Below are 144179 nucleotides of genomic sequence, written 5' to 3'. Positions count from 1 at the left end.
GTTTGTGTGGGCGTTTCGTTAGTGACAATGTAAGACGATACGAGGGCAGCTGACTTAGCAAACGTGGCTGTTGTTTGTACCAGACGTGGTGTTAATCATGCATAGTTTGCCAGCCTGTGCTGCAACGCGTCCTATATTTTTCAGTCATTATTCTGTGAAGTCGGGCTTGGCCTGCGCCGTAAGTGCACCCAAAGCTCGGATGCCGACTTCTGTTAATAAGCTGATCACAGGATGTAGTTTCATGAGAGGCTGTTTGATGGGACACCGACTCCTCCTGCTGAAACATGTTCCTGTCATTCTCTCTGGTAACTGTTAAGAGTTGTAACATGAGCATGTGCTGGGTCTCGACTTGTGATATACTGGGAGCCACACAAATATTCACTTTTAGAAAACTACCACCTGAAACGAAATGGTCATAACCTGGAGCATCAGTCCATTTATTGAACATATCTATTGGAAAAATCAGGGTGAGGCTTAGATTCAAATCTCCATGGAGACTGTCAGCTCCTCTCATGTAGCACATAGAAATAAAAGAACACAGAGCAGGATGACATTAAAATAATAATTTTTCAAACTTAAACATCACCTTGAGTTTCAAACACATCTCACAGTCTCCATCATGTGTCACCAACTCTACCACACACTACATGATGAAGTGACACTGAACTCCCAGCGGCTCCCAGTGGTTTGGCTCTCGTGTGTGAATATGTGTGAGCAAATGAGTAGATGTGCCAAAAAAAAGTAAGAAAAAAAAAGTTTTATAAATAACAAGACCATTTACCACAACAAGTCCAGGAACCCTGTTACCTGAGCATCTGATATCAGCCCATGATTTCATTTCTGGTACTTGCTCAGGCCTGTATGTGCCTGGGATCAGCTCACTGCGAATGAACTGAATCCAGAATGGTTAACACTGATCAGGCATAACATTATGACCACCTTCCTAATATTATGTAAGTCTCCCTTGTGCCTCCAAAACAATTGTGACTCATCAGAGAATGGACATGGGACATGGACATGGGTCTTTGGGTACTATAGGTTTAGGGGAGGGTCCTCTATCATCTCACAGATCAGTTTGGGATCTAGTGAATTTGGAGGCAAGATCAACACTTTGAATGAATGCCAGGTCCAAAAGTTTTCCAGCAGAACATGGAAAATTGTCACAAGATAGTCAATGTTATTCACTCCTCTGTTAGTGGTTTTAATGTTTTGGCTGATCGGTGTACATACATCATTTGACCAATAAAGAAATGTCACCTAAGAAATGCAATTGCATAGTTTTTCCACCAGAAACCATTTACAAAAGTAAGTGTTCCATATGAAAAATGTTTGGGGTGCATATGATATATTATGAACCAGATCATAGAAATTAGATTTGGCTTTTTTGTCTATTCGTCTCGGGTAAAGATCTGATTTATACAAGAGGACAAAAACTTGGTCTGCAATTTAGCCAGACAAGTGAAAAGCCCTTCTCTAAACAACAGAGGTGGACTGAGACTCCACTTATTAGCCATTTACAAGACACTTCTAACACCGTTCAGATTCTCAGTCACTGAAGTAATGGTGTGTGGGCGTATTTCCCATCTCTTCCCAAAATGTTGCACCTCCGTTACTTGAGAATCTGTAGAGGGAGTCTTAGTGAAATGTCTTCAAGGAAAAATCATCCTTAAATATCTGAGACAAATACACAGACTGTGTTTTGCTGTTTTCAGGTTAGATACTGTTCATCTACTTTAATCCATCACGGCGGATGACTTACCAGTTATGTCTCACTCTGGATCTGGATCAAAACAAATTCAATAATACACAGCAAGAACTCATCACCTCGGCTGATGGTTTGAATCATTTATTGAAACATTTCTGTTCCTGAAAGACAGAGAAACTAGAACCCTCCCGGAGAGATTTATGACCTCCTTGGAGGAGGTAATAAATGAAACAATGGATGGATGGATGGTTGGTTCGGCCGTGGCCAAAAAATGCCGGGGACCAAATTTTGTTCCCTGTCTGGTGTAGGTAGCAGCAGCGGCAGCTCTTTGCAGGGATCTTTCTTAATGCCACACTGTTTGTGCTTTTCTCTGTCTGGTTCCCCTCCAGTTCACTCTGTGTGTGAGGGGCTCTTACTCCCTATTTGGCAGTGCTGTAAATTGTTTCTGTCAGCTTAGATAAACGGACCCCTGGGTTTGTCCATCTCCCTTCAACACGCACACACACCTTTGCTCACACTTGCGAGCACAAAGATGCTGCAATCCCTCGCCGCACTCACACATATGGATTATTCTGTAATCAACCAGCGCGCGTTCATTCTTTCCTCCCTTGTTTTCAAGGCTTGTTTACTCGTATCCCACATTATTAATATTCCACTCGTCTGCGAGGTATCAAAAGGTTCACCTTCCTGCAGCAGATGAGGATGATTTTATTTATTCATGTCTTGCCAGCAATGTGGGACTGAATTCTTCTAAAACGCTCTTAAATGGGCACGAACTGACCTCCAAAAAAAAAAAAAAAAAAATGTTGAAAGAACCGTGCCGATAATTACCGCGAATTCTCCTTCCTGCGTGATCGGAAATGTCTTCACTGCAAATTGGGCGAGATCAAAAAGCAGAAAAGGCATTACATTTAAAGGAAAATCTCATGGCATCTGAGTCTGACACTGACAGAGAGGGAGGGAGATTGGAACAGAAAGCAGGAGGGATGGAGAATTTCCCAACTGAAAGTATCCTTCAGTTCCATCATTTTCAACCGAAATTGATTTTCTTTGTACAAGGATATCATCCTGCTTCATGGTTTGTTGCCATAAACCATTGTTGCAAACGGATTCACTTCCCCTCTGATACAGTGCGATGGCAGTCATAATTTCTTTTTTTTTTCCTTCTTTCTTTCTTTAGGGACTTTATTATGTCACTTTTGCTGAGATGTAATTTAGTCAGACAGTTATGTTCCCTGTTGATTTGATATAATGAGACGAGGCGGCATTTCTCTTGTTTGCTGAAGCATTTTTCTTTAGTCCCAGATGCCTCTAAAAAAAGAAAGACAGAAAGAAAGAAAGGAAGAAGAGTTAAACAATAAAAGCACTGAGGCAAATGAAATCCAATGTGGAGGATGTAAAACAACACAGTTTTGAGGACTGGCAGGCCATTGAGCGTATTTAAAATCTCTTCAGATGATAAACATTTCAAAAACGGGCCCATCAGCCGGTCCTGCTTCACACGTACGACCTTTCCGTCCCCGCTGTTGACATTTTCAGGTGAATATCGTTGCTGCTGAGAGTGGCTGGGTGAATGAAAACGGAGATAGAAGCAGGTAACAGGTAGGCTACGTTATGGTGTAGCTCTTCCTTCTCCGGGAACAAGAGGAAGCAGGAACCTCGGCTCACGGGCGACAAGATGACACAAATTATTTAGCCCATTATTTCACGCCGCTCTGTGACATTCTTTTGTTTTTGTTTTTTTTCCTTCACCTCCACCGTGGCTCGGCTTTCGCAGAATGAATTTAACTCTCAGCTTATTAATTAAGGCCGGGCCTGAAAAACGCTGCTTCCAGAAGAAAAGGGGGCAGCCATAACATAATGATAGCCAGAGGCCACAAGTATTCTTAATCATCAAGTCCCTCGTCAGCGCTGGTCATAGGAAGTAAATCCTTCATTAAGCTGGAGTTTCTCGCGGAGGTAGCACATTAGCGCTTGTTTACCACGAGCCTCAAAGCTCTCGGCAGCAGAGGGGTTGTGCAAACAGGAAGTGCCGGTAGGATCGCGGGGCGCCGTGTTTCCGAGGGAGCGACTACGACGGGATGAAAGTGCTGCTTGTTGTCTTGGTGTCTGTTATCGTGTCTCCTGCCTTTGTTACTCTCTTACCCACATGAACACTGACTCTATGATCAGCTCGTATATAGTATATACACACATACAGGCCGTAGCGCACACACACACACACACACTCACAGCAGCAGGTAAGTCGAAGATGAAGCTGTGGTGTCTCCCGGAGAGCTTAGCAGGAAGAAGTGTAATTGCATAGGTGGACAGGAGCCTAATAACAGCCTCGTGGAACCAAATTATCACTGATCTGCCTGCAGAGATTCTCCAGTGTCGACTTTTTCCATGTAGCTGTTACGTTTTGTCTTGAGGGGGTACGGCTCGCCGCTTTCCGTCTCTCTCTCCCTCTTTCTGCCTTTGCCACGGTTTTGTGTCTGCGCTGTCCTCCACCCCCTCAAACACTCTGTTAGAGGCTGAGATGGGTTACGAATTGGAAAAGGTGTGAATATTATATCCCGCGGCGATGGATCATTACAGTGAGCTCTTCAAGGTTATGTTCCACCTTTCCTTTGCATCTCTATTCATCCTAGGACATGTCTTATTTCTTTCTTTTTTGTGTGTGTGTGTAGTTTGTATGTTTCAACCTTGGGCAACACATCCTTATATTTTCCTGCTGAAACTGATTCAACATCTTCATATAAAGCTTTTATCTGATCTAGAAAGAAGAGGCTACGATTGTTGGCGTTATCTCTGACATATCTGTCCAGGCCCTCCTCTGGTTCGCCTCTTGTCTTATCACTTACATTGAAATATCCCAAATGATATGAGAGTGGCCTTTATTATAAACACTGGTGTATCTGTATACCCAACAGGGGCGACACATTGGGCTGGAATCCATCAGCTGTAGGTGTGAGTGTGAACAGTAGTGATTGATGCTGAAATATCGATTCTTCCGATACCAGGTCTTTACGCTCTAAAATTGATTCTCAAATCAAAATAGCGATACTTTTGATACTTAAATCATTCGAGGTAACGTAGGAACAGGGACAGGCTCCAGCTTCACAACCCTCCAGACGACAAACGGTTACAGAAAAGAAATGAAATGCCTCATATGTTGCTGTAATATTGATTGTTTTACCATTAAACAGAGCCTATTTCAGTGCATTTTCATGCTTGATACTACCTGGTACCAACCTGTCCTTTTGTGTTCATTCTGTGTGTGCTGACATTGCTGTAAATGCCCTCATAATGTTGTCTTATACTAATAATGTCATTTTTAAATAAATTTTAAAAGTATCTTACATAATTGAATTACTATTTCTAAGTTGTTCCATAAATTTACAGCTTTTACTGTTATACATCTTTGTTTTGCGTTGGTTCTTGTCTTTTTTTGACTCTTAGCTGATATTGACTTTTGTTTACTTCGTACATAATTTGTGCAGTTTTAAAGTCAACCAGATCAATGAATTTAAGGACCTGTGAATTTATAAACAGTAGCTTTGTATGCGCATAATAATCTGCTCTGTTAATTATTCTTATAGCTCTCGTTTGCATTATAGAAACTGACTTTGTGAAATAAGACTATAAGTTCCAGTCACTCAGTTACAAGAATTTCATAAATTTTGTATAAATAATGTACGAGTATAAATTGGGCGGGACAGTGGTGGCCGACTGGGGCCAACGGGGGCGGTGTGGAGTCTGCATGGGCTCTGTCCAAGTACTCGTCCAAAGACACGTTCGTTAGGTTAATTGGTGAATCTAAATTGACCATAGGTGTGATGGACTGGCGACCTGCTCGCCTCAGCTGGAATAGGCTCCGCCCCCATCCAGAGGAGAAGAGGTTACAGGAAATTAATGAATATTGTATAAATGCCCGTAAAAATAATCTCTTTGGGATCTTTTTTAATCCACATTTTGCACATTTTGTTTAATACAGAAAATGGTCTTGAAAATTAGCATTGGGAGATTTCTTTCTATCATTGTTTTCATTTGAGTAGCATGTCAAAGACTGCAGACAGAACTCTGATATCAGTATTTTGATAGTTCAACCCTTTCTGAATCGCATTAAACCTTTCTTGTTATTTAAAGCCCTTGCACATACTCTGATATCAATATCTTCGCATCAGTTTCAGCTGCTACATGCTGGCCTGACTGGTTTATCAGCGCAGCTTCATGATTAGTTCACCCAGATTGTTCCTTGTTGTAATTCTAATAATAGCGCCAGTAATTCAGTGCAGCAGATTGTTTAATTAAAATATATTTATCTGTCTGGTTTGATGATGCATTATTAAAAGTGTGGGTCACCGCTGTGACTCAATGCAATGGAATATTTAATTCCTCCAACGGGGATAGAAAGAAAAAATAATGCACGCTTCACATGCTGCTTTCAAATAGGGGGAAATGGAGTTTTTTTTTTCTTCCTTCCATGGGAGGAGTGAATTTAGTCGGAGGTATTGACTGGTAACCAGGAGAGAAGAGAAGACCTAGGGGGGCACTTCTAATCCACGCTGACCTACTCTTATCACGCACAGCCAAGGTCAAGAGTCTAATGAGGATGGGACGCCATTAGAGCAATTAGATGGAGCTACCTTGTTTCTGGGGCATGCAGAGCCATGGGAGAGAAGGAGAGGAGGAGGAAGAGGAGGAAGACAACTACAGTAAGAGGCAGACTGATGATCTGCCCAGCAGCTGCTTCTTCTTCTTCCCCTCCCTCCGCCTGTCTGTCTCCACCTCTCTACAGACAAACATGGTGTAAGCACTCAGAGGCAACGGCCCAGCGCTGCAACAGTGACACTCGGTGGCAGAGACGCTCCCCGACGGAGGAATCTCTGCAGCAGCAGCAGCAGCGTTTGGCTTCGAGGATACGTCCCAGTATTGCTGTCACAGTTCAAATCAAGATGCATGTTTCACTGTTAAAACCGCGACACGACTCACTGAAAACGAGGAATATCCCTCGAGATTTAAAGATTTTTTTAATCCAGAGGGTAAAATTAAAAAGCCTCAAACCATGCAGTATAATATCAGATGTTAAACATTGCCAGATAATAGATGGTTTTGGACTCCAAAACAATCAGCTCTAAGACGTCCCTTTGCACAAACCAGCTCAGCACACAATCTATGGAAGCAGCTCTAATAATAAATTTGTGCCTCGCAATAAATCAACGAATTCATACACGACTTATTTTATTCTATATAACATATAACAACAGTAATTTGGTTTAGTTTCTTGGCTTCAACTAATCCCAGACAAAATCCCCTATGAGCGCTTCGCTGATGGATGGAAGCACTTTTTCTGCTTTTGACCACATTTACCTTAGTTCCCCCGACTGTGTACCAGTGCAGAAAAGCCTGGCCTGGGGGACTAAATATACATTCACAAGCTTGAACTGGCTGGAACACAGTAATTTGTTGTTTTTTTTTTTTTTTTCTTACCTTCGGAGGTAAGTCTCTGAGGGGACAAAGAGACCCTCATTCCGGGTGTCGTGTGAAGGAAGTTCAGTCCTTGGAGCACTTCAAGACACACTCTGATAGAAAACTGGATTTGTGAGACATAAAGCATGAAGTGTCTACTATACGGGCTTCACCCAGACAGAGCTATTCTCCAAGCAGAAATAATAAATTTGGTTGTGTTTAATCTCAGTGGGCAGAGCCAAACACACATTTGTTAACATGAATATTTTATTACACCAAGGCCTGCTGAAAATTATTTTTTTGTGTGTGTGTAGCTACTTCTAATAACCACGATCTGGAATGTAGATGGTGAAAACCAGCATGATGTCTTTGCGACCATGTTGACATTAACGTTTAGCGCTAAGCCTCTCCGATCTGAGAACGTGTCGTCTTGATGGATTAATCAATTCATTGTCCGCATTCATAAGTCAATTAATTCATTTTCTGTTGATCGATTATCAGCGCGGTTGGCTCTGCGTTAATCCTGTGCCTGTCAGACCGCTGTGACTAGAGGCCGTAATCTTTTCCGACAGGATTGAGGGTGTTTTTGTCGCCGAGGTGCACTATCACTTCAGGCGACACACAATTCTGAACAAGTTAGTGAGAATTGAGAAAAGCCAGTCCTGCAGGAGGGACGGACCAGACTCACTCAGGGTAGCGGTGGAGAAAACGATGTTTGCGGCGGGCTATTATGGACAATGTCCTCCACCATCTCGATGACAAAATGTCAATGCAATGGAGCACTTTCAGTCGGCGGCTCTTTCCACTGAGGCGTGCCAAGAAGCACTTCAGGAGTCCGTCTGACTGCCCTCCACTACAATGCCTCCTCCCTCAACAGCATCAGCCGCTAGCCTTTCGTTTCCCCTTATCTACTTGCCTGCAGTCTGTCATTTACTTATTTCTCTAGTGGGCTGCAATGTGATTTCACCCCCTCACACAGACACACGTGCACGCACACGCACGCCCGCTATACAAAGCCTCTCCACCCCTCAAGCAGAAGCTCTGGACCCCGTCTGTCGGACTTAGCGATGCTCTTGTTTTCTTTATTAGCGTTTTGATTTTGATGTAAAGCTCTTTGTGAATGTGCAAAGTAATTCATTTATTAACTCTCTCAATCACAGATGCGGGATTAGTCAATCTGCCCCCTAGTGCCCATTAGGAGGCGTATGCTACATCTACAGACGACGCTCGCTATAAACCGGCATCAGTCAATTTCCGCCTCTCATCTATGACGCCGTGTCCTTGTTTTTATCTGTGTTTACTGTCTGTGAGGCTCTTTGTCACAGATGTTTTTTTCTGGAAATGGATTTAGAAATGAACTTGAGTTGACTTAATCAGCCCCAGAATTGTCTTATCCATCTGGGGAGGATCTGTCTCTCTCGTCTTTTTCCTCAAGGACTGCCAGTCTGCAGCTTCAATCCCGCTTTTTCCTTTAATAAGTCCATGCCAGTGAGAAATATGCCAATGATCATGCATCTGTCTACCCATGGCCTGCAATGTCTGGTCTGATGCATTTGACAAAACTGAACATGGATGAAAATGGCTCCTATAATGTGGGTAACATTGATCAGTAAAGAGTAATCTAACAAGTTGCCATTTCCAAACCAGTAATCAGATTAAAGTTATTGTGTGTTACTTCTTTACATTCCATAATTTTGCTTTCTACTTGCATCTTGGGGAGTGACGTCACGTATGTGACAAGTCAGGTTTTTAGCATGAGGTGGTTAGAGCAGCTTGCAAACCGACAAAAAAAAATATGAAAATCTTTAAGTCTGGACTTTTGTCAGAATTTGGTTTTTGTTGAGAGGTGAGGACCCAGATGCAGGACTATTGAAGAACTCCAAACAAAAAGGTATTTAATAATTAACAAAAAGTGCTGTGCATGGCAGGTAAATCCAAAACACAAAACTCAAAAGAGTCATGGCACAACAAAAATGACAGACACAAGAAACATGGCCACATAAAACATGACATGGAAACATTAAACAACGCAACAAGGAACAAAGGGAAAGGCAGGGCTATATATACCCAAGAAGGTTCAGGGCTGACAAGACACAGGTGAAAAAGATGAAAGCAATCACAACAGGTGAGACAAATTAACAATCAAGAGACAAAGCGGCACAAAACACAAGTCTGGAAACTTGACAAAATAAAACAGGAAACACAAAACATGACACAGACAGACATGACAAAGCACAAGGACACACAACACAAACAGGAAACTCAAAACATGATTCACAAAATAAAAAGAAAGGCATAAACTATGACAACTTTGGTGCAAAACTGCAAACTAAGTTGGTTGGGAGTTATGTCGTAGAGGAAATGCTGCATTTATTTGATAAAAACATGTATTTTATTTATTTATTTATTTTGGTGTCGGCAGCTTGTGATCTAACTTAGTTACTTTTAAAATCAAGTAACCAGTGAATCATTAATCGGATTATTTTTTCAGGGTAACTGTTGCAACAGTGGTTGGTAATGCACAGAAAAGAAAGAAATACAAAGTTAACGTTTGAACGTTTCACCAACGTGGAGTTGAAGGAAATCTTAGCCATGATTGCTACTGGCATAGCTTCAACACAAAAAAAATGAGGTGCAAGGCAGGAGACGAGGCGGAGGGATTTCCACATTCACCTTTATTCACCTGGTTAGAGACCATATAAAGCCAGGCCTCATGGCATATATCATACTCAGTTTGAAAACCTTTTAGCTGTGTAGCCTTCACCAGGGTCCACATTACCCAAAGAAGGAAGTAAAAAAAAAAAAAAGACACAAAAAGAGTGACACCTGCTGTACCAAGCAGTAAAATTAAAGCTGGCGCCACCTTGTGGCGTAAACTAGTATTGCTCAACTTATACTCGCTCTACCACGTCAACACATCGCATCCACATTTTGAAATTTGTCCATCAGTGAGTTACGGTAATTCAGATACTGCAGATGTCTTGGAGGCTTAAATTGACATCAGACATACTGGATTTGAGTTGCTTACGGACTTTATAACACAAATGAAAAACAAGCTATATTTCCGAGTATGCATATGTGCACAAAACATCCATTTATCAGAGGTAAACACAGAAAGATCGACCACTTTGCTGGACCAAAGTTACCAACTGACGTAATCACCCTGCAACCCAGTCTCTGGTGCAGACAGCTAAATGGTTGTTCCAGGCGGCTGTATTTACTTTTGGGCAGATCCAAAAATAAACATTCAAAAGGTTTAAATGTAAAAGTTAAACGTCTTGAAGAGCTGCAGGGAGCTTGTACTCGCTGCCCCTGAAATCCTGTTTTCACTGTGGAGATGCAAGACTATCCTGACCTGGGAGCAGCAGCAGCAGCAAAACTAGTAGTAGGAACAGTTACAGGAAATATTCCATGTTAAAATAAACAGGAATTTTCTTTCAAGTCAGCTGGGCTCATCCTCTGGGGACCCTGAATATTTATGTCAACTCCAGTCATCCCTCCATGTATTGACGTCTGAATATTTTAGTCTGGACCACAAACCGACCTGCAATCCCCCGAAGTGCACTCGTGGCTGGCTTGGAAAAATAAATATTCAACTCAAAAACATCTGTGTTGTTTTAATAACCTGTTCATTTGTCTCGTTTGAAACATACTTTATAAATGAAAAATTATTTTAATGATGCAGCAAAGTATCCGAGTCTGTGTATGCAGTCAGTTTAAGCAGGCTGCTGTGCCTGAAACCCGGTGCCAGGCCATCGCGCCAAAAGCGACAGACAGTATCAGACAGAAGTGCAAATAAACACTTCCTCGCAGATGGAGGATATGCAGAGATATGGGACTGATCTGCATTAGCAATTTATGTTGGGGGGCAACATTTAGCACCGTGACGCTGACACAGACTGGTGGAGAAAGATGTGACGGTCGTGCCGTGAATGGATGCAGAGTTTTTAACAGTGTCAGTAGAATTGCGTTCATTTATTTGTCTGTATTCTTACATACTTGTGGCAGCCACAGCCGTTGTCCGTCACCAGTGTCAGTATTTTGTTCTCACTTTAACACTTTTTTTCTTTTTATTGACAGTCAACTGCTTTTGTACATTTGTTCATAATACTAATTATTTTTGATTACACTGTTTATTTTATTCTACTAGATGTTACTTTTTTATTATTTTATTTTAATGTAATCTTGTTTTATTTATTTTTATTTGTGGTTTTTAGGTATTTTTTGTTTTAATTTATTTTTTCTATTTTTCTATTGTTTTTTCTATTTTTCTACATTTGTTATATCTTTACCATTACATTTTTGTAATTTTGACATATTTTTGAAACTTTATTAAAAAAAAATTTTGGGGCAATTTTACATCTCTGTCCTCTGTTTCTCTCTTTGATCCCTAACAATACTACTTCCTATATTTAGTGCACAAGCCTCCACGTGACCTCATCAACGGTCAATCATAGAGCTCATCTGTGTAATTAACACTTTCTTTCTCTTTCTCTCTCTCTCTCTCTCTTTTTTTTTTTTTTTACCCGTGATTTTGAAATATCACATTTGCATGAAGAAGGATCCAGATCGTGGGTGGTGCCAGATGTTCCCTGAGGCGAGCCGTGCCGAAGCTAGACGGTCTCTGAACATCTGTGGAGGTGTGCCACAGTGAAAGGGGAAAATGTTTCACAAAGATGTACCGTCGGCTTCACGTTCGCTATTGTTACATCTGTTCTGAGACCGTTTCGAAACTCTGAGACAGATTTCAAGTGCTGAAATCTGTACCCGGTTGCATGCTGTGGCTTTATGGCATAACAGTAGCTGTGACTTGAGTGCCCTAACAATACACTGAGTTGATCCTCTCTTCCTGTTGAGGAGACCTACTAGAAATATTTCGTTTTGCTGTTTCCAGCTGGCCATGGACAGTAGAACCAGCAGCAGCAGCGTATCTCTCCAGCTCATTGGTGTTGGCCTTTGCCTTTCCTCTGTCCTGGCTCTGCATAGTTTGGCGGCGATTCAGTCCTTGTCCCACAACGTTACACTTCTCAAATTAACATTTTATATGATGGCAAACGTGGTGTGGGTGTGTGACAAAGTCTGCCAGCACCGAAATGAAGCAAGCTGGCACCGGCTGCTCTTATAGCTCCCTCCTTCTCTCATTTCTGTCCCACTGCAACAACCTTGAACCAGTTTGTTAGCATCCCAAATGAACAGCAACGGTGTTGAGATTTGAACAGCATAAATAAATGAACGAGCAAACAAACCAGCACAAGCCTGACACAGCTCTAGTGGCAATCTAGGGCTTGCACTCCCGGTGTAATGATCTGCAAATAGCTGGCGGTTGAGATAAAATTCAATTGAAACTACAAACTGCCGACCACATGGCAAATAGGCTGTTATAATTTCAACCAAGAGATTTGCCATGCACCTGGTCGAATCCAAACACTTCGAGTCAACAGGACGACTGGGAAACATCAAATCAGGACCACATGTTGCCTCATTTTTTGCCTCCTTTAGCAAACAGTAAGAAACACATTTCCACTGATGTTTAGACAAGACTCTCTACGTGAACCTCAGTCCTGTAATGTAGAGATGCAGCGACGCATGGAAATTAGTGTAAATTTACATCATATGCAGCCTAATCATCATTGTCTTTGTGTTTTTGTCTGTCTTTCTCTACAGCAACGTTTTTTAGACCAAGGACCCAAAAATTGACGGAGAGATTAAGTAGGGACCCGCTACCTATTACATGTGTTCTGTATTAAACTAGTGCTATTTATAAATATACATGACTATTATCATTTTGCATTCATTATTAGGCGATCACATATCCCTTTACTAAAATATGTAGGAATCATGTTAATGTGTATTTAAAGAAATTTGTGGGGGGAAATAAAAAAAAATACATAGAAATGTCTAATCAACCAAAGATTTTGCGACTCCCTCTGCAGCACCTCCACAGACCCCCTGTTGAAGACCTAAGCTCTACAGGATTATTGTAATCAACAAGGTCTTAAAGTGAAACTTGTGAAACTAATGGTCAAATACTGCTGTAGCATGTAATAGCACTGTTTTTATTGACATTTCTTGAATACTAGAGTTATTCTGAATCATAATAAAAACCACCTAATCAGAACTTAATAAAAGGGATTTCTATCAGTTTGTTTTTTGTCTGTGTTTGTGTGTAAATTCTTGACCCAGTTCTTTCCCACTGGTTGTTATAAATACATCCTTTATGCAGTGGTTTACAGTATTTGAAAAAAATAAAATAAAATAAAAAATGAACTAAGCCCGAAGCAACATCATGATACTGTCCTTCTGCTGAATGAATTCAGTGCCGTCAGTAAACGTTTGCTGCACAAATGCAAAGTTGGGACAAATATTTGCATGTCAATAAAGTTCTGTTGTGACTGAAAGTATGTAAATGCATAAAACATGAATCCAATGCATATCTTATCAGGCCATTTTAATTAGTGTTCATGTAAAAAACTAAGTAGGAATATTTGATCAGAATGATTTCAGTTTGAATAAATAAGAATAAAGTACCGTAATAGACCCCCTCACAGTTAGTAAACAGTGTGACGTTTTTAAGGGGCGGAGCTTAGCTGGAGGCAAACTGTTTCAAACACTGTCTGTAAATGTTGGTTAGGATATTTCAACAGACTGTTTTAGCAAGCATGGATGAGGAAAACGCATATTTTAGACATATTCTCTAAATACACTCACTCTTTGAGACTGTCAGTATTATTTTAAAAAGTTGACATAAGAGGACACAGAGGGGATGAAATCAAGTGAAGCCTCCCCAACAAAGATATTACAAGAAGTGAGTGTTTAACCACTGTGGAGAGTGATGTAGCAAATGCAACTTCTGCTTGGACATCCCTGAAACACACAACTAACGCTACATTAGCTAGCGCTTAGAATTAGCATGTATCAAGAAACCTCCAAATAAATGATTAACCAGACTGCAACTGATGACGTATTAGATATTAGTCTTACCTGTTATCAAATGTGCACTTCAAACACAGAGTTGTTGTAGCAGATAACTTCGCAGTTAGCATTAGCATTAGCATTAACCTGTAACAAGAATCCCCCAAATAATGATTAACTTAAGGCAATTTCAGTCACAATTTAGTTTAACCCATAATATTATCCAGGCTGAAACTGATGATGCATTACACATCAATCATACCTGATATGAAGTGTGCACTACAAACAGAGAAATGTTGATAATTTTAATTGCGTTCAACCAAAGTCGTCTACGACTGGCAGTGGCTGGTATGTGATAAAACTTCAAGTTAGTGTTTTGCTTTTTCGGTTTTGGACCCAAAAAATACAACAACAATTTCCCGATTGAAAGTGACAGTGTTTGTCTCAAGCTTCCCTCTGTTTTGCCTCCAGCAAACGATGTGAGGTCACTGCGACATAGGCCATGAGGGGGTCTATATAAACCGCGCAAGTGACAATCAGTCATGAACTTATGCACTTTTATATGTGGCTACTTCCACTGTATCATGATAATTTGGCATATTAAACTTTAACATTTGTTCCCAGTAAATGTTGAAGATAATGTGATGTGCGCGTCACGTCTTCCAGTCATGGTGGTATCTTCAGTATTTGTCGGCTAAACTTTGTTTTCTGCTGCTGAAAGACAACATGGTCAATATCAAATAAAGCCTCACTTCTATTGTGGTTTTAACGTTTAACACATTTAGAAGAAGGAAAAAAAAAGGTATTTGTACAAACGTAAACTCAGCAGTCGGTCGATTTTTAATAATGAGTGAAGAATTAAGGGCGACCATTCCCTCTTTGATCTGAGTACTGATTAAACGAATTCACGTCAAACACAGCTGCTGTGGAGAAGAGAGTTAAAGCCGAACCGCTGTTTGATTTATGAAAGAAAAATGGACTTGTTGTTATAGTGTTCATACTTTGTAGTCAGTCTACAGTATGTTTGTTGGAAGGGGGGGGGGGGTTGGTCTGGAGTCTCTTTGTTGGGAACTCATTAAGTCTGGTTGTCTGGTCAGGGGCCTGTAGCGCCTCTGACTGGACGTCCCTACTGACTGGAGGGTGGTGAGGACAGCAGGGAAAATCATCACTTCCTCCCATCCAGGACACTGCAAAGACACGGTGTCTGACAAGGGCTCAGAGCGTCACTACAGACCCCCTCCCACCCCCACCATGGACTGTTCTGGCTGCTGGCCTCTGGAAGGAGGTTCCACAGCCTATAGAGCAAAACAGTCGGATTGAAACACAGTTTCTTCCCACATGACTCCTGAACTCATTATAATATTTCCATTCTCCTCATACACACACTTCCACTCAGGACTGCTCCACTTTCACCTCTGTGCTGTTGATGTGCATTATTTTTTCCCTGTAAATAGTACTGTGCAATATATTTTAGCTTCTTAAACTTTTTAAATATTTATACTGTATATACTGTTTCTGATCAGTATTCCTGCTGTGCTCTGAGCCATTGCACCAAAATTTAATTTGGATGGAAATCTAAATGACAAATAAAGTCTGTCTCAGTTTAATTATGCCTCTGCAAAAGATGCGCCAGGTCAATCAAGTCAAATCTAAATCTGTTGAAATGCACCCCATAATCAAATCCAAATGATAAGCTGGATTTTATATTCTGATAAGAACTGAGTCTGGTAACGTTCGGCAACATCTTGTTTTGATTCTTTTGATTTCGGAGTGAACGTCAAAACCTGAAAACAACATTTTTATTTTTTCTTCATTTCTGCTGTTATTTATCACAACTTGATTAAATGGCCACTACTCCTGCTTTAAACTCTACTGGTTAAACTTTGTGATGTTTCTAGAACTGCCTGCTGGCGTAGCTGAAAGCAGCTAGCTGAAATATTTTACCAGGAAAAAAATAAAAATAAAATCAGGTGTGTTAGAGTGAAAGAAAAGTGGCTTTTTCCCCAATGGTGGTCAGCAGCTTACAAACATTTTTAGTGCAAGTTCCCATTATGTTAGGAAAAAAGGAGCAAGCATGCATTCTGATACTAAATACAAAATGGTTGTATGTGTATATACATTTATATATATACATTTTATATATATATATATATATATATATATATAAAACCATATTTGCAGAGGGTTTCTACTCCTCCACTCTAAATATGAATGTGTGAATTTCCACCTCTCTCTTTCTCTCTCACTGATGACACATTTCAAATTTCTCCTCCCAAACGGGCTCCGTCGTTATCTGTTTGTGACTCATCACTTTCCCACTGACAGAGAGCTGTGAAAGGATTTCCCTTTTGCAGTCGAGCGCTCAGAGGACGACTTACAGAGGCAACCATACCAGTTTTAGCTCTAGACTGACATCCACGCAGCGTTCAGAGCTCTTAATGGGATCTAAGTGGGATTCGTGTTTTGTAAAGTGTTCCGAGGCCACATTATTTAATCAGAGAGAAGAAATTAGTGCAAACAACTGGAAGCATTTAATCCCCCAAATAATAAAAGTGGAAGTTTTCTTTTCTTTAGAATTAGAGGTGAAGCTAGTCTTCCAAGTGGCACCTCTTAACGGGCTCTTGACTGCTGGGTGAATTATCAGCAGACTGACTAAACTAGCGTCACGTTTAGCAGAGCAATTGTTTGTGATGTTTAACTCAAGCAGGAATGCCATCACTAAATAGCTGCCATGAATCAGATCAGCTCCTGTGGATTTAAAGCGAACCACAGTAGTGTGAATGTTAGTGGTTTGGAAAAATAGCAAATATCTAATATTTTCCTCTGATACAATATTATTTTGAATGTCTTAATATCCATTTTAAAAGAAAAAGTCATATTGTGAACGACTTCTGCACCTTCACCGCCACAACTGCAATAATTTGGAAATGGATCATTTGGATTAATATTGATTTTTGACTCAATTTTTTTTGACTCAGTGAACTATGTAGAATATTAGCTCAAAAACATTCATTTTGTCTTCTTTAAACTTTCAGTAATGGTGTTTGATTCTTTTGGTGAGACAAGAGGGAAGATTTATAAATACCTGACTGTCATCTGCAGTCGTCTTCAGAGGCGTCATCTGGTAGGAGTGACATATCCTTTTAAAAAGGCGTCCTGTAGCCGCCGTCCAATGGTCCCTGGACGACAGAGTCCCATGTGTAGGAGAGCATGAATGCTCCCTAATCTTGATTCATGGTCCGATCACGATGGGCTCCATAATCCAGCGTCTGAATTTCTTATTTTCTGTTTGACTCTTGCTCCGGTCGCAGTCCATAATGTGATTGCTGTGTTTGCAATGATCTGATTTTAGATTTTGTTCTTTTGTTCTCTTGGCGAGAATGTTTCCTTCTCGCATTCCTGTTGGTGTTCTTTTTTTTCTTATGTTGGAAGTTCTCCCTGTTTCACTGATGTGCACTGCATGCTGTGCAAGGTATCTCGTAGATGACGTTGCATTTTTTTTTAGCCGGCTTGGTGGATCCATCAGACCCATCAGGAGGAACTTTTGTTTTACCAAAACAATCAAACATCATTATGTAGAATATTGCAATATATCGCAATATCATAATATCGCAATAATGTATCGTATCGTGACTCGAGTATCGTGATACGTATCATATTGTGAAGTCCTTAACAATACCCACCCCTAATAAATGTAAAAGAAGTTCACCTTCAGTTTAGGTGCAGCAAATCCTGAATAAAGAGCATTGGCAATGAGGTTAATAGTATGCAGTGAATAGGTTGCCATTAGTGAAGGGTATCACAGGAATCAGATTACATTACAGCACCTGCAATAGAAAAATACTTTAACTTTAACAGAAAGATCTGGGCAATTAGCAGCAATAGCTGTGACAGCTAGACAAACACTGTGGTTATCAAGTCGCCCCAATGGAGAAATCGTCCATGGTCAACAGTATAAATGAGACGGGCTTGATGGAAACAGGTGCCTCTTTTATAAAAGACACAAAACAGCTGAAAAGAAGCACTTCAGTTGCCCTGAAGCTGCTAAAAAAAAAACTGAATAGACATCTGGTGATTAACCAGACAGATAGTCTTTGTGTAAGTGCATACAAAGGTTTGTTCAATCTTAGAGACGAACCTTGAGCTGATAATAGCTTCAGACCGACCTGAAATCCAGACCTCACTGTTGAGATTTATGCAGACGTTCATTCTTCATTCTCCAATGAATGCTTTAATAACTCTGATTATTTCGTTTAAAAAAGAAAACAACAAAGTACAGTGTCAGCAAAATGTGAATGTTGGTTTGTTCTAATTAGCGGGATATCTTGGTTACTTATGTGTACTCTCCTAAATTATCTCTGTGTGCACTAAGTGGACTGTGAGATTAAATCTTAATAAGATGGGATGAGATGAAATTTTATCGATCTCTGTGGGGAATGTGGGACACAGCACTAAAAAGTAAGAGGGTTCAAAAGTAAAATGAGGAGATACTGTAGATCAGGAGACAAAAACAAAAAAAAAAACACGACTGAACATACATAGAGTTGTGTTCATAGGACTATAATATAAATAAGATGAAAGGATTGAAGGACAAAAGGATTGGTATTCACAGTCACTTTGTTAATTTGCAAGAAAATAAGAGTCAGGAGCCTCCAGACAGACTGCAAACAAAGCCCCAGGTTAGTCAAACTGAATGGAAAATGGAGGAAAATGGTACAATTACCTGTCAAACAGTCAGTTTTGACCCACTGTTCACACAGTTTTCCTGTGAAATGAGAGGAGTGTTGTTAATATTCCAGGTCCTCCCGATACCGTTTACTGTAGATAGTCAGAATCAACTTGTTTACCGACTCTGCTGTCACCGTTTTCCCGCTGTGAGTACAATGTTATCACAGCTGATAGACATGGCCCAAATCTTCACGAATTAGACAAATTGTGACAAAGCAGAGCAAACACGACCATGCTTCAAACTATCTGTATGCAAATAGTTAACTAGCATGCAAGTGTGTACGTAAATGACATTTTTCAGCACGTCACTTCATTCCAGACTGAAATACCATTTATTTGATGGATTACGTTGAAGGCTGGTTCAGATATCCGTGCTCCCCCTCAGGATGAAGTGTAATCACTTTCTGGTATGTCCTGGGTTTAGTAGCATCATCTCCGCTTTGTGTTTGGTGCTATTTAGTAAGTGACGTGCAAAGCTAACATAACAAACATTATAATAAGTCATCAGCATTGCAATTGCCAAAATCAAAGCTAATTCAGCAGAGTCAGAGTCATTGTCTATTTTATTCCACAGGTGTGTATTCCGTGGACTAAACCTGTCAAACCCCAGCGCCTCCATTACCCACGATGCAACTGAAATACTATAAGTTCTATGTATTTTATGGTAGTACAGGCTAATGTAGCCTGTAGAAATAACTTAGACGCTTTCCAAGAAATTTCAAACTATTACACAACATGTATTTTTCGGTCCAGATCATAGACTGTATAAAGATGAACTGTGAAGCAGCTCCTCAAAAGTGAAGCCAAAGCAAGTAGAGCTCCCCCTGGTGGCTGGCTGCAGTATAGGTCATAAGCTCCACCCCCTCAATATTAGCTGATGGGACTCTGGCCAAATTAAAACACTAAAATACACATCAAATAATATTTTTCAAGGATGGTTTCTGTCATTTTAGGTAGTTAATACAATGCTGTTGCATATTCAAATATTCAATCATTTTTTTCTATGTTTGACGCTATAGAAACAGGATGTGACATAAAGAGCAGAGCACAGTATTCAGACTCTGGCTCCAAAGTATTTATATACAGTCCATGCAGTGATTGATGAGACAACAGCGTAATTGTTTTCCTTTATTTCTCCACCTGTAGCAATGTTCAGTGCAACGCAATAGATTTTACATGAGCAACTAACAAAAACTAAAAGTTTTCTGCACGCGAGTTGAGACCGGTGGCGTTTTAGAGCCAAAACGTAGTCACAGCTTATCTTGTGATTCTCACAAGATCGCAAGTTCACAAGATCACACGGTGGTTCTCTCCTAGCTTCCTGTCATGTAATATGTTGACGCGACTGATTGAAGTCAGCTCACGATAGGTGGTGATAGACGGATGATTCATCCAAATACCTGCCAGGTACGTTTTTTTGTAAGCGCATGGATCAAATATTCTCAAATATTGACTTCAACATGTTGTGAGTTGAGGTGCGATGTTTGCCGTCGCTCCGCCTCATCTCTCTGGGACTCAATCAACTATTTGCTACCTCATTTGATTATAGATAATGATTTAACAGACGTTTCTTTCAATAAATATTTTCCAGTTTCTAAAAAGTTTCAAGGGAACTGAATTGTTTAGAAATGTGCATGAGTTGCCAACATGTAAATGAGTGTGGAAATTTCATAAATAAATGATCAATGGTGGTGGAAAAAAATCATAAAAGATACTAATTTTAAGTAGTTCACTATCTAACTCATGTGCAGCTTTCAAAGTAAAAGGTCTAATCATCTCACTCGGATGTGTCAGACATTCAAATGATTTTTTTTCCCGTCCTACTTAATCTTAATCAACATAAAGCTGCCTGTCATTAATCCTCTTTTTCTTCATTCGTTCAGATCAATGTTTCCTTTTCCCGAGCAAAGATAGTAATTAATCCCCCGTCCAACGGAGCCTTCAGGCATGACTATTCCACAAAGACCCTAATCAATGCTTTTGCCTATTCTTCAACTTTCAGAAAATGAGTCGCCTCTTTTTGGATCATGTTTTACATTCCGTCGGGGGGAAATCAATGATTCTTACACCAGCCAAATAATTAATGCTCGAGCACCAGATCCTGCAAGAAAATCTGAACTCTTGCAGTTTCAGTTTTAAAAACTTCGACCCTGGAGCTCATGAATGGAGGGAATTTGAATTGATATGCTTCCCTTTGTACTCATTAGAATTATTTCAGCCATAAATGGTCTATACTGGTGTCTTTTCACTTCATTGCTCCTACATTGACTCGCCATTAATGACATTTCTGAAGAAAGATGAATAATAGATGTTATTACCGATGGAAGTTATCTGGGAGAAATGAAACTCGGAGGGAAGGAGCAGGCTAAAGACTGGCAGGGCTGAAGTAGCCTGGCCACAACAGATAGCGAAAGGACTGAAGGAGTGAAGGGGGCACTGCCTATTTATCAAGAGTAAGGTGCATGAAATTGGCTCTTAACCTCACAGTTAGAAGGTTTAATTAGAAATCATGCTTTTGCTGCAGGAAGGGGGTGAGAGAAGGGAGGGGGGGAGTTGTCCAAACAGGGTGATAAATGACTTGTGGGACAGGAGGCTTTCGGAAGGATGGGAGGAAACTGCTGGGTGAGAGTGAAATGTAGGTGACAGCTCTGGTCGAGGCAGGAGGTGAGCTGAAGCAAGCAGGAGATTGCAGCTGAAGTGCGAAACCGCACCTCGAGAGTTGTAAGGAGTGTTATCAGCGCGGGGGCGAGGGCTGTGCGGTAGACGGGGTCACAATGAGCAGAACAAACAGGCTGACAGCGCTCTGACCTCACTCAGAAATACGTGAACGCTCGGGGTCAGCAGACAACCTGCAGTGCCCCCCGACTCGGAGCGTGAAATGGTGACTCAAGATGCGTTCATGTAAAGTTTGGGAAAAAGCGAACACTTAGTTGGCAAAATTGGTATTGTTGAAAATGAGACGTGTGATTTTTGTTGTGCAGACGGAGGCTGACGCTGTTAAAGTGGTGTCAAAACCACCTGCAGAAAAAAAAAAATCAATACAAAATTGGCTCAGATTGTTGCTTATCCAATTAATTTTGTCGAAGAAAACACTCCAGTGGTCGTCAAATGAGACCAATTTATTTTTTGTATTATGCTATATTTTTTATGCAACAAACACCAAGGCTAGTTCTTTGTATGTAAAAATACACCTGGCAATAAAGTCTTATCTGATTCTGATTCTAATTACAAGTTTTCTCTCGTAAGAAAATGCAGTTAATTTCATCTGTTTGTTCAAAAAGTGACAAAGTGAGGTGATAGAAGAGGGAGACATAAGAAACATAAGGACGTAAGGAAACATACAAATGCATGTGTGTGTGTGTGCGTGTGTATCTTGGCTGGATGATATATATTATTAGGTTTATTAGGATGTAGTGAATGAGGTGACAGTATTTAGTATTTATGGTGTAGTACGAATAATAAGTCCTAATAAAAGAAAAAGATTTGATGACTTTGTTCACACATAAAATAAATTACTTTTTGTATTGTTTTGTTTTTTTGTTAAATTTTGCGTGTTTTATTCAACCTGTTCCTGATCTTTAGAGATGAATAGGTAAGACTACAACTAGTGTATAATATAGAGCACAAACACATTGTCACACTACTTTTGAAGATGACGTCCAAAACAAACACCTATTTTTAGACGGAAAGGTGACCACAACTTCGTCCTAATCAGTGAACGTGTCTTCTGTTTGTTTTTGTTGATACTGAAGAGTTGTCACTGTGTTCATATTTTAATTGTGGTTGTAATGTGGTCAAATAAGTGATATTGGTCAGTTTTGAGCAGTAACACAATAAAATGTATCTTGTGCAACTTTTGAAAAAATTGAAATGGTTTCAAAACAGTGTCATTGGGAAGCACTGAGATAAAATACTCTGTGATAAATAGGACAATATGTTTCATCTGATAACTTGTTGTGGTCAAAATATCATCTATATAATGTGTTTTTTTTTATTAAAAAACAAAAAACAAAACAAATTGTACGAAACTAAAGTAAACTGGGCCTAGAAGACAAATAGATGACAAATATGAGAAATAGAAGTTCCACACTTGTAATTTGTAAACTTTTATGACATTAGGTGATAATGTGTGTATTGTTGTGGATTTAAAAACAATGAGTGTGATGAAATGATCACAATAGGAGAGTTAAAAACAAACCAATTAGGAGCCAATTACAGAATGGGTCAAAAGTATCGAGTTAGTAAAATTATATGAATTTAAACATGCAAAAGCACAATGCAGTGTGATTACCCCCAACAGTAAAGCAATAATTTCTCCCCCTGTTATTTGGGAAGCTAATTTGTTTGAGGAAAGCCTTGAGTTCGATTTCCATTGGGTCGTACGTACTGTTTTACTGCCTTTGTGCATATGGAGCATGAGTGTAAAATGATTAGATGTTTTGATTTAGAAAGGTGTATGGTTGGGTTATTCATGCCACCGCATCACAACAATCACAAATATATGTACGAACACACTCTTTAACAAGAACTGACAGACAAACAGTTAAATCATGAATATGAGCTTTAAATGCCCATGACAACTGTAAGGAAATGTATAAAGAAATGGTTGTAATTGTTGCTCTAATTTGGATGTGACTACCCACAAATTATACGCGAGAGTCTGCATCTTTTGTAACTGTAATTACATAGTATACACCGATCAGCCACAACATTAAAACCACTGAGTAGAAGTGAATAACATCGACCATCCTGTGACAATTCAATTTAATCAAACCTGGCATTCATTCACGTGGATGTTAGACATGTAGCACGCACCTAGACCAGACCAGACACCCCACATACATAGCAATGACACTCCTTGATGTCAGCAGAGATCCCTGGCAGCATGCACCCTGAAAGTGACACAAAAAAAACTTTAGTAACAACTCAAAAAGCATGAAAAACAGCACCTGGCCTCCAAGTTCACCAGATCCAAAAAAGGTGGTCATAATGTTGTGCCTGATCTGTGCATATACCGTACACAGTATGCGTTTATATTGATTTAAATATATTTCACCTGCATTTTAAACGCCCCTGGCTAGAAGTGGTAATATGAAGGTTTCTTTTCCTACAGCAGCCTCTCAAAGTGCTTCTCTGTGCTCGTAGACAGGAATCCGCATTCTTCATTATATAAACCCATGGCATTGTGTCGCTCTTATAACCTCTCACTCATGCTCACATGTGCTCAGCATGTTCTGCTGGAGAGCCACTTATCCGTGTGTTCACAGGCAGCATGTGTGAAGACGCTGTAGCCTCAGAAAGGACAGCAGCCACCATCGATATATTCATCTGACAGTGAATGGAATGAATAAGATTGGTACATTTTCCTTCTTTCACGTTGCCCTACTGCTCATTGTTTAAGAGTCAGTGAAGAATACATGTACATACATAAATAAATCCCGTCCTTAGAGGGTCAGCTGCATTTCATAAATGCACGGGTCCAACCATGAGTTTCTAGTTCTCTGGGCCATCACTGTTCTGCTGGAACACTCGCAAGTTATTTCTGTTTATTGATTTGGCTTGACATTTAAAACACATCCTTCAAAGGATTTCTCTTCAGTGACCTAAACTGTATGAGCTAAAGTAGGTCAGTGCCTTCTCTCTCTCCGCACAGAGAGCTTTTCTGCTCAGAGCAAAGAGAAAATCACCATCATGCCCAAAACCAACTCTGGGTTTAAATCTAGTTCAGGGCTTCAAATCCTACTAATGGCGCAGGCTCGTGTCAAATAGACGCTGGTGAAAAACTGTGCAGTGCTTCCAGAGTTGCTGTCGCATGTTTAGGGAAACTTTTTCTGTCCTCTGAGCGCTTTATCACAATTGAAGCATCTCCAGAACTGATCTTTGACACAATGCGCATCACATGAAAAGGTCGGTGGCTGCACACTGCAAAAAGGGCAGGATGGTGATGCAGTGTCAAGATGCATTAACAGTATGGATCGCTTTGGTAGCAGCGATGCTCTGGCTTTTTTATTTAAAGCCCAATTCAACAATAAAAATTCTCAGAATCTTACAGGCGCAAAGTGTTTGACTGAGTAATGTACTTTAATTCATTGTATTGTATGGGAATGTCCCAAGTTGCCTGCACTCTAATCCTACTGTACCCCACTTACCCAAAACTTTGTATTCTAGGGATATATGTTTCATTAGAAAAGCTAACCCAGGCAATTAGGGGTAAAGCACCAGAATCTGAAGAGGTGTGGGCACCCGTAATGAACTTATTCAAGCAACAATAGATTATGTCTGTGAAGGTTCACAGTCATCCAGGTCATGGTAATCCAAAAAAGCGTTGAATAAGGTCAGCTGGACTTGTAGAATTTCTTGAAGACGTTTCGCCACTCATCCGAGTAGCTTCTTCAGTTCTGATAAACTAGTGGGAAACTGAGGTTTAAATAGGAAAAACTCTGTGTGTACCACTCACCCAAAACTTGCTTGACCAGAAACTGGGGTCACTAATAATGGCTGGTACTTACCCGTCCTTGAATGGAACAATAGATTATCTTTGTCTTTAAGATTTAATATTTAGAATATTTAATATTCTTCTATGTATTTTCCTGATCAATTATCACACCATACAGTATATTTAAGATCTGGCTATAAATCCGAGCAGACACCGAACCTCCCCGTCCCTTCATTTTAAATTCAAGCTGCGATTGGACATAAACATTTATAGGGTTCACGATGCCCGAAGTAAACTTTATTGGAATTGTAAATGCACTGTGTGCTCTTTCACTTCACTTGCAGCGTGAGCTGCTGGTCAACAGATCAGTCTGAGCTGCAGGTTGTGCAGAAACTAAAACCCGTGGCGTGCGTTAACTCAGCCTGCATGATTAATAAACATGCACGCAGTCCGTCCACCTTAAATAATGAATGAACGCTGTACATAGCGTAAATATCTCTGGCTGGTTTGGAGCCCCAGTAATTTTCCATCGCCCGTCCCGTCCCCCGCCTAATTCTACCTTCCACCAAGAAATAAATGGCTCAGCCTGCTCCATCATTAAACAGAAGACACATCCTTGAATCAGTGCCAAAGAGGCGCCTCTGAGTCTCCTATCAAACCATCCAGGAGATATCTGCGAGGAAAGCTGGTTATTTTTGATATAAACATCTGACTCCCTGAACCCGAAGCTCCCCACTTTCTAATTATATTAGGATTAATTGGCTGGGGTCTGAGGGACTCTGGCGTGGTGGGTTACTGGTGTTAGAGTATCAATGTACAGCACACCTTGCTGGATGGACCCTGGACTCTCCTTCGTTAATTAGGCCTGTGGTTAGGTGTGATAAAAAGGGAGCAATATATAAACAAGCCCCAGCAGAGGGGGGGACGCTGAGGTCACTTGCTACCGGACCTCTGACAGCCTCAGACTGTATCACACAGGGCCACATGCTGCTCCTCTGTCCCTGGGGACGGCTGACGAGGGTGGGGGGAAACTTTTCACAGAAGTGCTACAGCCTCTCCTAATCTCCTACCTGTCCAATTGATTTAGCGAGCGGCGAATTCCCCCCCCCCGCACCTCCTTCAATATGCATCTGCACAGCGCCCAGATCTAATGTCTGTCATAAAGTTAAACATCGACGAGGCACATGGAGATTTTTAATGAGACTTCCATGCTCATTTCACGCTCAATATCTGTCCTTTTCATTTTTTTTTTTTTTTTTTTTTCCATTTTCCGCTGCTCTCTGGTCGTCTCCTCTATCCCTCAGCGCAGAGAGAGGCTCTTACCATCAATCAGCCCGTGGCTCCTGTGGACTAAGACAGTGTCACACTCAGCTCTGTGTGTTCCCAGATAGGACCACTGTGCCCTCAGGTTACCCTTACACTTCCAGTTTGACACCCCTGATATTTAGCAGCTACAGAGGAAATAGAAAAATACACAGGAGTTTAAAGTGGGCGCATTGGAGCCAAACTTTGGACTTCTGAACCGTGTTTCCTATCAGGGCTCGGAGTGAAAATGGTTGTTTCTGTCAATCAGTTATCGCAGTCCCTCTAAAGCGAGAACTTCTAGGACGCGGTCGTCGAGAAAATGTTTTATCGGGATCAGTCGTGTGGCCCACAGAGTGGCTGTCATAATGCGTCAATTCAGCGAAACGAGATTGGATTTTAGTGGCTTAGTTGTTAGTGTCATGAACAGCGGTTATGAGTGGGACACTGAGAGTCTTGTCTCAAAAGTAAATTTTAGTTTTCTTAACAAAGGTTCAATACAAATAAGGCACAAAGGAGAATAAATAAGATTAGAGAGAATATACAAATATACCGATCAGGCATAACATTATGACCTTCCTAATATTGTGTAGGTCTCTCTTGTGCCTCCAAAGCAGTTGTGACTCATCAGAGAATGGACATGGGCCTTCTGAGGGTGTCCTGTGGTGTGTAATAACAGGATGTTGTTAGGTAAAGTGTCTTTGGGTCCTATGGGATGAGGGGAGGGACCTCTGTGAATCATCCCACAGATACAAGATCAGTTTGGGATCTAGTGAATTTGGACGCCAGGTTAACACCTTATGTTCCAGTTTTGTTTTTTTTTAGTTGTTCCCAAAGTGTTTTTATGTTTGTGTGTCTGTGTCAGCTTGTGTCCTGCTGGGGATGGCTACTGCCATCAAGGAGGGTCATTCAAGTGACAACCTCCGGGTGTGAACGATGAAGCCCATGCAGAAGTGCAAAAAAAAAAATAAATAAATAAATAAATGCAGTGGATTAAGTGGCGACTAGAGGCTTCAACAGGGAGCAAATCCCCATAGGCCCCCATGTTATTAACCATGTTTACAGCCTGGTACAAAAACTAATAATATAATGCAAGGGGATAACTGTACAGGGGGTGAACACATTAATCTATTTTTTTTTTTATTAAGGTTTAAAATCCTGCATAATTAATGGCGTTCCCACTTTGAGTGACAGGCAGTAGCCTGAGCAGAGAGTGTCCATATTTGGAGTGTGGGTGGAGTAAAACACGTCCAACATGTCAATGCTATTTACTTCTGCTGTCATTGGTCATAATTTTGTGGCTGATCGGTGTAAAAGCAAGTTGAGAAATAGTCTCTTTTTTTTATCGGTAAAGAATAAATAAATGTTTTGTTTTTTTAAGTTGTTTTTAAGGTGTTGAGGCTGAAAGAGCAGAGGAGTTGTGGAAGTTTGCAAACTGTGTGTACACACTGAACCACAGCGTTGACCTTCAGCTACTGGAGGAAAGTACCCACACCAAGTCATGACCATCATCTGTGTTCTGGGACGTGCATCAGTGCACTCAAGCTGTTGTTGTTTTCTTTGTTAAATTTTACGTCTCCTGATAACTGTGTGAGTGAAAGATAAAGGGGTGGTGGTCTCAGTTCTGCTCAACTACTCAGCTTTTCCACCTCTGCTGGACCCTGCAGTGTCTCTATAAGATCAAACTAGTCAGAGATGTGTTTTTTTGTTTGTTTTTTTGTTTTTTTACCGTACATGCTATGAAGGTATTCCCGATATGTTGGGAATAGCATGCGCAACATGTCAGAAAACCATGATATTTATTTATTTATTGACAGTTGGTAAAAATCATGCCTTTTCCTTTTCTTTTTTGTTGAAGTACATATCATTTACACTCAATAAACCACACATTTAAATAGAACAGATGATCAAATTAAAAAAATATATATATATATATATTTTATTATAACCCTGATATGTTTAATCCAGACTTTACATTATGTTGCATGCAAGCTCCTTTTCACTGACTTTTGTGTTATTTTTTGCAGAATAACTGAACTGAAATATCAGAGGGTGGCTCTTCATACAATAAACCCTGAAACAAAGCCGTCCTCTGAGTTCCACAGCTGCTCCTCCTGACAGAGTCATCAGACTGAATCCGGTGCCAGGACAATTGCGCGTTGGAAAAGTTCCACGAATTTCCACCGATTGGTGGAACCACCGCGCCGTGTTTGTCAAAGCTCCACCTTGAAGAATTGATTTGGCATCAGTTTTCCAGGGCAAACCAACTGGAGGTAATCAGCCCCCCGCTTGTCTCCACGCGACATGTAGCCCACTGATTGCTCCTCTTGATCCAGAGCTATTTTCAGTCTGGGGATTGTCTGTGGAGCTGCTGATGGGCCTCCTCTGAGGCACATTTGTGATGCCGGCAAGGGGGACTATCTGTGGCACTTAAATTTCATCAGTGAGAGCCATGGATCGTCTGGTCCATCCGCTCATGGGTGTCAAACTTCAAGTTGTTTGTCTTCAAACTGTTTGCCTTTTCAAACTGTGTTTGTCCGAATCGGCGCATGAAACCTCCTCCTTATTTACGCAATCATAAATGTTTCAAAACCGCGTGACATTTGTACAGAGCAGAGCTCTTTATACTTGCCGTGAGGACTACATGGTATTGGTGACATGTATCTGTCGCTACACAGCTTCTGAGTTATTGGACTTGACAGCTAGCATACTAAACAGAGTGAAGCTCCCGGCTCCATCGCTATGGATGCTCGTGCTTTTGAATAAAAACTGGTTTGCAGCTTTTATCCAAACAAAATCTCCATCCAGATCTGGTCTGGAATCATAACTGGCCTCGCCCGATATTCTTCCAGACATATCACTGGCAGGACAGAAAATCCTCTTGTATCTCCCCCGTCCATGGGTATTGACCCACGGGTAATGCACTAGCTACATCTGTTGATTTGTTTGCAGCAACACATTTTTACCTGGTAGCTGAGAGGAATTTCAACTAATGTTCTTCAAAACTCCTCCTTGCTGCCTAACGTGAAAGAGGAACTTCTTAGCTCCAAGTCTAACCTGAAACCACTGGACTTGTGCCAGTTCTTCTCCAACTGTGTGCAGCTTCTTGCTTTTAAACAGCTCTCTGAGCCACAAAACAAGATCCCCTCTGTGCTTCCATTAACTATTAACCATTCGCTCTCTTCTGGTAGGTGTATTCCCCAGGCTTCTCTCTGAAAAAAAGCTGAAAAATACTTGTCTGTGAAAGTTCTCCATCATCCATGTCATGGTATATCCAAAAAGACAAAGCGGATACAAAGGCAGCTCGACTTCACCCAAGTAACTTCATCACCTTGAAATGACTCCAGTTTGTCTTTGACGTTGTTTCAAGAAATTCAAGAAAGAAGAAGAGGCGGACGATGCTCATCAACCCTGGCATCCGTATACAGTCCGGATTACAGCCCATTTTAGCTTCATCATAGTGATGAACTAACAATATATATGGAGTTAGCCACCCAACAAGGGTCAATATCTGATGCAGCACCATCACAAGCCTGTAGTCCGCCACTGATGTTGTTGTTGTATTAGTCTTTTTCACCCTGGGACCTGGATTCACAAAGGTGCGTTCCAGTCACAGAAAAAATCCGGATCCGTCGACACGGTTGGACTAAACGTGACTTATGTGGTTTCACCCAAAAATCATATTCGTGTAAACGTGGCCTAAGTTTTTAGCAGAAATATCTGTGGGTGGTGGCCACATGAAAATCACATGACACGTGGGTTTTAACGACCGGATACTTTTCTGCCACAGATGATGCTATGAGGAATCAGTGGTAACCACCAGTGCTGTCCAGGAACCAAAATCACGTGACCAAACATGTCTTCTGCGTGGAGGTACTTTTCTGATGTTGATGCTTTGTCAGTAGGTGATCGTCTTTCAATACTACCAACTTTCTTCAACACCATAAAGAAACAAAAAAACAGTAATGCATCACTCAGGCAAAGGCTGCACCAAAACAACAGTTATGACAGTAAAAAAGGAGAGTAAAGTTTCCCTTAGGATAGTCCAGAGAGGCTTACAGAGTTTATGGCGTTGGGTGATCAGCCCATTTCTGTAGCAGAGGTTTCCACCGAGCGTCTGGAGCCGTGTCACAAGCTACCCTGTCCTCACTAATTAGCTGTGACAGCCCCAGTCGTGATCAAGGAGAATACAAGTAAGATAAGAGCCTTTATGAGTCTTCAGGGGCGGAAATTTAGTTAATTTAAGATCAGATCGGGACTCGGATCGGCTCATACTAAATATTAAAAGATCAATATCAGATCAGGAGGCAAAGAGTCGGGACATCCCTAATTGCAAGTATTTATACTTGCGCTGAGAGACTTCCACAGTTGTCGCAGTCTGCATCGCTACGACGTGCAGGAACACTCTTTGGGGAAATGCACGACAGGTTGCAGCTCAGGCTTTGGTGCATACGGATATTTGAGGCAGGAGCATAAATCAAGCTTTACTATAGCTTCAAGTGTTGCGTTGTCAGCTTCGGCTGTATTTAAATGAGTCAGAAGAGAAATCTGTTTAAGGATTTTTCCAGCACAACATTACAAACCACAATACACCTGAGCAGATGGTATCATTGTATCACTGCAGAATCACCGTTAGCTCAAAGCAGTGGTAAGAACAGCAATGGTGTTTTTTTTCTTTGTCTTTTTTTGCATAAAGTGTACAAATTTTATGAGTCAGTGTAGCTTCACAAGTTATTAATTTTTACATTTATTTTGTGGACCCCTTGGCAAGGTGTCACTGACCCCACTTCAACAGACCAGTGCTCTAAATCACATGTGAGTTGCGAAGGCTAGACTGCAGGCGTTTGAAAGAGAAAAGCTGGAAAAGAGGAAGAGGATAAGTGGAGTTATGTCTGAGTGCCGGTCTTTTAGTCTGGGCTCACCTTAGGCTTTTTGCCGGTCCTCTTCTGGGCGCTCTTTACTCCGAGAGGTCAACACGATAGGAGGCACATTCGCTGATGAAGGTCAGCACAGTAATGAAAAGGTGGGAGAGATGTATTTCTGACCAAAACAAAAAACAGCTTCTAGAACAGGTTTCTCCAAAAACACCCTCTAAATAAATCATTGCCTGTAGATATGAATTCTGATCCCACATTATTTGTAGGAAAGAGGTCCTTTGCGTGTATTTTTTAAGAAATACTGTATATGATTAGAGTGAGTTCTGCTTCATCCTCCATGTTTATGCAGTTTGTGTTTCCTCTGGAGGAGCAAGATTTGAAAACCTAATTTTTTTAAAAAATAAATAAATAAAAGACTGCAGAGAATAAGATCAGTGATGTCCAGCAGACATGCAACACTAATGTTTGTAATCCTCACATACGGCCCCGAGGGATGTGGAACAAGCTAATTCTGGGAGACTCAAGGTTTTTTTTTTTTTTTTTTTTTTAATTTCATGTCTTGTAAAACTTGTTCAGCAAGCTGCCTGCGTGCTTCTGCTCATTCTGTTGTTTTCAGCTCCTTGTCCGTGTAACGTGCTAATGGGTTTTTACACGGGTTGCATGTACTCCCATTATTGTGAGCTTGGAGACGGATACTGCTAAGACCTGCTATTTTCCTTGTAACACGGAGCTTATTGTATACGAGGAAACATTTCATGTTAAAATAGTGAGGGATTAGTCACAGTGACTCAAACGTTCTTCGCCCTTTCTGCACAGACTTCACATTCTTTGTCTGGGGTTTGCTTATTCTTCTTCTAGCCTATCAGCCTATTCATGGAGGCCGTTGATCAAAACTATTAGATTCCTCTATCCTTGGTCTTCTTCTTCTTCAGCTGTTACGATGTCAGGCCACAAGGTCCCTGCACCAGGCGTTCTTAGGCCTTCCTCTTTGTGTTGCTTATGGGTTCTCCCATAGATCTTTATGGCTTATGGTGTCTGTCTGCCGATGCTCATGACCTTCCTCAGGCAGCCGTGGATGAACATTTCTACTACAGACCCGAATACAGTATTCGAAAAAGCACAAATAACGTTTTTTTTTATACTTATTTCGAACAAATACATTTCAAATTATTTGTATTTGACAAGAAGAAAAACATCCTATCAAAAAGCTGCTTTTGATCATGTGGCCACAGTGAAAATTTGTGCAGATTCTGTCCGGATTGAGTGGAGTTCAGGAATCAAAGTGAAAAGTCTGGACTCTGTAACATAGGAGGCTCTAACTGGATGAAACACGACTTAACTGCATCATTATTTTTGTCGAATAGATTTTTTTTTTTTGCCTTAACTGGGTTATAGAGGCAGCAATAACTTTTGTGACGTCAGGTTCTCTCATGTTGCATTCGTCTTAGTTAGCATTCATTAGCTCTGTAATTCAAACTACTGCTGTCTACTGGTAAATGGTGAATGGTCTTGTTTTTATAAAGCGCTTTTCTAACTATTGGTACTCAGCTCCTTTAAAGTCACAGAGGTTCAGCCACAGTCGCCTCTTTTGTCTCCCACAAGCACCAAATCATCATCACAGTCATGTTCTGCCCATTCAAGTCAGCCTGCATCAACTCTATTAGCTGCATTTAATGCAAAATATCAACCAATATTACATCCATATTTATTATAGTGGATAATTAAAGAATACTTATTTTTACAGGTATGTATCCTAAATTTAGAAGTGTAACTAAAAAAAAAAAAAAAAAAAAGATGGATTTTTACACCTATTTTGAATTTTATTTGACTACAAATGCAAATAACGATTCTGGCTCTGAATGTCGGCGACACTGCCTAAGTATGTAAAGGCTTTTACTTCCTCAAGCGTTGATCCATCCAGAGTCACTGGATCTCTGTGTGCTGTGTTGACCTCGAGGAACCTTTGTTTTTCCCTTTGTGAATGGTGAGGCCTACTTGACATGAGGTGTCTGCCAGCACTCTTGACTTCTCTTGCACTGACAGAGAAAATCGACGTAGTCCGCAAAGTCGAGGTCGTCCAGCTGTGCTGTCAGTGACCACTGAATCCTGCTCTGTGCTTTTGTGATCTTCATTACCCAATCAATGGCTAGGAGGAAGAGGAAAGGGGACAATAGATGGCCTTGCCTGACTCCAGTCTTCAAGGGGAAGCTTGGAGTGAGCTGGCCTCCATGAATGACTCTATGGGTGGTCCCTTCGTAGGAGCTCCTTATCATGTTGACCAGTTTTTCATGGGATGCCATAGTGTCTGAGCAGTTTCCAGAGGGTGCCTCTGTCAACACTGACGCCTTCTCATTGTCTGTGAAATTGGTGAAGAGTGGAGAGTTCCATCCCACCGATTGTTCAACTATGATACGGAGAGTAGTAATTTAGTCGACACAGGATCTGCTCTGCTGGAAGCCTGCTTGTTGGTCTCAAACAGGATTTTCTGTACAAGCCAAACTATGTTTCTGAGTTTATCAAACCAGTTATTTTGAGTTTCTGCTGCTCATGCATATTGCAAAGGAAGGAAGTTCAAGTTCAGGTTACATCTCATGTTTTAAAGCACTTCTTTTATTTTCTGAATAAAATAAAAATCATGCAATAGCAGGGGAGAGTTCATGAGAAGGGTTTGCTTCTTCTGGTTGAGGAAAAACATGTGAGGACCCTTTACATGTCACTCTCCCCTCGATTCCCCTGGAAACTCAATGCAGTTGTCATTTCAACACGTCGGACAAATTCACTTATTAAAAATAACCTTGATGGTATTTCAGCCACTTAAAGTGGGAAAACAACTTCACCAGCCATTCATAATCCGCCTCTCAGTTGTCCATCTGTATGCTCAGCTCGTTCCAAACACTCATCGTTTAGCCAAAATATGTCAAAGCGTTGCTGCCTTCCGTGTCAAGTCGTTGCTGTCAGAATCTCAGCCAGAAATGGGATATTTAGGCATATTTTGACAAATGTATGAGCGTCTGCAACACATTGATCATACAGATGGACTGCAAAGCAAATGCTAAGGAAATATAGGGAAACTTCTGACTTTTAGATGAAAGAATGATTTCAGGCGAGATATAATTGTAAGAACTTTGCATTTTATTTGCGTTGCACCATTTGAAATAAAAGCTAATTTAGATTGCAGGTGAAGGTGGGCCTAGACACATATATATACTATAGATAAAGAATAAAAAACTAGTGAAAGTGGAAAAGAGAGTGTTTGCACATAGTCCAGCCCCTCCACTGTGTTTGATTCAACAACTCAGATTCTTGTTTTAAGTCGTGCGGGATACCTGCTGTACCACACTGACTTAGATCAAACAGAGGAGGAATTAGCCTGCGTTAGCATTAGCCTCAAGTAAAATAACACATAACAGTGATTGTGCCTTGTTTAAACAACTGGGGGGATACCTTATTTGAGTTTGAGCTGAATTCCTTCATCTCCTCAACCTCCTGCTTTGCTGTCGTGTCTCGGAGCCAGGAGGCTGGATCCGGCCTCTGTAGAGGTGAGAGTTATTCGCTTTGAACAGCACTGCACTTATTGTCAGAAGTGCAGAGATTGGATTTGTTTGTGGCTTGAAGCTTCATGTTTAATGTCGAGCAATGATCACACAGGTTTAAAAGGTTCAAACAACATGTAAATATTGTTCGCAGGCTATTTTCTCTACCGTGGAATAAACTATATTGATGGAAGAAGTGTTGGTAAAGGTGCTAAATGTTTGTTACAAAAAATAAATTTGAAAGTAAGAAAAACTAGGAAAACGAATGAAGGTATGATAAGAACTGAGGCAGCTCATTTATTTATTTTGTTTGGGTAGACTGGATCCAGCACATCCCTCAGTAAAGTCAAAAATACATAACTTTTCTTCGACAGATGCCAGGCTGCACATATTTCATCATTATGGTCGTGTATTTTTTGTTTTGGGTGATTTGCTGCAGCATCTCAAAAAAGTCAAAACCTCACTTTGATTTCCACTGAGCTTCTCCAGGGTCGTGCTTTGTCACCGGTTCTTTTTGTCATTTTCATGGACAGCGTGCAGAGGTGCAGCCAAAGTGTGGAGTGAGTCCATATTACTGACCTCAGGGTTGCATCTCTGCTTTACGCTGATGATGTTCTACTCACCCGGTTATGAGCTTCGGACTCCACCGTGGTGGTTTTGCAGCTCAGTGAACATTAAGAAGGCAGTCGCTATCCTCCAATCTGAAGCCAAGGATCACTAATGGAAAATCTGTTTGCATTAGAAGCTTATATCTGCTGCTGCAAGTGAATCTCAGAAACAGATTCTCCAGCGAGGATAATGTGGATCATCAGATCAGAGATGGTTCCATCTGCTTCCAAAAGCTTTGCCAGGATTACAACTCTTATTGTGCAAGTATTAAAACGCCAATGTAAACACGGTTGCACAGTCATTTACATTGGCGTGTTTGTGTTTTAACCTAAATAGAACACAGATTCATTAACAAAGACCACGACTTAATGGATGCAAAGAAGTCGGTTGATAGACAGGATGTAATGGAAATGGCTGAAGAAAGTGGGAAGGCATGAAGGTATGAATGGTAGAATGATGGCAGAGGAACTCAGGAAGCTTCTTTCTCCCCTTTCTAATGAAAAACAGAGGGAACTGGAGGTTGGGGGTTGAGTACTGAGACAAACAGATGGAGACAGAGGGTTTAAGGACACACCTTTTTAGGTAAGCGTGGGAAAGAGAATTTAGTTCCCGACTTAATTTAACAACTACCTGGATGTATATTCTGGATTTGAGGCTTTATTGACGCATTAATACAAATTCCTTTTAACTTGGCCAAAACTGAAGTTTGCAAGATCAGGAAGTACAGTCATAGTAAACAATATTTAATAATAAATACCCTTCTGAGGGTTGTCGTACGCTCTGTAGCACCAAAACTGCCAAAAATCCCAAAAGACGCAGAAGAAGAAACAAATGAGCAGAAGGGGATAAAGAAAGGGATCTTTACAATAGTAAGTTCAGCTTCAAATCTCGACCACATGCTTCTCTGGATGAGAACTAATGCCATGTGCACACAAAGATACTATTTTCCATTGAAACTGCTGTGAGGTTGTAAGGTTACTCCGTAAAACCGGAGTAGAAAAGCATGAGCATAAGCTGTCACAGTTTGGAGACATCGTCGTCTCCAAAAAAAAAAAAACAAAAAACGTAGCTTTTATAGACGAAACCGCATGGCTTTTAAAGCTTCCCACTCTGGAAGTCGTTTTCAAAAATGTGCGGTTTTGGGGTCTGGAAATATTTTACGATTTACACTGAAACCCGGCTTTGTGTAAATGGGGCCTAAGTTATCTGCATGCACTGTTCATGTGAGCTGAGATATGAAATGAGCAGAGTTTTCTGAGCAGCTGAGATGTTCATACAAACCTCAAACTTATCCCTTCAATGTACATTTGAAAACATGTTTATAAAAAGTGCAAAAGTACCTTTCGTATCCTGTGTGATTCTCATATTGCACCGTGTTGCGGCCCTCGTGCCTCTGTAGTTTTTGTGGTGTGTTTGTGTGTGTCTCTCTCTCTCCACTCTCCTCCTCCAGGTGATCGACCCTCCTCCAACCTGCAGCTGGTTCCACTCAGGTAATCAGCTGATCATGGTTAAAGAGTGGGGGAGAGACGGTGGACCACAGTGGTGGAAGTGTGAAGCTGATTGTTTGGTGTTCAAAAAGGGTGTTTACTCATGGTTTTCCCCCCCAGGTGTGGTTGTATGTTTTTAGTACATTTATTCCATCGGAGATTCCCGTGGTCTAGTGGTGGCGCTTTGAGTTTGTTTGTGGTTGTTTTGGTTAGTTTGTGACCAGTGTTGTCACTTAGGATTTTCATTAGTGTTATTTTTGAATAAAGAATTTCACACACAGTAACCAGTCTCTGTGTTGTTTTCCTTTCCTGGGAACAATTCTCTTTTGTTTTCCTTCCTTCATCCTTCATGTGGTAATTTCCAATACTACACGACATTTCTGCTAACGTTCCATTTGTCAGTTGTTTGAGTCATTGTATTAATTTGCATTGTTTTGCAAATAATTATGTTTGCTGCTATGACTGAATTTTTCCATGCACTTACTGATGCATCAATGTCCAACCTATTACATAACTACAGTTTGCAGCTCAATAAAAGCTGCAGAGCTATGCAGGTATTTATATGTTTGTTTGTGCTTAGGGGTTTAACAGTGTATGGATCTAATTAACTCTTTTTAATATAAACAGGATGATGTGGGAAGGGGGGGACTTGGCTTTACAGACAGGCTGCTTGTCTGGAAGCCATCTCTGGAACGTAAATATCTGAGGTGACACCATGGACTCTAGTAAGTCAGAGAAATAAAATAAGAGAGAAATCCACAGTGATGTCTGTGTTGTCACCTATAGAAAAAGACACTCTTTGCTCTGCCTGTTTCTATTTCCTCCTCAGGGAATTAGCGAGAGCAACCGGTGGTTTCTGGGTAGAGTCGAGCTTCCGTTCGGTTATTGAAGGAGATTTCCACTCTCTGTAAATCTAGTTTACAACATTATTGGTTTCAGGCAAAGGTGGAACTGTCAGCAGCGTTTTTTTTTTCTTCCATATGATGCTGTCCTCTCTCTCTTTTTTTTTTCCTGTCTCCTGCTGCTCCTTCTCACTCCTACATCCCCTTTTCTTGACACTAGATAATGCACAGACAGCCCATTAATGCTTATCACACACTGTCCAACTTAATCACTGATGTCGCGGCCGTATCAAAATATCTTCAGCCCCTTTAATGGACAGTTTTGTCACATCATTAGAACGCAGGAAGTTTTTACCTAACCCTCTCTGTGTGATAACAGTGTTTAGCTGATCAACCTGGATCTATGGAATAGGGGAAACGGTGAGGCTGACAGTCACTGCACAGTTCTGTGTCGCACACAGAGGAAAATGTACACAGCGTGTAACTGCTGACTTGAGTACGCTGCCTCCAAAGGATTTAATTCCATAACCACCTTATACTTAGACAGACTTTAATGATCCACAAGGAAAATTGCTCGGTCACAGTAGCTTAGTTGTTACAAAAAGATGAGCTGTTATACAGCTGGATAGAGTAGAAGGTATAAAAGTTCACTACGGGAGCGGAGCTGAATTACTCTGCCACTCTAGTTTGGTGTAGTCCCCAACTCCCTACCAATCATATGTCCAGCATTTCAGATCCATTTGTTGAACCTACTGGTGTGTTTCTTGCTGGTACTACTCCCTCAACAAAGTACAGGGCACTCGCTACAACAGACTGGTAAAAAGACTCTAGTAACTCATTGCACACATTGAAAGACCTGAGCTTCCTGAAAAAGGAGAGTCTGCTCAGGACCTTCTTGTCCACAGCATCACTGTTGTTCACTACTTCCACCTCCAGGCCCTGGCTGGATGGTGAGGGGCTCCACTGGTGTCCATGAAGTCAATGACCAGCTCCTTGGTCTTCAGGAGTAGGTGGTTTTCCTGGGACGACTCCACAAAGTCTGCAATCAGTGTCCCGTCCTCCACCTCCTCTCCATCTCTGATAAACCCTACTACTGCAAAGTCTTTAGAGAACTTCTGAACAGAAATAGATAAAGGACAGCCTCCTGTGGTGCCCCAACATCTTTGCACCACTTCAAAGTGGGTGCTAATTTGCAGCCTTGAAGCAGTTGATACAGTTGCTAAACAAACACATCCATTGCAGATAATGTAAGGCGTATTTATTGCACAATAGACCCTCTTATTATCACCAGCTCACTTGCAGTGAATGTTGAAATATTAATTTAGAAGTGAGACTTGGTTGTTGCTCCATAAACCTCCTCGCGTTATGTGCCTGCTCCGTTCTGTAATTACACCTCTAAAAATGTTAGGGTTTACATTCAGTGCTCCTGTATTTATGTAGAGCCTTTGTACCCATTGATACACCAAGTACTTTACAGTGCTTGCTCAAGGACACTTTTGCAGGTGTCCCATTTAAAAGTGTATCAAGACCATTAACCCTCTGGTTCATGAACAACCTGCTGTGCCTACACAGCCACAGCTGTGCACACAGTTGCACACAGTGGTGAGCGTGACTTCATATATGTGGAGACATGTAGACAAGGAAATGCATTTCAGACCAATCACAGCCATTGTGGTAGTTTCTGTGGAGGTGCAATTCAAGTGACACTGTATGCTTCCACTTACAAGGTACACGCGAGACTATTAACTAAGCCTTAAGGCTCGTTTAGGGTACATGCATACAGAGACAGTGTAACCTACGCACATAGCTTACGTTGGTGCCATTTATACTTGTGAGCTCGTCAGTCTGGCTCACTCTGTAAAAACACCACCGAATGGTGTTAATCAGTGCCAGGATTAATTTTTGTTTCTACCTTCTGCTTCACACTCAGCGCTGGTGATTGAAACTTTCAAAGATGAGTCACACTCCTCCGTTGTTGTATTGCATATTTATTGATCCAAAACAATCAATTTGAAAATTGCCGAGATGAGGAAGCAGCTGGAAACACTAGAGCGGAAACATGCTCCTACCGGTAAAACCTTTTCAGAGTCAGTACGTTTACTTGCACATGAAATTTTTTTAATTATTGCCTTAATTGGACTATAACTGGAGAACTTAAGAGAATCTGCGTTAATTCTTCAGGGGAAAAATACATTTTCAAAAAATAAGAAAATGCCTAATTTTCAGCAAGCACATTGATATTTTTATTGATATTGTAACACTAAATTAAAAGTGACATAGGCAATTATGCTATTAGGCTAACGATATCAAGCTTCAGCAAATTGACTCAGAAGTATAAACTGTGCGTTAATGTTACCAATGACCCACAGGAGCTTAATAATAAAGAAGGTAAAGCTTAAATTACCTTCAAGGCAAAGTGTTCAGTAATTTCTCCCAGTGATACAAAAATCTGTTAAAGGGTTAGACACTAATATACACACTATTATTCACTTAAAATCTACAAAGGGCCATTGAATGACAGGGTGACTACAAAAGCCTCAAAAGCAGAGCTCTGTTATAGCAATACAGCGTCTTTTTCTTTTTCTTTTTTCTTTTTTTTCAGCACAGATTCTGCCGTGTCATTGCTGTAAAGACCATTAGCGCTGGCACATCTAGGTCACTGTGTTCTTCCAGCTCTGACAAATCAAAATCTGTGTTGTATAAAAAGGAAAGAGGCAAAGTTAACTTTTGTTTTTTTTTCTCCACTCGGTTTTGCACTACTAAGCATTTCATGTTCATCTGATCCTGTCTTTATAGTTAGTTATAGTTATAGTATTTTTTTATCAAGATCATCTCACCAATATTTATAAGCTATATTTTTTTGTGTGTGAGGTTTGACGTTGCTTTAGATGTATTGTAATGTGGCAAACAATCACACCAATACATTATTTCAAATGAACGCCGCCTATATCGTTCTATAGAATCAGAATTTATTTCTGTGGTAGTTAAGATAAGGCTAGCACGGTTATACAGTGGTCTTGAGAAAGGAGACAAGAGGTTGACCTGAAGGTTATTGCTACTGAGGCAGAGACAGCAAATCAGTGACTGTGGAGAAAGAATGGCTTGCCCTTTGAAGGCTTGCAGAGAGTAAAGTGAGCAATTTCAATCTAAATCTTCAGCCAGTTTCGCCCAGTGGTCTTCTATCTTCTCTGTCTCTGTCTCTCTGTGTGGCGTCCGGTGTTATCTGTGGCTCGTTTCATGTGTGTAGCCCATAACGATGTATAAATTAAGGTTTGACTTTGACGAATGTTTCATGGATTCATCCATCTATAGTATTATAATGACATATTGTTGTATCTAAAAGGAAAAAAGCTTCACCCAGCACACGCGCTTCCTTCTCTTCCATCACGTCTTCTGTTCATTTTGAATGAAAGCTTTATTTCAAACATGAAGAAGACAACATTTGAACAATTTTTTCCTAACATGATTTTTTTTCAGAGGTCAGAGGAGAATGGGCAGACTGGTTGGAGATGATAGAAAGGTAACAGTAACTGAAATAACCACTGGTTCCAACCAAGGAATGCAGAATACCATCTCTGAACACACAACACCTCCAAACATGAAGAAGATGGACTACAGCAGCAGAAGACCACACCAGGGGTCACTCCTGTCAGCTAAGAACAGGAAACTGAGTATCAATGGTTCAGGCTGGTGTTGGTGGTGTAATGGTGTGGGGGATATTTTCTTGGCACACTTTGGGTACAAACTGAGCATGGTTTAAATGCCACAGCCTACCTGAGTATTGTTGCTGACCATGTCCATCCCTTTATGACCACAGTGGACCATCTTCTGACGGCTACTTCCAGCAGGATAATGCACCATGTCACAAAGCTCATATCATCTCAAACTGGTTTCTGGAACATGACAATGAGTTCACTGTACTCCAATGGCCTCCACAGTCACCAGTCTCCAATATTTCACCTTTGGGATGTGGTGGAGCGGGAGATTCTCATCATAGATGTGCAGCTGACAACTCTGCAGCAACTGTGTGATGCTGTCATGTCAATGTGGACCAAAATCTCTGAGGAATGTTTCCAACACCTTGTTGAAAGTATGACAAGAAGAATTAAGGCAGTTCTGAAGGCAAAAGGGGGTCCAACCTTTTATTAGCAAGGTGTACCTAATAGAGTGGACATATTCAGACCCTCCATTTCCCTATATCCGGTCAACATTATGTGTTTGTACCGTTGCTTAAACCGTCGTTTTTATAGTGCATAGTAACGTTTTTTTTAACGAAAAAAGGAAATAGAAGGTGACCCATGAGGTTTTCAAACTGGTCAAAGCCAGTCCTTGAAAGAACCTGATGTTCTTTCAGAGGCTGGAAGCGAGGCCGATAGCTGAAAGGACTGAACAATGTGACCTCCAGTAGATAAGAAGTACTAAACAGGTTTCCACTGTGTTTTATTTGCTCATTTGTCACTCTCAATGCTTGAAGCTTTATCTGTGCTGTGGGAGCTCATCTGCAGATACTGGATTAATCACAGAGTCACAGTCACATCATTTCGTACTTTCCAACAAAAAAAAAAAAAAAAAATGTGCACCAATATTCAGTTTTATTGACAACCTCGAGCTCAGGGTTCGATAGAAGATGATTAAGATGCTTCACGTTCTCAGCAATGTTCCTGAGTCATTCCTGCTTTGTTCATCTTTTCAAACACTTCTTTTGACAATTTATTTTGAGTCTGACTATGTTCAACGGTCACTATGTCCCTCCAGGTCTCCAACAAAACAGCCTTTGTCAGCCACAGACCAGTAACTAGTATACTATTACTTTTTATCAGAATATGAGTCTGGTAACACACCATTTGGATGTCACTATTGGGCAAGAGATACAGTGAATAAAATACCTGGTTCTCAGATGACGTTTAGGACTACTTCACTGTTAATCTTCTAATAAAGTTTCAATTAAGGATAAAAAGGCAAAGAAAATAATTATGAACAATTGGATCTGTTCAAAAGCACTATCAGAGAAGGAATAGGTCACTGATATAATGAATTAAGAAAAATTGGCCTTTGGGATGGAAAACAATGAGGAGGATTATGTTGAAGTTTGGAGATAAATTAGAAAAGTATTTAAGGTCATTATTTATGTGCATACTTTTGTGTCTGCTGAAATTTGACAAGATGTGCTGATCATTGGGGGGATTATTGTTATTATTATTACGTTGAATATATGTTTGTGTGTGTATATCGTGGAAGTGAAGTGACTAGTTGATCATTTATTGAAAGAATGGTTTGCATTTTGTTCTTCTTACTGTGTTATTTTCACCCACAAAGATAGTGTTTCTGTTCAGGTTATTATAATCCCCTTCTTCATGATTTACTTGACACGGGTGTCTTAGATGGGAGCGGAAACACTGACAAGGTGTTTGGCGTCATAAAAGGAGGCCTTTTCCTTTTCTGTGTTACAGGAATGTGGGTTTAGTTATGGTCATCTTCATGTTGTGTATTCTTAGCTGTGGAGGACCAGCCAATCACATGACAATATCTGTCTTTGAGAACATTGTAAGAGACAAATGTTTTTCTGTTGTACCTTTGAGAGCCACCCTGCTACTTTGTGTTTGTGTTTTGTACTCTAAAACTTTAAACTTTTTAGCTTTGTGTGATAATTTTTGTGAAAATGTATAAAAAAGAGAGAGAAGAAAATGTTAAAGGAAGACAACTGCACCAAGTAGCTTCTTCATTTCTTCAGGAACTCATTTATTTTCTGTAATCGTTCGCCCTCTGGAGGGACCTTATCCCACCTGTCATTGGGCAAGAGGCAGTGGATTTGAACCCAGAACCCTCTTGCTGTGAGGCATCAGTGCTCTAACCACCACACCACTGTGTATGCAGACAGCTGAGACGGCTGAGACGTGCTCACCTCGTTCTACAGATGTGTGTTGGAGTGTCCTGTGCTCCTGCATCACTGTGGCATGGCAGCTGCTCAGCTGCAGAGAAGGAAGCTGTGCATGGGGTGGTGAAGGCTGCACAAAGCAGAGTCAGCCCCTCCACAACAACGGACATTTACACTTCTTCCAGATGCACAAAGAGGGCAACCTGCATCAGGAAGGACCCCACTCACCATGCACACGCACTCTTCCCCTCAGGCAACTCTGGTGAACTCTGGTGGACCTGTGTGATTTGCACAACAACAACGTTTTGCATATTTTTCTTTGCACATTTCCTTGCACAATTCTTGTTGCTCTGTTATTTATCTTTTATCTTATTTATCTTTATTGTTATCTATACTGTTTTCTTGGTATCTATATATTATAGTTACTATGGGACATAACCCGTGACCTGAGTGCATAATTTAGTTCCATCTCCTATCTATAGTTGTGAATGACAAATAAAAATTCTCGAATCCTTGAATTTATAAGTATCTGCATCCAAAAAGTGTTTAAAAAAGGCAACTGGATATGTGGTTTATAAGTCAGTTGCCTTTCTTTAACGCTCTTGGATATACCATGACCTGGATGCCTGAGAATCTGCACAGATTGAGCCTTCTGTCCTTTATTGCATACTTTATTTGATTGGCCAGAGCTTAGCATATTAGCATCTAACCTGCTGATAATTAGCAGTGAAGCCAGTGTCAACACAGTAGCTGAACTAAGGTCCATCAGTCTCAATTTTGCTAAAAACTAAACATGTCAGTTTTATAGTAGCACATGAGGACAGAAGGTCTAATCCTGGTAGGACTCAACGCTGCTGCACCTGCAGTCGAGCCACTTGGCTAAAAATACCAACCTGGACATAACATTACAATCAAGCGCTTCAAAATGGACTTGACATTAAAGTAAAGTCACCGGCCACAGTCTGTCATTTTTAACAACAGCGCAGCCTGGATTGTTCTTTCTGCTGCGTTGCCATAGTTACACAACCATTGCTTGAGGTCCACCTTTTGACATGTGGAATAATTCAAATGAAAGCAAAGCAATGCGATATGCGGTCGAGAGCAACCAATCATCCTCAGATGTACATTTCTCTTTTCTTTCCTTTGGCCTAATTATTCTTTGAGGTAGCCTACTGTAATGATACAGTGACACTTTTATGTAGATCTTAAAGTTTGCAGCAACAAAGCATTTACCGCACTTGCTTTTCTTTATTTTATCCAACTTGGCGACACATTCACCATATTAGATTATGATAGTTATAAATAATGTACTGGGATTTTTTCACATACTCAACTCAAAATTTTGTTTACTTCATGCGTGCTAATTACTATTTTTTACAGGAGAGCATGTCTCAGAATGTTACTGCAACACCTGGTTAAAGGTGACGTATTTATTATCAGTGCTCGGTAAAGAACACGTAGTGTGCAGCAGATGGAATGAGCTGGGATGGGATGAATGTTTCATAAATTGAGACTTGTGTTAACGCAGGGGAGTGATCTTCCTCTCGTTGTTCTGACATCTGGTTCTCGTAAACTTGAAAATGAATCCACAATATGTTGGAAAGCTACTCTCGCTGTCTCTTAATAACTATGTTAATGTAAGTTGCCAGCAATCAGCTACGTCCTGTCGTAGTACAAAACCAAAACCGTGGCAAAACATCTGCTCTCCACAAACTTTTTTTTTATTTTTCTTTCTTAGATTTGTTTATTGGATTTTTGAGACACAATAACAGGTATACCTCCTCCTCCAGCAGCCGCATTGTAAAAATAAAAGTCACACAGGAAAATCTAAGTTCAAATGCCTGAGTAGTGTCATAAAATAAAACCACAAAAACAAAACAGTAGAACATTGGTCATCTAGAGTTAGTTAAGGTCAAACATACAGTGACATATATACGTACAGAGGAACAAAAAAAAGAAATCATAAATAAATTAATAAAACAAATGCACCACAGGTAAAAAAAAAAAAAAATTTAAAAAAAGAAGCAGTTACTCTGTAATAGTGGGAAAACCAATCCATCCACATGTGCAACAAAAGATCTCCAAGTTTTATCAAATTTAGTAAGAGAACCATTTATCGTACATCTTATTTTCTCCACTGCGTCATTGTGACGTCCCAACGTTAACTGGAGGCAAAACAGAGGGAAGCTTGAGGCGAACACCGTCAACCATGAAAGTGTCATTTTGCGGCATTTTTTGGTGCCACATCAAATTAAAAAAAAAACAAAAACACTAACTTGAAGTGTTATCACACGCTAGCCACTGCCACGTTTGGTTGAACACGATTAAAAGAAAAGATTGGAGGGAGACCAACATGAACAACTCTACTCTGCGTTTGTAGCGCACACTTCAAGTCATACATGTGCAACACAATAGTGGATTAAAATTACCTTCCTCAAAGGCCTACGGTGCAGCAGCTAAACAAAAATGTGGAAACGTTGAGAATATATAAAATATAAATATCCTGTATATGCAAAGTAGACTAAAGAGAACATGACATAACGCACAACAATATACATAAAGTGGCTAGTGCAACCCTGAGTTGAGTAGTGCAGAAAAGAATGGGTGGAATAGATGAATATATACATATATATAGACAGTATGACACAGATGTCTTGATGAGCCTTAGGCATAAATGTCCAGAGAGTAGTGACCAGCTACACTTGATATCAGGTTTAATGTCTAGTACATTATCAGTTTCAACCTGGACAATATTATCTGTTAGAATAAATTGTGACTGAAAATTAGGTTAGGTTAATCTTGCATGACCAGATTTGAGTTTGTGAAAAAGACGGCCCTTCAGTGGTGGGGGACACACACAGAGAAACGCAATGCAAATTCGATGTAATCATGCTGGAGGAGAACAAAATCCCAGACGAGTTTTAAATTGTTTAAAAGTTTGGGTTTGACACATTTTTAGGGCTCACAAAGAGGACATGTCCGGGAAAATTATTATTTGGGGGATTCTTGTTATATGTTAATGCTAATGCTAACTGCTAGCTAATTCAACGTCAGTTATATATTTCAGGGTTGTCCAAGTAGAGATTGCATTTGCCACGTCACCCTCTACATATCCACTTTCAATTCATCCGTCCAATGAGTGAGAGTGTAGAGGTGAATATAGTCCCATCAGGGAGTGAGTATATTAGTATTTTCCTCGTCCATTATTGCCAGAACAGAACAGTCCGTTGAAATATGCTAACCACCGTTTACAAGCTAGAGATGTTTTGCCTCCAGCTAAGCCCCGCCCCTCAAAATAGTTACACTGTTTACAAACTGTAAAAAAAAAAAAAAAGGGGGGGAGCTCTCCACGAACTTTGAGTCTGAAATTTTCCATGTAAAATCAATTTTAATATAAGTTTAATATATGTTTTTCTTTAAAGACTAACATTTGAATAACCACCACACATACTGTATTACACAATAACGTTTTAGATCCAGTATATAATCTAAGGGCTGTGACATGAATATGAAAAAGAAGAAGAAAACATTCATTGAAATGCCTCATTTAGGTAATAATACACATCAAGGCGTCCTGGGAATGGAAAATATTGAGTTCACTTATTTCAGTTTATATGAACACCTCACAGACTATCATCATTTGTTTCATTACAGGGAAAAAAAGAAAAGCTGGGTTCAAGTCATTACATTTTTGGTTGCAGACAGTTTAATCTTTGACCAGGTGTCCTAACATTAACTGTCTAAGCATATGAATAGGTGCTGTTAACGTGCAATATGTAAGATTTGTGAAGAAAAAACATTTGCATTGTTCAAACACACATGGTTTCAACATTTAAACTTCCTCAGTTTGGTGGTTGTCATGGCAATTGAGTTAGTTACATACAGATATACTGGTCTGAACCGTGTATGAATTTAATTTTTTTTCTTTCCTCTGTTGAATGTGGTTTGTTGCCAGAGGCAGGTGATTGTGGTCATGGTAATAGCTCTTTGCCATTGTTGGGTTTACCCTTCTATTCAACGACTACTTGTCCTTCAGTGGGGATTGAATGGATTTTAAAATACATCATCTAGGCAGCGCTACTTTCTCTTCTTCTTCTTCTCACGTTGGACTGAGTGCAGACCAGACTCAAGAGTTACTAAATATCATCTTCTCTCCTGAGGTTTGAAGTGGTATTTTATGTCAGGACTGGCTCATAGACAGCTCCTCAAAAGTGAAGCCAAACAGAGCTGTAGATTAGAGAGAGTCTGGCCAACTAGGGAATGGACCGTCTGAGCTATCCCTCTATACTGATTGGTTCTATCTAACCAGTAATAACGCATAGAAAAGTGGCAATAACAGAGAATAAAACTGGATTAAAAGTTAAAATATGCCAAAGTGCTCAGTCTACAGTTATAGCACAAGAACAGGAAAACACGGAGGAAACTCAACCGTTTTCCAGTGAACAAAAATGGGGAAAGTTAAAAAGATTAAAAGGAAGAACTAGATGTCAACTGATTCCTCCCTGTTATGTGAGGTAAATGTCAATGTCTCACTTTGACGTTTGTTAAGATTTTATACAGGAAAAATAAAGTTATACTATCATTAATGTGAATCTTGATCTCAAATGAAGCTTTACAAGTGAATGAAGTTTGAAGTTAACCTAGCCTTATGCTAACCTTATGCTAGCTAGTTATCTAGACTAAAAGCTTAGAAAAATAGCAGCTAGTGTCATATATACTGTGAAACTCATGTGTGCATGTAATTTATGTCTATGTAGATAAGACAAATTTAATTGACACGTAACCTAACCTTGGTTACTACTAAGTTAGCGTGCTAATGTTATAACGATAATACTAAATTTGAACTATTTCTGAGTATTTATCATTTTTTCAACCTTTAATAGCGATGGAGACTGAGGAGAAGGTAAACACAGCTCCATGACTGATGAGGTGTTTGGGCTAAAAAGCATTTTACAGGCTCATTGAAGATATTTAAAGTAAATAGACGCTGGGATATTTAAGTGAGGCCCTTTTATATATTGACATTGACATTGGCAATAACATTTATAGGCCCGTTAATGGTGAAAATAAGACATTTATTTCAACATAGCACATCTGCCCCATAGGGTTACACTGTAGAAGACTCTCTCTAACATGCGTCTCTGAAGCCAAAGTAAGTAGAGCTCCCCCTGGTGACTGGCAGTAGTATAGATCATAAGCTACACCCTCTCCATGGGACCTGGGCCAAACTAAAACATTAAAGTACAAGTGATTTTTTTTGTCAGCAATGGTTTCTGTCATTTTAGGTAGTTAATATTAAATTGATGCATGTTCAAGTGTCCAAACACAATGATGTTTTAACCATAGAACCCACTGAGAGTTATCATGAGGCACCCGAATCCAGAACAACACAGTTTATCAAATTCATGTGGTGATTTGTTTTTCCTTCAGTCCATGGTTGTCTGTGTCTCACTGATGTAAAAAAAAAAAAAAAAAAAAGATTAAACGATTTTACCCATCCTCAAAAACCTGCTCCACTCCGGTCTTTAGCCCTGAAAAATGTCTTGTGAATTTTTGTCGACGCTAAATAAATAAATTACAGCTGACCTCAACCATATCTGCCGAAGCAGTAAAGTGAATAACATCAGGGTGACACTACAACAATTTTCATGGAAGAAATTCAAGCCGTTTTCAGTGTCTGAAAAGAGACGAGCAGTGGTAGCAAAGCAGAATCCAAACAGCCCAATTCTAGGGTTCAAGTTAAGACACTGATTATACAAGCTACTGCAATGCAGAGACTGACCATGATATAAAAATGCTGCAAGTATTCAATAAATCTGAAGTGTCCGGCGCTGTGAGTTCTACCTCACACCACCATGATAAGGGACTTTAAAGGGGTAAAATAATTTACCCAGAACTTCATTTGCTACCTCCAAAAGTCTCTAGTCCCCGGTGAACGCTCCTACACAGAAAATGCAGCTCATCATAATAACAGAAAATGTTGTTTTCCACCAACTTTAAACAGACCTCCGGAATATAAGAAACAAAAGTCTAGACGGAGCAGCTTGGAAATCGTTTCACTTGAATCAATTATGACAATTCAATAGATCAAATGATACTGCATCTTCATTTGGACGGGCTGGGTGAATAAGTGGCCTTCAGATTGAATATAGGAGAAGGTGTATCATTTTCAAAGGTAGAATATTTCTGTAAATCCTCCACTTTCTTCCTCCCCGAGAGGTAGTCCAGCCGGAGAGCCTGGTTGTCTGTCAGCTCTGCCTCCTCCAGGACTCAGATGCTCAGATGGGTCTGAAACTCTCCATGAACCCCCATGAATTATTCATCAGCACATATAATGTTGGCAAATTATTTTATATAGTGGGGGAAAGATTCATCTTAGGAGCAGGAATTGGGTAGGGAGAAGCTAATGTGTTTATTATGCCAAGATAATGGCATGAAATAGAGGCCAGGGGTGGAGAATTTGGAGGAGTGTTTATACTTTATATTCATTGGAGGGGAGCATCTGAATGCCTCGTGGTCACATGATGGCAGATGTCTTTTGAATGCAATCTCCGCCCGCGTGCGGCCGCACGTACTATATCGCGTGTCCGCGTGCACGTGCGGCGCGTGTGTTTATGTAACGTATAGATTTGCCTACTCAAGGTTTCAGTGCACAACAAGTGTTGTCTGGCTTTTATGGCTGTTGTTGAGAGAATTCAATACACATTACAGGCACTTCTCGCTGAGTGGCAGAAAACCCCATTAGAGGGAGAAAGAAGGCTGCTCTGTAACTTCTGTTTGCCTTGCTTAGCTGAGAAAGGCAGAGCTCCATCCATACATAGCTAATATCGGCGCTATAATGACATTGCACTATCAAGAAAATAGTCTGCATTTGAACTGAAGGCTGATGGCGGTGCTGGAAAAGGAGAGACGGAAACTCTATACCGGTGTCACGGGGTGTCAGCGAGGAGATGGGATCTTGCATAAAAGAGGAACTAAAAGCTTTTATTTAATTTCTCTTCTGCTCATTTATTAATAATTGGGTGCACTTTTTTTTTTGAAAAAAATATAAAAAAACACTTCTTCATTCATTACAGTTGCCCTGACCAGACGGAGGGATAACTGCGCGTCTCCTTTGTCTTATTTAAGCGATGGCTGTTTGGGTTCCCACCTCATCCTTCAGTGTAATCCTCAAATGCTGAATACAGGACATTTCAGGATGATAATATATTCATATTGTGCTGCGGGAATGTGTCTCTTCTGTGCCTTTCATAAATTGGGGTCAGGTGATATCTGTCACAGCAGAGAATGTGCTTAGTGCTGACAAAGTCGTGTTGACATTTTTTCGGAGAGGAAGCCGTGGAAAAAAAAAAAGAAAGAAAAGAAAAATAGTCTCAGAGGAGGCAGGGAGGAGAAGAAATTCAATTGCCTCTCCACAGCTCTTGTTAAAAAAGAAAACCAATCAGCCAGCCCTCAATTCCCACTCACAGTTCCACAAAGATTATGGGGAATATTGATATTAGTATTAACAAATGCACTGTCCTTTTCGAGTTTGACGCTGTGGGCCCAGTTGCGGCTGCGCTGATAAGTTTTTTTTTTTTTTTCCTCATCGACAAAATGATTTAAATTTCATGGATTCCTGGTTATTTTACAAATATGGCTATTAACCAATGCGTACCGGGTGTTGTGAGGCTGAATAAACAGATATTCCTGCAGCAGAGCATAAAGCGTCTATCAGTGTTTGTCAGATTCCTGAGCTGAAAGAATCGCCTGTAAACCAAGAAATACCCTGATTGCAAAGCTTTGGGTGGGATTTTCTCTTTGAATTTGGCCGATGATGAGTCTCATTTCAGAAAGACCAAAACTGTCAGCACTTTTTTTTTTTTTTTTTTTAAACTGTATCCCCCACGGAGAGCTTTGTGCTTTTGTTTGGCCTAATTTGGGAGTTCTCAGGCTTATTTCCCCATGAAATCCCTTCCAGTAACACGGGCGCTCGCTCAAAGCGGTGGGAACGAGGGGAAATAATGAAGCGTATGGACAGAAAGCTGGTCACCGGGGTTCCAGAAAGTACCGTAAGTGGCTATCACAGTTAATTTCACAGAGATCAACTCGGAAGGAGTTATTTAAATTTCGTGACGGTCAGTGTGTGGGTCGGTGGAAGAGTTTGTTTATAGGAAAAGAGCAAGAAGCCAGAGTAAGAAAGTCTGTTTGAGATGACCAGACAATCTACAAACATCCTAAGTTATTATTTGTTTGGAAGAGATTGATCCACTGGTGTCCTTAAGCCCCCCTAAATAATGTGGTGTTGTTTTATTTATTTTTATTTTTTTTTACAAAAAAAGTGCTGACAAAGTCAATATAAAAGGTACACCTGTTCAATTGCTTGCTAACACAAATACCCTCTCTAGGGTTTACAGAGAAAGCGTGGATCCATCCTGCCTTGTATGACCAGAGTGGACCCATCCTCTGACAGTTACTTCCAGCAGGATAATGCACCGCGTCACAAAGCTCATAACATCTCAAACTGGTTTCTGGACCATGACAATGAGTTCACTGTTCTCCAACGGCCTCCACAGTCACCAGGTCTCAATCCAATAGATAGAGCTCCTTTGGGATGTGGTGGAACGAGAGATTGGCGTCATAGATGTGCGGCAACTGTGTGATGCCATCATGTCAATATGGACCAAAATCTCTGAGTAATGTTTCCAACACCTTGTTGAACGTATGACATGAAGAATTAAGGCAGCTCTGAAGGTAAAAGGAGGTCCAAACTTTTGCTAGCAAGTGGCCGGGGAGTGTATATGATTACTTAAATATGATCATAATACCATTTCCCTTCACTTCATAGTGTAACGTAGAGTGAGCCCCTTCAATCCGTCCTTATCCAATACATTTGACTCACTAGAAATAATTTAGTTAAAATAATTGATGAATATTTTTCAGGGGTTGAAATTGCAACGATTGTGTTGTGAGTGAATGTCATGCCTCTAGATCATAGGTGTTCAACGGGGGGTCCACGACCCCTACATTGTCCACAGAGGTACTGCAGAGGGGGTCGTAAAATCTTTGGTTGATCAGACATTTTTATATATTTTTTAATTTTCCCTCACAAATTTTAATTTCTTTAAATGCACATCAACATGAATCCAACATATTTTATTAAAGGGTTAAGGGATAGCTTGATATTTAAGGCAAAATGATAATAATAGGAAATGTATATTTATAAATAGCACTAGGCCAAGTTTAATATAGAACTGGAGGGTTGGATTTACTGATCTATGTTGATTAATTGTAACTGTTGTTTAAAATAATAAAATTCTCAGTTTTTGTTTGCTGCTTGTGAAATTTTGTGCTTGTGGTCTCACATCCTGTGCATCTCCTGGGGCCTAAGCCTCCCCTGTCATTAAAACCTAGTGACGCCCCTGGATTGATCAATAAAGTTTTGGGAAGATGTTCACTTTATTTGTCAAGAATGAATCACATTGTCATTGTGATCATTTCATGAGAAGGAATCTTCACCTCATTTGATAAAACTAAAGGAGTTTTCACACCCGGTTCATATTAATCTTGAAACACCTGCTCCGAAGCCGTCATCTTTCATTAAAGATTGACTTTTAACATTTTTTTTTTTTTCACATCCGCAGAAATACCCTTCGACCTCGCAGCGCAAAAGTTGTCACAGATAAATGATGCGTCCCTGCCTTAAACACAGCATCAGCCGCTGTTCAGGATCCGTTGGATTGTGGAAATTGATGGTCTTCTTTTTTAGTATGAGGCTGCAGTATATCAAACCGGACGACTGGCTTCCTGAGAAAGAGCTGGAAACGAGCTGGATAAATCTGCAGCTCTTTTATCAGCAGGTGAAACTCTCCTCTTGACGGCTTCTCAGGACTTGGATGGACCCAAAATATTTTTTTTTTTAAGTAAAAGAACCACAAAATCATCCTTACTACCCCTGCGACTCTATTTTGTCTCGTATTACAAACTGTCACAACAAATGGCAAAATAAAACGAGAAGGATTTAATGCACATTTCAGAGCCTAACGATTGTTATTGGATTAAAAATGATGTGGCTCCGCTTTAGTCTCAAGATAAACCTCAGCATGCAAATATAATTATAAAGATGAAGCTAATAAACTGCTTTTAATCCCTGTTGCTTGTGACCTTAATCCAGCGGTGTCAAACATACGGCCCGGGGGCCAAAAAAGGGCCGCCAAAAGATCCAGTCTGGCCTACGGGATGAATTTGTATGTTTTAAAAATGACACACAAGACTTACAATAGAAGAAACTGCAACTGTTCAATAAAACTGGCATCTAGTCCTAATTTGTCCACTAAGGGTCGCGCTGTTTTACTAAGAGTTACAACAATATCACAAAACTGTGACACAGAACTGAACATCAGACGGCAGTAAAGAGTCAAAATATGTCTGAAAAACAACCACAACCTTTTTTTTTAGCTTTAGATATTTGAGAGGTTTTTCAAAATGTAAGCATTTCCATTACTATTTTTTTTATTGTTATATTTAGGTTTTGCACATTTCTAAGGGCAATGGAAACACAACAATAGAGATTTTTTTGCAGCAACACTAGAATAATAAATTAAGGAGATCACTAGGGATTCAAACTCTGCAGATGCTCTGCAGACCACGTATGTCTGTGCAGCCTTTTCCGTCTTGATCAAAGTGCTAAACTGTAGTTTTAATCACGCCAGGGCGGCTTAAAATGACTCCACACCTGTCAGAAGACTGTGGCCAAACACAACGGCAGCAGAGCACAATGAGCCTGTGAAACGTCGTCCTCGGTGGGAGTCAAAGCCTCCGCTGCTCATCTTGATTTGATGCTTTATTTCATATTAAGCCATTTAATTTTCTGTCGATTTTTTTTTTTTTTTTTTTTTTTTTGAGTCGCGAGGGGAGCAGCTGGCTGATTTGATGAGAAATCCAGCCTCGACACTGTGTTAGACCTGATGGTTTGCACAGCACTTTGTACACAGATCCCATCATTTCGCTCATTTGGGATAAGTTACACAAATTCTGAGCACAGACGGGCGTTAGCGGCTGAATAATAACTGAGATGTTATGTTGTGCTTGTTATCTGCCGCAGCAGCTAAAGGGAGATGTCAGGGATAATCCATTTTCTGGTGTATTTCTGAAAACAACAAACGGTCACGCCTGAAGAAGTTCTTTAAGCTCATATTATCAATTTACAGCTCTGCATAACACACACCTCAGGTAGCAGACTGCGTTGTGAAAAATGTTTTTTTTTTTTTTTTTTTTCCGTTGTGAAAGTAAAATTCTCCTTACCTGTCAAACAATTCACAAGTCATTGAAAGTCCTCTTGAGATTAGAGTGCATAACATGCGGCAAGGACTTCAGTGGAAGTGCACACCCTTCAGGTACTCTGTGATCCCAGACTGGGCTAACGATGGGATACTGAAATAATAAGGGAGGAGGAAAGGAGGGGAGGTGTGTTGCCGGGTGGGTGGGCTGATATCTAGATCAAGCAACTTAAACAGGCTCTGAACCGGAGCACTTGTCAATCATAATTGTTCTTGAGTAGCGGGAGTGGTGGGAGATGAGGACGATGACACGCAGAGAGCGAGACAAAGAAGAGACGGCGAAGGCGAAGGCATCTTCCCTGGAGGCTACAAGCACCTTTTAAGAAGCGGAGGCCCCGAGGGCTCCCGCGCCCTTTCCCCGCTTCAAGATCAAACCCATTCCTCCTCCGTCGCTCTCGCCTCTCCTCATCTCCCTTATCAAAATTCCTCTTCATTATAGCCGGTGAAAAAGAGCCTCTTAACAGCTGGAAATAAGAGCCACACATTAGGAAGCATATGGACAAACTTCTATTCAGAAATCGCTCTGAAGTCACAGAGGGGAACAGTGGAATACACACTGACAGGCAATGATTCACTTTTATCTGCACATTGAAATTCCCCCTATTTACTATCGTGAGTATGTAGAAATGCATTAGCGTCTGCTTTTGTTAAGCCGCACTCTGGTAAAAGGGCTTATTATCAAAGATCCTACACTGTTGCTGTAATTATCTTTAAGAGAAACTCGTCAAAGGCTTTTTACCCCCCTGCGCAGGAGCGTCGGCTAACGCATCCAGCAGGGCTGCGATGCACTGAAACATAATTCAAACGTATTTAGCCACTGCACTCGTTCAGATCATCTCCCTCTTCTAAGACCTCACAGTGCTGGGAAACATCACGGCAGCATACGGAGTATCAAAGTTACACTGCACGGCTACTTCTGCCATGTTGGTGTTATGGCTCTACGGATGTGATGCAGTTCAGACTGATCTATCTCAACAACTAATACTAACGGACTGACGTGACGTTCATGGTGCCCAGAGAACTGCGTTGTTTCACATTTCTGGCTCAATGAAATATGTCCCCAAACCCACTGAATGGTTTGGTCCAGATCTTCTCACAGATATTCATAATATTGCAGCATCGCTAGTTTCATGTTGTTAGCCTAAAAGCATATTAGCATAATTGCCTGAGTCATATTTGTTTTGTAAAACAAGGAAAAAAAAATTTTTTAGCAAGCACACTGGCATTTTTATTGATATCAGAACAACTTTGGTTTATTACCAAATAAAATAATTTGGGAAAGGAGTAACACCACCAGCAGCATCTTGCAGCTTGTGTGAAATGCTAATTAGCACCATGCTAAAAGGTGAAACTAAAATGGTTATTGTCATAAACATGTTAGCATACTGATATAAGGATTTAGCATTTAGCAAACCTGTCAGATCTCTCAGGGAGCTGCACATGCGGAAATGTTCGGATAGCAATACCTCTGATAGCCTCTAGATGGCTACCATTTATCCATTTAACTAGATAGATAGATAGATAGATAGATAGATAGATAGATAGATAGATAGATAGATAGATAGATAGATAGATAGATAGATAGATAGATAGATAGATTATGTATCCTGTGGGAAATTCAGTGTCCAGTAGCTTCATCACATAGAAACAGGAGGAATTACAGTTGAAGATATGAAAGATATTTAAGTTATATAATTATATATAATAATATATAATATATATATAATGCTGTGCTGTGCCAGTCTTATGGCCTGAGGGACAATCGACCTCTTCAACCTGTCAGTGGAGCAGGACAGAGACAGCAGCCTGTCACAAATATATTTTACTTATTACCTCGCATTGATTCACAGTCTGCTCTGTATGAATTACATGTTTCTTTTTATATATATATATTTCTTTTACTTATGTGTTTGTTTTGTTATAGCGTGAATGTATTTTGATGCAGTTTATCTTTGGTTGTTGACTGCACAATAAAGACTGTTATCTTATCTTACTGTAGCCAAGTGTGACTCAGCGCTTCTGCATTTCACAGGAATGTCTTGATTGCTAACTAACAAAACAAACAAACAAACAAAAAAAAAAAATCACAAACCAAAAGCATGTTACTGCCTGGAGCACATTCAGACTGCACTGCAGCATGGAGCCTGGCTTCTGGCTTGTCATCGACTGGACTATATTCAGAGGCACAAAGAGAAAATGTCTACAGCAGCTGCTGACAGCTAGCCTAATACTGAACGTGGTGGAAAAAAAGAAAAAAGAAAAAAAAAATCTCCTCCTTTCTGCCGCCCATAGCCCAGAACCTACAGCCAGAGCTTGAAAAGAAAATGAAAGAGAATAGGGAATATAGTGCATGGGTTCACAAGAGAAAAGAAGCATCACCACTGCTTTCAGATGCAATCCTCCAACTTCGATGAGCTGGTCAAGTGCATTGTAGGTTCTGCTGAACACGAAATTGCCATAATGGACCTCATCATGGAGCTGAAGGAACCCGTGAATCATCCTGATAATCATCATGAGGGTAGATGCTGTTGTAAGACTGTTTTATTAGCATATCAATAATAAATACACTAATTAACGGCACTGTGTATAGACTCAAAGCTGTTTCTAGACAGCTGCTAAAATGAGATAATTCAAGTGATTGCTGCAAAAAAAAAAAAAAAAAAAATCCAATTTTTTTCCAGAAAATAGTTCCACTCATTGCTTGTAATGGCCTAATAAAGCAGACACACGAAAAAGACAGCCACCAAACATCAGTGTGTTTGTCTGTTTGCCATTCTGCATGCAAGATGCAGTGTTTTATGCAGCTGGAGAGTGTGTTTCCTCCTGTCATGTAATTGCAAACAGCAGGTTTCTGGTGCAGGTAGGATGTGGATCAGAGAGAGACTCTGTACCGGTGCAGCAGTTGTTGGAAGCGATGCTGTTCACTTTCTTTTCGCATTTACTTGAATATTTTCTGGAACAACATGTCTGCCAGAGCTCTTTTCTGCATGCACAGGATCTAACATTTGCAATTCAGAAGAACCAGAGCATCTGAGCTAAATGCTAGAAATGTATTTTCTTTCATCTTTTTTCCTTCTAAAAGATCCATTTAAACTCACAGTTAGCAGGTTGTTGTGCTATTAATCAGAGTGTGAGATAAACTCAAGGCAAACGCTGGTGAAGTCTGGCACTGGCTGAAGTTTATTTATCTCACAGCCTCTCTGGCAGCTACCCAGCACCGGCTTGGAGGTTATTTTTAATCCAAAAGGTCAAACTTTGCTCTTGAATTCGGGAGAATCTGAAAGCTGTTTTTGCCTGTGAGCGAAAAATGTTAATTTCCTGCCTGATGTGAATCTTTATATATTTGTACAGAATGAGTCATGTAAGGGGTCGGGTTCAGATATTCTGAGGAAACTGCACCCGAGAAATAAGGAGTAAAAGAGAGCTGCTGAGCTGTTTCCAGAAAACCACACGGTGAACTTCATTCCTCAAATGAAATGACCACTGGCAGAGATCGGGGAGTTTGTCTTTTGCGGAACAATAACACTGCAGCAGCAGCATAAAAGGTGTCACCCTTTCCCTGTCTCTCCTCCTGGTTAATTTCCTTGGAGCCTGCAGGCCAGCCGGTAGGGGGATTTGACAGAGGACTTCTGACAATCCTGAGGAGAGCTGACACCGAGAGCACCAGTCTTTCCATCGCTTCGGGCCAGATTGGAAGATGCTCAGCATGCAGAGAGCAGATGAGACAACCAGAGCAGCCAGGAGGGCTGTCCATGCAGAGCTGGCTATACTTAAAAATGTCTGAGATTGGGCTCTGTGAGCACACACTGCCACACAGAGGCTGCATCTCAAACTACAACCACAACTGGCAGTCACTTTAAGTCCCATTTCTGTGTTATTTAGAAAGCTGATACCTAATAATTACGAATGAACCACCAGGATGCGCGGTGGAGCTGCTTGTGAATTTCTGGTAACAATTTTAGAGCCAAGAAAATGCAGCTCTGCGGAAACGGTCCGTGTCACCTTCATCTGATACCGAAGGCGATATGAGCTCTGTAAGTGTGTAACTCAGCCTTTAATGGACGCTGTTTGAAATGCGGCACCAATTGTCAGCCTCCAGTTCGCACACTTCAGTCATTTCTTGTGACCTTTTCGAAGCAGAATTTACATTTAAATTTTAATAATAGGTAAGTTCGAGCATTTGAATTCGGAGGCCAAATTCATACGCAGCTCTTTTCCGCACTCTGTTCTTCCACCTGCGGTGTAAATGGGGGAATGTGCGTGCAACCATTTGGCTCTATCAATGTCAAATCACAGCAGAGTATTCCTGATTCATGGGAATTTAACAGTTAGGTACAGACAAGTGTGTAGCACAGGGAGCAGAAGAGAGCTGGGCGAGCTCACACAACGGCACGACGAGATGCCGAGGGTCTCGGGGCAGAATGAGGAAAATAGAGGAAATATGTCACTCATGCAGTTGAGTCTGATAAATTTTTAGTGTTGCGTTGAAGCCTGCCACATCAGAATCTACATGTAAGAAAGTAAGTGGATGTTTTTGTTCTGGCAAAGAATGACTGGAGAAAAATCTCGGCAATTACTCGAAGGAATAATTTTCTGTGTCGGAAAAGGTTTGTATTCAGTGGGCGCGCCACGAAAAGATGAATCAAAAGCTTTGAAGCTTTAAAACCACTGCCCAGTTCAAGGACGAATGTATAATAAAGCTATCCAGTGCCTTAAAGTCCTCGGAGGGAGCCGGAAGGATGAAATAGTCGAGTTTCAGGGCAACAGAGGACTGTCGTTACGCGCTGCAGAATCGAGTGTTTTGCTGTCGCCTCTTGAAACTTGCTTGAGCTGCAAAACACTTCATAGGGAGCATAAAGACATGAGCCAGTCTTCACATCATCAGGAGGTGAATCAATAGTTAAACTGCACTATTTCTATTTTAACAAGGTCGGGACAGCTTTCTGCTATATTTGAGTACATACTTACATTATAAACCGACAGACAGAACTATCAACTGTCTGCAATACAGATCGCGTTGAAATAAATTGTTACTGCTGGGTTTTAAAATCGAAATTTATTTACATTTTTGTCACGAATGAAAAAAAACATGCTTTCGGTAAATAGAACAGAACATTGCTTTTTCACCTGACAAGCTGCAGCACCATTGGGCCTTTCTGTGCTGAAAGGAGAAGCTGGTTACCTTTGACAAACTAATTTGGTTACTCTGAGGCTCTGAGAACTTGGTGGTGACATTTACTCATTATTTTCTGACATTTTCGGGACTGAAAACAATAGATTTCCATATTTGTCAATCATTAAACTTTGTTTTGTCACAGATTCTTGCTCATTTCTGGCCACAGGACTCAAAAACTTCCGTCGTCATTACTGGTTGAGGAAGTGAAACCTTATTGGAACAGTCATTGCGATTCGTGGCTCTGATTCTGATCATTTACAGTGAATTGAATTGAGTTTTGCCACAAACCTCCTGGGTCCCCCTCCAGGATCCCTGCGGGATGCCTGCAGGGGGGTCCCCAGATCCCTCTTTGGGAAGCGCTGCTCTACCTGTGCAGTTCCTCCTCACCCCCACCTCTCAGAAAATCAGTGCGAGCCAATTATTCATATTCTAACCTGATTAACAACGGAGGTTGTTTCACATTCAAATATCAGTTAGTCTTGGTAACAGCCCCCATGTGGTTGTGAAGATGCCCCTCCCCCCTCTTTCTTTCTCTCTTCTTTTTCTGCACGTTCACACACCTGGCTTCAAGGTGAGGTGGCTGGAAAGACGGTCAAATAATGATGTGTGGGAGCGAGACGGTGTCCAGGGCAGCCCTGGCCTGCCGCTGTACCTTCGACTAACGGTGGCCATGTCCAGGCTCTGATTAATTAAACATCCCTTGGGGTCGGGGAGTCATGGAAGGCGATGTGATTTATCATCTGGCTCATGCGTAATGGAGTGTGGCCTGCTGCAGTGTCTCTCATTAAGAGTGATAAACTCAGTCGCTGCATCCAAGGCCGCTCTGCCATTCAACAAGGCCAGGAAGGAACAGGACCGGGAGATGTGTCTTCTCCGAGCACTGCTGCTCTTTGCTCCTGGAAACCAAGCGAGTGTAATTGTAATCGCTTGGCTTTCACCTTGAACTGAATGGAACAATACCAGGTCTGTACTACAAGAGGGCTGAATGTTTTGAGAGAATATTTGAAGCAGCTAAATCACCACTACACCCCCCCTGCTATAAATAATGTACGGGTATTATTACATAGTTGGATGCCAGTCCTATATGTGCTGTCGGTTCCTGCACACTGTGTGTATTTGTCCGATTCTCCACGCCGTCAGATTTTCTTTGATGATGCAGTTTGTGTTTGGTATATTCTGCCAGGACGTCTGCAATCAATTTCTTTTGGAGGATATTTCTGTTGTCATCCTGGCTCTGCTATCGATCAGCTATTGTTTGATGAATACTGTTTGCATAATGAAGCAGAAAGATGCCAGAAATAAAATGGTTTAGGGAAATAAAGGTGAAAAAAAAACAACTGATTAATAAAACCAAATGGGAAATAATAAATTAACTCTAAAGTCTATTTTATGAATTATATTGATGGTCCTAATTTCGGATGCATTTAACGCCACGTAAATGCACAGATTGAGTGAACAGTGTCGGCATTTAGGTTTGGGTTTATTGACCGTCTCCGTCTGTGACATGAAAAATTCTACATGCAATCAAGAAGCAACAGGTTGCAACTAGTAGTCGACTGGTGGACTTAAATGCTGTGCTATGGTGCTTTAAACAGGAAGTCGACTAGTCATCGATCACGTGAAAATAACAACATGGCCGCCTCCTAGCAGACAGGTGAGGACGGCAGAGAGTGGGTCATTGCAACAAATAAGCAGCAGTTCATCAAATGCGTGGAATTACTTAACTAAAGATGCAGCCCATTCTACCGTGACATGCAGAATATGTAAGTCTTTACTTTATGCACGCATCTAATGCTAGCACAAATCCTCTCTACAGCAGTCAGTTAACAACTTCACCGGAGAGAAGGAGGCGTTCTGCTGCTAAAATTATAAGACCTTTAGGTGCTGTACATGGAAAAAGCTTCAGAGATGTACCACTGTTATTGTTCAATTCCGGCTACACCATCCTGTCTTACAATACGCTGCAGAGTACTATTTAACTAGCTATTAACAGTGCTGATTTATGAACAGTATTGTTAAGTTTTATGTTCAGTTCTGGTTTGTTCTATTAGCTGTCGTTGTTATTGTGGTCGTAGAGCGTGTTTTTATGTCCTTGATGTCAGTGAATGCACCATGCGAGAGACAAACGTTACGGTAAAGCTGAGAGTTTGCCGAGCAACATATTAGAAATATGAGACTGATGGAGTTAATGTAGACCGACAGTAGCTCGTGCTCAAGTGTCAATAAATTTGCAGAAAAGCTTCCATAGCTTCCTTTGTGTGACACTAGAAGTGTCACACAAAGTGTTGATAAGATTTTATTGATACCGATTCTTTATCGATTTCTTTATCAATTCCTCCTGAATTTTTGGTTTCATTCCACACTTTTTGGTCAGTACCTTGTATTTAGATACTTTGTGAAAAACTGTGTCTTTCTTTGTTGCTCACTTCTTGAATGTAAGAAAGTCCGTAACTGCAATTAGTCTGAGACAGAGATTTAAAGTGAAGAAGCTGTTGACCTCTGAAAATCCATTGAATGGACTAAATTTGTTCTTGCTGTAAACACTTCGAAAACATCTTTTCCACCACAAATAGAACCCAGTGCTTCAGAAGACGCGATGAGACAAACTGAGACCTATAAAATGAAGCTATTACAACAAAAAAAAAGCACTTTGAAATCTTTTTCATCTTCATCTTTTTCATGTTTAATGATGAGATGTGACAAACCTCACCCTGCATGGGCGTTTTCTAATGTGTTTATGTATAAAAAAAAAAATTAAAAAAAGATTTAAAATGAAAAGTGAGTGAAGTTTTTTTTAATGCATTCACACATTTACCAATTTGACTGCATGATGTCATAAGAGGCAAATTAAAAATCCATACACATTTAGCTCTAGATCTAACCGACTATCAGGGCTTCCGTGAAACTGAATTATTTGTTGTTGTTTTCCAAAGGGTCATAAGACAAAGTGTTTCCTATAACCACGGCAAAGCTCTGAGCGAGACAGACTCCCTGACACTCTGTAAATTACACAGCACAGTCTGTGATGAGATCTTCCCCCTTGCCCTCATTGGTAAATTCAGCAACGTGACCTGAGAGGCATGCCGCTGCTCACTGCCTGCCATTTTCCCAGCTTCCCCTGCTGGGCCGCGTAGGCGTGACTCAAACGTACTTCCCACTGCTAGGCAGAGAACAACCATGAGGCCCCGCAGCTATACTCCTGCTGGAATATCAGAGCATCTGTCCCCCCTGCGGCTTGCCTTTCAAACAGCGCAAGGCCATCTTCTCCCAGCACCAGCATTTTTCAAAGGCAGAGCCAACGCTCGGGGAATACATTATCATCACATCCCGAGCCCATCTAGAGGAGCAACACCTGGGAGGGCGTTTTTCACTTATTCTCCAGCCCACACCGCGAGAAGAAACACTAATAAAGAATCCCTCTGTCATCGTGAGCGGTTAATCATTAAAGTTTCATGCGCCTCCCTTTCGCTGCCTCTCAGTGGTGCGGACTAAAGGTGATGTCTGATAAGGAAATGCTTCTTTTTCTGATATCAGATATTAAAGCAGATGAAAAGAGCCTTGGTCTGATTCCTTGTGGCTAGTGCAAAAATCACCAAGGTGCAGCAGTGAATAGCACGCTGGGTTATAATGTGCCGTGAGCCCCAGCAAATTTTCATTTTGAATAGATGACAATCAAGCACAATGAAAGCTGAGAAGCTCCAATATTTCCTTAAAATGAAAAGCCCCCTCTCTCTCCCTCCTGAAGGGTGTTTTGGCAGGATTTGCTGATTACATGGTTCACACAGCTCTGACAAAAGAGGAAATTGGTTTCTTACTGTTATTCTTTTCCAGTGGGACACAACAGATCCCCAACGGACAAAGATGGTCTTGACCTAACCTTTGTAAATACTCAGACGTTGCGCAATCCTATTGAGGGACATGAAAGAGGGAGAGTGGCGGAAAACGCCTCGGCGCATCCTCTGTTGTCTTTTTGAGGAGAATGAATTAGCTTCCTCATCAAATACAGATTTTTCTCCAAGGTGTGCATGTTAATTAAAGGACGACACGGGCTGCACTAGAACACGGGAAATCAGTTTGTTAATAAACAAGAACTAGAGCGGTGATTGTGTATTGATGGCTCGACTGGAATGGGATCATTGTCTCAGTTATTTGTTTGTAGGGGGTAGGGGCAGAGCAAACACTTAGGCATGCACACACAAATATATATTGTGTAGGTTTCCCTTGTGTATTCAAAACAGTTGTGACTCATCGTGTTAGTGGGGGTCATTTTGGGTCCTATGGGTTTAGGGGAGGGGCCTCTGTGGACCATCCCACAGGTACTTGATCAGTTTGGGATCTAGTGAATTTGGAGGCCAGGTCAACACCTTCTGCTCTTCTTCGTCTCTCTCTTTTTTTTTTTTTAGTTGTTCCTGAACCGTTTTTGTGTGCGTCTGTGTCAGGCTGAATCCTGCTGCCATCAAGGAGTGTCATTGCTATGGGGTGGGGGTGCTTGGTCTGGTCTGGTCTAGGTGGGTGCCACATGTCCAAGTAACATCCACACCAATGAATATCAGGTCCAAAAGCTTCCCAGCAGAACACTGCATTGTCACAAGATGGTTATTTACTTTCACTGTCAGTGGTCATAATGTTCTGGCTGATCAGTGTATACGTGTGTTTGTGTTGTAGTAACGCTGTACTACCGTGAACTGCTGAGCTTGCACAACATGCCGACAGAAATGTCCACCTTGCTTGTTGTGTTTTTACAGACTCTCTAGTTAAACCCTGCAGCTGCTCTCATCATTTCAGACTCTCCCTGTAAAAAATTCATTCACATCATGTTAATAAATGAAGTGTGTTCGAGTCGGGGACCTTCAGAACTTGGGGCAAAGAGCTTTTTGGAAAATAAGACGCGTCTGCATGTAAATGCATACTTGATCAACAATTGATTTCTTCTGCTTACAGGATGAATTCATTTAATTCAAGGTCGTAGCTCGAGGCGCTAACATCAATTAAGCCGCAACTCAAAATGATCTTCTCAACCTTCAACTGATATTTTTTGAGTTTTAGTTGCATTTTATCACTCTTGGTGACTACAGGTAAACACGTGCAGGTTCACTGAGAGGTTTTCAGAAGGTAATATGGATTAAGCGAGTTAAAAAGTGGCCTTAATTTGGATAAAATGCTGAAAATTAATTTGGTCTGAGAAGAATGAATCCCCCCCCCCTGACTAAAATTGTGTACTTAGGTGAGCTACACAGTAAAAACAAGCAAACAAACAAAACAGTTAGTCTGGAAGACAGAGATTGATGGAAAGTGTTGGCAGCATTTATAAATATAGTTTGGTGACATTGAGGTGATTTGTGAGTTGTGCAGTAGTCACATACTCAAGAAATACTGAAATCTAATAAGACTTTTGAGTATCTATACGTCTCCTAAAGTGTCCGGACCAGGGACCACTTCACAGAGTGGTTGGCATGGCAACTGGTAGTCGCCATCATGTCACATCCTGTTAGTCAAATAACTAACTAAAATAAAAGTGATACTTGAACATGCATCAGCATTATATTAACTACCTAAAATGACAGAACCCATCCCTGGAAAATAATAATAATAATAATAAAATAAAAATAATGACGTGTATTTTAATGTTTTAGTTTGGCCCAAATCCCATCCACTTACAGGGAGGGGGTGGAGCTTATGACCTATATTGCAGCCAGTCACCAGGGGGAACTCTACTTTCTTTGGCTTCAGAGCCGTATATTAAAGAGAGTCTGGCCAACTCAAATCACGGGGCGCCATGTTAGATACATCGTAGAGAAGATTCTACAGTGTAACCCTATAGGGTAGATGTGTTATGTTGCAATAAATGTCTTATTTTCACCATTAACGGGCCTATAAATGTTATTGCCAACATCTGTCAATATGTAAAAGGCCCTCACTTAAATATCCCAGCGTCTACTTACTTTAAATATCTTAAATGAGCCTGTAAAATGCTTTGTAGCCCAATCACCTCATCAGTCATGGAGCTGTGTTTACCTTCTCCTCAGTCTCCTGTGAATACTCAAACATAGTGAAAATTAAACTAGTCTCACTGTTATTGAGTATTATCATTATAACATTAGCACGCTAGCCACAATAAGCTAGTAGTAACTGAGTTACGTGTCAATTAAATTTGTCTATCTACACGGTTTTCACAGTATATATGACGCTAGCTGCTATTTTTCTAAGCCTTTAGTCTAGATAACTAGCTAATATAAGGCTAACATAAGGCTAGGTTAACTTCAAACGTCACTCATTTGTAAAGTGGTGTTGGGTGTTTTTGAGATCAAGGTTCACATTAATGATGCTATGACTTTATTTTTCCTGTATTAAATCTTAACAAATGTCAAAGAGAGACATTGACATTTACCTCATGTCATAATAGGGAGGAATCAGTTGACATCCAGTTCTTCCTTTTAATCTGCTGCTCCCATAACTTTCTCTGTTTTTGTTCACTGGGGAAACGGTGGAGTTTCCCCCATTTTTTCCTGAATCCTGTGCTACAACTGTAGACTGAAAGCTGTGGCATATTTTAACTTTTAATCCAATTTTATTCTCTTCTGTGTTCACCTCTCTATGGGTTAATACTGGTTAGATGTAGCAAACATGGTGCCCACAAAACAAAGAACCAATCAGCATAGAGGGATAAATTAGACGGTTCCCTCGTTGGACAGACTCTCTCTAATATACAGCTCTGTTTGACTTCACTTTTGAGGAGCAGTTCCATCGTCCATATTTATACAATCTGGACCAACACCGGCCCAAATAACAAAATACATGTTGTATAAGTGTTATTAGTGTTTTGTTTTACAGTTTGTCATTTCCTGATAAACAACATAAAATGTTGATGACTCATGCTGCACATGGGGCCATGCATCTATTGGCTGTCCCCTGCTCAGGCCGCTGACATTGACCAATCAGAGGGCCAATCAGGTGACCTGGCCTGTGGTTATCCACTCCTCCAAGCTGCCTATGATGCCTCTTATGTTGATATTAAACGATAAGATAATCCTTTAATTCATCCCACAGCTGACTCACCTGTAATATAACTACTGCTGTCGCTAATGGTTTTATTTCTATTCATTATCAAACTCTTATGTAACATGCATCAGTCTCATATTGTATCACAATTAGATTCTACTTCAGTCAGATGCGTGTATCTGTGACAGAGGTATGTTCATCTTGTTTTTCCTCTCACCTAGAGGCTTTTATTAGCTGGGCTCTGCTCAAGGTTTCTTCCTGTTGAAAGCTTCATGTTTTTCCTTGCTACCATCACCTTTGTGCATAATCTTGAGGTTTCAGGACAAGTTTTGTAAAGTATGTTGTCGTGTGGGTGATCAGACATAACATTATGACCACCTTCCTAATATTGCGTCCCCTGTGCCTCCAAAACAGAGAATAAACATGGGCCTTCTGATGTTGTTGTTGTCAGGATGTTGTTAGTGGGGGGGGGGGGGGGCTTTCATCCTACTGATACTTTGGGATCTAGTGAATTTAGAGCCCAGGTCAGAGCCTGGTCTGGTCCAGGTGGGTGCCCATATAAATTCCGGGTCCAAAACTTTCCCAGCAGAACATTGAGTTGTCACACGCTGGTCGATGTTATTTACTCCTCCTGTCAGTGGTTTTAATATTGTGGCCGTTGAGGGACTTTCACCCCCCTGTGATGTTTAAATCTACTCTAAAATGTTTATTTATTTATGCTGCTTGACAGTGAAGAGTAAGGACACATGGAGTCCCTCAGTCAGAAGCCGTTTCTCTCGTATAAAGCAGATTCCAGCGCGGTGACATTTTGGATCCTCTGTGGGGTGTAATCACTGAAGAGCATATATTTATATCTGAGTATTAATGTCAAAACAGCAATCACACACCACTATATAACCACGCTGCTCTTTCCTTTTCCTGATTGAAATATAATTCACAATTTAAAATCCGCAGCAAACATCACTTCTTTTTTTTTTTTTTCTTAATCCTGCTGGATCTTATCACATTAAAAAAAAAAAACAAGTGACAGAGGAAAGTGTGAGATGTCATTTTCTTCTTATTACTGCTGCATTCATCATGAGTAGACAGACAGGATGAATATTGACGGTGCAGAGGATAATAGCTTACAAAGCACAAAATCTGGCCTATTGAAATATTCCTCCTTTGCTGCTGCAGACTCACGAGCTCCTCTCCTAATGATTTTATATCCTTCCTCCTCCTCCTCCTCCTCCTCCTCCTCCTGCTCATCGTGAGTCCTCTCGGTCTCTGACCACTTCTCATGTGCGGAGTTGTGAATCTATCCCGCTCCATCCTCAGCATCATGCGTCTCTGCGATTGAATTAATATTTCACGGGCGTCTCCTCAGCCATTTTTCTCGCTGACGAATTGGGAGGCGGAAAGAAAGTTTCCAGCCAGAACAATAAATATTTAAGTGTTTCCCTTTGGAAGTTCTCCAATCAGGAGCTCCTTATGTACGCTGTCAAACACGTGCTCTCCTGCCATTTCTCTCGTTCCCTGTCTCACTCTCGCTCCCTATCTATCCATCTATCCCTCCCATCTCATCTGCCGCACCATCTGTGCAGCTGTAATAAGCAGGACTCCTCATGTGCTCCCCTTTCGCTCCCGTGCTTTCTCTTGCCTCCTGATTCTGGTTCACCCTCCTCTCCAGGCACGGCCTCCTCCCCCCCTCCCTCCTCAGCCATTTGACTTTTTTTTTTTTTTTTGCATCCCACGATGGATATGAGCAAAAATAAAAATGTGTCCGGCTGCCTTGTTGCACGGTGCATTGTGCTGTCACGCAAGCCCGGTTGGCAAAACACTGTTTTTTTTTTTTTTTGCTTTTTTTTACGTCTCGGTGAAAAGCACGAATGAAAGCAGAAATGCGATGACCTTCCACATGCTCACTCTGGGCCATGCACAAAACGCATGATCACTCTCAATTACTCCTACAAAACAAAACCATCTCCCTCTCATAGTGAAGAGTGTGCAGTCTAACAATTCAAGTCCCCACCAGCAGCAGCAGCAGCAGCAGTGGACTATTGATCTGAGCCAGTAATCATACTGACACTCCACTCTGCTGGATGATGGGAAAATGGGCACGATGGAAAAAAATGTTCTCTTGGCCTGTAGTTCAAAACGCCTTCAAAGACCAACTCAGAATATGTGATAAGTTCTTTTCTTAAGCGTGTGAAGTGGCTGGTAAAGAAAAACAACAACTTCCAAGTGAATATAAGGACACTCTGCAAATGCTGATAGACTTTGGGGGTGTCAACACTGATTGGAAGCTCATCAGAACCAAATGGCGTAGCTGGATAAACAAGGCATATATCATCTATTGCTGGGAAGAGCTCTACCACCGCACAGTGGCACATTCAGACAACAGTCCTGAATGTTTTGGACAGGAGGAGGGACGGAGAAATAAAAAAAAAGGTGTGTTTATTCTCCTAGAAAGATATGTGGAAATGTGAGATTTATTCCCCTAATTTATTCTGATTTTATTTCTGTAAGTATTCCTAATTTGTTTGAACCCGTTTTCATTTAAATATTTAAATATTCAGAGATAATATGTCTTCATCAGCCTTCTTTTTCTGTTCCACGCATAATTTTTTTATAAAAAACATTTTTCTTTCAATATCTGTTCTTTTTCTCACTGGTTTAGTTACCAGCCCCTGTATGCTAATCAGTTTAGCGACATCTGAGTCAACAGGCGGTGACAGATGTGGAGCTGTTTGCTTGCGCTGCCAGCACTGTCAATTAAATCTGATCAAACCACACCCACGCCATCCTGCAGAAACGGAACATTTCATCGGCTAAAACTTTTAATAACTGAGGAGGCTTTTAGAAACTTGGATTCAGAGAGCGTGCATTCAAATAAAGAAATGTGCAACTCTTTGGTCACGTCCAAATAACTGTAAGCCCGACCCGAAGAATATTAAAGGTACGGTTTTGTTTCTGCATGACAGGCTGTGAGAAAAGCAGAATATATCCACAGCTGCTCTTACTTGACAGTATCGTGGAGAAGTGTTTGAGAACCAACAAGGACCTTCAGAAAATTTTCTGAGCTGCTTTTGATGGAGCTTTTTCAGGAGATTCATCGCAGTCCCAAGTTCACGTTTGCAGATCTGCTGAGGAAATAATGAATTCTCTCTATCACCGGTAGCTCTTCCTGACTTTAGCTCAGGTTTTTAAAATCTCTTTAAGCAGGGGAAATTCTATAGGAACGATTCCTCAAGCATTATTGATCATAAAAAGTCTGATATCTCCGGACAGTGGAGAATCAATACGACTAAGCTGTCTCATATCTATCCGCATAATGCCTCCAGTTAGCCAATCCTTCCAGTTTAGAGGTCAAGGAGTCGGCTTAATCTCCAAACAATTTAGCTACTAAGCCACAGACAAACCATTTTTATTTATTAATTTATTTGTTTTTGTGGAGGCCACGGTCATAATTAGGGAAATATATTACACAGAAAGACAGGCATGATCCCTGAATGAGTTATTGATTGGAGCGTATTGAATGGGTGGCTGAGGAGCCATGTCTGGCTCTGATTCACCGTCAGAGGACAGACGAGCAGCCTCCCGGCACATCTCCACCGCGGGTCTTCACAGACGTCGGGGATGTGGGCAGGCAGGTAGGGGCGGGGATTATCCCGGCGGTGCAGAGCCGGGTTCTGCAGCACCACGAGGACTCGGCGGATAATGAGCAGCCTTTTGTGATGTGTGCTGCAGGGGCTGGTGGAGGCTGAGCCAGGGAGCAGTAATGAAGCGCAGGCCTCCGTCCAAAGCCACACACTCACTCCGAGATAGAAATCCACCTCTATTGTCTTCCAGTTTTTCCTCATCCGTCGCTGTTTGATGGGATTTCACACATTTCTCCGTATCACCCGGCATCTTATTCTCATTATGGAAATCAGGGATACCTCGGTGTCAGCGTTTTTCTCTTTCAAAAACACGTTGCATGAGGATACATATAGAATTTTAAAGACTTCTTATGTGGACCATCAGGGACCATCAACAATAAATCCTAATGATTAATGAAACCAAACGCGTTCTAAACAAAAAAAAACGGTGAAGCCTCATTTGTATGCGGTGCTAGTTAGTGGATGACTGGTGAGGACAAGACACCCTGACCTTTCCTTCCAGAACAACATGTAATGCAGTTGTCGCCGGTGCTTTACAATTCCTGGCCCGCCCATCGAATGTGCCTCTGAGAATAATGTCTTCAGATTTCGTGTAATTAAATGCACACGCACGTGTGGCACGTTGTCACCCCGTCGGACGACTTCTTCCTCACTTTACAGCTCGATCTCATTAACCGAGCACAACGCGTTTGCGCTAAAACAGCACGGTAATGTGCGCGACTTATCACACGGAGCAGGTTCTACTTGAGTCGCTGCTGTCGGGCGAAAGGCTGAGAACACAATGGCTGCTGCTTAAACACCTCTAAACACCGCGTAACACACACGCCTGCTGCCGTGCGTGGGTGTCACGGTCACGCATGGCGGTAAAAGAAATGCCAGCGATATGCCAAGTAGGTGGAGACACACAATAGTGCATTACCAGAGTGTGATCTTTGGGGTTGCACGGACTGCTGCGCCTATTGGCCTTCTGCCTATTTAAATTGCACAGCCAATCTGTTGTGTTCACTCATGCTAAGGAGAGAGATTCAGAGAAATCCCTGCTCGGGCCTCATATCTTCACAGCCAAGAGGATGCAGTTTCTTATTTAAAAGGCAAATTTCTCATTACTTTTTTTTCTTGACAACCATTTGAATATCTATATGGACTTAATTTCATGCTTGACCAGCATGTCACCATTGATGTACGCGGAAATGCCAAAGACGGAATGGCTTCCGCGGAAACAATCGGAGGTGGGAAAAAATAAGAAAAAATATCAAGAAATGTTGACTTGTGTTTGTTTCTTTTTACATTATTGTCCCTGAGATACAGCTCGGTGTTTATAATGACATTTTATCGCTGTTGTTTTGTTGATGTGGGGCTGAATTCAAAGCAAAAACCATTAACATTAAATAAACTCTTCTAGTGCTAAATAGATTTAACTGTCTATCTACTCTGTGTATTATGTGTGTATCACTCATACGTCAAAGGAGGCAACAATTCAGACAACAGTCAAGAGTAGATCTTATTTTAAAAGTGGATTTTCATGTCAATTAAACTTTATTTGATAACACTGATGATGAGGAGCTCTCATTGGCCACATATATATTCTCATTTTCCCAACTTTGTTGATGCTATCACATTCATTCAATAGCAGAAGATGTTTTAAATGACCCTGTCTTCATCCACTCTGGTTTTCACATCATGTTTACTGCACATTTATTCACATTATTTCACAACCAGAGAGAAAGATCGGATCAAGAGTCATGAAAGAGTTGTGACTGAAAATTCCCTTGAATCTGATTCCAGCCTGTTGGTTTTAACCCTTTGACTTCCACACTAATTAATCATCATTCATCTGCCCTGCATTTTGACATATCATCTGTTCAAAAGTGCTACAGCTAAAGAAGTATAAAAGCCACAGATTAGTTATTTGTACATATGATGTGTTCACACATTGGCAAAATTGTGTATCTTACAAATTGAATGACTAGCAATGGTTAGAAAACGGGTACAAAATGAGAAATTAAGCATTTTATTGTCCACTACTACTAAAAAAGATCAACCGTGTGGTTACAATGCCAGTTAAAGTGTTGAGGTGGACTGTTTGCTTTTTTCTTTTTTATCTCATTGGGTTATCATTCTGATTATCAATGGAAAACTCGTGCCCATATAAAAGTAGCAATCGTCAGTAGTAAAGCCTGTTATTGCCATGCACATAATGCAGTGCCAATTGTTGTTTTGTTGTCATGTTTTGTGCTCAACTCTGAGTATGTGCACTTTGCATCTTTAACAAGGAACAGAGGTCATTTTAACGCGCAGTGATTTCTAAAGCACAGCTGGCAGAAGGCAGGGACATTCATTCCCACACACTTTTATTACTGCGTTTATTGAAAATTATATAATTTCAGGCCCAGACCTTTATAAAACAATGCAAACAATAATTAACATGTGATGTGAGAACACCACTTCAGTCCAGCACTCCCTGGCTGACATGTAAAGCAATACACACCGCACAACTGACCACATAAAATAAATAGTGCTTTGTTTTAAATGTATTTAATGCAGCCGCTTCCCATTTAGCTTCACACACTGAACTCATTTACGTCCCGACTTCGGCGAATAGAACGTCTCTGTGGGAGTTAGGCCACAATACGGCGATAAAGTTTCTAATTGAATTAGGTGAATAACTGCTTATGATGTCAGTTCAATATCTGGGACTAGTTAATGTTGTGCCCTAATCACCAGCGGACTGCATTAAGTGCTTGGATGATCTGCATCTCCTGGTAGCACCAAGGACCATTTACCTCAGAGGATAAATACTAAAAGATTCATCAAAGTGATTCTTAGATACAATAAATTCTCTTCCCGCTGCAAATAAAATTCTTCTCGATCATGTATGATTTAAAAGAGTCAATTAAGCACGTTCGTAGTCTCTTTTGTAAAGTCAGTTTGTGTTTGTTTTCGAGCCTGTCTGCGGACCAGAGTGAGACCGGGAATAATAAAATCCAACCTTCAGTCAGGCGCTTCTGACACCTCCGATTCAGTGAATCATGAGAGCGGCTGAGATGACCAGAGGCAGCAGGAGGCCGGAGCACACACGCCGCCCTCCTGACGTGAGCGTCGCCCCATACTGGTCCAGGAGCTGCAGGGCCACGCCATTGGTCCAACCGAAACCCAGCTACGGGGAGGCAACACACAGAGCAAGACAAACAAGATGTTTCCTTACTATTTCCATCAGCACAAACTAAAAGAAAATGAAAATATTCTACCACCAAAGAAAACAAACAAAAAAAAAAGAAGAAGAAGGGAGGAGTGAGAGTACATATCCATGCAAATGTGCTCAAGTTAAGAAGCAGAACGTGAGGAAGGAAGAAGAGACGAGGCTCTGCGTGAAATCAGAGAGACGCGTGTGACTGTAAGCACATTAGTTTTACACCGGCGACGCATGAAAGGAAAATACCTGAACTTCATATTCTCCTCCACCGCCGGGTTTGCCGTCGCCGTTCACGTCGTACTGTCAGGAGGAGGAAAAACGACAACGAGTCTGCGTGTTATCACCGTGCAGCACAAGCTCTGAAGTATTTCAGCAGACCTGAAAAAAAAACACTCCTCACCTTTTCAAACATGGCGTCATACTTCGTGTAAGCCAACCAGTTCGTCTTGATCCAACGCTGGGCCAAATCGAAAGCTAGCTCCTTAGCTTCCTTTGAAGACAGTCTGGAGAAACCTGGAAAAAGATCCCAATCACAGAGCAAAGTCAGAACAAATATACCACATAAGTCTGTGTATCATTCATTATGCTGGCTCTGTGCTCCCTCCAGCACAGTGGATAAGAAATGACTGGCTGGGGAAGGAACTCCTGACTCTGCACAGGTGGAGGCTTCGAAATAAATGCTAAACATACAGGCGTCTTGAAAAGCAAGGATATTTTTATGCCCACATTGTGCAATTTTCTCGACTGGTCCAGTCATTCATGTGATTCCAGAGCAGCTGAGCATGTATTTCACTTGATGGAGAGTGAGCTGAAGCACGAAGAAAATAGAGATAGTTGCTATGCAGGCACATCGGACCACCTCCAAAGACAGCGGATCATAAAAAAGTGTGAGATGTGTATATGCAAAGGAGAGCAGTTCTTACGCCGTATCTAATGTGGCTCTAAACACCATCGAATTAAAACCAAACGTCAGCAGTTGAGGCCAACGTGGAGCTGAAATGTGTTCGGAAACCTCAACTATTTCCTGACAATTTCATCTCCCTGGAGGAACACCTCCAAATGAACCTGATCCTAGCCAGAGGTCTGCAGTTCAGCTCAATCGCTATCAGCTCAGATACACGGGACCACAGCAAATACTGCAGCAGTGCTCTCACAGTTACAAACCGCTGTGTGTTTTCAGAAATAGCAAAAAAAAAAAAAAAAGACAATAGCGGCACGGCGAACGCACGCTGAATCATCAGGATTTCGAGGTAAATTCTCAACAATGGCAGGTGCGGCTACCTTCAATGAGCATGTGCTGCAGAGGAGGCCACGCGTTCGGGTAGTCCCACTGCTGCCCCGAGTCGTTCAGTGACGTCGGAACACCGTTGGGGAACTGGAGAGCGCCACTCCCCTGCACAGACACAAACAAGCAACAAGAGGAGGAGAGGCGTGAGCGAAGGCTTCGCGGTGTGTGTGTGCCATCTGCTGGAGCAGCCGCCTCAAAGCAGCGGTCTTCAAGGCGCACGTCAGACTGGGAGAGCTGCGTCTGCACACACAGGGCTCTGTTCAGAATCAGCTGTCGTCCGTCTATTTATTCCTCCGACCTTATTTGGATGCTAAAGAGGCCTTTCACGCAAATGGCATAAATACATAATTTAACCTTTACTCATAATTTTCACCGGAACCATGTCCTGCTGAGGAAATAGTTCCTCTAAAAGCTATTCATGATTTTTTTTTTCTTGAGTTACCTTGAATTTTGTCTGTTAAACCGTTGAGCTCAAATAAAACCAAATAAATAGGTGAATAGATATCTTCCAAGTCAAGAGGGGAAAAACATGCGTATCTTTTACTAAACCAAGACGATTCTGAGCGACTTTTGAGAATTAAAACCATGAATATCCTCCAACCTTCAGATATTGTACTGCCTTCTCTTCAAACTCGGGCCCAGAATAGCACTGCGCCCAAATAGGTGCCAGGTTGGAGGGGTAAAACTCAAAGCGTTTGGACTGCGTCACCAGGCTGTAGTCAAACCAGGCTCCCCTCTCAGCATCCCACAGCACGGCCTCCACGGCCTCCAGCCTGCGGGTCACAGCCTGGTCGAAGCGCACAGCTGAGTCACCGTCACCTGCAGAGAGGAAGCACATCACCGTTACGTAACGCCCGTTAGGAGCTAAAAGCCTTTTATGCACACGGCCACAGCTACACCCAAGGTCAAAGGCTGCTCCTGCTCTCACCCAGCTCCCGGTGAAACGACGCCAGAGTTTTCTCATTGCGGCACAGCAGAGCGTTGAGGTCAACGGGCAGGATCTGGCTGGTGCGGGTTTCTCCGAGCCTGCCGTTGCTGCGACTGTGATTGTGAGTCTGTATATACCAGCGGGAACTAAAATCCCAACCAGACTCTGCCCCGGCTTTCAGATCCATCCACAGCTGCTGCTTCTGGTCTGAGGGCAGGAAGAAAAACACAAAATGACTTGCAGAGCTGCAAGGAAAAAAAACAGCATCTGAAAAATAAAATATGCAGCCTCATGTTTGGGACATGTTTGTTTCAGATTTTTTCACAAATGTCTCTTCAAGAACGTGATTATGTCTTATTTTAAAAAAAAAATACAGCTTCATTAATCAACACTTTTTTTTGTAATAAAACATCTTAGCCGCTAATAACAAGGGCATTTTCCCTCACACGGCTTCTCTTTAAAGTGTGATGAAATAGTTCAGAGAATGAATGTGTTTCAGCATTAAATATTCATCACAGACCCATACTGAAGTATGTTCAGAGCAAATTTGTTTTTTTCCGCAGACGATTCCTCGACTCCGTGGGAATGTACTCCATTTCTCTAAAACACAGAGCCTCTATTCCAGGAAGGAGAACCCCACAGCTAAAGCATTCGCCCGTCTCTCTCGTGGAATAAAATGACCGTAGTGGAGCGATGCATCTCGTGCACATAAAAGAGAGTTCATGACTTGTAAGCCGTTACCTTTGGAGAGCCCCTCAGCCAGTTCCAGATCATCTGTGTAGGACTCGGGCCTGGAAAGAAGCGTGTGGTAAGTGTGCGTGAAAAGCTAAATATACAGTATTTTGGGTTTAGTTTTTATCTGAATCCCTTCCAGACATACCTTGGCAAGTCGGCCTCCACGTTGAACCGGTTCAGGACGTGCTCTGATCCATGCGCCCTCACAGACACGGAACGGTTCCGCATCCAGAACTCGTATTCCTTCTCCAGAATCGGCAAAGCCTCTCTGAAACAGTGCAGGTTTCGGAACAGACACCGGGAGGGAATGTTTTAATTCAGAATACTTTCCACGCTCTTTAATATCACCACACCCGAAAGTCAAACTGTCACTTTATCATCTAGCGCGGTTCGGAGAAACAAAACCCCCCGGAGGGAGCAGGAATGCGCTGAGGTTTTAATGTTTAATATGTCTGTTCTGGAAGTGACGGGAGGCGGCGGGAGAGTGATTATGTGTCAGGCAGGACGTCAGCTCGGGCCTAAATATCACCTGAGGAACTCTTTATCCCCGGTGGCTTTGTAGTAGCTCTCCACCATTAGGGTGAGGAATGGAGGCTGGCTGCGCCTTTCATAGTAAATCCGCCCACCATTTGGAATGAAGCCATATCTGAAAGAGAGGGGGAAAGAAAAAAAAATCTTTTATTCCACAAATCTTGAAATTGCCCCCCCACGAGAGCTCCATTTTCAAAGCTGTGCTAAATGCTTATTACTCACAACGATCGTACTAAACTACCCACAGTGAGCCGGACTACTATTTTTTTTTTTTTTTTTTTACTTTGTGTGCTAGGAAAGATGAAAGGAGCTTTAAGGCTTACCTGTTGACAAGGTAGAGGAAGTTCTGTATCATCCCGTGGGCCGTGCATCTCATCTCTGACAGCAGGAGCCCGTTGATGACCCAGTAGGAGTCCCTGTCGGGCACAGAGCACATCACGTCACTGTCTGCACACAGCACTCAGGCGGGCTCTCAGCAGAGACCCCTGGCTGGGTCTGGCTGTGATCTCGCCTCCTCTCTGGCCCCAGACTGTACCGGGGCTGTCAGACAGACAGCTGAGTGAAAGGCTTCATCGCTCGCTCACCAGTAGTAGAGTTCCCTGAAGCGGCCCCCCGGCACGACGACGGGATGCGGGGTGTATATCTGAGAGTAGAGCTCTGGGTGATCTCTGACATCGATGCGAATCTGGGGGAGAGATAAGTTTTGATGACAGTGCACATGCAGGCGGGTGCTTGGAGAAAAGCGCCATTATTGATGATTCGAATGATTTAACGTTTAAAAAATCAAGTGAATGATAATGATCTGTCAAATTTTTAGATGTATTAGAAACTGCTTGACAACACTTTTCATGAAACTCATCTTATCACTGCATAAGCAAGCGCTCAAGGTGCTGGACAGAAAGCTTGGGGGATCTTCATAAAACTCACTTTACTTTACTTACTTTTTAAATTCATCAGTGGTAAAGGCACCACCACCACTCTGTGCCTTTATAAAGCAGGAAAGTAACAAGGTCAGTCCTCAGAGGAGACTGTGTGAAGTGTAAGCCTTTAGTCTACCGTGCTTTTATGTGAGAGCTTCTAAATTATGGAATACAAAACCTATTGACATAAGAAACTGCACCTCTTTCAATTTTCCAATACATTTAGTCTCCATCTGAAGCACTGGCTTCAGAACAACCAAATATGTGAACATCATTAGCTGTATCTGCTTAATAGCTGCATGTTGTTTCTGTTGACATCTGTTGTTCTGGTTGTTGTGTCTTCATAGGTCTTCAACAGGCGGGTTGCGCGACCCCTAGGGGATCGGCAGAGGTACTGATTTCATTAAATCTTTGGTTGATTAGATAGTTTTTATACACATATTTTTAATTTTCCCCCACAAAATGAACTTTCTTTAAATACGCACTGACATGAATGCAACATATTTTAGTAAAGGAATAATCTCCATCAGTTTGGAGGTCCTTAGCCTGAGCTAGCCTAATGGCTAATGCCCAAAGTCTCGCGCGCATTTCAATAAGTTCTCACGCGATCACGCAACACGTGACATTTCTCACGCCGAAAAATGATAAAACTCGCCGCAGGTAGACTTTAATAGAGATTGGTGATCTATTAACATATGAAACGAAGGCGAACTGCTCCGCTTCAACCGGCAACCAATCAGAAAATATCAACGGCCAATCAGCCAATCAGAAAATAGTATTTGTCGTTGTCAGGTGAAAAAGGAGCGCCCTAACCACGCCTTCCACAAATACGCGAAAATGTGCGCTCGAAGAACCGGAAGTGCAAATCCGTGATCTGGTAATCACATAATTACTTAATTTATTATTATTATAATTATTATTTTTGTTGTTGTTGTTGTTGTTTCTTATTACAGTATAGGAACTATGCAGGATATTTGCTTAATCATTCAAAACTTTAGAGCCCTGAGCGAATGAATGAGTTAAACTGTTATCAGTCAGTAATCATAAATGCATATTAATTTGTTTACTCGTTATCACCTTCCTGCCCAGAGACTTCCACAGATCGTGTATCTTTCCTGCCCAGTCACGTAGTTTATGGTCGGCTATTGCACCCAGGAACTTTGGCCTGCACGCAAAAGTCAACTCATGTTAATCTGGCACAGTTTAAGAACAGCGAGCAGAAGGCCTCACAGCTGGCTCTCACCCTTCATGCCAGTCTGGCGGCGTCCACGTCGCAAACTCCGTCCCCGGCTCCTCAAAGTACGAATCCAGAAACTCCTGCAGTTTGTCGCGAGGGACTTCTGGGTGCACATTTGAAAGGTTGCGGAAAGCGGACAGAACGACGTCTGTTTTTTTAAAAAAAAGAAATTAATAAATGTGAGAAAAAGAAGAAGGCAAGAGATGGACAACACGAGGAGGAGATCATGCAGCAGCTTTGATTTGACTCACCAGGAGCTGCTCTCAGTTTCATGTCCACAAAGTATTTATCATCATTAAACAGTTTAGCTGTTTGGATCTGATGCAAGATGGAGCCCCAGCAGTAAATCTCACTGTAATTAAGAGATGTGAATTATTAACAAATATCATAAAGGTTCTTTATTTGTGCTGCACGCCACTCTGAAGCAATAAATCCATATCAATGTCTCTAAAATTAGCAGATTAGTGCAAAGGTCTGCTGACAATTTAATAATATAAAAAAATAATGAGGAAACTTTTTTTTTTTCCTGGATTTCTGTAGTTTCATTCAAGATTTACACAAACTAACCCCACCCCCTTGAACTGAACTGAGCAGAAAGCGGACGTTATCTCATAAACACTTCCTCAGCAAGAGGAAAGCTCCCAAAAATAAAAAACTGGAGAGCAGATAAAGACAGGACAACACAAAAAAAGGAAGTAGTTTAAGTATTTCAGATAGCAAGCTTTACAACGCTTCTAACATTTTCTGTAAAAACTCAATTTAGATGTAAAAACTTGAAGTGTTTAGGATCCTCCACAGTTTCCCCCCTGAGACTTGCTTTAGAATAACAGCTCAGTCAGACTCTCATGGACTTGAACCAGGAGATGAAGAACAGAAAGCAAAGACATCTATAAACACTTCCTCGTGTATACAAAAACCTTTTAAGCAAGGACACTTCAAGAGTCATCCGTCTTACTTGTCACATGGCGGAGGAAGCTGGCTCTCTACCCCGAGTGTAAGAGTCACAGATGAGAGACAAAGTATGACCAGGCGATGCATGTTGAGCCGTGAACTGAGGTGACTCCAGAGGAAGAAACAAGAAAGTGAGTGCTCCTCTGAGGACTGCCTCCAGGTCAGAGTTTATACTGAGACAGCGGTGACTGAGGAGAACAGCAGCGACATACTGACACCTACAGCCGGAGAGAGAGACGCTCACACACACACCTCAGACAAATAGTCCTTCACGCGTTCTGTTAACATGAAAGACAAAATCCTTCTTCTTCCTCTTTTATCACATTCCCAGCGTGTCAAGAGTTGGTAGCCTTGCCTTTAACTTCTTTAACGTGGGTCAGATGTTTCATGAAGACTTCCACAAGTTTCTCTCACGTTACGTTTGAAGAATTTCAGCCCTTTGCTCCTGTCGTGACGGGTGTGATCAAGTCAGCTTTGTGGGCCTTTGCAAATTTTTTCTGGCAGACAGAGGTCAGGCCACAACTTTGGAAGTACACTCTAGGTCACTGTCCATTTGGGAGACTTAACTTTAGCTTCCGGAGCGGCGTAGCGGTTGGTGTTTGGCACCGAAGCCTCGAATCCATTGGCCGCCTGGCAGATGCAGTGACAGATGGGATGAGCTCCAGACAAGTGGTTACAAGGAGAATGGATGAATTTGAACTTCCTGGCTGAGGTCTTATGATCTTCCTTCCAAATACCTCCTGCAGTATGATGCTGCCACCACCATGCTTCACAGTGGGACGACTTGCTAGATAGGTTACGGATTCTTATTGCCAGTGGCACACAGTACAGGACATGCAAAATCATTGGTTGATTAGACATTTCTTATATTTTTTAATTGTCCCTCACAAATCTTTAAACGCACATTAACATGAATCCACAGTAGGCCCCGCCCCTATCACTGCTGAGCCAATCACAAGGCTGCATTTTACATGCTGACTTTGTCAGGTTCCTCTGTTCTGCTATGTTGATACAGGTATGTTTAGGTTTAGTTGGCCCTCCGGCTGTTGCACGTTTGAAATAAACAAGAACATTTGAACCTGTGTATTATTTAAATAGCTTAATATTGAATGCTAATCATGACATATACTGCTCTAAACCAAAGATTTCTTGTATTTCCCACATGCAGCTGCAAACCAGTATGATTTATTTTATTTGCAGGATTCTTCCATGCCTTTGAGGTTACATCAACATAGGCCTTCTGTTACTCTAATAAACAAGTATAAATATATCTTTATATCTTGTGTCTTCTTCACAAACTCCTTTGCTGTTGTTCTGGTATTCTACATTCAACAGCATAATGGCTGCATAGCCCCATTGGGTTGTATCGTTTACACAGATGTACTTGGTACCTTCAGGTAGCTTTTTATTTTCCGATGATGACAAAGAGGCACCGAGCTTGAATTTGGGCCTTAAATTGCATCCGCTGGTAAAACTCAGAGTTGAATTAACTGTAAATTAGGTTTTAAGAAGCATCTAAGTAGTTTAAAGGCAAATTGAGTGTATAACACACTGGAACTGTGATAAAGTTAATTCTAAGAGAAATAAATCTATAAACAGTTGCTGGAAAAAGTTACTTGTGTCATACATCAAATATATAAACATTAACGGATGACGTGAGTTTTTATTTTTAACCATTTCAGAGTTTTCATGCTCTCCGATTGTAGCTCTGAAAGAGAAATTTAAAAACAAACTGCAGCAACAACAAAAATAAACTACAGACTCCCAGTAAATTTCAGTGAGCTTTATTATTTCTGAACAAAACTTTAGATCCAATCCAGTAGCCAATAATATTCATGACATCTTAACTCCATTGTAAAATTAGCATCACTGAAAAATCTGCCAATTAAATAACCAAATTACAAATCATAAAAAAAAATGAACTCAAGCTTTAAGTTCTGCACTTAAATTTGGAGACTTTTTCAGTAAGGTGTCCTCCACTTGAAAGTTTCATTAAAAAAAAAACAAAACAAAAAAAAAATAAATCAATATCTAAGGGCAACTTTTTCCAAACTTTTTTGTACCCATTTCCAAAGCTTTGGATCTTCAGATCATATTATCCCGTCTGTAAAGTGCCCAGAGGCCCCCTCCCCACATGTTTCTTTACTGATGCATCAGTTTGGAGAGAAATCCTAAAAAGGACTCCTCTCTCTCACGTCCCCCTGACAGCCGAGTGTAGGAAACGGCCAAATTTCACACAAAAGCTGTGTCATCGTGAATGTGTCGCCACTTATCAAGAGGACGAACCGGTGCATCAGGGCAGCGAGTGAACCAATTATACCTCCCCGTGAAATTTAAAAATACCTTAAAGAATGAGACAATATAGGAAGTAGAAGAAACCAATTGGAACCGAATCTGGGGCAAGATGCTCTTGTCTCAGTCTTTAAGGTTGTCCAGTGGCAGCCCCCCCGGCAGTAAAAGCCACATCCCCATCATCAGGTAGCCATACACTCTTCTACAATCTCCTTGTTTCAGTATCGACAGGTTTTTCTGAGGCGATTACTTCCAGGGGGCTGACAAGAAACAGACAGCTGCCAAGTGCCTGCACAATTCGATCCCTGTTCCCTCAACTAATGCTCAATTTGTATCGTTGCTTTTTCTTTTCTTATTTTTTAAATAAATAAAGCCCTCCCCCCCCAAAAAAAACATCCCAATTATCAACTTCAAGTATTTCTGGGACGGCAAACTTGTGGGAACAGGGATCAGAGTTTTAACCAATGAGAAATATATAGGTAGTCTTATAATTAAATCATCCTTTTTGTCGCGAGCTTAAATTAAATATTTATGCTACTTCTCATTGGTCAGAACGGTAAAGAGAGCATCTCACCATAATAACAGGGAACCTCTTTTGCAAAAAGGTTCAGCCGAACAAATAAATGGTCAGAGAACCTTAATGCAAGTGAAAGGTTGTCATGTTGCATATAAATGCCACAAAAAAAATGTACCTCCCCAACCCGAAAAAAAAAAAAAAAATTAAAGCCATCCATAAATGGCAAAGAATTAAGCCATAGACTCAGCAGGCTGAGGTGCCCAGGTTATTTTTTGTTTTTTTTTTAAAGAAGCAGTCAAACTTGGTTATTTTATATTCCTTCATGGCCATTTTCCCTCTGTGCCAATTGTTTAAATGCCCTGCACTGACATACACGTCTCTCCCATCATACAACGTGTACAAAAGCATCAGTGCAGCCAGTGTCGTCGCCTGAACCCGTCTCTCTCCCCGTTTTTGTTGTGTTTAAGTGCAGCCCCAACCTGCTCAGGTCATTTTCAGAGAAGCATCTTTTGTGAGCTGGTTTTTTTTAGGAGAGAGACGGCTAAATGGCGACGCACAGAGAATGAATTCCTGCTACATTTTTTTTTAGGTCAGACAGTTTGTTTTGATGCATTCGGCCGACATTCTTCAAAAGGGGAAAAAAAAAATAAAACAACAGCTTCCCCCCGACGTTAGGAAGTCATGTAGCTGTGCTTAAACAGAGCATAAATCAACGTAACAGCTAATACCTCCCCCTAAAAACTAATTATCTGCCAATTCAGCTGCACTGCAGCAAGTAGTACTACTACGGGATCGAATATTTTCTCTTCCAACGCCAGCACTCATAACTGCAGACCTTAGAGTCTCAGAGTCAGTTCCACAAGTCCAGGCTGGTGACAACAAATAATTCATCACCCAAAAGCAAAAGCTCAAAAATCGGTCTAGACTCAACGCTTGTTAACACTGGTAAAGAGAACAAGGGCAACAATTTAAACAATGTCCGCCTGTAAGTGCGTCTTTGAATTGCACTCGCTAACAAATTGGGAGGAGCTAAAAGATTATCAGTGACACACGGTCTCCAAAAAACATTTAAATGTTTAAGAGTCCGATAAATTCTGCAATTTCTAAAATTATAAATTAAGTCATAGGCCAACATTGCAGATCAAACTAACTGGCAGTTAAGGAAAAAAGTCTCCAGTGCTAACAAGAGAGAAGGGGTGGGTGGCTTTTCAGTTTGTCATAGAGCCGTTCGAACTTGTTTAAAACAATCTTAAAATGAAGGTATGTACACAAGGTGTAAAGGTGCATCCCGCATGACGGCTGCACATCTCGCAGAATTAAGTATGGCCATCCCAATAGGAAGGTGAAACGCAGGACAAGAAGAAAAAAAAAAAAATAATAAAGCGTTCTCTCCAAATAAACTCCATCAAAACAGGAATCCTCTTGACTCATGGTGTTGCAACGCTGCTTATTAATCTTTAGTGTTCTGATGCTGAAGACTGAGGAAAGGCTCTGGGTCTCTGAGAAGCAGAAGCTTCGTCACAAGCGTATGGGAAGTCTGGCCGCGTCTTGGAAAGAAAATCCAGCATCTCTGTCCATGGAAAATCCAAGTTTGTCCTCTTTTGTCAGCCAGACTCGCGTTCAGGTAAGCCAGCGAAAAGATAATTCAGACCAGACTCCCTCCGAATCGTCTCCGTATCCCAATGGATGACTTGAACCAAAAACAGTTATGAGATCACCTATTTGGTTAGACGTTAAATAAGTGTAATAAATTTTCAATTAGGTGAGCATGAGTGTGTGGTGTGACGCGAGTGAGATGGCGGATAATGCAGGGTTATTACTTTAGAACGAGTTGAACTGCTTGTTAAGGCACTTGATACAAATCGGTTAAAACTTTCAAACTAAAAAGTGGAGAGCGGAGGGCGTCCTATGCGGGTCTGTCGGTTGCTGGCTTCGTCAGTGGTGGATATGAATTATCACAATGTGCACTGATATTATTTTTCAACTTGGTCCCATGCTTTCCTCGGGTGCTTGCGTCTTCAGGCTGTGGTGGTGCAGCACGGGGGCCTTTTAAGAAGGCAGATGAGTTCTTTCAAAACGCGTCCATCAAAACACACATTCCTAATGGTGGTGTCCAAAGAAAAAAAAAATAAAACAAAAACAAAAAAAAAAACGACGACAGAAACTGTACATGAAAAAAAAAAAAAAAGTCCGGGATGGTGGGGGATGAGAAAAAGGATACAAAGGGGAGTGAAGGATGGACTGATCTGCAGAGAAAGAAGAGGAGAATTAAGTAAGATACAAACTCAAGTACTTAAATTATTTTTACTGCCAAATCATTGAGCAGTTTACTAGAAATGCAGACAATACAGATTTTTTAGAAGATCATTTACCAAATTAAACCTTTTTCTTCTTAAAGCTACACACAGCGGCTTCTCATTTTAGTGGGCTACAATAAAAAAATATTGTTGTGGACTTTGGTCCAAGCTGATTGATGTTACGCAATTCTTGATTTATGCATGTAGAGTGCACAGTGGACAGAGTGCATTTATTAAATCAACATGTGTGACTCATTATCAGCAGATATCCTGTATTAAAAAGGTCTTTGTTGTTTTTGCAAAATCTCAGTGCCTTACAAATGATATCCCTGCTACAGCTGATTCACATCAAATACTCCAAACACTATAACTCTGTATAAAATAAGGACCATCTTTGAACAAAATGCTCATTTTTCTTAGAGTGGCTGTAGATTGTGTTTGCCATGTTTGAAAATAACGGTAACAGATGTTTTTCAAAGGCAGAGAGGACACTTTTATCCAAAGTCTCGTCTGACAGCAACACTGGCTGCATAATAAATATTTAGTTGTTCAAGTAAACTATAAAAATAAAACAGAACAAGTTATATTACTGTCACTTGTCTATTGTTCCTGCAAATTAAATGGGAACTTTCGAATTTCGCCTTTCCTTGCTAATGAAAGATCACGTACTGTGTGCACTCACTGGCTCATGGCTTGAGTTCTTCACCACTCTCGCTGTGGTACTCTGCCACATATAGACTTTTGTCAATGATGCCAGGGATGGGCTTGATCTCTGTTCCAAGCTGCTCCTCAATCCCCTTCAGGTTGAAGCGATCGTCGTATGTGATGAGGTTGATGGCTAAACCCAAGTGTCCAAAGCGTCCTGGGAACGGAAGAGGTTGAAGTAATATTTAAATATCATCACTTTCTGCTAAAAAAAAAAAAAAATACCAGAGAAATAAAGTGCACAGGGTCGTCAAATAACACTGGTAATTACCTGATCTACCAATGCGATGAAGGTATGTTTCTCCCAGCTTGGGAAAATCAAAATTGATCACAACATTCACAGCTTGAATGTCAATTCCTCTTGTGAAGAGGTCTAGAAGAGACAGGTGAAATCAAACATTAAAGAAAATACTTATCACATACAAGTTATTATCAAACCGCTAACAAAAAACAAAACTATTCGGTTTGTGTACACACCTTTTGTTTCACATTTGAAAACATGCCAAATCTATCATGGCAGCAAAACTTCACATTAAACCAACAAAGGGCAAATTACATGGTTTGCTATGCTCCCCCAGGAAACATGAGATCATTCATGATTCATGCGCTCATTCATGACTCATGAGCTCATTCATTGGCATCCACAGAGCTAATAAACAAACTTATTTTTAAAACAAATACATCTGTGGCATCTCAGGAATCTGGATCGAGCCTAATCTCATTGGACAAGCTTTTGAGAAGTCATTGACAAACAGTCGATCAGTTGAACCAACATCTCCGTGGTCCTGAGCAGTCACCACGTGCAAAATTATGTCTGGGGCCGATGCAGGAACAGGTGGGCGTCCAGTGATGTGTGGACAGTCTGACGACAGCTGAAATGTATCAGGTGTACGTGCACGCGCCTCGATCACTCACCAGTGCAGACGAGATTCCGGCACAGGCCATTTCTGAAGTCATGGAACACACGGTTGCGATGCTCCTAGAGAGCAGAAAAAAGCTGATTTAAACGCAGAATTCACATGGAGCAGGTCATGCAAACCTTACACAACAACTGTTGATCTGGCTCAGTCTAAACAGAGTTTTAGTGTTATTCAGCCGCCCTTGTTGAAAAGCATTATTGCTCATCTTGGAAAGAAATAGCAATGAAATAACAATCCAGAAATAGACAGGGACGTGCACGTCTAAACAATGCACCGCTTTAATGTTCAACAAAAGTAATAGCAGCAGCTGTCCTCGTGTGTATCTGAAGCCACCTGTGCATTTCAGAAAAGTGGTGAACAGGTTTTTGTTCTGAGCAGTGCACTGAGCTGACCTGTCTCATCTTGGCATGAATGTAGAAACATGAATAGCCAAGCTGGGAGATCTTCTTGGCAAGGAGCTCCACTCTCTGAGAGGAGTTGCAGAAGATTATAGACTGGTTGATCTGGAGCTGAAAAAAAGAAGAAGGAATAATTAAAAAATGTGTAGAGAAAGTCGTGAAACTGAGGTTTAAAAATAGTCCTTACAGAAAAGTATATGTGTGCCAACGTCTTTGATCAAAGTCATTACAGAAAGTGTTAATTAAAAGTTTAGAAGCAGGTTGGCTTCTTGAAGAATTCTCATCATAAAGTGCAGAAAGAACAACACTTACCCTGGAAAACAAGGTGTTAAGGCAATGGACTTTTTGCCTTTCAGTTACATAAGCATAATACTGAGTCACACCCTTCAGCGTAAGCTCCTCCATTAGGTTGATCTCGTATGGTTTCTGCAGGTGTGAATTCTACAAAGTAGAAGACAGAAGTGACGTTCAGTCAGTTTGTGCTGCAGGTTTTGAAGGTAAATCGGTTTATAAGATTATAAATAAAATGATGAGACAAGTGCTTAAATATGAGGAGGGGGGGAGAAATGTACCATGAACTTTTGAACACTGAGAGGGAAGGTAGCAGAATACAGCAAAATCTGCCTCTGTTTGGACAGGAATCCCAGTATTTCCTCCATCATCACCACAAAGTCCTGGGACAGTAGTTTGTCAGCCTTTTAAGTGGAGACGAGAGCAGAAACACATTTAGTTGTCAAGTTACAAAGTTTTATTTAGAAAAGGCAAAAAAAAAAAAAAACTCACTTCATCCAGAACAATCATCTGCACTTGATTCACTTTGGCCACTCCTTTCTTTATGAGGTCTAGGATCCTCCCAGGAGTGGCAATGACGACATGTACTGTAAAAGTGAACACAAAGATAATTAGAAACAGAATCTTGTTTTGACTGTGGCAAACAGGGCACCAAGGTCAAAGTGCTTGTTTTGATCTGGCCGTCGCCATTTCTACCGCAGGTCCGAAAAGGTGTAGTTGATTTTCAAGATGCATGAACGATGTCTCTTCCACAACCCAGCTGAGATTTATTATACTTGCTAACGATTGTAAAGGTTTCGTGTGCCGTGTGTGGATGCAGCCTGCAGTTTTTTTTAAGTGTTCGTATAACCCAAACACAGCTATCCACATGATTATTTACAGTACAATACAGGAGCTTTGCTTGAGCAGATATGTTGCAACATTGAGCTTTGCCAGGCAACACATTAACACACGCTCAAAATAATCTAATTTTAGACTCTGAATTCATTTGAATCATCACTAAAAATGTGCACACCAACATTAAGAATGTACACTACAGTACATTTTGTGGCATAATAGGAAATAAAGCTCATAAACTCACAGCAGACAAGTTAGGCAGACCAAAAAAATAACTACAATTTGATGGCTGTGCAGTATTTGACAATTAAAGCTACGGAATAAATGAGTAAAGCTAGAGAAGCTCTTCTTGAAATGCGTTTTAACTTCACACTGTGCATTTAATAATTTATTACAGCAGTATCATATGAAATAAAACCTTACCTGGGTCATGGAAGTTTAGAATGTTTTGAGCAGATATTTGCTACACATGCACCAATCACTTGACCAGCCCCTATGGCACCAATTTGATCTTATGACTCATAAATGAGACATGAATGCAGCACAATCTGAAGATTACCCGTTTCGTCAAGTCTCATGATGTCATCGCGGAGGTTGGTTCCACCTGTGGTTGCCATTACCTTCACTCCACCCATGTGTTTGCTGACCTGGATACATATTTGGCTTACTTGCAGAGCCAGTTCTCTGGTGGGCACTATGACCAAAGCTGCAACGACAGGAACACTTGTTTAAGAAACAAATAAAAATGCACAGTTCCCAGTTAAGGCAGTTTTGCGTACTGAGGAATCTAGACCTAACCCTAACCTACGCCAGTGTAGGTCACTTATACTTGTGCACTCGTCAGCCTGGTTCGCTCTGTAAAAACACCACCCAAACGCTATTCAGCGCCAAGATATTTTCCCCCAGTCAGGTCAGTTTTTGTTTTCGCTGCCTACGTCACATTCAACAATAGCGACTGAAACGTTTGCTTAAATTTTGTCAAACATGAGTCATACAAATGTTTGAATCTCAGAAAGTCCTCAGTTAAACTATCCTCAATGTGTTCTATCTTTACTGATCCAAAACAATCAATTCGATAAAGGCGGAGAAGGAGAAATACGCAACAACCAAGCAGACCAATCATAGCTCTTGCGCTCTGCATCGACCGGTTACATTTCTGGGAACACCAGTTACAGCGCCACGGTCTGCAAAGACTCAACGCTGGTGCTATAGCTTCTCCGTCAGCTTTAGTCTAAACCACCTATTATGTATTGAAAGTTAAGACAGACTTGTGAAATCAGTCATTTAGCTGAATGTGGAGCAGACTCTGGAACAATAATAAATGATCAAGAACTGGAAACCTAGGAAACTTCAGTTTATTGGTTTCTAATTTTCTTCTAGTGAGAAAATTCTGAATACAATTAAGGAGAAGGCATTTCCTCTTAGGCAATATGATGCATTTGGGGTTTTCACTCAACAGCCTGGAGGTAAAGCCTTAGATGAGACACTTGCTGCTTTTCATGCTTGCACCGTATGCCACTGTTGTGAAATCTGAACATATAGTGTGAACAACTGAGACTAGGGGAGCACTGACACTTATTGTGAGCAAACTATGGTAGAAAACAAAGCTTTCTCACCTTGTATGCAGTCCCGCTTCAGGTCAATGCGTTCAAGTAAGGGAATGAGGTAGGCTCCACTCTTTCCCGTGCCGTTCTTGGCTCTGGCCAAAATATCCCTTCCTGACAGTGCAATGGGAATGCTTTCCTCCTACACAAAAAAAGCAGCAGTAACAGATCAATAAACTACGTTCATCTCTATGGTCAGGCACAGTCAGTGCATTTCTTAAAGGAAGTCAAGGAGAGCCAATTATAAGAACGGTGTTTCAGGAAAGGTGAACGTCTAGTTAGATTTGTCTGGGAAGTCCAGTGATACCAAGCGATGAGTAGATGTGGAAAAAGACTTCAGTTGATTACCAAAGCCAGCTTTGGCCTTTAAGGCTGTATAGTGTTTCTTTAAACATAATATTTCTGTTAGCTTGCTGACATGCTCACAGTGACAGTGGTAGTAGTGTGAACTTTGAAAGGTATAAAGTTGCCGATTAGGACTGAACTCAAAGTAAATGATAGTTTAAGTACCAAACAATTGGCCTTAAGAACAAATAACATTTTTATGTTTTGGCTTTAACAAAATGCGTGGTAATTGATCCTTGTAGGTCTTCCGATTGGTGTGTAGACCATCAACCAGAGTGCTCCTACACTTTGTCAAGTACCTACTTCCTATCTTACTGTACCTAGGTCAGACAAACAAAAGAAATGCCAGGTACACTCTTTATTGAAAGAGTTTCAGAGATAATGTAGGAGCAAGACAGCTAGTTTGCCGCTATGCAAATGTTGGTAAACATTGAAATAATTATTAGTCTTTTCACTAGTCATTTTTCACATTTTGGAATAATTACAAACACAAGTTTCGATGCAAACCTTATTGACAGGTTTCCTCTCAGAACAGCGAGTATGAGCCCTCTAGCTGTTAATCAGCAGACCAATCACAATGCTAACAAAGGTTCAATTAAATCATCAACTGTTGAGATCAAAATCACAATACCTTGTTTGGGAACCACAATTTTGGACAATATACATCTGCTAAGCTGAGTTTTTGCAAAATAGATGAAAACTTTGACCATATTCAGTCTGGGATGTCCAAGGTTTTTTAGAGTTTATCATCTATAGACCATGAATGTCTGTACAAACACTTGTGACAACCAGTGTAATAGTTATACAGATATTTCGCTCTAGGCATAAGCAGTGGAGCCAACAAATGCTGCCATGCCCCAGAGCCACACCACTTGCATGGCTAAAAATAGTGCAACCTCTAGTGCAACGGCTCACTTATTTGTTGTATAACCAGAGTATGACCAAAACCATTTTAACATTGTCCACATTTAAACCCCTTGGTGGTGCTCATATGCACATTTTATACAAATTCCATATTGTTTTAATTTAGCAGAGGTATCAGTCAGTTTTAACACATAAAAGTCAAGGAAGTGAAACAAGTAACGAGACGTTACCCGACTCTATAATTATCAATACAAACACTTCCTTCAAAACAAACACGTTCTTATTTAACTCTCAAAAGGGATCAACTCACTGTTGTGACTAAACGTACCTGGATTGGAGACGGCTTTTCCCATCCCATTTCAAAGATTCCCATGAGCAGCTCCCTCTTTAGGCAATAATCTTCAAACTCATTGCCTTTGGTTGCAGTCACATCCTGTAATCACGTCAATCCATTAGCAATTGGTTCGTAAAAGGTAAAGAGATTGTGAGGTTAAAATAGCTGTAAAGATGCGACACCTGCAAATTTACAGTAATCCTGGGGCAGCAGGTACATTTATTAAACACCATTTTTAAACAGGCTGATTCTTGGGTTATTGTTCTAAAACCAGAAAGGCGTGACAGGAGATGTTAACATACTGAAACTAGAAAGATGACCTGACAAAAGCACAACTAAAATTCAAATGTTGTACCCACCGAAGTTTTCATCCTCATGTCCTTTGGGGGTAATTTCAAATTTTTCTTCCAGTCATCTCCAGGCCTGTAAAGAAATCAATTCCTGTAAGAAATAATCCTAACAAAGAATTGACACCAACATCTGTGTGACATATGGAAAATGAGCCCCAATTCTTGTATGTCTAATGACAAATAACTTACTTGATGACAGCGTTTGTTGCAGGGGCTGGCTGGGAGTTACCATTGTTGATTGTGCCTTTCATCTGGTTAAACTGCTGTTGTTGAGGCCCTCCTCCACCTCCACCTGGTGCTCCAGCAGGCTTTACAGAGCCTCTTAGCTGTCCATTCTGGTTGGACAAGCCCAGAATCACTGGGTTCTCCGTCCTGGCGGTGCTCATGTTCACTCAGCTTAATTTTCAGTCCCGGTGGCAATAAAACCTTTTTACAGTCTCCGGAACGAGTATGTCCACTCTCCTGGGGACTGCTCAAAACTCAAGATTGCCCTCTTCTCTTCTCTTCAAACTTCAATAACTAATAATATATTTTAAATCTTCAGTTCCTCAACTATATTCACGGGACATCAAGTGTCAGGAAATAAAGTCCTCTTTTCAACGTGTATAAGACTTCTATGCATGGAAATTAAATTAGGGCTTATCATAGATATTTAATCTGCCAATGTTATCTGGAAAACAATACACCAGGAGGGCTTCGCTAGCCTTCAAGTACTGGCTTAGTTAAGCCACCTTGTTAGCTTAACTAAGCCGATGTGTCCTTTCTCAGGTCTGTCCAACCCTGAAACACACGAGAGACAACGTTAGAAATGGTATAAAAGAGCAAAAATGGACAGAATAATGTATCATATCTGACGTTGGTGAGAATCTCGAGGTCAAAATTTAGCTGTAGGAGCCGGGCCTAACGTCAAAAGTTAGCCGACACAGCGATGACGATTCATGTTGTTTAGAAAAGAGCGTGGACACAAGTGAAGTAAGCACATCAGCAGGTCAACTACACAGGTATCGTGGACTGTGCTGTACCATGGGAATAAATACCTGAATGCGACTGGCCAGGAGGATTCTCTGCCTTTTTAAAATACGACCAACTAGCCTCGCAGAAGAACTAGCCTCGTTACCTTTCCGCTAGCCACCGACAAATGACTACTACACGCTATTGACATAATATCCATTTCTAATCCATACCGCTTCGCAGCTTTAGTCTAATGGATATGCGGCAAAAAAAAAAATCTGGCGTTAGTCTATAAACTAAAGTAAGGTTTAATACCCACCATTAACTAGTCCGCTTGGAGAGCGCCGTGCTAGCTCTGCTAGCGGGCTAAGCTACGCTGCGTAACGATGGCGACACATATTAACAGCAAAGCCGGTCGTAAAAGTTGTCACGAAATAGTTTAATTTGTGGTAACGAGCTAACCACAAGTGGAGGCAGTTTAAGCGAATGCACGTTTACCTTTGGATAACAGAAATAACCGGTTCCGTGTGCGGTGTGTGTGTGTATGTGTGTGTATGTGTGAGGTGTATTCAGGTTTTAGCTGACTACGAAAGAGTCAAGAAGCAATCGTTCAAGATGGCGTCCACTCGTATTTGAACCCGCCCACCGATCCGGCTAATCAGCTGATTTCATTTCAAATCAGTAGGGATGCGCGATACCACTTTTCCTTTGGATCCGATACCAAGTAAAACCAAGGCTAATATCCTGATACAGCTATCGATACTTTGAGGTGTCTAGTTGCGTAAATGAAAATGTTGACTTTTACAATTAACATTTGTCAATGCAATTATGAAAAATGCATTTTATACCTCTGTATAAGAATTAAACCACGACAATTAAAGACAATCTGAGCAATTCCCAATTGCGTTTAATTAATTAAAAAACAAAAAAAAAAAAAAAAAACAATGTTGAAATGATATATGTGTGTATTCCTGTAATGGGCACTGTGATATCTGTCTCGGGTGTGTGGGCGGGGAGTTTCCTGCGCGTCTTACCTTTTAAAAGTATTAATATTTCTGTAAATGCACATTTTGTATCGATGTTTTAATGTGAAGATCGATTCTAAAAAAAAAAAAAAAGCAGGTTACAATCGGAAGTATCGATATTTCTGGACTGATACGCACATCTCTACAAAATTACACAGGACTCACTGTGGAAACAATTCATGGCTGCAAACCTCCTAACCTCTTAAATAATTTGTTACACTGACCCCGTGTTGCCATTAACAGTCTATGAGCCTAATTATGTTGTCTCACATCAAACTGGAAATAACAAATGTATTAAAGTACACGAAAATCACCGGAGTGGTTTTGATATTGCCCGCTGAGTTTGCATAGCATCTCTCCGTGGCAAATGGTTCAAGCTCACTCTGCTCAATCGCATTGTTACTGATGATTAATAGTGAAAGTGTGAAGGGACTGCAGGAAGTTAACAGTAATTACCAGCACGTGTTTAATTGGCAAAGAAATGCAAAATGTGTCAACTCTTGTTTCCACTAGGCTACTATTTATTTTTATTTATTTTTTTTTTTACTTTTACTTGTATCTGAGTTAATCTAAGTAGATCAGACACAACTGAGTGATATATTACATTCTCAACGCACCTTAACCCCACCAGCCATGGTTCTAATAAATCCCATGGGAAACACAGCTCTAGACAGTTTTAGAGCTCAGACTTATAATTTGCTGATACTGGGTACAAATACAAATAAAAACTGACTTTTATTGTAGGTAAAGAGATTTACTGGGCACAATTTCAATGGTTGATTAGTTTAAATATCCGACTTTGATCGCATGTGAGAAGAAACATCCTGCCATCTGCTTGAAGGGTACTTCCACGTTCACATGACCACAGATTCCTTTTTCTAGTTTACAAAAGAGACATGAAAGACGTTTCAAAAAAAACAATACCAGACAAATAACACCCAGGTGCAGCACCCACACTTTAAGATGGCTGAGGGAGGCCGCGGCGTTGTGCTTCTATATCTTTATCTTGTATTTTCACATTTTAATCCATATTGCACGCAATTAACCATAACTGAATTGCTCAATTGCTCAAGAGCAGCACCAAACACATTCTCATCTGCTGGATTTGGAGCTGCTGTCATTTTTCAAATTTATCTGAAGGACCAGTTATGTTGAACCACAAGCAACTTTTTAAATCCCAGGTCCTATATATACACGCACACACGACCGGCAAAAGTTTTAGAAAACCACACTTTTTCCGTTCCTTTCTTTTCTGTTCTTTTCTTTTTTTTTTTACTGAAAATTATTCAGTTAATTGTGTAATTGCACCCTGAAATGAAAGCATAAATCAAATAAGCAATTTGAGTTGAGAAAGAAATCATGGAATCAATTCATAGACCAAAATGTATTCTAAATTTCTGACTCATCAAAGTAGCACCTTTGGCAGATTTAACAGCTGAACACACTCGTGGCAGGAATTTTATGATAGAAATCAAATATTCTTCAGAAAGTTCTTCCCAAGTCTGTTGCAGAAGTTCCCATAAATGTGTGGCGCTTGTAGGTTGTTTAGCTTTCACTCTTCTGTCCAGTTCATCCCAATCTGGAGACTGTGCTACCCTCTCTATGTTTTCAAGCTTACCATCTTGTTTCTTTTTTCCTGCGGTAGTTTTGTTATAGCTTGGACTTGTGTTTTGGGTCATTATCTTGCTGTAGGATGAACCTCTGACCAACTAGGCACATACCGGAGGGTATTGCATGGTGCTGCAGAATGCTGTGGTAGCCGTTTTGGTTCAGGGTGCCATCCGCTCTGGAATCATCCGCTTTTCTATTCGGCGTCGTACAAAGATCCTGTGTGATGAACTGAAGATTTGAAATTTTGATTCATCAGTCCATAAAACCTTCTTCCAGTCTTCAGTAGTCCAATGGCGGTGTTTCGTGGCCCAGGAGAACATCTTTGTCTTATTCTGACATCATAGCGATTGGCTTTCTTGCTGCAACTCGTCCTTTCAAACCGTCAAAACCTGCAGCTCGAAGTCTTCTCTTCACAGTTGAAAATGAGACTTGCTTACTACGACTACTATTAAGCTGTGCTTGAAGAAGGTGTTGTCCTGTGAGCCGCCTACCACGCAAGCTGTTAACTCTCAGAAACTTGTCCCCTGATTCAGTTGTGGCTTTGGGTCTGCCAGTTCGCTTCCTGTCAGAGTTTCCCACAGTTTCTGAGTGCCTTTTGATGGTGAAGACACCTCGAAAACACCTCGACTTTCTTTGCGATTTCCCTGTAGGAAAGACCGACATTTTTAAGTGTCATGATGGTCTGTCTCTCTTCCATTGTTAATCGCCTTTGTCTCACCATTTTTGTAGCAACACACTACTTTCCGCAGTACAATACTGTTCACCTGATGCTCATGAGGGTCTGGCACCACAGTGTGTTCCAACACTGCTTTTATGCAGACTGAGGGGGTTGTAAGTAATCAAGAAAAGTTGGAACGCCTGTAGGAATTAGTAGCACCAGCTTTCAAGGCTGATTCAACCTTCATTGCTGCGGAACAGCTTTAAATTGTGAACCCACTTCATTTTCCCTGAAAAAGGCCTTTTTGTATAATTTTGAAATGTACATTATTTTTCAGTTATGTGTAACCAAACCTTTTTTTTTTTTCTAACCTCTGGTTTAGTACTTACCTTTGTACCATTTCAAGCTATTCATTGGGCTTGCATGACTTGAATTGCAATAAATATTTGGAAACAAATAGGGTGTTTTATACGTAATATAATATATAATATTATACGTATACATGTAAATAAATAAAAAAATATATATATGTGTGTGTGTATACATAGATAGTAAAACAATGCAAGAGACAAGACAGGATGATGTTGTTTGGATGCTTTTGATCATCTCACTCCAACATATTATTATTAAAGCAATAATGATCTGAGGATGCGGGTAATTGTTGCAAAATGCACTAAAAATCAGTTTAGGTGACAGTTTCACATGTGCAAAGAGTTACAAAATACTGTGGGCTGCAGCTACTTGGATGTGCATTGGTGCATTTGCATAATTACTGTTGAAGCCTGGTGTGAAATCTGACATATTTTTTTCCACAAGGGGAAGCTAAGCCAAGAATCAACCACGAATATCTACCACTTACAGGAAGTAACAGCACACTTGACAACAGAAGTGTGAGGCACACGGTCAAGTTTTGAAGATCTACCAACATGGACATAACCACAGGGTTGGAAGGCTCACATGAGGTAAGACACAATTAGATGAAATGAAATGTAAATCTCTGTAGATTTAGAAATGAAGAGCTTTTATTCACTATAAGTTATAGCAGGGCACATTTTATTCTAAATGCAAAACTAAACATAAATGTAGTTGTGCTCGTTCACTTTGTTATAAAGAGTGTGTTGTTAAAGAATCTGAGTCACAGTAAACAGAACTCTGGGTTTTAGTGAGAATCAATCTGTAGTCTAATACAATATTTTGTCTGTGACATCATGGCATGAAAGTAAACTTGAACATTTTCCAAACCTCAGCAGCAGCGTTTGGAATTTTAAAACAGCAGACTTTAATATGCTATGAGCAGCTGTCTCCTATGATTAAGCCTCAACAGAATTTTAAATTCTTTCATGTTTGAGGGATGTAAAGCACAGCCAAAAGACGAAATCACTGACCCGTAAAATGCACGTAAACGGATGGGGGTTAGTTAAATTGTGTGCATGAAGCATTTTTCCTGTCAACTCAACAAGAAGTAGTATCTACTACATGTAAAGAGAGTGGATTATTTATACTATTCACCCTGAATAATTAGGAGAACAGTCTAATTATAATTTATCAGAGTGGTCAACATTCGTTTGTAAAAGGAACTTGATCGTTTCAGTGGAAATGTTTCCATGACCACTTCCTAAGAAGATTCTTGAGCATATTTTTATTTTTTCCACTCCTGTTTCATATAGATATATTTTTTCTAGGAGGACATATTATACAAATGAGCAGATGTTGTTATTGTAATGAGATTAAAAATACATCTGTGCCATGTTACATAATGTTCAGAAAAGAAACATGCAAACTGACTTTTTTTTTTTTGTCAATGACATCATATTATTATTTCAGTGTTGAAAAACTGAAATGTCTCTAAGTTATTTTTGCACCACATTTAGGTCCACGCTTAAAGTGACACATCAGACATCTCATCCAATGCATTTTTTTTTATTTTATTTTATTTATTTTTTTTAGAAATATTTGGCTAAAAATAAGTCATGATTTGTGTGAAAGGAGAAGTGGAAGTTATCTGGCCTGTTCAATGTTTCCGGTTTATCAACTGGAGAAATCCAACCCTTATTATAACATCAGTATTATTGTCATGTGAGGGGAGTTCTTTATGAAATAAATCAATAAGAGTAAAGAGTAAAGAGTCACATGCATATTAGTAATGAGTACATTACGGGATAGCTCATGTGAGATGTTTGGGAGATAAAGTTAGGATGGTTTGAGATGTTCAGAGGAGGATGCAGGAAGTCTAAAGGACCACTAAAGAGGAGGTTTATGGACGTAGTGAAGGGGGACATGAAGGTAGTTGGTGTGAAAGAAGAGGATATAGAGGATAGGACGAGGCGGAAGCAAATAAGTCACATCCATGTTTTTCCATACAATACTGATTCTCCATTTGGCATCAGGTAAATCAAAAATGCTTGTCTTTGTCTCTATATTTTTAAGTTCACAGAATCATTTGAATCTGATAACTGGACATATGATTTTGATGAAGTGGAGACCTTCTGCGATGAGGAGCATGAGGTGGACCTGAAGACCTTTTCTACCATCTTCCAGCCTGTGTTTTACAGCATGATCCTTCTCTTCGGCGTGGCAGGGAACGGCCTGATGATAACAGTCCTCCTGAGACGTTGGCGCGTGCTGCGGATCACAGAGATCTACCTACTGCACCTCGCCCTGGCCGACCTCATGCTACTGTTCACGCTTCCTTTTGAAGTGACTGACATCACCGCCGGTTGGGTATTTGGGAATTTTCTGTGCAAGGTGAATGGCCTGTTAAATAGTCTGAGTTTCCTTTGTGGAAGTTTACTACTAGCTTGCATTGGCTTTGATCGGTATTTGGCCATCGTTCATGCCATCCCCAGCATGCAGTGTCGACGGGTGAGAACAGTGCAGCTAATATGCATCGTTCTGTGGCTGATCTGTTTTGGCTTAGCCATACCCGAGATCGCGTTCCTTTCTGTAGGAAAGACTTACGAGAACTCATCCACGTCCTCCTGTGACTATCATGATTTCTACATTCATGGAAATAACTGGGTTATGGCCAAAAGAGTCCTACATCACGTGTGCTTTTTCTTCCCTCTGGCTGTCATGTGTTACTGCTACACGGCACTAATAATTACTTTGTGGCATGGTCAGAAAAGCCAAACAAAAAAAGGAGCCATTCGACTGGCTTTACTCATCACCATCGTGTTTTTCATCTGCTGCCTACCATACAATGTCACGTTACTGATACAAACTCTGGTAGACCTGAAGCTTTACAAGTATGAAACCTGTCGAGATTTTATGTTACTGAAACCAGTTCTGGAGGCGACAAAGAGCCTGGGTATCTTGCACTGCTGCCTGAACCCTTTCTTGTACGCCTTTGTGGGGGTGCGGTTTCGCAACGAGCTAATACACCTACTTTGCCAGCTCGGCTGCAGACGCCTCTGTCTGCCCTTCTTGAGAGCTCCGGGCCCCTATCGGCCTTCCATTTCTGAGGGAAACACAACCGTCAGCAGTGTCCTCATCTGAACCTCTCTGCTCTGTTGTATTATACTTCTGTTAATCCACTTGTAATACTGGAAAATGCTATAACTTTATCTTGCGTTCTGATAAGATATTACTTGTTGTTATTTTGACTGTGTTTTATTCACCCAGACAAGAAAAAAAAAATTAAAAAATGCTGGCTTAAAACCTGTATTGGAGCTACTGCTTACCGAAATCAATAAAGATTTTATTATTATGCACCAACCGAGTCCTCTTCTTATTAAATAACAAAAACACAATAACCACATTAGGTATCAGTATTATTCTTATTATTTTAGACTCCTATTAAAACACAGTTATACAGAACAACTGCAAACAATCACAAATCGCATCTTATTTACAGCAAGTATATATTATATGTATATTTATATATATATGTATATATATATATATATAATTCCTTTGCACAACAGTTTAGCAGTTGGAGAAAATAAATCAATGATATTAAAACAAATAGAAATTTGAGGCACTCCTCTCCTGACCGCCACTGTTCCCACAACAAATACACACATTTTTGAAATGTACACATTTTACAGTTTTTTTAGAAAATGGCTTCAAATTTGTTATTGAACAGTGTTACAGTGTTTTTAAATATTCCATTTGTCATCAGTTGTAATCCCAAATTTGAAGATCACTGATTTGTTTTGTTTTTTTTTGTTTGTTTTTGGTGTTTTTTTAAATTATTTTTTTATAGCAATTCTTTTCAAACAACTACAAGGATAACATTAAATGAAAAAAAGAAATGGGCCACAATGGGGAGGTACCCTAGTGAAGACATGTTTTACAGTTTACTGAGCTGGATCAATATGGCATATTGGCCATACCCCCAGGGCCATAGCCAATGGGACTGTCCAGAGACATTCCCCGCTGTCTGAGAGACTGTGGGCCCATCATACTAGACTGTGGGTGGGGAGGGGCCATCATGGGACCCTGAGGGGACATTAGATGGCCTTGGGGTCCAAAGGGTTCCCCTGGCATTGACATGCTTCGCTGTTTAGCCTGCATCATCATAATATTTTGTTGTGCCATCAGATTATGTGGGTGCTGCTGAGAGGGCATCATGCCTGGGTATGGGTTGGAGGGATGGTGGAGAAGGCTGTTCGCCATCATGGCTTGTTGTTGCTGGAGTTGATGAGGGGGCATTAGACCTGTCCTTCCCATCATATTTCCTGGGGGGCACATGGGGCCCATGCCCCCACCTGAAACCATACCCCTGGAGCCCCCGTGAGGAATGCCCATGCTTTGGCGTATTCCACCATGAGAGGGGTGAGGTGGTAGCTGCTGTTCAGGCATCATATTCTGTAGGCTTGCTAAATGCGGGTTGGATGAAGGGCCACTGTTGTGTGGAGGGCCAGAAGAAGACAGCTGCTTGAGGAGCTGATGTGGGGTAGGTTGCTGGGATGGCGGCCCCTGGTGTGGGTTCTGATGTGGCTCACTCTTGGGGAAGTACTGAAGAGTGCTACTGGGCTTATCAGAAGGAATGATGCGGGAGAGGTCAAACTCAGGGATGCCACTGTGAGTGGGCCTTATGACTTCACTTAGATCTGGGCCATCCCCCATCGGAAGAGAGGCAAATGAGTCTGCTGATGGGTGAGGGGGGCGTTGGTGAGGATGACCTTTGCTCAGCAGGTGTAATTGCTGATGCTGCAGAATATCTTCATTAGGATGAGGGAAATTTTGTGACATTCCTCCTATAGGTGAGTGCATGGGCCCATGTGGTGGTGGCTGCATGCGAGGAAAACCTCCCATCTGGTTCTGGGATATAGGTGAAACGTTGCAGGGCCCCATTCCATCAGGTGCTCCTCCTCCCATCATGGCAGAATTCATGACAGGCATACCCATGTGGTTTGGGGAAGAGAGCACAGGTCCTGAAGGGTCATGAGACAGGTGCTGTTGACCTTGGCTTACAATTCCCATGGGGCTTTGTGGATCACTGTGGGGACCAATGGAGCCCTGGGATACAAGCATCTGTGATGTCTGAGGATTCCCCATGTTTCCTGGTGATAAAAAAAGAGCAACATGTAAAGAAGTCAGATTATCAACATCTGGACATTGAACTGCTCAACTTCATGAGATGTGTTCTGTCAGTGTCCATACCTCCAATGCTGACACCAGATAGAAGCGGTCGATCTGGTAACATCTCATCGTCGGAAGTTGCGATTGTTTTGATTGCTTCATGGTAGAGAGGGGTAGAACTGGGAATGGCATACTTGGACATCTGAGACATGATAAGGGACAAAGGATTCTGAGTAGGTGGGGCACTGGGTGAGGAAGTAAATGGCATACTAGGATTCATAGCACCTGGCTGGCTTATGGGGGTAGAGTTGGAGCTCCTGGGTGGAAGTGAGTGGCCTGCAAAGAACATTAAAAAATATTATGGGTACAGAAATACAAGGAAAAACTAATTATGATCACTGATTCCAGTGCATGGATATTGAATTCAAAATGTACCTGTCTCAGTGGAACCATTTCCTCCATTGCTCACTACCTTCCCATTGGTTGGACCACTTGGACTTGGAAGAGCTGTTTTAGGAGACGTCCACCCTGGGGAACTCGCAGCCATGGCTGGAGACTTGAGTCGCCCAGGAGAGGCAGACGGAGAGTGCAACCCAAGGTTGGAAGACCCCATTACTACTTGAGGAGACTTCATGGAAGAAGAGGAAGGAGTCCCAGCACCAGATGCAGGGGGAAGAGGGGGGTGATGTCCAGCAGTGGACATATGTGATGGTGACTTCAAACCTGGAGCTGAGGGTGAATGCAGAAGAGGAGATGGTTCTTGATTAAGGGAAGGAGACTTGAGCTGATGAGGAGGCGGCACTGAAGGAGAGGTCAGGGGGTTTACATTGACTGACAGGTCAGAAGGGTGCCTTGGGCCGAGGTCTGCTCCCCTAAGGCCCCCACTCATCATCATATGACTAAGCCGTGGTGTACCTCCCATTTGATTAGGACCTTGCTGGTCAGGCCCAAACATCTCAGGGCAAGGTTGTTGAAGATACGGCCCATCCACCGGTCCACCAGAGAAAGGACCTTGATTGGGAAACTGGAAGGGACCATCGTGTCCTGGGATCATTCCCTTATTTCCTCCTCTTCCATTTTGTGAAGCCCTGACTCGTGGAATCTCTCCAAACATCTCACCTAACGGTCCCCCTCCTGCATGACCTCCTCTGAGCTTCTGAGACAGCATCATTTGCTGTTGCTGAACATTCATCTGTGGGTTCATGTTCATTGCAAGGTTGCTTCCCAGGGGAGAATCCATCAAGTCTCTCATCTGAGGACCCCCTCCTGGAGATCCCATAATCTCCCGCGGACCAGGAAAGTCCAAAGGATCTCGACTGGTGGGTGGGCCCCGGCCCATTCCCATAGTGGAAAAATCTGGGGCTCCAATATTATCAATATTTCTCGAGTTGTTTCCCTGTTGCTGTTGTTTAGCTATTCTGTCAAGTTCATACCTAGAAACATTTGGTAAATTCCGCTTCTCTATGATGCGAAACATTTCTTCGCGTGGGTCACCTTGCATGTGTTGATGAGGCCCACTAGGGTAGCAGCCATGAAAAGAACCTCCACCACTGATGTTATCATCAATCCAAATCATCGTTTGGCGGGCTGGCCTTTGAGGTCCTACACCCTCCAATGGTAAACCTCCCCCTTGACTACCAGGAAAGCCCACTCCCCCAGGCGGCACTCTCTGCATTGATCCTGGGAACCTCGGGCCACGGGGTCCCTCTTGGTGCATATCCATCATTCGTCCATTTCCACCCATTCCTCCTCCCATCATATTGCCAGGACCCCACTGCTGGTCTGCAGGCTTGCTATGGTAGGGAGGAGGAGGCCCTCTCATCATTATGGGACCACCAGGCATGCCCATCTCTGACATCACTCTAAAGTGCTGGGGGTGAGGTTGCATTTCCTGTTGCCGTCTCTTCTCCTGGTAGTATTCTTCTTGAAGTTTCCTCCAGGCCATTTGCTCGGGGGTCAGCCCTTCCTGTCCAAGTAAGGGACCCATGTCATCCCCAGGAGATGGCAGCTGGTGATGGGGGTGTGGTAGGTTATGATGAGAGTCTATTTGAGGGCTGTCAAGAGGAGGTCCACCAAGGGACTGCGTTTGGGAAATCATAGACTGGAGGGGTTCTTCATATTTCTTCATTCCCCCCATTGGAACCAAGGCTGATGATAACATATTACCACTACTGCAATTTCCAGAGTTATTAGACCCCTTTTCGCTGTCTTCAAGAATATTACCCCTATCAGTATTGTTGTTATTATTTAAGTTGGTTGAGTTATTAGGAGGATTGTTGCCGGAGGCCCCTGGGTCTCCAGTGCCTCCACCTGCTCCACTACGTAGAAGCAGCCTCTCTATGTCTCTGAGTGTCTGCAACGAGCGCTCCCTGTGTTCCAGCTGCTCTTTGGAAAGACCATCAGTGTTCCCTGGGCCACTCCTCTGAACTGTATCACTCTGTAGGTGAGTAGATAGGATGGAAGGACTTCCAGAGGGAGAGACAGTAGCAACAGGGAGGGGCATACCACCTGCACCCTCCCCATTTCCAGTTCCTGGGTCTGGGCCTGCAGGTGTGGCCGCGTTCCCTCCCTCTGACCTATGTGCGACAATGATGTTATTGCTGGAAGCTCCGGTCGGTCTGGTCTGGGAGGATTCATTATCAGAAGGTCCCACTGAGGAAGGTGTCCCTGCAGAATGCAACGGACCTCCAACTCCTGCAGAAGTTGGACGTGGAGTTCCACTTTGGGATTTTGATGGGGCCGTGGGTGGAGAGTTGCTGGAGATTAACTTCTCAGACAGGTTAGGAAGTTTCCCTGATAGGTGGCCCTGTCGTGAACAAAAGGAAGATGAGCTATTAAAATACTATTACCACACAATTACATTTCTGTTCATTCAGTTCATTATTATTCTAGTGGTAGTAATTCTAGGCTTAGGCTTAACACATAGTGAAGCTTTCAGAGTTATTCCAAACAACTCTTAACGACTTAGGAGACCAACAGGAACAAAGCTGTATATCGGATATTACAAAACAAAACAATTAAAACATGTACTTTAAGAAAAATCATTCTCTTTATTCGAGATGTCTGACCTGCTCCAACTTGGAGTGTGAAACATTTTGCTGGTGAAACAGTAGGATAGAATCTGTCTGTCCTTTCATCACTGCCTCTGCAGCACTGTAAAACAAATGGAGATATAGCACAAATTAATCAATCACTGCAGTTACAATCATTATCTTTACTTCTTATGAGTGTTGTCACCTGCATGTCAGACATGAAAATCCTTCTCACCTGTTGGCTAGGCTGGTTGTGAAAACATACATCACTTGCTGGGAAGGCTGAGGTGTTTCTGCTTTGAGCCCCGGTCCCACTCCACATCCCATTACCGCGCCCCCAGATTCAGACATGGGTGCTGCAGACAGGCGGTCGGAGAGACCTTGGATAGGACCTACGAGCCCTCGGTCACCTAAAAAAAACAAAAAAACAAATAAAAGCAACATGGTGGTTTATTTTCTCTTATGTGTAGAAATTTGGCTTCACAAACTGAACACTAGATGGAGCTAAAACACATATAAAGTCAAATCAGTGGAAAGGGACAATATGGCTTTCCAAGCTGACATCTTCCTCTCCGTGTGTGTCGCTGTGTGTGGGATCCGACATGGCTATTGGGAAGTTACAGCTTTAACCTGTTGTATTCCGTGCAAATTAAACTAAATCTTTGCAGCAGATTTTATTTATTTATTTATTTTACACAGAATTCACGTGACCTTCACTGTTGTGGCCACAATGACACTATTGTTAGTGAGGACTGTGCTACATTCTGACAACAGAAAAATGGAAATATGTTTCCCCCAGTGCCGTAGGAAAAAAAAAAAAAAAAAAAAAAAAACTCACGGTGGGCTGCAGTGTGTGGCTTGTCTTCATCTTCCTCTGTATCTGGTCCAGAGCACCATTCATCTCCACTATATGGCTGTTTCTTCTCCAGAACACAGCGTCGCTTACTGCGCATAACACCCTCTAGAGGATAATACCAACACATCGACAACTGTCAGGCTATTGTTCGTTCAAAGACAACACTGGTGTTATTCTGTTTTTATCATTAACCACCAACGCTCTAAACCCACCACTTTATTCTTTAGACCCATTAGCTAATGTTTCTGCTATATGATGCAAGCGTATAGATATTGACAAATGAAACTGATCACTCTAAATCACATTGCTAAAAATTGGAATTAGCAGTGAGTCGCAATGTACTATACTATAGTCAGCTACAGTTATGGATTATTTGTCACCAGAGCTACAGCATTTGTGAGAAGCATTTAAAGAAAGAGTGAAAGCTTATGAGATGAAAAGCGAAGGTTTGCTTGAAGCCAGCCTGAAAGCGTTCATACTTGGTGCATTCTCATTCGTGCAACATTATGGAAACAAGTTCATACAAAGCTCTCCAAGAGCAATGACGTACAATGAAAGGCTCTCTTTTGTTTGTCTGCACCAAAAAAAAAAAAAAAAAAACATAAAACAAATCATATCTGACTTAATGAAATGTGCGAGCTAGTTCAGATATCTGGTCAGGAAACCACCTGTACAGGTACAACGGGAGGTTTTCAGGCCGCATATCTAGCTTAGGCTACAACAACCTCACAATATTATCCACTTCATGGAAGGGAAAAAATATTAAAAGCCTGTGCATGTACACTCAAAAAAAAAAAAGGAAGTTGCTATGACAATACAGAGAACAGGACAGCAGAGGGAGGACTGCTACCTCGTTACAGAGAAGCTGCATGAAAGAGATGACCTCTTGTGTTTTTTTGTTACCAGCCAGCCATGGAGCCACGTCTGCTACCGAGATGAGAGCGATGTCAAATAAATAGGTGGAATGCACTTTCGTTTTTCCACACAGAGTAATCTCAGGGAACGAGACGGGAAAGGAGAGAGATACCAGTATGTGTGGTGTGTGTGTTTAGTGAGCGACTATTTATGAAAGGGGGAGGCTAAATGGAGCCAGAGGAGTTTCTCTTTGTAATGATCCACCCTATCTTCTGTTCTCTACCTCGGCTCACTCTTTGTGCTGGAACCACACCTTTCCTTGAGAGTGCTTTTCTATGTATTAGTCACATTGTGGGCACATAAATCTGTTTACACGGTCACATTGTGGGGATTTGCCTCCTTCTTTTGGGGATAAAATGAAAGTCCCTGTAATGGAAATGATTAACTTTAAAGTTTAACATCTAGCCTAGGGTTAATCTAAGTGGTTAGGATTTGGTGAAGCGTTATTAAAACTGGGGTAAGTCTCCAGGAAATGCATGTAAGTAAATGTAATGTCCTCTGAAGTGATGGAAACATGAGTGTGTGTGTTTCAGTCATGTACAGGAAGCACAGATGAGTTTCACAAAACACATTAATGTCATCTGCAGCCGAACCCTCACATGAACTCCTAAATAAGCAACGAATGCAAATCAAACACTGCATGGGGCCACGTGAACACAAATATTTGCAGAAACACTCACAAAAAAAAAAAAAAAAACTTATCATCTGCTGCTCTAATAACAACCTCTCAAGGCTCACTAAGCTTTCACAACCTCATGACCTGCCTCTCCCTCAGAGCCCGACACAGAGCCTAGACGTTTTTTTTTTTTTCTTTCTTTTTTCATTTGAGACACGTGACTGCCGCGCAAGCATGGCACAAACAATCAAAAGCCAAGGGGGAAATTCTGATGCCTCTGTGAAAGGTCAGGGCATTTCAGCAAGAGAGAAAACAAGTTCTTCTGTCCTCTCGGTCCTTATGTTCACTTCCTGCTGTGGAGGAGGTGAATGCACGTAATCTGGTATTTCGGGTAAAGATTCGGCTGATAGGAAGGTAAAGGAAGTGAACTGCCGCATAACTACAGCAGCCTAGACGTGTATATAATGACGACTGCAAGTCTTTTGTGTACATTTACACCTTACCTCCTTTGGCATCTGTCTCCAGGACTGGAGGAATGGCATTTCTTGATTCGCCAGAGTCAATAGAGTTGCTGCGCTCCCGCTTGGATTTGGTTTTCAACATCCCCCCGACACTGCTCACTGATTGGCTGACAGCCTTGAGCCCGGAGCCGCCGAGGGGAATCTGGTTGGTTTTGACTCCATGGCTGCCGGCACCAACGGCCTTTGAACCGAGGTGGGCTGCTGCTGCTGCAGCCGCCTGCTGCTGCTGCTGCTGCTGTTGCTGCTGCTGCTGCTGCTGCTGCTGCTGCTGAGCCTGCTGGTTCACACCGGGTATCTGGGACCGGCCGTCACTGCTGACCTGCTTGCCATGATTGGCCAGTTTATTGTCTGTGTGCATTTGAATGGCTGGTGATTACAGTGGAGGTCTGGTATGAAGATTAGCTGTGCCCGTTAGTGGAGATCACATTGCTTACAGGTGACACTGATGGAGAAAAGAAAAAAAACAAACAAACAAAAAAAAAAAAACGTGACCATCATTATTCTTTTAAAAAGCTAAATTCACACGATTTCTCGATTGGGTCCAGCTCGGGATAACGCAACTCACACCGCCGCTGCACAAGCAACAAAACAAACCTTTCAGTGGGTTCACTCACCTCATCTCACCTAGACGCTCAGTTGACACACTTCCATGCTCTCTCTCTCCAGGATGCTTCACTGACCACACAAAGACCTGGGGAACAATAAGAGTAATATCATCAGCAGAGGCACACAGTGACCTTTACAGTCAGCACTATCTGATGGTGAATACGTCAGCCTGTGGGTCAACATTGAGGTTGGAAAAGAGAGAAGAAGAAGAAGAAGAGGCTAAAAGATTGAAAAGAGAGCAGCAAGGCCTAAGGAGACACTGTGATGTAACTGTCCCTTTAAGGGAAACAGAGCAAAACTGAGCCTGAGCCGGGGGTGGGACCTGAAACTCAGAAGTAGCTCAGCTAAAGGTCCCTCCCCTCACTAAACACTTTGCAAAACCACAAAAACTCCACCACACGCTCTACAACGCAGTCTGTCGCAAGCTCGTCTGTCACTCCCTCGCTCAGAGAGCCTCATTCTCATACTTCAAGTACAGAGCAGCCAAAAACTCAATAATAATAATACTAATAATGACAGACTGCAGTTCATCAGCATTATCCACATTCGCTTTGATTCTATTTTAGTGTGACCCGAAGGCCCGGATGTCAAGGCCTCGTCCTCAGCTCTCTAACTACCTGCTTCTGAAATAAGAGCATTAAACTGAGCAGGCTTTCAAACAAAGGAGACATTACTCTGGGTACAGATCCATACCTGTTAATTCATGTCCTCCTCATGCACCACCACTTGCCTGCACCCGCAACCTCAAGCTTCTGATTTTAACCTCTGCATCAAAGAACGCGTATGCGGTCTGAAAAGCTAGCCGTGCACAAGCTTCGCTGGAGCTGCCTATGCCCAAAACATTAAATAGTTCCTCAGTATTTTCAAGTCTCAACAAGATCCCTCCACACCTGTTGATGTTGAACAATAGAATACCCAAACAGACACAAGCATCGCAGCCCAGTTCACAAACAACATCTAGGTCAGATATGCGGCTGACACAATGCAGATGACCTGTAAACATTTCGACTGGTTTCCATTTTTGGCCGATGACACAGACACGCGCGGTCCCACCTCCGCACCAGTCGCTCTGGTCAGCTGTGCCGCTAACAGGACCATGTGTGCCACTCGCTCACCTTGACAGGTAATGGTAAACACAATGCCGCAATTAGTCATTAACCAACGCCGGCTTCGAAAGTCAGCACAGAAAGGGGCCTTGTTCACCGGCGGAGGACTTCATCACTCATTAACTCAAACGGGGACAGTCAGACGTCGTTCTTGTTGACAAAGTGTGACTCACTTGCTCGGTGCAACACAAAGAGGAGGCGCGCTAATCATATGGTGAGACGCTGACCTTCGCGTGGACACTTAGGAACAGATAGGAGATATCTAAATTGAAAGCCAGTCTCGGTGATATAAAGCTTTTCCCGACACGGCTGACACATGAAGAAGTGAATCGGGGTTAATAAAAAAGAAAGAAAAAGTAGTCGTTCAGTTTGAGTGTTTGTAAAAGCTCTTAGCAGCGAGCGACGATTTTGTCAACATGGAGTTTGGCCTTTATCTCCGCCCTCCACATTACAGTAACTTATAATGTAATAAACGTAATTTCTTCTGGAATAATAGCAACGCACACACGTTGCCGGCATGACTGACAAGTTTTTAGTTGGCACATTAATGTTTAACCGGAGTGTTGTGTTGCCACAGGTCTCAAACAAAGCAGGTTTCCCTGTTCGAGTCGAGAAATTCTGTTTGTATAGCGCTTCGAGCAGACGTCACGTTCAAGAGGCTCAAGACCAAACTTGTGCTGCGGCGCGCTTCGGTGCGTTACAGACACGGCGAAAAAACAAACAACCGTGTGTTCCGTAAAATGAAGCTCCCTCTAAAGATTAACAAAATAGTCATTAGAGGGAAGGGCCTCGCACGATCCTGACTTATTACCTGACGATTAACTGTCATGTAAAAAAAAGTTTGATTTGTTATTTGTGTCGTTTGTCTGTATGTTTTTTTGTATTTGTTTGGCTTCATACCAGCGACATATTGGAAGTTAAGAGCCTAATATAAACAGTTAGCGCCACTAATTCTGCCTTCAGGTGTCATTACACCACAAAAGAAGAAGGGATGACGGCATTAGAAGGGCAATACGCAAAATGTTTCGTGGTCAGCCTCGTACAACCGGGCGATGATGTAACGCGATTGTGACGGGCCTGTTTGAGGTTACAAAGTGAAGGGAATTAAGTCACTTAAAAACCTCCAGGTTAGACATCTGGAGCCAATTAGAGCCAAAGTCACACTTCTGTTAGTTCCTTTTCATGATTAAAGGTGCTAAACTGTAGAATGACGAGAAGTAAAAGTCTGACTTTGCATGTTTAATGATCCGATCGGGGAATTAAGTAATATCAGTGATTTAAAAGTCATTTAAAAAGCTTCAGGTTATACATTTGGAGCCAATTAGTAGCAAAGTCACACTTCTGTTGGACAAATGACACGCACGATTAAAGGTGCTAAACTGTAGAATAACAAGACTTTACACATCTAACGACCTGATCAGATTTATGTTTATATATATATATATAAAAAGAAACACGTTGCTAAACTTTATTGACGCCATCTGCATCCATCACAACAAGACATTCACCAGCCAAGTCTGAGAAATGATTAGAACTTAATTATGGTGGCATTTGAATGATGCATTAAATCAAATCAACCTGGATGCCGTGCAATTAATTTACAATAAAATCCGAGGCTGTAAAATCGAAGTTAATACCCCTCGAGGGAGGCGTTCTCCCTCTTCCCTCCCGTCTCGCCACCGGCCTCGGACCGGGCTCATTTTCTCCTCGGCTTTTTCCGCTCACGTTTTAGATGGTTGCATCTCTGCATCTGTAGCTTTTTTAATTCAACAACGTCTCGCTGGTATTCATTTGCATTCACAGGTCTAAAAATGCCACTTCTATTTAAACTCTTCAGACGACAGATGAGATACGGCCCCGAAATAAAATGACCAACGTGGTGGAATAAGCTACAGCTTCCTGCAAGAGATAATTAAATGTCTAATGAGTCTAATGAAGCTGCTTGAAGTCTGGGCAAAAGATGCAGACACTGTTTGGAAACGTACAAATGCTGGTTGAACTACTTATGTGAAGGGCGCTGCTTCTTATGACTAATCATCACACATACCTGGTGTGTACAGAGACTGACTAATCAAGGCTCTGGCGTCACCCACACTGAGAAACCCATAGGAGCAGCTGAGAAAACACAAAAAGAGAAACCATGTTATTGTGAAAGCTGTTGAAAAGTACAGGGACATTTAGCTTTAAACGGGCACATGCGCAGCAGTCTACAATTTAAAATGGTCATCGGCAGGATCAAGTTACATAGGTTTTTTAATGCTGCTCACCCTCCTAAAAGTCCAGTTAGCTTCTAAAAACAATGGTTGATCCAGGACTTGAGGAGCAGTAGTACCTGATTAACCTGGTGGAATCAACGACTCGATTCTCACAAGAATATAAATCTGGTAACACACCGTTTGACTTTTATTATAGGGCGTGTTTCAACCGATACAGGGAAAAGAAAATTGCTCTACAAGCGACGGGAGAGTCCAGCAACCAATCCGAGCCGCACTGCTGTAAACAAATTCGACTCCACAGCGCTCAGATGACTGATACACTTCTGTCCATCACCACATAAATCCCGCCCCAATGATTTGACTGAAAATTAGTAGGGAAAGCCTGTTCAGCATCACTGAGAGGACTCTGGGGCCTACCGCCCGGTCCACTGCAAGGGCAAACCAACACAACGCAGAGATGCAGTGCACAGAGGCGTCTGGATAACTCGCGAAAGCCAGATCTCATCAAATTTGCCGCATGAACTAAGGAAAACAGAGCAGCTCTGGGTTTTTTTTTTTTTGGTTGAAGCGTCATGGAGTCCAACGTTTACCTGGGATAAAATCTGCAAGGAACTCGTATTTTTAGTCTGAGCTAAAACAATGCACGCATGTAAAAAATCAAGAGTGGAGTGAGTGAAATAAGACACACGCACAACAACGTGTAAGTTCAGCTCCGACGAGAAAATGAGTCTTAACTTTAAAAGGAAAAAGGGGCAAAAAAAAAAAAGGACTTAAGGGGACACACGCGATCAAGACTGTGTAACAGTTTGATATCTACCTCTGTTAAAGCCTGATTATGCAGGTAACTCGGAAATCCCTCCTTTAGCCGAGGCTTCTGCTCAGTCATGAGGGAATGTCGCCCAACGAGTCCGTCTTAGCAGGAATTTAAATAAAACGTACAGTGAATGGACTGATGATGGCTGGCTGACTGCAGCAGTGCGTCTCATCTGAATGGCCTCTCCTTGTGTAACCCAACGTAGTAATGCTCCGAACAATACAAACTTAGCTCCAACTAATGACCGGCAATCCTCCAGTAAACCGTACTCTCATGAACCCTTTATAATGTTTGACTTTTTGTTGAATCTGTCTTGAGGAGATGTTGATTCAACATTACAGGCGGCGCTGTTGGATTATACCGCATCATAATGGGGTGTTTCTAATACTAAGTCTACCTCCAGTGATGTAAATAAGGAAGATGAAATATTATAAACATCTCTTAAGTATGATCCCCGCAGCAGGAAACAGATGAGGACTGGGCGCTGAGGGAAACTGTTAAAATTTGCAACTCTCGCTAACTCTCAACTTTAATGTTGCTGATATTTCTTGTTGAGGTCATGTTTGCATACTCCACGGTAGCTTGTGTTGTGCAGCATTTGTTCATATGATGAGATGGGGAGAAGTGAACACAGTCATCAGCAAGTCAAATTAAGATTTGTTTTAAAAATTGCCTCCAGCTGAGACCGGAAAGATCACCACTGTTTGTAATGATCAGTACATCCTATAACTTAGAGGCTGGTTGAGACTTTCATTGCCTCTGAGACGTTTATTGTCGAGCTCCAAGTGAATCAAGGTGTGGGAAATTAAATAAAAGACATGCATGCCACAGAAAAGTAATGATAATTTACCACTGTTAGGGTTCACTGTGTGCACAGTAGTTATCAAGATACCAAAATATATCCGCTTGAGATGATCAAGTGCTATTATTTGTCGTAGCTCTGCACACTGTGAATCTATTTTAATGCTTTTTTAAATATGGATGCATCCACCACCAGTCACAGATGGTCTCCAGCTCTCTCATTTGCCTTATTTACAAATTCTAATCAACTTGCTTGTCTTAAAGCGTGGCTCTTTAACAGGGGTTCTGCAGAGGTACTGCAGGTGGGTCGCAAAATCTTTGGTTGATTAGCCCTTTTTCCATATTAGATTTGAATTTCTTTAAAGACACAGTAACATGAGTTAGTAAAAGGAAACATGAAGGCAGAAGACGTTATTTCTCAGACAGATACAGGAGCTGTCTCAACAGCCACTCTTTCACACAGAGAGACACGTTAGACCTGTCAATCCAAGCCTCCCGTAAACAGCAGGCCCCGCCCCTATCGCTGCTGTCGAGCCAATCACGAGGTCGCGCATTACACGCTGACTCCGTCAGGTTCTCCGCAATTGGCCGAGCGCCTGTTCAGTCCCCAGGTGATATCCCAGAAGCATGCTGCAGCATTAGCAGAAGAGAGTGCAGCTTGCTCCCATCAGCCAAGTACTGAGGCCAAAACAGCTTCACTGCCTCTGCTTCATTTAGCTGCGTTTAAAGTTAAAACTTCAATCTGTCAATTATTTATACACACGCCAGTTAGGTATGTTTACGCCAGTTGCACGGCCACCTTACTGCCGCACATGTTTGAAATTAAAATATGAACATTTAAACTTGCGAGCCTATCCCAGCAGTCATCGGGCGAGAGACGGGGGACACCGTGGACAGGTCGCCAGTCCATCGCAGGACTAACGACCATTCGCACTCACAATCACACCAAGGGTCAAATTAGAATCAATTAACCTTAACGAGCATGTCTTTGAGTACCCGGAGAAAACCTACACAGACACAGGGAGAACATGCAAACTCCACACAGAAAGGCCCACATTAATAATGTAAAATGATAATAATAATAATGTATATTTATCAACAGCACTAGGTTTAATATCAAGGTACAGTAGGTAGGGGGTCCCTACTTAGTCTCTCCGTCAGTTCGGCTTAAAAAAGACCCCCGTCTTAAAGGTTTATCCGCCTAGAGGACAAATCAACTCGTTGTCCATTGCTAGCATAAGAGTTACAAGAGCTTTTATAAAGGCAATGAGATGGACAGGCGCACCCACTCTACCAAGTATCGGTGGTATTGGGGAAACTCAACCCCGATAGTTCACCAGGTTGAGTCTCTGATGTGCAGACAGCAACAGCTGTGATTGGTCCTTAACTCAAATCAACTCAAACGTAACTTCTATTTTCTCTGTCGCAGTGATTTAAATGAAGGTTTCCTCTGACCAACACTGATTAAATCCATCACTTATTTCCTGTTGTAACTGCGAGGAGTTAAGCAGTATAATTACTACACCTGTACTCACAGGATCATAACCAATGCTAACAGCACAGGTAGGTTGGCTGGCACCATTTAGGGTGAAAGTCAACCTCCCTGTAATAAGTCATTTTTGTATCTGTTATATTGTTACTTAAAATTATCACTGTACCCTAATGAATGTAATGAACGGGTGGATGGTCTGTTACTGGTTCAGGTCTTAATGTACATTATTTTCTCTCACTGATTTCTGGGGAGATTTGGATCAACCTTCAATCCAACTTGAGGTCTTACCCAATCAAGGAATGGGGGTAAGGAATAAAATGTTTTTCATTTTCCACCCCTCATTTGACATTTGCTGGAGACACAAATTCAATTTTAAAATTGGATTTTGTCCAGATGTGTCCAGTTACTGTTCCAAACAAATTAAGGAAATAATTCAATGAGTTTTTCAAATCCACAACACATGATCTATGCGTATAAGGCCAATTCGTTTACGGCAATGAGGATAAGTACACAAAAACCACGCCAACACACACACACACAAACAAACATGTGGCCGTGCATTCCTCCGACATCAATGGAAACAAACGTCACTGCTCTCGGTTAAGACTAAATGTTGCATGAATGGGTTAAATCAATTTGCTAAAAGCTATTTGCCTCTTAGTGTAAAAAAAAAAAAAAAAAAAAAGTGGCTTTATATTTATATTTATTCACCGGACATCCAGAATTGTTGTCTGTTGTATTCTTGGAAAATATCATGGCATGGTAATTTGATTTTCAGGTTTCAGTGTGAAACTCAGGAGAACGGTACCGCGGCCACAAGACAGATGTTGCAACTGTGTGTGTGTGTGTGTGTGTGTGTGTGTTTATGCGTACGGTAAGAGGTTGAGCTCCTATTTAGTCCCAGTGGGTCACACAGAGCTGGTATTAATAGATCCAGAGAGCCCTGGGAAGTCAGGGCCAACAGAGAGAACAAAATATGAAGCCAAGTCTAAAACACAGATGCCACAGTGCTGCTCTGCGGATCAACACAAGTAAACACCCAGACCAAAGTGTTTAACAATACTGATGAATGAATAATGTGTGTGACGCAGGAGCACATACAGTTACACACAGATATCAGCTGGTTAACAAACTGCATTTGCACTTGGCGCCAGACGAAATGTGGCCTAAAAGAAGGAAAATTAGTTTAATGTGCTTGGCGACTCAGCGCTCTGACTTAAGACAAGGCCAAGGCTAACACAACATGTATGACTGTTAACAAAATAAATCCTCTGTGAACGACTAATTAGAGCTAAAACCTTTTTCCTTGCACGATATAGCAAGTTATTATGGGTGGATATTTAGAGACCAGAATAGGTTTCAGGGGGTTGGAGCTGGGGGGTTGTGGTTATATGAATGGATTACACCGTAGGCTGTCAAAAATCTATGAGAGATAAGGGAATCAGCTGAGATACCACCGTCCTATGACACCGGAATGAGGCCGATACCACAGCTAGGCATGCTATAGGTACATTACAGTGATTTCTTCATTAGCAACAGATAAGATAATCAACCCTATACGACTGCTGCAATAATGTGTTTTAGTCTGCACACAATCAAAACATTTTCAGATAATATGGTACCATTCTCCTTGAAATGTTTATCTTATTTTCTCTGCAAATTACTTCTTCCTTCCTAAGGCGCAAAAAAAACAAGAGCATCTGAGGACGCAACTCCCTGTTTGCATTCTCAAGGAGAATCCAATCACGACCGAAAGAAAGCATTATAAGCAGCAGAGAATATTTCTATAAATATTTATGAATGTTGCCACGCTGTATGTACACCGCCCAGGCGTAACATTATGACCACCCTCCTAATATCGTGTAGGTCTCCCTTTGTTGCCTCCAAAACAGTTGTGACTCATCAGAGAATGGACGTGGGCCCTCTGAGGGGGTCCGGGGAACAGGATGTTGTCAGTGGGGGGGCCTTCGGGTCCTACGTGATCAGTTTGGGATCTGGTGAATTTGGTGGGCAGGTTGTTTTTCTTAGTTGTTCCTAAACTGTTTTTTTTTGTGTGTGTTCCTGTGTCAGGGTGCATCCTGCTGGGGAGTGTCGTCGCTATGAGGTGGGGGTGCCTGGTCTGGTCTGGTCTAGACGGGTGGTACATGTCTAAGTAACATCCACACGAATGTCGGGTCCAAACGTTTCCCAGCAGAACACTGAACAGCATGGTCAATGTTATTTACTTCTCCTGTCAGTGGTTTTAATGTTGTGGCTGATCGGTTTACATTCCTGCGTAATATTTTTACAAGATAAAAAGTCGCAGCTTGGATTTACCGCAACTTGTCTAAATGAAGACTCTTTACCAGCTGCTTTCTGTTAAAACACATGTAACAAATGTGGGCTATGTGACTGTTGTAACAACTTCTTTCAAGTCCACACACAATGGTTTCAAACAAGCCTGAAATTGTCACCCTTATCACCACTGACCACTTTCCCCTAAGTTAGACATGTTGTGTATTCCACCGACGATCTGCTGAGGATTTTGTGTGCGAGCTCTTTTTGATCAAACATAACGTATCTTGAACTTTGCACGCTCTTATTTTGGAATGTACCCAATAATCACATTGAAACTGCAGGAATTACTGTATGACATATAATGTAATGAAATCAGCAATGGATGATGTAATTTCTCCAAACTCACAAAACATAAAAATGTGTTTTTAGTTGCTGTTTTTTTTTCTTTTTCTTTTATTGCTTGGTACCTTACTTTCAAAAACACCAGAACTGCAATTTAAGAGCAGCATACCAAAAACTGAACCTGCAGTCACGGATCACATAGAGCTAACAACCCATTCAGACAACTGCCAGCTCAAGGGCACAGCTGAAACCGAGGAAAGGAGTCTCAGTTTCTCTGCACCACACAGAAAACAAAGCTGAACCCGCTTCTGGAAAAAAAAACTAAAGAAACACAGGAAGAACTGCCTGAACAGCTAAATCACAGCTTTTATTGACTGAATTAAGATCACCGGACTATGTTTTTAGAATTGAAAGTTGGATATTAAGCCACATTTCAGGCTCTGTCAGCTACCATTAGACTGTAGGAGCCCGAAATTGATTTGCAAGCCATGCAACTTTGGAAAAATCCACAAGAATGATGACAAGCGAGCTCCTCTAGGTTTAAAGATGTTGAATCAGCCGTTAAAGCCCCTGCCAACTTTCACTCGAGGAAAACCAAGTGAGACCAATAATGTGAGACCGGTTCCAATTGACAGCCATCAGTACATTTTGAGTGATTATTGGTGTCAGCAGACAGTATATTACTAGCCTTTAGACTTTCTCTGGGGAATAATTCTAGATGCTTCTGTTGGAATCCTACAAAACCATCCTCAAGAGTCTCTTCGCCACTAAAAGGTCACAAAGTTGGGAATACTTAGCTGTCTATTCCTTGATAATACAGCGACTTATTAGATGAGAAACTATTACTTATGTTGGAGAGATTATTTGTTGCTGAGATGCAGACAATGTGAATTCTTCCTGTACAGAGGCGGTAGTTTGAAAAAGATATAACTTTTTACTATTTACCGAACTGTCCCAACATTAAAAAACATCGACCATCTGTTACGATGCAATGTTCTGCTTGGGGATCTGGATTTTGCTTTGGTACGTACCACCCACCCAAACATTGGTAGCCTCAGCAAATGCCCATTATGGTACAGAACACAACAACACAAGTCGCCCTACAAATATTCCAGATCCCAATCAGATTCAACAACAGCAAAAAGATTGCGGCCAAATGCCCCAGCGCAAGACCCCACAGGTCGCTCCAAGAAGACCAGTACCCATACCCCAACAAGTCCGAGCTGTTTTGGTGGTAAAAGGAAACCTACACGACATAATCAAGTTGGTGGTTGATCCCTGTATTTGTTTGCTGTGAGAAGCTGTAGGAAAGAAAAGGACACAGCTGGAACTTATTCAACAGTCTTGTAGGCGAAAAAAGTAAACTGCATATTTGGCATTTTTGGTCAGAGCACTCGAGTGAGTCTGATAAAAAGGAAAGCCCTGTTCATGGATTATGAACCAAATTTAACCGTATATCCATAGCTTGCTTTTTATAGGCTTCGTTTGGACTATTTTTTTTTTTCCTCCCCTCTTTCTTTCAGTCACATACTTTTTAACTCCCAAACTTGCAAGTTTGTTTTTCAGCAGCCAGCTGATTTAGAAATGCATTAGTCTGCTTGCATAGGAAGAGTTTCCAACTAAGTGTGAATCCATTTTTAACAAACATTCGAGTGAATTTGGTTCATCCAGAGAAATGTCCATATTTGAATCTTTAATGTAAAAAAAACAGAAAAAGAAAGAAAGTTCATACAAAGACTGTTGCTAAGTAAGTGATGAGCCTAGCTGCCTTCAGTCTGCTCACAGCACTTGATGGGGTTAGACTGCAGTGCATTGTGGGGCATTGCACAGGTGACCAAAAAAATCCACACACCAGGGGGGGGGGGGGGTTGTGGTAGGTTGCTATGGCAGCAAAACATGTCACAGGGCTGAGTAAATATAGGCTAAACAGTAGGGGATGTGCAGAAAGGGAAGCCTGCAGCAGTACAGAGGCCACAGAAGAAAATATACTTGTGGAGATCTCAAAGTATCTCTGGGTTTTTTTTTTTTTTTTTTAATCATTTTATTTTCTGACTCGCAAAGATACATACACACAATTATGTACCAGAGTTTGAAAACTGTTAATCAATAAGTGGGTTATTTGAGCTAAAGAAAATCAATTAGTAATCAATCAATTAGTAAACTCAAAGATTGAGGGATTTTGACTGAAAGTCTCTCAACTCTCTGTTTCTGTCTTGAGGAGAATTCAAGTTAGTAGTTCTCCACCTTCTGATTTTATTGTACTGGGATAAAAGCCAATAAGCCTCACTTTGTGGAAGCCTGGTGAACTTTTCTATATACCATCATTTTAAATGATTGAGATCAAACTCTGTTCCACTTTTTAAAAGGTGGATTACTGTACGACATTTTTTGGATCTACCTTAAGGGTCTGCTTCCAACTGTGATAAATCTGGGGTGTGTTCATTTAATGCCTTGCCTCTCTCTTTTTACGAGTCGGATCATTGATTAACCTACACCCACACACAGCATTGGTATCCTTTGATGAGGCGGACGGGATGATCTGAGATGTACCTTTCAAAGCATTTCAAACCATACTAGAAATTCTGAATTTAGCAGAAGAGGCAGGAGATTTCAGCAAAAAAAAAAAAGATTAACTGGTTCATTGGAGCCATGACAGTCTCTGATTTATATGCACCACAGTGGATATTGCACGTGCTGCATAGAGACTCTGGGATCTCTTTTTCGACGTGCAAAACCAGAGTGTTCTCTTGGTTATTGTGCAAAAAAAAAAAAAAAAAAAACTGCGATAAAGACCTCATCAACAGGTTAGAAACTGAACCTGAATGTAAGCGTTAAGAAGCCTGCAGGCACCTACTTCATGGTTTTGCCTCGACTCGGAGATAGGGAAGTACTGGGCTCGTTTTGTACAGAGGGTCAAGGGTTGTATCCTTTCCAACACATTCTGGGAAGAAAGCCAACTGGAGCAAGGAAAAAGAGCTGCAGCCTCGGTTAAGGCGTTAAGGCACAGAAGCAGCAGGAAAACAGACGACTGATGGACGGAAGCCATTCTGTGTCAAGCTGAACGAACATCACCCGGTCTACTCAGGAAAGGACGACCAGTCTGCGCAACCCAACAACATTTTTCTGTAGGTCAAAGATCATAATCATTAAGAAGGGTTTAAGAAAGCACTCTAGAGATGGTTTATCATACTGTATGTTTTGACATCGAGCTGTTTTCAGATTGGGCGAACGAGACCTAAAGGTTAACTGTTGCTTCTCTTGGGACAATTAGGGGATGTACATAGCATCTTTTTCCCAAACTATCTAATAATGACCAAAACATTATAACCAGAAGTCAACCCAACGCTGAAACTGTGCTACAGGAGAACGACAATAAAAGAAACATCAAAAATAGCGTAACTGGGACATTCATTTAAACGCAGCAATTGGTGCCAGAAATGGAGGCAGAAAGGTGAGTATCCCGGGCTGAAGAAGTGATGCAACATGAGAGAAACCCAGGATGAAAGAGAGATGAAAGAGAGAGGAAAAGACTCACCTGGATTAAACAAGAACAGATGTAATTACTGGAATCAAGGTGGGAAATTACCTCCAGATCATCCAAGCGTTTGCTCATGTTTGGTTAATTTATAGCAATTGTTAGATGTGATTTCAGGACTCATGTCAAAAAGTGGAACCAGCTCACTGGTCGTCGAGCCAGTCATCACACCCACAGCTAGTTTTGTTTTTGGAAAGTTCACTTTGATGTATTTTCCTCTCTGAGTCACGTAGATAAAACCCAAAAAAAAAGGTTTCACACTTGTAAACAAAGGCCTAACAAACCATAACTTACTGGATAATACTACAACTTCAGTGTTTGGCGGATTGAAAAATATCAAACTTCTTCTCTTTGTGAATGGCATTATGAAATACTAGACTCAATCAATATAATTATATTAATAAAACATCTTTAGCGGAGGATATCAAACTGTCTGGACGGGTCGAGGAACCCCAAACTTTGTCACTACATCGTTTCACAGCGTTGCGCGTTGAACCCATTCCTTTACGCACTACACACCAGTCCCCGCGCCCTCATATCATCTACCTCCACCTCCACCTCAAAATATTCCGACAAACACTGTCAGTCTTGCCCCGATCTCTGACTGTTATCAGCGTTCAGGACGATAACACCACTGTTGCACACTTCACCCAATGGTGCAACCAACACCACCTCCATCTCAGTGACATGAAGAAAAAAAAAAAAAAAAAAATGTTTAGAGATTTTCCATCTTCCCCCACAACCCGTCTTCCGGCAGTGGAAACAGGGGATAGTTTCCAACACCTCAGAGTCACACTGAATAAGCAAATTTTTTTTTTTTTTTTTTTAGTAAAGACTGGAAGCCATCTGTAAAACCAATATGACTCACGCCAGCGTTACTCAACACAAAATGGACCAAACTCAAACGCGCCGCAATGACAACAGAACATCACCACTTAATTGTCCATCAAAACGCAGATACAAAACGAACCGAAGGGTTAGCGGTTCGATCCCCCGAGTGTGCCATATGTCAAAGTGTCCTTGAGCAAGACACTGAACCCCCAGTTGCTCCCAGTGCAACTGGCGCTGGTGTGTGAATGTGTGTGTGCTTGTGTGAGTGAATGGGTGGATGTGTATCTGACTGTAAAAGCGCTTTGAGTATCTTTGAGTAGGTAGAAAAGCGCTATATAAGAGCAAGACCATTTACCATTTACCATTACCATGTTATGCTGCCTCTTAAATTCATATGCTATGTCGTGTCTATGTTATTGCGGTGCTGTACCACATGTTGTGCGTAATGTGCAGTTAAAATGACTAAAACTAGACGCTTTCTTGTGATCCCTCCTCAAAACATAAGCATCCACTGAAATTCCCTTGGTTACACGAGACTTTGCGAGCAGACGCGATGCAACAAGAACACCGATGTAAACATGCGACATAAACATCGGCGCTCTCGCACCCATGAAACGGTGTACAATATCTAATGGTCGAAACCTGTAGTTGGTTCACGTTACAGCCTCACTTCGAACAAGCAGCACCCCAGTTTGTTTGGAAACGAGCCAAGGCCGGCATGCTCACTGTGTCACAGATCTCACTGTGGTTATGTGGTGCAGAGTTCAAATGGAATTGTTCTCACCTGACTAAACAAACTGAAGTTGAAGAGCCTGAATTCAATGCTCACACTAAGTGTACTGAAGTCATTTGAAAGTTCTGAGGACCAGTAGACAATGTACTTTCCACAGGCAGGACTGTATGCAAAGTATGCAAACTATAAGCCCACAGAGACACAACAGCACTGGCGCACCAATACGACCCAGGATCATAAAAATGCTTTCACCAGGCCCAACGAGCGCGGTACTGAAGCGTCTTTGTGTATTCTGTCGTGTGGAAACGTTCTCAGTATCACATTATTCTTTCATAGCTCACCTTAGCGGTGCTCCCTGTAACTCACCCCCAAAGTTCTCAGATCACCAAACCAGATAAGAAACACTTTGTCAGCAGCTCTCCAAATCTGTGTCTGCTTCCACCCGAGCACTGTGCGTGGACAAGAAGCAGCTGACACGCTGTCATTCATTCAGACGCATGGAACGTTTCATTCACACCTAGAATATGTCAATCAATACGTGCATGTTCATATTTTGCGGTTCTGTATAATTATACATTAGACGTCTTACGGATATAGAAAGGTTGCTTCATCATAGCTACTCATGCGTTTGCAGTAACTTCAGGGTGTGAAAAATGGAGCCGAGGGAGAAGTGCCAAAAATTGCAGTCCCTCGAGGTTTGCGTTAAAAGCCAGTGAGTCCTCACAGATGTCAAAATCTTTCACTTTACAGCAGAAATAATGACGTTTGCAGCCTTTATAATGCACCACTAATAGTGATTCAGTTTTGCATGAGACCCACGTGCTACCATAAGGTTGGTAGCTGTCGGCCTAGGCGTCCGCTAAATTCACACTCTTGAGTCTCGGTGCATTTTTGGATTAGCTGCAAGTTACGAAGTCAGACGTCAACAAGATGGCAGCGGCCCGAGCCAAAACACTGAGCTTCAAAACTGTGGGTGACACCACAGAGTTCCTCGAACTTTATATGCAGTCGTGCTTCCCAACTTCTTGCAAAAAAATACCCATGCAATCTGTCAAGCCTTGACATATTATATAAGATTAACTGTCTTGCACAACATTGCCACCATTGCCCTGAGGACAGAACACAGTCAAAAAAGAAAAAAGAAAATCAAATCAGGCTTTAAAAAGAAACAAAAAAAAAGGCCTGCAGGTAAACTGCCCTTTTTAAAAGTCCAAAAAAGAAAAAAGAGGCTGAAAGCTAAAGGAGATATTCCACTTCCAGTGGAAAGAAACACACAGTGTACTGTAGCCCTGAAAGACAATTCGGATCAAGTTGCAAACTCTGTTAGGTGCTATATATAGCTCACCAGGATATTGTAGATACACACACACACGTACACACACACACACACTGCGTGAGGCGTCCGTGCACACACACGGAAAGGCTGTGTACCAGGAGAGAAAAGCTGTAGTATCTCTCTCTGCCAATCTGTATTATTCAACAGGCTGAACTGCTATGGATCGACCAAGTTGACTTGACCACATGCAGAGAGAGGGAAGAAACAGGAAGAAAATGAAGTTACACCGCTTTGCACACGCTGCACGACAGCATTTAGCTATGAAATTACAATAACTCCAGCTCCCGACAGTGGTACGGGTTATTAGTGGCGACAGCATATTTATATCATAATGCCACACACAGCTAGTCTTAACGGGTGCGAATGAATCTCAGGCAAATTACACATTTGAAAAGAAAATGCACATATAAATATATTTATGTGTCTGCGTTAAAATAAATAAATGTAAGAGGCAGAGAGTATTAGTGGAAGTGATATGATATTCACAGCCTGTAGGAGTGAGTTGAGGTGACAGGTATCATTACGCAGAACACGGTTTAGCACGAAAACCATTCAAATGCTAGCTGACAGGCTAATACTGGCAATTAACACATCTGGATTCAAAACGCGAACGAAAGGAGCGAGCGGACTCCGGAGCACACGGTCGAGCAAAGCACCTCGCTCCTCGTTAGGAGAATTTAAGGACGCATGCCCCTGGTGTGAACCCTCACGAGTGGGGGGACCAGCCACCCACCCACCCATCCATCCAGCCAGCCAGCCAGCTCCACGGGCTAACTTAGCATGCTAATTCATGTCTTCGCTAGCCTACTTGCTTGTAAGCTGACGTCTGCGAGAGCCAGCAGCTAGCTAATGGGGGCTGAACTTTTGTTATTGGGCTCTCAAGCGAACCCGAAGACTTCCTAAGAAAAGAAGGAAGAAAGAAAAAGAAAAAAAACAAAGAGGGGAAAGTTACGCGGCTACCGCACGTTATAGGAAGACGGCAAGGGAAATGTGCGAATGGCTAGCAGGCTTCTGCGGTGACAGTGTTTTGAAAATGCTCCCGTCTGTGTACTCTACCCCATTTGGCCGCTCGTCTGAGATCAGAAGAGGCCGATGTCAGGAGGACTGACGGCCGGTCGACATTCCCCGGAGTGGCCGCCTCCGACGCCTCCAACCGCCGCCACCGCTTGCTCCCCTTCGCCGTGTCACTGCGCAAGAAGATGGTCCCGATGGTGTCGTCTGATCGGGAAGCACAGCCGGCGCAGTTTGACGCCCGAGGTTCAGTCAGATTGGTGATAAAAAAAATTCACGGCTGAAGTTTTTCAGCCCGAAATCAGAGGACGCGTCACCTTGCAGCGGTTCATGACTCCCACTGTTCAAGAAGACGCAGAAGGGCAGGACGCAGCGTTTTCTCTCCAAGCCGCCGACGATAATCAGTGCGGCCACACGGGCATCCGTATGTCACTGTGCTGAGATGTCAGACTGGACTTCTGTGCAGACTGAGGGCTCGGATGTTTTTTTTGTTTTTTTCACACACTCTTATGTATCAGTATTTATATACATATATGTACACATTTTCAAATTATTATAATAAAAAAAGTCAACATATTAAATATTGCAAATGTTGCATTCTCTTAAACTTTAATTAATGAATCAATTAAGCGTTTTATTTCCACCCATTAAACCAAATAGCACTTTCCATCTCATATCACATTTCTAATCGACACTAAAGATTGAATTTTTTTAATTTATCAGTATTAGCAGAAATATTAAACGCTACAAACTCAGCTCAGACGCTTATTATTTGGTTGGAACTGTTATAAAGTTATAAAGAGGATCCAGTTGTTGCACAGTTTTTTTTTTCTTTCTTCTGCTTTCCAGGTGAATACTCCCTCTAGTGGTCTGGGTGGTAGAATTAAGGCTCGGTAACATATCCTCAACTAGTGTTCAAGGCATTTTCTTGCACATATACACGCTGTGTGTTTTTTAAAACTGAGGTATGACATGACTAGATTTTAATCTAGGCTGCGGTAGCAGTACACATGAAGTAATCTCCATGATAAAGAGAACAAGAGGCACTCTGCTTGCTCAAACTCACGGAGTTTGCACGCTGGTTTCTCAGATGCTGACAGGAATAAAGACTTTCCTGTGCTCGGATGATGAATAAAAGCCCCCCTGCTCTGTTTTATTTTTCATGAGACAACCAGTTGAATATAAAGGAAGGACACACACATGCGGCGCACTCCTGAATCCTCAAGGAGGGAGTAGCAGTGATTTATACTCGAAACGTGAGCAATAAGCACAAACACAGATCCGCCGCGGATCAAGGTCAGAACGGAGCTGTGAAATAATCACCGACCTAAAGAAGGTGACTTAATGTAACCTAGAAGAAGGAATGGAGAGAGCTGACCATCGTCTGCTCGAGCTTCTCTTTCCAGACAGGACAGAAACACTGAAATTAATCAGCCAAATAATCACCATCACACCTGTTGCCTGCAGTTTTAATCACAGAGATCTTTAATTAGCCATTTAATATGGGGGGATTTACAATATTCCAAATTAGAAATGAAAATATCATAGATTACACTGGATTTAGGATGAAAAGTTTCTTGTTTTTCTCATTGTCTTCTACTACACTACTATGTGTAGACATTTCTTCCTAACAAGAGTAATATATTAATGAAGGGAAAGCATCACTCCTACCAAACAGACCAGCCCCGAGATATTTGAAAGTGAACCGACAGAGTGTTGCTGTGTATAGATATTACAAACAAAAATTGCAAAAAAAAACACGCCCTTAGTATCATTCTGACCCTCCCCAAGTCCATTATCGTCAGTTGGTATGTGGAAAGGGAGGAGGAATGAGCTCATAGGTGAGGAAACAGAGAGGAGGACGAGAGGAATTTTGGGGAGAAAAGGAAATGAAACATTAGAGGAAGGTCAGGAGAACGTAAGGATGGAGCAGTGGGAAATGAGGGAGGGAGGGAGGGAGGGAGGGTGGAAGAAAGAAAATAATAATGGAGGTGGGGGGAGGCAGAGAGGATGAGAAAGTGAAACTATGTTGTCATGGAAACTGGCATGGATCTGAAGAGCAAAACAAGAATGTAAATTGGTTTACCCTTAGGGAATGTAACGGTGGTACAGAGGAAAAAACAAGCAGATAGATGTAGTTATGCTGTAGTAACATTATATACAAATAAAGAGATGTGAGACAAAAATTACAAAATGTATGAATCTTTAAATCTGGAGGTTCGATGTAGTGGACTCACTGGATAGTTGGTGGACTCTGCATCTCTGAGCAGTTTTGGAGGTGCAGAAGTCAGTTTAAGTGGGTGAATTACTAATTATAGTTAAAAAAATAATTAAATAAGAAAAATCCTGAATATAAGGACGTTGATGATGATGCATGTCAGCCCTGCAGTGACTCTATCCTACTGATCTGCGCCTCCTCTTTATTCTTCCTCTCACCTGTGTGCTTGCTCCCTCTGCCAAAGCCTTTCGCCTGCTCTTTGCCCGCTCGCATTCTTCGCTCCAGTCGACCGCTGGAAATCGCATTGTTAGAGTTTAGAGGCGGAGAGAGATGATATGAATGTTGCCAAGAAACTAATGGTTCCCGTGGCGACAAACACTATCCCCGTGCCATTGTGTGGAGCAATGTAGGATGTCAAGTCCTTCACCTGACGGTCTCTAGCAGCACTTTCAGAGTGGTTACAGAGCACATCAGAGAACACCGTGTCCTCAGCAGACAGCACTGAAACGGCTCCAGTGTGTGTCCTTTCTTGTACAAAAACAGAAGACACACAATAAAAAAAAATATAATAAAAACGCTACAAGACACTGCAGCAGCCTGACAGCCTTTCTTCACGTCATTTAATCGACTGTGATTCCTGATATCTCAAACCGGCAAATTTGAAAGTGCAGTGAATGCATCAGTGCCTGACTCTGATAAATAGCTTAAATAATGTAATTATGAGCCTTTGCTTGTGCGTTCAGTCTGTCTCTGGGGATTGGAGTGTAACTGTAACTGGGGTGAAGTTGTTGGCGCGCAAACCTGGTATGCACCAAACAGGTGGATTCCCAGATGGGCAAGTTCAGCAGAAATCATGTTTTCATCTTGTCTTTACTTAAAGATCTTGCAGTACTCCTCTGGTGTACTGGAGGGCAGCCAGCCCAGAAAGCTGACCAAAAAAAAAAAAAGCTTGAGAGACAGAAGCGAAGTGAGCAGTGATGGATGCTGAGCAGATGTTCACTGATAAGAATTCAGACATGCTTAGCTATCTGTTCTGAGTTAAGAAGAGCATCCTACACATCTGACTGGAAATGTGCTTCTCCTGTCTGAGAGTTTCGAGGTATTTAACCGACCTCCCCTGCGTGTGCAACGTTTTGGTTTTAATTATCAGGTGGAGCTGAGCGTCTTGTGGAAATCTCCACAGACTTGATGAAGTCTAAATACATTGACTCCAGGACACGGTCAGAATCTTCTGGATTCGGCCCAGTCTGGTGGTAAATTACCGTCATGTTTAGCCTCATTAATATTTAATAAAAAACATCATTTTATTACATTTCATTAAAACAACTCGGATGTTCACCCTAATTGGGACGGGGATCGAATGGAATCACATACAGAATACAAGAAAGAAAGAAATTGGTTAGCATTGATGCCTCCCAGCGAGAAGGTTTGAGCCCAGCTCGGGTTTTTTTGGGTGGAGTTTGCATGTTCTCCCTGTGTCTGGTTTCCTCCCACCTCCAAAGACATGCTCGTTAGGCTAATTGGTGACTCTAAATTGTGTGAGCGTTAGTGCAAATGGTTGTTTGTCTTTGTGTTAGCTGCAACCCTGCAACCCTAGTGAGGATAAGTAGTAGGAGAAGATGAGATGAAATGAGATAATAGTTATCTTCAAAACTAGAGCATGACTCCAACCTCTAGTTTATTGAAGACTGTTGGGGTTTAAACAGGAACATCTGTGGGTGTCTGTTAACGACCAGATACTTACCTGTACATGGAGGAATCTGTTTTGATCCTGTCACGACCTGGATGACTGAAAACGTTCAAAGGCACATTTCTAATATTTTTACCTTCATGAATTTCGCCACCGAATCTCTTTACAAGTACAGAGGAGGAAATAAAAGCAGGTTCCTGGAGCCTTTGTACTAAATGAAATTAAAAGCGTGCATGACAATACCCATGATTCATTGGATATGCATGTGAGCTGGAAATACTCAGCAGCAACAGGTGTTCCTTTAATCAGTCCAAGTACAAGTCTGGCCTTCTGCAGATAATAATTGGACTTTATAGTTGAGAACTTGACTGCACCTTCTTTATCATACTGGTGGAAAGCTGCAGGCTTCAAACACTAGATGGCAGCAGAGTTATTTTGATGAATTTGAATGGTTCGCGTCGTCATTCAGCATGAACAGGTACTCTGAGCCTCACTGAAAAGCGCAGAGGATTTAGAGTCCAGATATGTTTCAAAAGCTCAGTCAGATAATATTAAAAAAAAAAAATCTCAATTTGTGCCATTCATGCACCAAAGGGATTCTTTCTCCTCTTTATGTTGTCTTGAATCAGTGCATTATGAGTGGTCCCAGGCAAGGACACACTCCAAATATTTACAGTCTATGGTCCAAACTAGAAAAATCTATCACAGGGTCAATAGATAGTGGCCCGAGGAGAGGTTGTGGGATATTGTCAGTGCGCAGCAGGGCCTTCGTAGGTTTAAGAGGATTGATTTGCCATCTGGGAGCCGCCTTTCTCTCATCTGTTATTTTTCTATTTTTATTTTCTCTGTGAATAAACCCCAAAAACATTAAAACATTTATAAATAACAAACTGGAAATAAATTAGTATAATCAACACGGGCTTATTAGTAAATTATACATTCTTTTCTCCTAATAAAACGAGTTAACACCTGTCAGGAATCCATTGTCGTACAGTAATGCGTGACATCCGACCAGTTGCTACAGTGCGTATTTACATTTGCGAGGCTAATGGGAGACACAGAGCAGGCCCTGTCTATGAAGTTTAATGGGGGTCACACGAGGTGAGGTCCTGCACTATTTGTGAATCCAAGCTTGACCCTAAAAAAAGGTTATGGGGTCTGGAGGTGTTGCCGTGACCTTGCGTAAAGCTGCGGAGGCCCGGCCGTGCCTGTTCAGGTCTCACAGGAACAACAGCGAACACATACATGCATACATGCATACATATATACGGATATATATATATATAAATGGATATATATATATATATACATGTGGCAGCGTCTTCCTTTGAAACAGCGAGGGCTCAAAGCGGTCTGGTTCCTGTTAAATCCTTTTGTCTTTCTCCCATTCTCCCCTCCCGCCGGTCGGCCGGTCTGTTTTTACTTTGTGTTATTCATATTCGTCCTTTTACAGCCCTCCCCTTTGTCTTCAGCGCCCCACAATGCATTTCGGTGCGACTGCAAGACAGATGTGCTGTGAAGTCGATGAATCCTGGGTACAGAAGTGTTAGAAAAACTTGGACGCCGAACTTAAAGCTGGAACGTAAACCTTCAGATTAAATAATTCTCTTGTTTGTGCGTTGAGTTCGATCGACACTACAAAAGCAGCCGGAGCTGTAAAAGAGACAACCAGTTTGTTCTATTGATCCTCGCAGAAATCCTTGCCCCAGCCCACATGACAGAGCAGCTGGCTGAGAGCGGCCTCATCTGGAACTGCCATCAGTCGCTTGTTAAATGCAGTGTGCGAGGGGTGGAGGGGGATCGTGGCAGCATGCGACCTCAACCAATCCATAACCAGACACTGGGAACTGCGCGCCTCAAGCTGCAGGTCACACAGCAGTTTGTGTAGTGTGTGTGCATGTTTGTGCGTGGGTGTACATGCCTTTTTTGCTGGACCCGGCCATGATATAGAATCTGTGCTCCCTGCTCTTTCTCTGAATCCTGTCTATGTAATTGATCCCAGACTGGACATTTGAGTTGCCAGCAGCGATTCATATCATTTTTATCTTTTAGACAAGCCCTCTACTGCTTCCAGATGGGAAAGGCACTCCAGGGTTCAAGTTTGTTTTTGAAAAAAAAAACAAAAAAAACTGAAATGCTTTAATGTCTTTACCTTCCAAAAACCACGCGGCAAGCGCAGACGCTGACACGAGTGAGATAAAAGCCTGCAGAAGATATGTGTAAAACGTGCACTTTAGATCCCCTTGCTGTTTACCTTTACTCGTTTTTTTTTTTTTTTTGTGGCTCCTGCATGTGTGAGTGGGAGCTTCGTGCACTGGAGACAGTGTCTGCGGTTTAACACTGCGGAGAGGCGGCTTGTGGAACAACAGAGTATGGCTCCATGTCAGACATTTGCTCTGATTTCCCTTTATTCCTCATCTCCAGAGAACATTAGACAAACAAACTAGATGCGGTCGCGTCTGGAAAAACTGCTCCGTGCTCAGTCAGCATGCGTGTCTCACAATATCCACATAATAATGCATCAATTTAAACACTAAAAAAATATTGGTTTCACGTATTAGAACAGGACAAGAGGGACGGTTATGTGGAAAAACATGCATAAGTTTAGTTCCCACCTAAAAGGCTCTTCTGACCGCCTCCGTATAAATGACAGTGCCCATTTGAGAATGAGAAAGTATCCTTTTAAGAAGCTTGTAAAGTAGCCGAAGGCTCAGGAATGTAAGAAGAAGCAGTTTCTAGACGATGGTGATTTTTTATTATTGTCTTACACTGAAAACAGCTGCACGGAACATTATTAAGAGGTACATTAAATACACTCTCTTTAATATTAGACAAACTTCTCATATGCAATTCATATTATCATTGGCAGACCTGTGTAGACCTTAAGTTTATAAAAATTTATACGTTGCTTCATTTTGTGTTGCCTCTCAATATCGCCTAAAATAAAAAGCTGGAGGCCAGAGCAACGATAAAACATCACAATAAACCAGCCTCACCGCCTCTTTCCAGTATGCATCGTATATCACATATCAAACAAAATAGAGAAAATTCAGATTCATTTGTTGATTATTGATGTTCCAGCCTTAATCACTAAACATTTGAGCATCCCCGCTGACCACCTGTGTGCTGTAAATCAGTTTTTAACTGTCAGCAACCTTAAACTTAAAGTTTTTGGAGGCTGAGAGTACAGTAAATTTAGTAAAAATAAATACAGCATGATTAAAATATAGATGTTTTAAATACAAAGGTGCTTCCAGATAGTCATAAAATGCAGGATTCTTCAGTGTGACGTGTCTAGGGATGGCGATCTCAATGTTAGTCCTGGATGGATGAGATAAAATGTTGTGTGGCCTTTCAGCAGTGATGCCAGATGGGAAATGGAGAAATATCGCTTTAAAATAATCGTATTTTGACTTTTTGACCCAAACCATCGTATGTACTAAAACAACTTATAACATATCACACGCTAAGACATTTAAAATCGAAGCTACGCTAGCTTGGTTCGGCCATCTGAGTGAAACACCTGCTTTAATGTCAGTCAAATGTAGGTCAAATATTACATCACATAGGCCCTGAACCTATCATAGTATAATTATCATATATCTGGCAACACTGTCTTTCATGGTCAAGTTTGGAGAACCCCTGTTTTTAGCTTTTAGTACTTTTTAAACTTTCATAACGTCCCATACACATCCCAAGAGGCTGAATGATCATCCAGCATGAAAATGAGGTTCATCCCACAATGTTGCAATCGATAATAATCAATTTCTTTGCAGTTCCAGTATTTGTAGCCAGAAAACAAACTAAGTCCAGTAATTTTTGTGCATTCATTCCATGTAAGAACATGTAAGAGACTCCTGATGATTTCAAACCTTACTTTTTTTTGAACAAACATCTGTAAGATATAACAAACTAATAAACTCCATTTACTCCCTCCTCACCCCTCGGGTGAGATTCCTGCCAGTCTCAAATCAGCGAGCGTCGTGCCAACCAGTTTCATCCAAGTTCACCCCCCCCCCCCCCAACCCATCTGCGCAAATTACTGGTGCGCTCGTAAATCACACGCAGGATTTATTTATTCTAGAGAGCGAAGGAGTTAAACCATGTTTGACAACTCCATTACACCAGTGGAAACAAAACAGTAATTTCTCTGTCACGTCTGAGGCAGTTTCGAAGCTAATTTTTGGTTCAATGGAAACATCTCGACGTCGAGCTTGTCAGCGTGCCACACGGCCCGCGCTTCTGTTCCGTCTGATAATTTACTGTCGTACATCTGGGGATAAATTGGATAATAATGCAAAGTGATCCCCGAAATGTCACAGTGTAAGCAGTTTGGACAAGAAAGCACGAGTCAGAGTGACAGTTAAATACGGCATCTGACACCACAGGAAAAAATAAAGTTAGCGTCTGTCCAAGGCAATTTAAACTGTGACCATTTATCTCATCTCATACTGAGCTCCTAACGTTACTGCTAATCATTTTTGAAAGCATTATGCGGTTTGTTTGTTTTTTAAAGTAATTTTTAACTTCCAGATATCCCCATTTCTTTCCTTTATTACAGAACTAAAGCCATGTTTAATGCTAAGTAGTCAAAGTGGAGCAGCTCTTCTTTGTCCTCATTAGAGTTCAACAACCTTACATGACTTATGTTAGATGAGAATACTCCTGGCAGCGGGATCCTGATATAATACTGCTGTCTAAGAAAGTAAAAAACAGAAAAGAAAAAAAGTTTCCCTTTTGCACATTTTTATTTTAGTAGGATTTAAAGATTTAAACACGGCATATAAATTGTGAGATCTACAGGTGCACTAAATCTGCTTTGCAAATTTTGGAGTAACAGTGTTTCTATTATCTTACTCAGGACAACGAAAACACACAACTTTATATTTCAAAAGGAACATTAGCACAATGCGGTTCAATGTCCTGCAGTTAGAGTCTATGCAGGTTTAGTACAACCAGTGATGCGTGTTACTCTAATCTGACCACTTCTTTTTTCCACTAACGAGTAATCTAACGAGTTACTATTTCCAAGCGAGTAATAAGATTCAAGTTACTTATCCAAGTTACTGTGCGCTACTATTTTTCCAATTTTTCTGAATAAAAAGATGTGTTTTTGCTTTGTTCTCGCCTCAGGGAGTAACGTCAAGTTTTCAGCATGAGGACAACTCACACGTAATACTATGCAGCGATACCACAACTAGAATACTGCCACTATTTTGATGTCGGGTCTGCTAAGGACAATAATATTAGGGTTTCCTGTTCACACTGTGCTGGTGACAAAGTCGAGGTGTGGAGGCGTTGCTAGTGGAGGCCAATCTGCAAGAAAAAAAAAAAAAGACTTTGGTGCAAAACTGTTATGGGAGGGTTGAAGAAGTTGTGAGTTGTAGAGGATAAAAATGTGTATTTTATTCATTTTTTAAAACTAACTTTTAATCTAACTTTTAAAATCAAGTAATTAGTAAAGTAACTAAGTTACTTTTTAATATAGTAGTCAGATTACTTTTAAGATAACTGTGGCAACACTGAGTACAACATATGTTTGTGGTAACAAACAGGAGTAAAATTAAACCATTGAAGTCATAATACATCATGATTGTTTAGGATCTGTCCTTATTAAGAGATTTCTAAACTTTTCTCTGACCTCACGACCCCACAAACCACTTTGGATGGCACAGGTTAATTAATATATTCAATGTTGTCATTTGTATTATTTGTGGCGTTAAAACTAGAACTTGCTGCAGTTGCCGCTGCCTTTGTATAACCTTGCGGTCCTAATAACAGAACCACACAATGAACTACTCATTGAGCAAACTACTGCATCGGCCTCGCTCTCCTCTTCTGACATAATACACTGGATAAACGAATTAACCAGAGGAAGCGCAGCCAGAAAAGCCTACAGCGCGGGATTATTGCATGTTTCTCTTGTTCTCTGGCCTCAGCTGCCACGAGAGACCCTGGAAAACAAAGAGGCCTATGACAGACCACCTGCTCAGAGAGGATTGTGGGTATGAGCTACTGTACACTAAACAGCTGAACCAGGAGCAGTATGAGGGTCCCGTGGGGAGTGAAAGGCCGGAGGAGGGGAGCTGGGGGGGCGGGGGGGAGGTTGGCCTGGGTGATGTGGTCTGGTGGAAATGGCTGCAGGGGTCATGGATGAATGTGGCATATCTGCTGCCTAAATCCTGACGGACAGTGGTTGAGTCTTTGCTCAGTGCATAAATACTCCATGCTACATTAGCCACCAAAGCCTTTCCACATGTTGTTTGCAGAAGGCCTCTGTGGCACTTAAACCTCAATCCCCATCTGGATCTTTCCAGGTCAGCTCATCCAGGGCTTCACACGCGTTCCCTGACATGGACCTTGCGTTCAGTTTCTCTAGCGGGGGCAGTCCCAGGCTCTCTGTGGCCCTGTGGTTTCACATACCCAGCCTCGCATGTTGTAAGCAACGCTCTGGCCAGCGTGCTGTAAAAAAAAAAAAAAAAATGACCACAGTCAGATCCTGTGCAGACCTAACAATGCATTCAGCGGAGTGAAACCACTCCCGTTCGATCCAGTGCGGCTTCTCTTGTTACAGGACTCGGAGACTGTAAACATCTTAAAAACAAGCAGACCTCTCAACTGGTCCCGGGAGGACGACACTTGATTCAAGAAAACATTTACACAACTTGGTTTTAATTGGGAACATGTTAAATAATGTTACAGCAATAACACATTTTACCTCTTGTTTTGAGAAAAAACAAGATGTCGACTCTAAATATTAAACTACAGGATGTGCAGCCATTTAACTGTAGTGTAGCTGTGAGAGCAAATTAATTGACTGCAACACTATGAAAACCAGAAAACATCTGTTGTTGCCTGTAACAATTTAATGAATTGGTTTTCAGCAATGAAAATCTGTATTATTTTGAGCTGAATTTGTCTGAAGTTTATCAGATTCTATGAACTAGCTTGAAATACTGGTTAAAAGATGGATGATTTCATCCATACATCCATCTAAATAGTAACTTCAGAAGCATTTTTTTTATTTGTTTTTGGCTGAATTTTGGATGAGAGGATAGACTGAAGGCCATTCTGATGTCAGAAGTTGTTTGTCTTCTATTCAAACTCTCAGTGAAAAGTGCTTCGAATTCATTAATTTTCTTTAACTGTTTGTCGTGGGGGGGTTGGAGCCTATCCCAGCTGTCACTGGGGGAAAGGCGGGGTAAACCCTGGACAGGTCTCCAGTCAAACCAAGCAGCAACCTCTGGATCTGAGCGATGAAGCCCATGCAGGCCTGCAAAACACTGCAGTTCATCGAGTGGCCACTTGAGGCTCCAAAAGGGAGCAAATGCCCATAGATCCCCATGTTAAAAAGCCCAACTTTACAGCATTATTAAACATATTTACAGCCTGGTACAGAAAACAATTTTGGTCTCAATAGTTTATTTCACTATTCATGACAGCTCTACAGGTTTATTTATTTATTTTTTTTGTAACTCATTCGTTTATTTTTTATTTAAAATTCTGCATAATTAAGGGTGGTACCTGAGCTAACAGGTAGCGGAGAGTTGGGTAGGCGGGCCTCAACATCCAACATGAACCCCCATGTCCATATTCATCCAACATGGCAACCGCAGGCTCCGCCCACTTTGAGCTTCGTTTTCACGGTCACAACCCAACGGGTGATGTCACAACGGGTTTGTCCATAATATAGACCCTTTCATGGCCTACGTCACAGTGTTAGCTGGAGGCAAAACAGGGGAAAGCTTGAGGCAAGCATTATTTGGAGGATTCTTGATACATGTTAATGCTAATGCTAACCGCAAGCTAACTCAACGTTAGTTGCTTGTTTCAGAGGTGTCCAAGCAGAAGTTGCATTTACTATGTTTCCCTCCACAGTGGTTCCACTTACTTCTTGTAATATCTTTGTTGGAGAGGCTTCACTTCACAAAGACAGACCAGACTTTGTCCCCTCTGTGTCCTCCTTTGGTCAAATTGTCCATCCAGTGAGTGAGAGTGTAGGGGTCGGTGAATGTAGTCCCATCAGAGTCAACTTTTTAAAATAACAGTGTATTGGTATATTCTCTAAAGTATGTGTTTTCCCTCATCCAGTCTTACCAAAACAGTCCGTTGAAATATGCTAACCGCTGTTAGAGGCGGTTTGGCCTCCAGTTAAGCCCCGCCCCTTAAAAACATCACGCTGTTTACAAACAAACACAGGGCTAACACACTGAGAGACAAACAACCAAACACACCGAAGGCCTAACTTAGAATCACCATTTAACCCAACAAGCGTGTACTGTAATTGGTTTTTGACCGTTGCTTCCAGTGTAAATAACTTGTAATATTTTCATTCTCATTTCTGTATACTTTAATGTATTTTGTCACTTACCAAACTGGAGTTGAATATCAGCTGGAGACACAAATGCATAGCTGCAGAAGTTGTCTGCACATTTTGCACAGATACAGTATTTTGTGCTTATGGACTCCTGGGGCTCAGTTGTGGAGACAAGCTCCTTCCTGCTGCCCTTGTCCCAAGGCCAGTCAGCTGTGGCTGTGCTCTGCTCGGTGATTCAGGCCCAACAGGGAGTCCTCTGCAGAGGAGGCCAGCATGGCGAAGTCTAAGTCTGTCAGATGAGGAGTGAGCCTGGAGGGAAATGGAGGTCAGGAGGTGGGCCTCTGTGTTTTACGAGCGCAACTTTGCTTACCTCCACTCTGACTGTCTGGCAGATAAATGATGATAGAAATATACGGGAGGCTGGCTAATATATGTTAGCCTGTCGACCAGAGTAGAACAACAGCCCCACTCCACCTCCTCAATGTGTGGTCCATGACACAACTGTCAACTGAAGAGAAAGCAGGGAGGCGGGGGGGGAAACCTCACAGCTGCAGCCAGAATGAGACGTATGGGGCTAAAGTTTGAGGTCTGAGCTACACTTACAAATAAGAGGAGGAAGTCAACAACAGCTTTCATGAAAACACAAACACGGAGCATTTTCTGCCAGAGAGGAAAAGAAAAGAAAACCTCATTAGACGTTAAGTGGAAGCACAAATCCTTACTGTAAGTCGGTGCAGACTATTTATCTCATCCAGAGATTGATTCATCTTCTGTTCAGCTTTAGTAACACATTCCATTACAGGTGGTCCTCTGAAATGAGAGGTTAGCTTTGCTTGCAACAATGCCAGCAGTAATGACTGATCTAATCACAGGGCACGCTCAAGGAACCCACCTGTTTTGCCAGCTTTGCTCTCACATAAAGTGCAGAGTTGCCAAGAGCTCACAGTCTGGGCGGGTGGCACATGTTGGGGTGGCAGTAATGTGTTACACAGATCCCTATATAGTTTCAGCTATCTGGGTCTGATTCTGTTCTCTCATCTGCTGCCAAGAACAAAGAGTAAAAAAAAAAGAAAAAAAGAGAGAGTTGCTAGAGATTGGCCCGGGCCGGATCCGCTCCATGGGCACCGCACCTGAAAGCTTTTACAAAGCTAAGAGGGTCCAGATAAGATGCAACTTTCCCGTTGTCGCAAAAACACCGAGGCCAATCAGCCCCACACACGCGCTCTCCCACAATCATCGACCGCCATCCAAAACATTTTTTTTTGCTTTTCAAACGAGTCACATTTTCCAGTCGCCTGGTCTTCTTCCTTCCCGTTCTTTTTTTTTTTTTTTTTTTTCGAGTGGCCAGGCAGCGAATCAGGCAAGCAGCCAGCAGATGTGGCAGGCCCTCATGTGCTGGACTGCAGCTCTCAGAAAGAAAGGATGTGCCTCAGCCGTAAAGAATTTTGCTCTTACGCCAACAGAGCCGGACTTACTGGTGACAAATTAGACGTTTTTGCTCCTTTGTCATATCTTGGACATCGCAACGAAAAGCAGCAGCTGCGGGCCGGTTTGCGTTAGCAGCCAGCAGCGCTGGCGTGGGCACGATCTGTAGCATGCACAATCATTTTTATTAATTATTTCTCACCAACGTGTAGAGCGAGGCCGACTTACCCAGTTAAGCTTTCATCTACTTTCATCCCACTTCAATGTCTGGAACTCAAGTGTGACCCGGTCTGCACTGTAACAGGTGGTGGTGATGTAAAATAAAACGTTATTTCATTTTCTCATGAAATTTTCACAAAGGCATTTTGTCTGCACTGTTTTAAGTTAAATTAAAGGGGTTTCTAATGGATTTCTGTCTTGCGTTTTATGAAGTACATCAGATTTATGGGGATTCAAATCTAATAATTTTGCAAGTTAACTGTATACAGTATGTGTTAATTCAGCCTTTTTCTATTATATATTCAGCTGCACGGGGAAGTGCTGTTAAAAGTGCTTTCCAGCAGAAAGCACCAATTTAAAGTTTCCCAAATTTGTTAACGCCTCATAAACTTTATTTTTTGCTGTATTTTCTGCAGGAAAACATGACTTGAAGCACATTCTTTGGACTACCACCCAAACCATCTGGATGCTTGGAGGTGATGTTCATAACAAATACCAACAGGCCAAAAAAGTAATTTTCTAGCGTGGATGTCTAAAATACAATTTTGAAAGTTTATCAAAAACAATACTGAGGAGTGTGTTTAAATATGTTTACTTCGCCTGCTGGTCCACTCTGCCCTCAGAAACCATGTTGTTTTATGCTACAATTTTATTGCATTTGTTTGTCTTCCAGCAGTTTTTCTAAATATAGTCCTCCCTCTACCCTCCAGAAAAGACTTGAAGATGAAGCCCTTTCTAATTAGAGCCTTTTCCTCAGTCTGGAGCTGCCTCCAGTGAGAGCAGGTTTATGGACTGTTTGCAGGGCAGCAGCTTCTTTTGTTGCAGTTTTCAAAACCAAACATCAGTCGGGTTTTTACTGGATGCTGCTGCTGCGTGGCACCGCTAATGATGTTCACCGTTTTTCTCCTCCTAAATCTAGTCGAGACGCAGGCATTTCTTTCCATTACGACAGAGGTGCTTGCAGGGGTGTCCTACTTCAACAAGCGTTTTGAGGATTTGGGGACTGATATCCATACATGAATTATGTAAAAACCCATGCATATTTAGAATCTGGTGCACCGCTTCCGTGAGATGAAACGTGCTGTTCACTGAGTCACTAGAAAACTAGTTAGCGGGTAGATGGCACGGATCAGCGGTGATTCTGTTTCTGCTTGCCTCTAAACAATAAGTGTGTCTGTGCGCGGGAGATTTTCTGACCTTGCAGGGCCTTCGTTTTCATTTCCAGTGATGGAATTTCTAAAAAGCCTATCTCCATCGGTTTATTCAATAATATATGAAGCCATGGCATCATCCCGACACCCTACACCTTTCGCTCTCAGGTCCAGCCATTAGCCCAGTCATGAGTGGAGAGCCGGAGAGACGGGCGAAACGGAGCGACACCGGGGAGGTGGAAGCGTCGATGAATAATTTAAAGTGAATCCAGTGTAGTTTGAAAGAATTCTCCCTGTCAGTCCTCCAGCTTCGCTCAGTCACTCTCAGCGCGTTCGGCGGTGTGGACCGGAGAGGGAACACGCTATCGGCGCTGTGACAGGCTTCCAGTAGCCTCTCCACTCTCGAGATTTCACAGTTGGAAGTTTGCACGAGGAGTCTGAGGATGACTCCTTATCTCTGCGTCCTCCTCTGCTGGATGGCTCTTCCTCTACAAGGTAAAGACTCATTGTACTGGAGCTCACTTTAACAAAGACGTTAAAAGAGCCGGAGACAAGCTTAGGCAAGTCGTCTTTCTCTTTATCGCAGTCTGGTTTCATCATTTTGTCAAACTAAAAGCGCAGCCAGAGGGAGAGTCGTAAAGCTGAATCCATCAAAGAGACCAGTTGCACATCAACTGAGTGTTTAATTATGTGTTGTTCATCCCCAAGAGCTGACGCAGTCCGTTTCCAACAAACTGTGAGGTCTTGAAAAAGTTTTCTGACGACGCTTATTAATAAATAACTCTGTCATGACTGAGGCTGTTCGGAAATCACGCGGGCGCTTTTCTTTCCGTGGAGTTATAGAAAGGGATCTGGCTGTCTCATGTTACAGGTCTGGAGATACTTGACCCCGAGGAGGTGGAGTACATTCGCTCCAACGCCACTGCGACCGCCGGAGGCTCGGTCACCTTGGACTGCGGCTCCGTCGTGCCCACCATCTTCATCTGGGGTTTCACCAAACCCGGAACCGACAACAACGTAGCGGTGGCTTACAACTACGGACAGGGCCCCAAGCTCCAGTCTCAGTCCAGCAGCCTGGGCCACATGCTGGTTCCCGTGAACTCCTCTTCTTTGGTCATAGAGGAGCTTCAGAAGGAGGCCACCGGCATGTACACCTGCCAGGCTCTGTACGACACGGACGAAGGGGCCAGGGTGACGTTTTACTTCACTCGCCTGGATGTGGAGGACGACTGACGAGAACGTCATCGCTTTAAAAATCATCCCGCCATCTGGTTTAAATAGCTGCTTCACCCAAACTCTTTCCAAGATAGTCTTTGTTATCTCTAGTGGTATCTTTCCACATAAATCTTTTTGTCTTGTTTGCCCAGGAGCTGAGTTATCCGTCTCAGAGCAACCACCACAAGAAGAAGATTTACCATTTGATTACTCACTGTTGGAAGTCTGTCCAACTTATGAAAGCATTTATAATGATAATAATATCTAATATGAATGTAGTGTATTATCACATCCAAGAAATCCAAGCGATGTTAATCATAGATTGGAGATAACAGGACGTCTGTGTTTCGTGGAGTTTGAAAGCAAAACATTGCAAAACAATTTTTTTTTTTTTTTGTGTAAGCCTGCATGAAACTGCAAAACAACATAACTTAAACATCCCTCTTTTTCTGTGTGTGATTCAAGATAAACTAAACATTGTTGTGTGCCGTTCTGGAGAAGCGTGAATGTTATTTCTCGGACCGGACAAACGCTTGGATCGGGAGAAGACTGCCTCTATTGTCTCCTTCCATCTTTGTAGCCGTATAAACTTACAAAGCGTGACACCATGTAGACCTGAGGTTGTGGATTCCATTTCAGATACTTCACCCGTCTTGTATTTTCTCGACTATTAAAACCATCTGGATCGTGGCCTCATTAGACCATTTTCAGTATTTTTGTTTTTCTTTGAAATGCATTGTTGATTATGGTCTCGGATTAATTCCAATAATGACCCCTGTTGTGTCGTTTGTCTTCGCCCGAGTGCGTCACGCTGAGCTCAGACTCGTTCTCTCAAATCATTTCTCAGGAACATTTTACCTCCTTGGACACCTCCACAGAAATCACTGCACATAAAACAAATGCCCTCTCAAATAGTGAACCGAATAAACACGTTGTAACTCATCTTGCAAAGAATGGCCAGTTAATTTAAAAAAACAACAACAAAAAAGAGACGTCAAGAGGTCCAGTCTGCTTCTCATCAGTGGGCTCCTTATTGATCCAAAGCATCTGATCACAATAAAATTGAGATGCTGTGGGACAGATAAGTGGATCCAGCTTGCTTAAAAAGAATAAAGCATCTTTAGATCAGGTGCAGACGTTTTAAAATCATCGATTTCAAGATTCCAATTATGTGGCATCTGCGTGTTTTAAGATCTGGTTACAAATAAAGAGCCATTATCCTCGGGGGGGGGATTAAATTATTAGTCTCACTGCATATGTGCTCATCATTAGCAGGGACCCGCTGGAATGCCGTTGGACCGCATCCAACCACAACATGCCTCCCTTATGGTTGGTGACATCTCAAGGATAAAACCGCCCGTGGCTGAATCAAGCCAGTTAACAGCACACTGCCCGATTCATAAGAATTGCATTCATTCAGGGTGTGTTGGGAAGGGGAGAGAGGAGAAGAATGGTGGGCGGAGGGAAGAGGGACCGGCGTTAACAGGTCGGCTCTGCAGCAAGGGGCAAAAATTCCAGTGCGGACAATGAGCTTTCTTGTTCCCATGGGCTCCTTAATGAAGGGGTGTAGCTGTGTGGGTAGAGGGTGCAGGGCAGGGCTGAGGGAGAGTGCCGACTGACAGACGTGGGAGATGGAGAAGCAGCTCATTTAGAGACAACCCTGGCCTTATCTTCTCCCCATCAGCCCAGGCTGCATCTGTCAGCATCCCCTCTCCCCTCCCCGGACCATTTCTCTTTCATTTCCAGCTTCATTTCCTACCCATTGTTTTCTTCGTCCTTTCTTCCAAACGGACTCAGAGTGGAGCCCAGAAAGAGCTGCTGCAAATGAAACTCAACAAGAGAATTATCCTTGTTTTTCTATTGCATCTTTAAAAAAAAAAAAAAAAAAAAAAATTGAACCAAATCATACAAAGTATATCTAAAACACAAACTGGTTTCAGGCCTGAGAAAGTTAGAAAAGCTTTTCCTGGGAAAGGAATTGACTTCAAGTGAACCTAACAAGCGCTGCCAACCTTAATGGCATAACAGCCTCAATCAAAACTAAAAATAACAGCCGGAAGAGGCGGTGCCACGCCTCAGCAGCAGGGCGAGTAAATCCGGGTGCCAGGAATATCCCGTATACCATCAGGGGGAGAAGGGATGCCAGGCGAGGCAGGGCCCGAGGACTGGCAGCCAACTCTGGCACAAAGCACGGGCAGACAGGCACCAAGCATGGAAAGCCTGCACCACAGTCATCCTCAGTGAAGCACAGCCAGCCCTGTCATCTGCCCGCTGCAATCCTATCAACTCCAATCTGCCAGCACACCACGGAGATTATTTTAAAACCAATAAGAGGCTTTAAGCCTTTAGAAAATGGGTTTGGCCAACGCGGGCTGAAATCAGAGACGAGCGTAGTACAAGCATTTTATGAATGAGTTATCTGCGGCACCATCAGGAGCGTCACACAGATGACATGATATCAGCTCATCTTCCTTCTGCCTCTAACATACCACTGTCCGTTTTACTCTAAAACGGAGTAAACAGAAAACGTCAAATGTTTTCCAGGTGGAGGGAAGTTCACTCAAGTCACAGAATTACAGTTTTCTTCCGTTTGGCCTCATTTAGCCTTAGGTTTCGCATTTCATTGAAAAAAAAAGTTTTCTGCAACCACGGACTAGTAGAAAAGCAGATTTGGGAGAGCCATTCTGCCCTGATTATGTTTA

The 144179-nt window shown here is 41.7% G+C and overlaps 4 protein-coding genes across 7 annotated transcripts; 1 reads left to right on the top strand and 3 right to left on the bottom strand.

Moving 5' to 3' along the window:
* Window positions 1-73240: 73240 nt before the first annotated feature.
* On the bottom strand, window positions 73241-82304 carry treh (trehalase (brush-border membrane glycoprotein)). The gene is made up of 15 exons (XM_047593648.1): window positions 80682-82304; window positions 79978-80078; window positions 79733-79874; window positions 79567-79654; window positions 78154-78254; window positions 77893-77985; window positions 77568-77684; window positions 77184-77306; window positions 77045-77094; window positions 76304-76510; window positions 75977-76194; window positions 75369-75480; window positions 74488-74600; window positions 74334-74387; window positions 73241-74051 (listed from the first exon to the last, which is right to left on the bottom strand). The coding sequence occupies exons 1-15, from the start codon at window positions 80762-80764 to the stop codon at window positions 73914-73916; spliced, it is 1740 nt and encodes a 579-aa protein (XP_047449604.1). The 5' UTR covers window positions 80765-82304; the 3' UTR covers window positions 73241-73913.
* A 141-nt stretch (window positions 82305-82445) lies between these two features.
* ddx6 (DEAD (Asp-Glu-Ala-Asp) box helicase 6) lies at window positions 82446-94002 on the bottom strand. Of its 3 annotated transcripts, none has more exons than XM_047593650.1 (14): window positions 93881-94002; window positions 92621-93211; window positions 92441-92504; window positions 92076-92180; window positions 90551-90680; window positions 89494-89640; window positions 88590-88684; window positions 88379-88501; window positions 88119-88247; window positions 87801-87917; window positions 87404-87467; window positions 86760-86861; window positions 86466-86645; window positions 82446-85732 (listed from the first exon to the last, which is right to left on the bottom strand). In XM_047593650.1, the coding sequence occupies exons 2-13, from the start codon at window positions 92815-92817 to the stop codon at window positions 86470-86472; spliced, it is 1449 nt and encodes a 482-aa protein (XP_047449606.1). In that variant the 5' UTR covers window positions 92818-93211; window positions 93881-94002; the 3' UTR covers window positions 82446-85732; window positions 86466-86469. The 3 variants fall into 3 exon arrangements, with proteins under 3 accessions (XP_047449606.1, XP_047449605.1, XP_047449607.1); XM_047593649.1 differs by having other exon boundaries at window positions 93702-93992; XM_047593651.1 differs by having other exon boundaries at window positions 86453-86645; window positions 93702-93983.
* Window positions 94003-97551: 3549 nt separating this feature from the next.
* On the top strand, window positions 97552-100916 carry LOC125013404 (C-X-C chemokine receptor type 5). Its single transcript, XM_047594047.1, has 2 exons — window positions 97552-97638; window positions 99104-100916. Exons 1-2 carry the CDS (start codon window positions 97603-97605, stop codon window positions 100169-100171), a joined length of 1104 nt encoding a protein of 367 aa, XP_047450003.1. The 5' UTR covers window positions 97552-97602; the 3' UTR covers window positions 100172-100916.
* bcl9l (bcl9 like) lies at window positions 100439-125760 on the bottom strand. 2 transcript variants are annotated; one of them, XM_047594046.1, is made up of 10 exons: window positions 125288-125760; window positions 111902-111969; window positions 108757-108833; window positions 108125-108584; window positions 106073-106195; window positions 105470-105644; window positions 105271-105355; window positions 102638-105008; window positions 102284-102538; window positions 100439-102183 (listed from the first exon to the last, which is right to left on the bottom strand). In XM_047594046.1, the coding sequence occupies exons 4-10, from the start codon at window positions 108498-108500 to the stop codon at window positions 100988-100990; spliced, it is 4581 nt and encodes a 1526-aa protein (XP_047450002.1). In that variant the 5' UTR covers window positions 108501-108584; window positions 108757-108833; window positions 111902-111969; window positions 125288-125760; the 3' UTR covers window positions 100439-100987. The 2 variants fall into 2 exon arrangements, with proteins under 2 accessions (XP_047450002.1, XP_047450001.1); XM_047594045.1 differs by lacking the exon at window positions 111902-111969.
* Window positions 125761-144179: the final 18419 nt, after the last annotated feature.

This window comes from Mugil cephalus, chromosome 9 (genome assembly GCF_022458985.1).
Source record: "Mugil cephalus isolate CIBA_MC_2020 chromosome 9, CIBA_Mcephalus_1.1, whole genome shotgun sequence".
In the NCBI taxonomy this organism is placed as follows: domain Eukaryota; kingdom Metazoa; phylum Chordata; class Actinopteri; order Mugiliformes; family Mugilidae; genus Mugil; species Mugil cephalus.
The sequence above is the reverse complement of the archived record's forward strand: the minus strand, read 5'-3'. Positions and strand labels throughout refer to the sequence as shown.

Excerpts from the sequence above, each read along its gene's own strand:
- LOC125013404 (XM_047594047.1), top strand. The coding sequence starts at position 97,603 with ATGGACATAACCACAGGGTTGGAAGGCTCACATGAG. Across the intron at positions 97,639-99,103 it reads GGTTGGAAGGCTCACATGAG|TTCACAGAATCATTTGAATC; the intron begins GTAAGACACAAT and ends TATATTTTTAAG.
- bcl9l (XM_047594046.1), bottom strand. The coding sequence starts at position 108,500 with ATGCACACAGACAATAAACTGGCCAATCATGGCAAGCAGGTCAGCAGT. Across the intron at positions 106,196-108,124 it reads GGAGACAGATGCCAAAGGAG|AGGGTGTTATGCGCAGTAAG; the intron begins GTAAGGTGTAAA and ends ATTATCCTCTAG. Across the intron at positions 105,356-105,469 it reads ACAACCAGCCTAGCCAACAG|TGCTGCAGAGGCAGTGATGA; the intron begins GTGAGAAGGATT and ends TTTGTTTTACAG.
- treh (XM_047593648.1), bottom strand. The coding sequence starts at position 80,764 with ATGCATCGCCTGGTCATACTTTGTCTCTCATCTGTGACTCTTACACTC. Across the intron at positions 77,307-77,567 it reads GGGGATAAAGAGTTCCTCAG|AGAGGCTTTGCCGATTCTGG; the intron begins GTGATATTTAGG and ends GCACTGTTTCAG. Across the intron at positions 76,511-77,044 it reads GGCTGAGGGGCTCTCCAAAG|ACCAGAAGCAGCAGCTGTGG; the intron begins GTAACGGCTTAC and ends TCCTGCCCTCAG.
- ddx6 (XM_047593650.1), bottom strand. The coding sequence starts at position 92,817 with ATGAGCACCGCCAGGACGGAGAACCCAGTGATTCTGGGCTTGTCCAAC. Across the intron at positions 89,641-90,550 it reads GAAGCGGGACTGCATACAAG|CTTTGGTCATAGTGCCCACC; the intron begins GTGAGAAAGCTT and ends CTGTCGTTGCAG. Across the intron at positions 87,918-88,118 it reads TTAACACCTTGTTTTCCAGG|CTCCAGATCAACCAGTCTAT; the intron begins GTAAGTGTTGTT and ends TCTTTTTTTCAG.